Below are 144179 nucleotides of genomic sequence, written 5' to 3'. Positions count from 1 at the left end.
ATGAATACCACCCTCTCATGGGGCCTGGGGGTGGGGATGAGCTCCCCCTCGTCGGGGAGCCGGTGTGCGATGTCGTTGGATAGATATCCGGCGCTGCGCAGCTTCTTGATGTGCCCCTCCCTAACGGAGGAGGCCATCCACTTGCCTCCCGCTCCAGACATAGTTGGGGAAGGTTGAGGTGAGATGTGCGTACTTGGGCACTGGTGCTCGAGTACGCGGAGATGGATAAGCAAAGGAGGAAGAAGGCACAGGTAAAAAGGTGGATCCTTATGCCCTTATATATGGGCGGACGAAACTATGCGTCCCCACCGGCCTGAGAAAACTCGGTTTTCTCCCAAGCGCCGCAATCAATGGCGCGTTTGGGTTACCCACGTCCGTATTGATGAGAATCCCGGAATAAGGGGAACACGATCTCTGCTTCGACAAGACGTGCCAAGGAAACCGCTTCGCTAAACGTGCTAAGGTGGTATAATAAAAACGATTCAAGTAAAGGCTTGGTTGAGTGTGATGTCACGCCACAGAATACGTCAGCAGATTGAACTTGTCTAAATATTATTCTCTCTACGATGGAAGGTGGAATTTATTTTGCAGAGCCGGACACTATCCTAGTGTTCACAATCTTCTATAAATTATTCGGAGGAGGAACCGGCCTTGCAATGCCGAAGACTATATGCGCGCCGGATTCGTCGTCATTGAAGCCTGGTTCAGGGGCTACTGAGGGAGTCCTGAACTAGGGGGCGTCCGGATAGCTGAACTATCATCATCGGCCGGACTCCAAGACTATGAAGATACAAGATTGAAGACTTCGTCCCGTGTCCGGATGGGACTTTCCTTGGCGTGGAAGGCAAGCTTGGCGATACGGATATGTAGATCTCCTACCATTGTAACCGACGCTGTGTAACCCTAGCCCTCTCCGGTGTCTATATAAACCGGATGGTTTTAGTCCGTAGGACAGAACAACAATCATACCATAGGCTAGCTTCTAGGGTTTAGCCTCTTTGATCTCGCGGTAGATCTACTCTTGTAATACCCACATCATCAATATCAATCAAGCAGGACGTAGGGTTTTACCTCCATCAAGAGGGCCCGAACCTAGGTAAAACATCGTGTCCCTTGTCTCCTGTTACCATCCTCGTAGACGCATAGTTCGGGACCCCCTACCCGAGATCCGCCGGTTTTGACACCGACATGGACAATGCCGAAGATCTAGTCTTCGGCGTGGTATTTGTTTGGTGGTCCAAAGACGATCACTAGCGTGGTGGGCCTCTAGAACTTGGCCCCTGCACCTAGCATCTTTTAGAAGATGTTATTGATAGTCTTATGCCTGTGGGGGCTCATGTGAGATGGAGCCCACAAACTATTGGGTCGATGGTAGGTGCAATTGCTATGGTTGATGCTGTCCAGACGGTCAAAGTGATCGGAGAAGATCGGTCGTATTTTCGTACCGTGGAGGATCTTCTTTTGACTTCGCCATGTTTGATTGGTCTTTCGTTGTTTGAAACCTCCTTTCATTGTTTCCGGTATGTGACCTGCCATTTTGTTTTGATGATCCGGCATTCTATGTTGGTATGCTTGGTCGCCCTTCTAGGGGTACCATGAATTTCACATGGTTGATCGAGTATGCTACTCGGGCCGGATGGGCTTGAGCTGCTCTTTTTCCGCTGACCGGACTGGGGGCAGCTGAATTCGGTGTCAATTTCCTTGACCTGACGCTTATGACGATTGCGTCGAGGTTTGTGGATGCTGCCTTGCGTTTTCTGCGTATTGTCCCGGACCGTGGTATATTGACATCGGGGTGTGGGCTTTAGGTTCTCCTTCTTAGGCTGAAGTAGCGAATTGTGCCATGTGTGTCCTTTGGTGGGGCGGTCGAGTCCGTATTCCTCGGTTGCCAGGACCCTAGTTCATCTGTCTGTGAGCAAATCTTGGCCGCCTTTGAGTTGATGTTGCTTCTTTTGCAGGATTTTCACTGTGGCCATAAGTCGTCGCTTAAAGCAAATATGTTCCACAGGATCCCCAGGTACGCTGAATTCATCATCGCCGAGGCTCACCTCGTCGTCGGAGGGGGGCGTGTAGTTGTCCCTCTCCAAGTATCCATCCGTCGCCTGTCCGGCCTGCTCGAAGGCAGGCTGATCGGGATTGTATTCATCTTCGGCACCTTCTGGATTGTTTTTGACTGCTGTGCTGGTATTGTTGTGGCAGGGCTTGGGGAAGCGCTGATGACGTTCATACTTTGCCTTCTTCCTTGAGGGGTTATCCTCCATTGCCTCGTCGCCATTGGTTTCTTTCGGAGTGTCCACCATATATACATCATATGACGTGGTGGCTGCCCATCGCCCCGTGGGCAGTGGTTCCTATTCTTCTTCTACGTTGTCGTCCATACCGTTGATGTCTTCAGAGTCGCAGTCAAGCACGTCGGTTAAATCATCGATCGTGGTAATGAAGTGGGTGGTGGGTGGGCAACGAATTCCTTCGTCGCCTGCTTCCCACTCGAGCCGGACATAGTTCGACCAAGAGTCTCCTGACAAAGAGAGTGATTTTAACGAGCTCAGTGTGCCGCCAAGGGGCGAGTGCTGGAAGATATCCGCAGCGGTGAACTCCATTACCGGAGCCCAACCAGATTTGGTGGGCTTGGGGATGCGCGGACTGGAACCTACAACCAGATACGAGTCCGGGGGTTCGGATTCACAGACTTCCTTGGGGGTGAAGTCTGTGTTCAGCTCCACCGCCGATGGGTGTGTGGCCTCCGGGGCAGGGTCCATCCACCCGTCCTCGGGCAACGCAATCTGCCCCGGATTTAGGTCCGGGGCCCCTGCAGGGGTGATATCCCAAGCATTGTCTGACAGCAGGTCTATGCCGTGCTCATCGTGACTGTCCGGTGCTCCTGGCATAGGCCCAAATCCGTTGAAGATCAAGTCTCCGCGGATATCGGCCGTGTAGTTTAGGTTTTCGAACCTGACCTGATGGCCAGGGGCGTAGCTATGGATCTGCTCTAGATGGCCAAGCGAATTGGCCCACAGTGTGAAGCCACCGAACACGAAGATCTGTCCGGGGAGAAAAGTCTCACCCTGGACCATGTTGTTGTTGATGATTGAAGGAGCCATCAAGCCTTGCAGCAATGAGACAGAGGAACTCTCAATGAAAGCACCAATGTTGGTGTCAAAACCGGCGGATCTCGGGTAGGGGGTCCCGATCTGTGTGTCTAAGGCGAATGGTAACAGGAGGCAAGGGACACAATGTTTTACCCAGGTTCGGGCCCTCTCGATGGAGGTAAAACCCTACTTCCTGCTTGATTGATATTGATGATATCAGTGTTACAAGAGTTGATCTACCACGAGATCGTAGAGGCTAAACCCTAGAAGCTAGCCTATGATGATTATGATTCTGTCTCTAAGGACTAAACCCTCCGATTTATATAGATACTGGAGGGGGCTAGGGTTTACATGGAGTCGGTTACAAAGAAGGAAATATAATATCCGGATCGCCAAGCTTGTCTTCCACGCAAAGGAGAGTCCCATACGGACACGGGACGAAGTCTTGAGTCTTGTATCTTCACGGTCCAATAGTCCGCCAAAGTATATAGTCCGGCTGTCCGGATACCCCCTAATCCAGGACACCCTCACCCACCCCCCTGGGCGCGCCCCCTGTCTCGTGGGCCCCCTGAGGCTCCACTGACCTCAAGTCCAACTCCATATATTCCATCTCGCGGAGAAAAAAATCAGAGAGAAAGTTTCATTGCGTTTTACGATATGGAGCCGCCGCCAAGCCCTAATCTCTCTAGGGAGGGCTAATATGGAGTCCGTTCGGGGCTCCAGAGAGGCGGATTCATCGCCGTCGTCATCATCAACCATCCTCCATCACCAATTTCATGATGCTCATCGCCGTGCGTGAGTAATTCCATCATAGGCTTGCTGGATGGTGATGGGTTGGATGAGATTTACCATGTAATCAAGTTAGTTTTGTTAGGGTTTGATCCCTAGTATCCACTATGTTCTGAGATTGATGTTGCTATGACTTTGCTATGCTTAATGCTTGTCACTAGGGCCCGAGTGCCATGATTTCAGATCTGAACCTATTATGTTTTCATGAATATATGTGTGTTCTTGATCCTATCTTGCAAGTCTATAGTCACCTATTATGTGTTATGATCCGACAACCCCGAAGTGACAATAATCGGGATACTTCTCGGTGATGACCTTGGTTTGAGGAGTTCATGTATTCACTATGTGTTAATGCTTTGTTCCGGTTCTCTATTAAAAGTAGGCCTTAATATCCCTTAGTTTCCGCTAGGACCCCGCTGCCATGGGAGGGTAGGACAAAAGATGTCATGCAAGTTCTTTTCCATAAGCACGTATGACTATATTCGGAATACATGCCTACATTACATTGATGAATTGGAGCTAGTTCTGTGTCACCCTATGTTATAGCTATTACATGAGGAATCGCATCCGACATAATTATCCATCACTGATCCAATGCCTACAAGCTTTTCACATCTTGTGCTTTGCTTATTTACTTTTCTGTTGCTATTGTTACAATCACTACAAAACCCAAAAATATTACTTTTGCTACCGTTACCTTTATTATCATACTACTTTGCTACTAAATACTTTGCTACTAAATACTTTGCTGCAGATACTAAGTTATCCAGGTGTGGTTGAATTGACAACTCAACTGCTAATACTCAATAATATTCTTTGGCTCCCCTTGTGTCGAATCAATAAATTTGGGTTGAATACTTTACCCTCGAAAGCTGTTGCGATCATCTACACATGTGGGTTATCACCCACCTATCAGGAAGGATGGGCACGTACACGAACAGGTACGACTCCTCGGTCTACCCGCATAGCCTTTTCGTTTAGTCTACCTAGCCGTATAATCAACTGCCTGCATGCCACTTCTCCCATTTACTTCTCCATCAAGAACCAATTTTCCTCGGCTTCTTCACCTCCCCTGCATCTTCATTTGCATCCAAACCCCACTGTGTTCACATTGTTTTAACCTCTTCACATACTCCTGGAGTAATTCTTAAGCCCCTTTAAATAATCATCTACTTCAGTTAGACTAGCCATCTAATCCTAATTCTCCAAACCATAGCCCTCCGTTCCAGCAGTTCCAAATGGTGAAAGAGATCGAGATGCAGGTGTTTAGCATCCAACATGTCCTCGTCGAAGGCTCGTTGAGCATGGTTGCCACCGTCACCGTCCACCCAAGGGTTTTTTGGAAGTGGATCAACAATGTATCCAACTCCCTTGAAAAGGTAGAGATGAGGGTCATCAGCCTCGACGCAGAGTACACGGAGCGTGCCACTGGGAAGATCCAACGCACCGTCGTCCTTCAGCTGTGCCTCGAAGATGATGTTTTTGTGTACCACATCATACATGCGCCATCCATACCAGGTGAGCTTCATGATTTATTGTCTCGGGAGGAGATATACTTATGTGGGTCAGCCATCAAAGGGGACAAACAGAAGCTGGCGCCGTACAACCTTGATTTGAAAAGCATCGCTAACCTATGAACCAGAATCAAAATTCCTGTAGAAGATTGTGATAAATAGACACCATCCCTATTCGAGGTATCAAATTTTGTGCTCGGTACAAGTCTTTAGAAGGGTGATAAGATGTTGGCATTAAGGTCATCTGGATGGGAGAATTATCCCTTGACGTACGAGTGGATAAAATATGATGCCCTCGATGCCCGTGTGAGTTTCAAGAAGGCTGCAAGGTCCAAGGAGCTTGTTGCGAAGCCGTCTCCCACAGAAAATGAGAACAAGAAGAGGAAGAAGAAGAAGAAGAAAAGGCTACACCAGCAGCACGACATTATGGATGGATGAACTATTTCCTCTCTTGTAAAAAAATTATTCCCTCTAGGTGTATATTGATATAGATGGACTATTTAAATGGTGTGCATGTCTTTGGAAAAAGTAGTAGCATGGGTCCGCTTGACTATAAGGAACTATTTATCCGCCTAGCTTTCTCTACTACTCCTTCCAGTGATCGGTATGCAATGCATGTGTCCGTAGACATGACAGCTTGTCCATGGAAGTTCAACTACGACGACCACCACATTTCATACACTGCCACTCGCGATACCCACGACACGCTCCAACCCTCGGCACCACGTCCCCCGACGTGCGCCTCACCCCTCTCGGCCGCACCGCCTCTCTGCCTTTGTGTGCACGACATGTGCGCCACCTTAAATGCGGCGAGCATCAAGTTTCTACTGCAGCCACACATGATTCCCACGACACCGCTTGAACCCATGACACCACATGTCCCCCGACCTATGGCTCACCCCTCTCGGCCCCACTGCCCCTCTGCCTTCGGGAGCATTACATGTGGACCAGCCACCAATCAGGTCCACATGTTATTGACTCAAAGGAAGGTGTAGTAAGGCGCTGAAGCTCAGTCCCAAGGGCCCTAAGAGGGAAATGTAACTCCTGCGCCAGGCTTTGTGGTGCTACTGCTGCACGAACTCGTGCCAAACTAGAGATTTGTTTCTTTACTATACATGCACGCAATGATTTAATGGACATTGTAATCTCAACATGTGATGGGGAGCTCTAAATTTGAATTTGAAACTTATAAAATGAAAAGATTCAGAACAAATAAACTGGGAGAGAGGGAGTATACCGTAGGATGTGTCCCATACGAAACAAGTCCCCTGGTTTGTCACCGCGAAGATGCGGTTAGAAATGAGCACAACATCTTCATACTCGTACGGCAATAAATAGGTCGCAGACAGCATGGTCCACCTTTGACCGCCATGTGCAAGGTTCATGCTATCTTCTTCAATCTCACCGTGGTTCCATCATACCAATTCATGTGGTGGCCTATTGCATGGCTGATCCCAATGTTGGACAAAGGTTCTACGGGAACGGTGTCACCGTTGTAAATGTTGTGCAAATTGATGTTGGTACCCTCCCGTACATATGCAACCCAATCTCCACTCGCACCGAGCCTAACCTGTGAAACAGTGGGCAGGGGGAGAATTAGGAAATGGACACGGAAGTAGTCTTTAGAATGCATTTACTACGTGATAAAACTCATCTTACCTGCTCATTGGAGGAAATCCGAGTGCCCCTCAACGTCGGCATCTCAAGGGGCGTCAACTTGCAACTACGGCCACGCCGCGCTGGAGAGACCCCCAAGGAAACATCCTCGTGCGTTCCACGGAACATCAAGATGCATGTGTATGAGTAGTTTATCTTGTGAGAGAAAAGGATGAATGAGGGAAGGCCTCTAGAGATAGAGATAGAGACTACTACTACCAATGTGCTGGCCCGTTCGTTGCAATGGAGCCAAAGTAGTAGAATGATACTTGTTCACGTGCTTGAAATATAAACACTCTAGTTTTGATATACATGTGTCAGCAAACATGACAACCTATCCATGGAAGTTGAACCCTGGCGACCATCATGTTTCTTGTTTCTACCACTGCCACACCCACACGCGATTCCCACGATGCCACTCCAACACACGGCGTGACGTCCCCCGACGTGGACATGGATCCTCTGATGTGGCTGTCACTGCCTTACCCTTTCTTTACTTCGCTGACAGGTGGGACCCACGCTTGGGGGGACACACATGTCAGTGACCCAATGGTAGGTGAGGGAGTCCTGGACTAGGGGGTGTCCGGATAGCCAAACTATCATCATCGGCCGGACTCCAAGAGTATGAAGATACAAGATTGAAGACTTCGTCCCGTGTCCGGATGGGACTTTCCTTGGCGTGGAAGGCAAGCTTGGCGATACGGATATGTAGATCTCCTACCATTGTAACCGACTCTGTGTAACCCTAGCCCTCTCCGGTGTCTATATAAACCGGATGGTTTTAGTCCGTAGGACATAACAACAATCATACCATAGGCTAGCTTCTAGGGTTTAGCCTCCTTGATCTCGTAGTAGATCTACTCTTGTAATACCCACATCATCAATATCAATCAAGCAGGACGTAGGGTTTTACCTCCATCAAGAGGGCCCGAACCTGGGTAAAACATCGTGTCCCTTGTCTCCTGTTATCATCTGCCTAGACGCATAGTTCGGGACCCCCTACCCGAGATCCGCCGGTTTTGACACCGACATTGGTGCTTTCATTGAGAATTCCTCTATGTCGTCACCGATAGGCTCGATGGCTCCTTCGATCATCAACAACAATGCGGTCCAGGGTGAGACTTTTCTCCCCGGACAGATCGTTGTATTCAGCGGCTTTGCACTGCGGGCCAATTCGTTTGGCCGTCTGGAGCAGATCAAAAGCTACGCCCCTGTCCGTCAGGTCAGATTTGGAAGTCTGAACTTCACGGCTGACATCCTCAGAGACTTAATCTTCAATGGATTCAAGCCACAGCCGAGCGCGCCGCATTGTCACGATGGGCATGATTTAGCTCTGCTGCCGGACAGTGCCCTGGAGGCCGCACACGAGTCCGCCCCGACCCTCGATTCGGAGCCGGCTATGCAGATCGAGGACGGGTGGTTAGACACCGCCTCGGGGGCTGCAACCTCTACGGCGATAGAGCCGAATACTGACCTTGTCCTTTGTGAAGCTCGTGACTCCGAGGTGCCGGACTCCTTGCTGGACTCCGAACCTCCCGCGTCCCCTCCAATCGAATCCGATTGGGCGCCGATCATGGAGTTCACCGTTGCGGACATCTTTCAGCACTCACCTTTCGGCGACATCCTGAGTTCGCTAAAGTATCTCTCGTTATCAGGAGAGCCCTGGCTGGACTGCGGTCAGGATGGTTGGGATGCGGACGACGAAGAAATTCAAGACCCACCCACCACCCACCTAGTAGCCACTGTCGACGACTTAACCGACATGCTAGACTTCAACTCCGAAGACATCGACGGTATGGACGATGATGCCGGAGACGACCAAGAACCAGCGCCTACTGGGCACTGGAAAGCCACCTCATCATACGACATATACATGGTGGATATCCCAAAGGATGGGAATGGCGAAGGAACAGTGGAGAAAGACCCCTCCAAGAAACAGCCCAAGCGCCGGCGTCAGCGGCGCCGCTCTAAATCCCGCCACAGAAAGAATGGCGATTCCGGCACCAGAGATAATAATACCCCAGACAGTGCCGAAGACAACCCCCTCCAGCACGATTCAGCGTAGGAGGACGGAGATGCCAGCCCTCAGGAGAGAGCGGCAGACGAAGAGGTAGAGGATGATAATTACATGCCTCCCTCCGGAGACAAGGCAAGCCTCAACGACGACGAAATTGTCGTGCCTGAGGATCCCGTCAAACAAGAGCGTTTTAAATGCAGGCTTATGGCCACGGCAAACAGCCTCAAGAAAAAGCAGCAACAGCTTAGAGCTGATCAGGATCTGCTAGCCGACAGATGGACTGAATTCCTTGCGGCCAGAGAGCATGAGCTTGAACGCCCCTCCAAAAGCTACCCCAAACGCAAGTTGCTCCCCCGATTAGAGGAGGAGGCATATAAACCTGCATCACCAAAGCACAATGCGGCTGACCGGCCACCTCATGGCCGCGACAGAGAGGCCTCTAGGCCCTCCACTAGAACCGTACCCCGGCATCGCTCGAAAAGCACAAGGCCACAGGGGAACGCTCCGGACTTGCAAAATATATTGGAGGATAAGGCAAGACAATCAAGATCGATCTACGGATCGCGTGGGCGCCCCACGATACGTGACGACAACCGTCGCGCCGAACACAGTAAGTCTGGCCGGGCCGAACACAGTAGACAAAGCTTGTTGGAGCTCCGTCACGATATAGCCCAATACAGAGGCGCCGCACACCCACTATGCTTCACAGATGAAGTAATGGATCATCAAATCCCCGATGGGTGTAAACCCGTGAATATTGAATCCTATGATGCCACAACAGACCCCGCGGTTTGGATCGAAGACTATCTCCTTCATATCCACATGGCCCGCGGTGACGACCTTCACGCCATCAAATACCTCCAACTCAAGCTTAAAGGACCAGCTCAACATTAGCTTAACAGCTTGCCAGCAGAATCAATTGGGTGTTGGGAGGACCTGGAAGCCGGATTCCTTGATAACTTCCAGGGCACGTATGTGCGACCACTAGACGCTGATGACCTAAGCCACATAATTCAGCAGCCAGACGAATCGGCCAGACAATTCTGGACACGGTTCTTAACTAAGAATAATGTCAGGACCCCGACTCGATGTCACATCGATCTAGCCGGTAACACCTCATATCACTTTGCGGCCTCACGCACGGTATCCCCACGGGTGTCGCCTTACCTTTGCCCGGGACCGTTTGTGCCTTTTGGCTCACGTATATGATAGTGTCGCTAGCATCCATATGATAAGGAGCCCGGGCTGACATGACTAGTCGTAAACCCAAAGTGGCACAGACTTACAGGGACAGGCATCCATGACCCAGCTTCGAACGTGTCGGTCATCAGCAAGTGGGTCCGGGCTGTAGCACTGGGCTAGCAGGACTCCGGTAAACCGGGCTGTAGCGGGCTAACAGGACTCCGGTACTCAAAGCGTGACATTTCCCCGAAGGGACAGACACAGGAACGAAGAAGGACACATGCCGGCCAGCCTAAGTGTTCCAGAGCAGTAGCAAGCTACCATGGCTCAGCGGTAACACTAGGAGACATTTCCCGGTAAGAGAGGCTACTAAAGATAAACAACTAGGTAGTCAGATCCCAGACATACCAAGCATTTCAATCATACACACAATATGCTCGATATGTGCAAATACAACGAAGCATCACAACATGACTCTACGACACAAGTACGTTATTTAAGGCTCAGGGAGCCATACATAGCATACACAAAGGTACGGGTCTCACGACCCAACATACAAGTCATACAGTCATACAAACCAGCAGCGGAAGTAACTTGTCTGAGTACAGACAACTAGTAAAATAAAAGAGGCTTGGAAAGCCTAGCTATACTACATGGTCCTTCACAAGCTCAGGATCACCACCTGGGCCTTTAGCCTACTCGTTGATGTCAACGTCTACATAGAACCCATCAGAAGGGGTTGCAGCGTCTTCTGTAAAAATGTAAATTATAGCAACATGAGTACAAAGGTACTCAGCAAGACTTACATCAGATCCTACATACATGCATATTATCAAGAAGGGTTGGTGGAGTTATTGCAGCAAGCCAGCTTTGACTCTTGGCTAGACTATCCTACGATACTCCAACTTGAAATGGTTTTGCGCACACGAGTCCACTACTCACCACCTCAATACACTACCGAGGATCCACCTCCGTCTCCCTATGGAAAAGCCATCCTCGGCACTCACACTTATCTTGTTGCTTTTAGCAGTTTCCATTTACTTGTCTATGAACTGTATAGGCAACCAAGTAGTCCTTTACCGCGGACGCGGCTATTCGAATAGGTTATGATAACCCTGCAGGGGTGTACTTCTTCATACACGCTCTCACCACTTACCGCCGTTTACACGACATGTACTCGGCAACCTTCAAGCGGAAGCCCAACGTGGGTGTCGGCCACGACCTACCTAATTACCTAAGCCTCCAGTCCAGGTTTATCGCCTATCCAGGTTCCATCCGCAGGGAGTCCGGCCGAGGTTTCCCATACGGCCCCGAACGATGTGAACAGGGTTCCCGAGATACCTAACGGGTATTCGGTACACCGTGCCACGTACCTACCGCATCACAGCCCACCCCTACGGTCAGCGCTGTCCACGGCCTCCAGTAGGCTACAAACACCAGAAACTACTTGCAACTCCTGGACGGAGAACTAGGGTGAATAAGAAGCCGAGAGGGTCCATTGGTTTCGGGCCCAATGCATGGTAGTAGCTGATTCTTAAATCACACATACAGATCTCAGTGCTTAAGGTCGGCTTCAATGAAACAACCCACCATGTACTCCTACATGGCCTCTCATCGATACCTTTACCAAATTGTGTTCACCACACCACTCTCATTACCGACATAATCATTTCACTCTAGCCCATCACCCAGATGAACCAGACCTGACACGACTCTAAGCATAGCAGGCATAGCAAGGTAGGAACAACACATACATATGGCTCAAACAACTCCTACACATGCTAGTGGGTTTCATCTAGTTACTGTGGCAATGACAGGTCATGCAGAGGAAATGGGTTCAACTACCGTAGCACACATCAGTTTGAAACGCGTTGTCTTAATGCAGTAAGAGAGCAGGAGCAAGAACATGGGATTGTATCGATATGATCAAATGGTTGGTTGCTTGCCTGATGGTTCGATGCACTGATACGGTTCTTCGTTAGGGTAATCACGGTACTCCTCGGAGGCAGAACTTGTCGCAAAGGACACCGATACTCAACCATCACCAAACAATGTGCAACAATATGATGCATGCATGAGACATAGCAATATGAGTGTGTTGGGCTAATGCAACTAAAACCAGAAGGGTTTGAACAAATTTGAATCAAAGATTCAAATTTCAAACTCAACCATGGCCTTTTAAAGTGCTTTTCCTTGTTCTGCATTAAACATCAAGTTAACTTGTTTAGTCATGCATGAAAATAGTATAGATGGATAGATTGGATTTTTCTGATCATTTTTCATATATAATTTGTCTGATTTGGAGTTACAGAATAAAAGTTATGAATTTTTGAAGTTTAAATAATATTCTGGAATTTCCTGATTTAATTAAATTCAGAAATATATATATTGCGCCAGCATGACGTCAGCATGACGTCAGTGGTCAACTGCGGCTGGCTGGGGTCAAACCTGACGTGTGGGGTCCACACGTCAGTGACAGGGGGGTTTAACAGGGTTAATTTAATCCTAATTAGGAGTTAGTGGCGCTGGGGCCCACTGGTCAGTGTTAGGGGGGTTAACTAACAGTGATTAGCACTAAGCTAACCATCTGGCCGACGGGGCCCACGCGTCAGTGACTCTGGGGGGTCAAACCCCAGGTCGAACAGGTCAAACCCACCGGCGACATGACGCCGGCGAGGCCTAAGACGGCGGCGCGATACGGAAACGCGCTACAGGGCACGGGCGAGGCCGTGCTTGGGCTCGTTGGAGAGCCCTTGCTCCCGCGGGTCGAACGGTGGTGGTGGCCGTGCCTGTGGTGGCCGGTACCGACAACGGCGAGGTCGTGAGCGGCGGCCGGAGTTCGGGTGCGGTCGGGATCGGCGCTGCTGCTCGCAGGCGAGGGAGCTGAGGCGCTGGAGGGGCTCTACGGGTCGCGGCAAGCACAACGGGTGCACGCCCGTGACCAAATGGTCACCGGGGCTTCGCCGGCGACGAGCCCGTGCGGCGGAGCGTCTCGGCTCCGGTAGAGGGGTGGCTAGAGCTCGAAATCGAACATGGGGTTAGGGGGAAATGAAGCAGGGGCTCACAGGGATCATGCAGGGAGGGTCAGCGAGCTCGGGGAAGCACGAACGGCGGCGAATCGACGGCGACCATCGGCGGCGGTCGAGGACTGAGACGATGGCGTGGAGGCGATGCAGAGCTTCCCGAGGGGCTTGGCTTGGTGGGGAGGAAGAGGGGGTCGCGGCGGAGCTCCTGAGCTCAGCGGAGGGGCGAGGGGTGGCCGGTGACGGCTGCTATGGCGAACGGCGGCGATGGTGGCGTTCGGACACGGGAGAGGGAGAGCGAGGGAGAGGAGGGGAAGAACCGAGGGAGAGTGAGAGAGAGCAGGGGGAGGGCGTGGCGTCGTTCCAGGCCATCCACACGAGGAGGGGAGGGGCAGGCAGGCAGGCGAGCTGGTGGCGTGGCGCGGTGGCGCGCGCGCGCGCCGGGCACACTCCCCTCCCTCTGTCGAGGACGAAGACGACAGAGGAGGGAGACGGGCTGGGCCGCGTGCTGGCTGGGCCGGACAGGGAGGAGCCCAGGTAAGCTCCTCCTTTTATTTATTTTTGTTTTTCTAATTTCTGACATTTGTTTTGATTTAATTAAAATATTAAATCATTTTATAACCTTATGCCAATTTTTGCAGGAGCTAGATATATTATTCCAGAGCTCCCCAACAGGTGGCATAATTTTTGGACATATATTAATATATATAACTAATATATTTCCAATGCAAATATTTATGCATTAATTCCAAATGCCCAAAATAAATACTGATGAGCTCTTAAAATATTGGTTTGATTTTTATCTCTGTCCAATATTTCCAGAGAGCAACATGAGCATTTTCTTGGACCTTTTTGGATAAATTTTTATTTGGATCATTTTCAGAAATGATTCTGAGGGTTTCACAAATGCCCATTTCAAAATTAAATGGAATTTTAAACAAGATGCACACACTCTGATGCATGACTAGCTAGGGTGTGACAAATAATCAAATCATTGACTGTCCGGATGCGGAGGCCCTCGCGGCATTCAAACATAACATCCGCGACGTGTGGCTTGCCCGGCACCTGGGACAGGAAAAGCCGAAATCCATGGCAGCCCTCACATCACTCATAACCCGCTTCTGCGCGGGAGAGGACAGCTAGCTAGCCCGCAACAACAACCTCAGCAAAAATTCTGGCAGTCCGGATACAAAGGACCGCAATGGCAGGTCGCGTTGCAACAAGAACAAACGCCGCATTAACGGCGACAATAATGAGGATACGGCAGTCAATGCCGGATTCAGAGGCTCCAAACCCAGTCAGCGGAAAAAGCCATTCAAAAGAACTACTACGGGTCCATCCAATTTGGACCGAATACTCGATCGCTCATGCCAGATACACGACACCCCCAAAAAGCTAGCCAACCACACCAACAGGGACTGTTGGGTATTCAAGCAGGCAGGCAAGCTAATTGCCGCAAACAATGGCAAGGGGCTGCATAGCGATGGCGAAGAAGAGACCTGACCGCCGAACAATAGAGGACAGAACGGTTTCCCCCCACAAGTGCGGAGGGTGAATATGATATACGCAACCCACATACCCAAGAGGGAGCGGAAGCGTGCACTCAGGGACATATACGCGATGGAGCCAGTCGCCCCGAAGTTCAACCCATGGTCCTCCTGCCCGATCACTTTTGATCGAAGGGACCACCCCACCAGCTTCCTCCACGGCGGATTCGCCGCATTGGTTTTAGACCCAATCGTCAATGGATTTCACCTCACCAGAGTCCTGATGGACGGCGGCAGCAGCCTGAACCTGCTTTATCAGGACACAGTGCGCAAGATGGGCATAGACCCCTCAAGGATTAAACCCAGAAAGACGACCTTCAAAGGCGTCATACCGGGTGTAGAGGCCAATTGTACGGGCTCAGTTACACTGGAAGTGGTCTTCGGATCCCCGGATAACTTCCGAAGCGAGGAGTTAATCTTCGACATAGTTCTGTTCCATAGCGGCTATCATGCTCTGCTCGGACGGACCGCGTTTGCAAAGTTCAACGCAGTGCCGCACTGCGCATACCTCAAGCTCAAGATGCCAGGCCCTCGAGGAGTCATCACGATCAACAGAAACACCGAACGCTCGCTCCGAACGGAGGAACATACAGCGGCTCTCGCGGTAGAAGCACAATGCAGCCTCTTAAGGCAATTCTCGAGTCCGGCCGTTAAGCGACCGGACACAGCTAAACGCGCCCGGAGTAACCTACAACAAGTCCACCTGGCACGTTCCGAGCATGCGTAGAAATGCGGCCCCAAACCCAGCCCTCGCAAGATCGCAAGACTGGTCCTTCGCGTACATCATTACGCTCTGGAGATACCATGGGCATAGGGGAAGGGGCACGACCACGACAGGCCCAGAATGTGGCTTAACCACATCAGGGGCTCCCAAGTGTGTCATTCCTTTTTTTTCTTTTTTCTTTCTTACCCACAGGACTCCATTCACCAGAGGCCCTGTCCTGCAGTAGACCGGTCGAACTCACGATGTAATAGCCAGGGAAGGAGAAAGGCTACGATGAATATCCAGGTGGTCTCCATTACGAGCACTAAATCTATTTTATACACCATTCCGCAGCCTACCCCTGGAGGGGGACATATTTAATAGTCCCATCCCTTGCTCATCGCACTATTTGTATCATTCTGCATTCAAGGCAGTATTTCTTGAATAAACAATGCAGCACCTTTTTGCTTATAATTGCATTCCTTTCTTATACATATGTTCATTTATGACAAGTCGCATCCGTACACTTTGGTACGGCTAAATACACCAGGGGCTTAAGTTCCCCACACTATGGTGTGATAAGTCCGAACACTTTCACAAGTGCGGCACCCCGAACTTATAGCATTATATGCATCGGCTCCGAATCTTGTCTTGGGTCAATAGTTGGGTTTGCCCGGCTCCCATGTTTTGGTACCTTACGTTCTGTTCTATCGGCTAAGGTAGCACTGGGAGAACCACTACGATTGCGCCTCGGTTGAGCTGGGCGAGCGCCTCAGTGGAGAAAGCTAAAACTGACCGTCATGATGAGGCGAGAGCCGGTCGCTGTTTGAGAGGTTTTTTCGAGTCCCTAAAGACCTATGCCGCTTAGAGCGAGGAACCGGCTTTGTCCGGCCCAGGCGTGGATAGAGCCCCGAATTCGGCCTTCCAAACACTAGGGGCTTCGCCGAAATTTAAAATTATAGAATTATATGGCTAAGTGAGAGTGTTCAAGCATTATAAGTCCGATTGCCTAGTTCGTTGTGTTGAGCGCCTCCCTAGATGGACCCATATATGGGAACAAGAGTGCTCAAATTTATCCCGAACACCCCAGGACTCGTGGAATGGGGGCTGAAGCCGACGACTTGCCATCTCTCAGATTTGATAAACAGCCGCACAGAAGGTAATATTTTAAATCAACAAGCGTTGCTTAGCGCATATGAACAAAGTTTTCAGCGCACAGGATAACAAAATGCGAGTCTACTCAAATATTACATTATTGGAGCACTCACCCGCAATAGTGCGGGCACCCTTCAGGACACTCTTGTAATACATCTCGGGTGTGCGATACTCCTTGCCTGGCGGTGGCGCGTCCGTCACAAGCTTCTCAGCATCCATCTTGCCCCAGTGCACCTTAGCACGGGCAAGGGCCCGACGGGCACCTTCAATATAGGCGGATCGCTTGATGACCTCAACCCATGGACAAGCATCCACCAACCGCCGCACCAGGCCATAGTAGCTCCTAGGCATGGCCTCATTGGGCCACAGCCGAACTATGAGGCCCTTCATGGCTTGTTCGGCCACCTTGTGGAGCTCGACCAGCTACTTCAGCTGGTCGCTAAGGGGCACCGGATGTCCGGCCTCAGCATACTGAGACCAGAAGACCTTCTCCGTCGAGCTCCCCTCCTCGGCCCTATAGAAAGCGGCAGCATCGGACACGCTGTGGGGCAGATCTGCGAACGCTCCTGGAGAGCTCCGATTTCGGGTAAGTAACAGGTAATTCACATTCACATGCTTGCTTTGCATGAAAAATGCCTTACCCACCGCTATTTTCTTCAACGCCTCGATTTCTTGAAGGGCTTTGTGGGCTTCGGCCTTAGCGGCTTTGGCGCTCTCAAGAGCCGATGCAAGCTCGGACTCTCGAGTCTTCGAGTCGCCCTCCAAACTCTCATGCTTTTCCATGAGAGCCTGGAGCTCTTGTTGTACGTCCGTCACCCGCGCCTCCTGCTTCTCTCGCCCGGCGCGCTCCACGGCCGCATTACATTCGGACGCAGACACCGCCTCCTTCAGGGTCGCCACCTCGTTCATGGCCCCTGAAGTACCAATGTTATCCTTGTCATTTCTCTTGCAACCAAATCCTTTTATGTGAGGTACAACTTTAATAAGGTGTTACTCACCTTCCTTGTCCTCGAGCTGCTTCTTGGCACGGCCGAGCTCGTTCTCGGACCGCTCGAGGCTTTGCTTCAAAGCATTGACCTCCGCAGTCAGTGCGGCAGAGGTCAGCAGCGCAGCCTGCAATCCCATATTGACATATTTATTAAGACTCCTGCATATATCTTTTTAGATCCTCAGTCCGGCTTTTCTTTCCGAACACCGAACCGAGCATCAGGGGCTACTGTCTATGCGGTACTATTTTACATATATTAATATTCTTACCTCAAAGCCTGATAGAAGGCTGCTGCAGGCTTTGGTCAGCCCGCTTTTGGCGAGCTGAACCTTCTGAATCACCGCACTCATGACAGTGCGGTGTTCCTCCTTGATGGAAGCGCCGTTGAGCGCCTCCAGCAAGTTATCCGGCGCCTCCGGTTGGACGGAGGCCGCCGGCGTCACGGTCTTGCCCTTCTTACGAAGGGGCCGCCTGCCGGACTCCGGAACCACTATAGGTTCCGGTGCGGAGTCCGGTACGAAGTCCGGGAGGTCACCCTGTGGCACCTTCGGGTCCTCCTCCTCCGGGTGGGTCCTTCTCTGGGATCCCACCTCGGCGTCGTCAGCGTCATGGGGGGAGGAGGTGGTTGGAAGTGAAGTATTGTTCACATCCGACGTGCCCAAGGACCCGCTCGACGAAGTGGGAAGATCATCCTTGGGCGGACTGCAGGGTTGTATGCGGCGTTAGAAAGACACCATGTGGCAGAAAGAAAAATCATGAAGTCATTCGGGAGTCCGGATACTTACGATCTTACCAGGGGCTTGGCCCTTGGAGGCCAATCCTCGTCGTCGTCACAGGCGTGGGCGGAACAGTCCGGGGGGAGAGTCCTTCCCTTCTTGGACCCTTTGGCCTCCCTCATTGGGGAAGCCTTCCTTTTCTTCCCTCCCCCCGTTGGGGGAGAGGCCTTTTTTTTCTCCTCCTCGTCCTCATGGGAGGAGTCTGCCTCGGAGTCATCGGACACCTGAAAACGGGAACTCTTTCGAGTGCCCGTGGCCTCCTTCTTGGCCGTCTTCTCCGGCACCACGTGGGGTGCCGGAACCAGCAGCCCCGCTAAACGGACGTCTGCTGGGTCTTCTGGCAAAGGGGGCGGACAGTTAGTCTGCTCGGCCTTCTTCAGCCAGTCTTGTCAAAGGAGAGGGAGTTTAGATCCCGCATGGATTCAAACTATGGAGAACAAGTGTCCCGTAAAGGGTAAAATCGCTTACCTCGCTAGCCTAGCGCTGCGAGCTGAATCCGCGATCTTCGGTAGAGGATGCGGGAGCCTCGGCACCCTTAAACAGCACCTTCCAGGCATCTTCGTACCTAGTGTCGAAGAGCCCGCTCAAGGTTCGGTGTTGGGCTGTATCGAACTCCCACAATTTGAAGGCCCGTTGTTGGCATGGGAGAATCCGGCGGATGAGCATGACCTGGACTACGTTGACAAGCTTGAGCTTCTTGTTCACTAGCTTTTGGATGCAGGCTTGGAGTCCGGTCAGCTCCTCGGAATCGCACCAAGTCAGGCCACTCTCCTTCCAAGAGGTGAGCTGTGTGGGGATGCCAGATCTGAATTCGGGGGCCGCTGCCCATTTAGGTTCACGTGGCTCGGTGATGTAGAACCACCCCGATTGCCACCCCTTGATGGTTTCCACGAAGGCGCCCTCGAGCCAAGTAACGTTGGGTATCTTGCCCACCATGGCGCCTCCGCACTCCGCTTGACTGCCCTTCACAACCTTCGGCTTGACACTGAAGGTCTTGAGCCACAAGCCGAAGTGGGGCTGGATGCAGAGGAAAGCCTCGCACACGACGATAAACGCCGAGATGTTGGGGATGAAATTCGGGGCCAGATCATGGAAATCCAGGCCATAGTAGAACATGAGCCCCCGGACAAAAGGGTGCAGTGGGAAGCCCAGTCCGCGGAGGAAATGGGGAAGGAATACCACCCTCTCATGGGGCCTGGGGGTGGGGATTGGCTGCCCCTCGTCGAGGAGCCGGGGCGCGATGTCGCTGGACAGATATCCGGCGCTGCGCAGCTTCTTGATGTGCCCCTCCGTAACGGAGGAGGCCATCCACTTGCCTCCCGCTCCGGACATGGTTGGAGAAGGTTGAGGTGAGATGTGCGGACTTGGGCGCTGGAGCTCGAGTGCACGGAGATGGATAAGCAAAGGTGGAAGAAGGCGTAGGTAAAAAGGTGGATCCTTATCCCCTTATATATGGGCGGACGAAACTATGCGTCCCCACCGGCCTGATAAAACTCGATTTTCTCCCAAGCGCCGCAATCAATGGCGCGGTTGGGTTACCCATGTTCGTATTGATGGGAATCCTGAAATAAGGGGAACACGATCTCTGCTTCGACAAGACGTGCCAAGGAAACCGCTTCGCTAAACGCGTTGAGGTGGTATAATAAAAACGATTCAAGTAAAGGCTTGGTTGTGGTGTGACGTCACGCCATGGAATACGTCAGCAGATTGATCTTGTGTAAATATTATTCTCTCTACGATGGAATGTGGAATTTATTTTGCAGAGCCGGACACTATCCTGGTGCTCACAATCTTCTATAAGTTATTCGGAGGAGGAACCTGCCTTGCAATGCCGAAGACAATATGCGCGCCGGACTCATCGTCATTGAAGCCTGGTTCAAGGGCTACTGAGGGAGTCCTGGACTAGGGGGTGTCCGGATAGCCGAACTATCATCATCGGCCGGACTCCAAGACTATGAAGATACAAGATTGAAGACTTCGTCCCGTGTCTGGATGCAACTTTCCTTGGCGTGGAAGGCAAGCTTGGCGATACGGATATGTAGATCTCCTACCATTGTAACCGACTCTATGTAACCCTATCCCTCTCCGATGTCTATATAAACCGGATGGTTTTAGTCCGTAGGACATAACAACAATCATACCATAGGCTAGCTTCTAGGGTTTAGCCTCCTTGATCTCGTGGTAGATCTACTCTTGTAATACCCACATCATCAATATCAATCAAGCAGGACGTAGGGTTTTATCTCCATCAAGAGGGCCTGAACCTGGGTAAAACATCGTGTCCCTTGTCTCCTGTTACCATCCTCCTAGACGCACAGTTCAGGACCCCCTACCCGAGATCCGCCGGTTTTGACACCGACAGTAGGATTGTTCACGTCAGGGGATCCTCATCCCCCCGACGTGTGCCTCATCCCTCTCGGCCCCACCGCTCCTCTGTATTTGTGTGCATGACATGCGGGCCAGCTGAACTGTTGCGACCATCAACTTTCTACCACAACCACACCCAATTGGACGCGTTTTGCCTGCTCCGCTGCTGTGCTCCGATCCGTACTCCCGCACCATTGACTTTTCATCTAGCGGCTGTGACACATTTCATCCCGGGCATCAATCCTCAGCTGGAGTACTTCTGTACTACAGGTAGTACCCGCCGGTGTGGCCATCTATGCCTCGTAACACCCCGACGCCCAGCTGTGGCACCCTCTCCATGACCACGCCACCACCGGCCGATTCATCTCGAACGAGTGAGTCACAAACCACGCCACCACCATGAGAATGACATGTGGGCCAGCCACATTTAAGGTCCGCATGTCATTGACTCATAGGCCGGTGCACTAAGCCACTGAAGCTCGGTACCGTGGGCTCCGAGAGGGAAATGTAACTCCTGCGGCAGGCCTTGTGGTGCTCCTGCAGTACGAGCTCGTGCCAAACCCGGGATTTGTTTCTTACTACTACCAACTAGTAAGGGACACGTGCATTGCACGCATGAGATTCTGGTGGTTTGTGCATTACGCTTAAGGGCCTATTTGGTTTGCAGCCTAAGGTTGCCACGCCTAAGCTTAGGTGTGCCACAATATATTAGGCATGTGTTTGGTTCATTGCCACACTTGTGGCTTGCCACACTTTTCTAGCTACATGGTCCACATTTCATAGACTCAACTTCTTGCCAAATCTTGCCACACTTGTGGTGGCCATTTTGTTAGCCACATTTTTTGTGGTAGACACACTTTGCCTAAGCTTAGTTGTGGCAAAGTTAGTCATGAACCAAACAGACCCTAAGTTCAACCATGGAATGTTCTAGATTCTACATGTGGCAGTATCTGGTGGAATGTAGATGATATCCAACGGCCAGCAGTGCTCGAATTTGCCATCTTTGTACCGTCGGATTGGCTTCATCCAATGAACAACTTTCAAAGTTATTCACACACTATATAGGGGGTATAGATATAGATGTGTTGGACCGTGCGTTGCAATGGATCCAAAGTATATCTATTTAGTGGAGTGCACTCTAAACACATTATCTATTTATTTTTCTCTAACCTTTCGTATCCATGCAACCAAGCCACATAAGCTTCATGGGTGCGCCCCACATCATATTATTCATACTACATTGACTGAAAAAAGATAAATCACCCAAAACAAGATCTTCCCGTTTTTTGTTCCTACGATGATGTGTCGTGCATGTACCTAGTTGCATAGTGGTAGTACTTGTTGTATAGTACAAACTTGGTACTAGTAGGAGTAGTAGTACGGAACGCTCCTACTCTATCAACGAGCCCCATCTGACAGCAAATTTATTGGCTTCCGTGCTACAACTAGATCTTCCCCTCGTTTCTATTTCCCAACCCGGCGGCGGGCGGTGTATGATTTGCCAATAGTCGGTTTGCTCAATGGAGGTCCCACATGAAAGTGAAAATGGTAGGCAACACGCCTTCCCTAAGCTCTGTGTCGTGCCCGACGAGACATGGAGTACTCCCGATTCCCGGGCGTGTGGGGTGCGACGCGAACGCGGCATGCCTTTTTCTTTTACTAGCAATGTGCCTATGCGTTGCGACGGATCCAAAGTAGTAGAATAGTAGTACTTGTTCACAAACTTGAAAGAAATCACTCTTGTTTTGATATACTCCTAATATATTACTTTTCACTCAAAATATATTTATCAGGCTGTTTTAATGAGGTGAGGGAGGGATGTGGTTGCTTTCAAGATAATAAGGGGTTTTCTGCAAATTGGAGCAAAGAAGTGGGCTATTGTTGCAAAAATGCCACAACTTACCTCACAGCCCTTAGATGCAGATCTAATGGTCAGAAACGACGGATGGCAGACACACCACCATCACCAACTGAGTCTTTTATAGGAGTAGGAGGTGAGAAACATGTATAAATTGTAACATTTGGTTCTGCTGCTTGGCATGATCTATAGATAGAAATAACAATTGGAAATGTTAGGGCGAGGCTATTTCAGCTAGATAAGCAGGGTACATAGTAGCTAAGTTGGCGCATCGTCAGTTTGGTCACATGCGGTCCGACATGTTCTAGTGTTTCTAGCAAGATGCCCGCGCATTGCATGAAGTTGATGGAAAAGGTAAGCACAACTTATAAATTGACGGATGGAGTAGTAGTTACAGTGATGCATATAATTAAGCAAAGGGATCGCACATGTCGGTATTGACTGGAACGAGAATGCAACAACACAATAAGAATTAAGGCCACGATGATGCAATCACAGTGGTGGTTACAGGAGGCAAGAAGAAAGATGCATCCATCAACGTACGGCCTCCTCCTCCTCAACTTAGTGCGCCGGGCCACCGACTGGCGGCTAAGGAGCGGCAGCTTTTGTGGCGAGGTCAAGGTCCTTCTCAGCAAAGGCATCCAAGGCTTCCAGCCAGTTGAGGAAGGCCAATGTCGTAGCATCCTCACTGGCCTTGTAGATACCTATGTACATGATTTGCTTGTACATGTGGATGTGTAGGTCGAAGAATTCTTGCAGGGCGAGGTGCCTCGCGACGAGCCCGACCTCCAGGTGGACATTCTTCGTGGCATCGGCGGGCAGTCGTAGAGCCACCAGTGCTAGAAAGAGGTTCCGGCCATGGAGGCTGATTTGGGTGGAAGGCAATGAGGAGCCCGGGCGCACGGGCTAGAGGAGTACGACGATGTCGTCCATGACCTTCTTGAGGACGGTGAACTTGTTGGTGGTGGCAACGAGCATCTGGTCCAACTAAGAGTCATAGTTGGCATCAACGGCGGACATCCACCAGCCGGTTTCCAACACTGTCTGGAGACGATCCTCGGCGCCATGCTGTAAGCCGGCGTCGTGGACCATCTAGCACAGCCGCTAGACGCTCACGCGCATCGCCACCATGGGCCTGGAGTGAGCACTTTTGCGCTTAGTGTAGGTGCTTAGGCAAAATGCTTAGGTGCATACGATGTGGTAGATGCATTGGAATGGAGGGGCGCCTTTATATGAGGGCAAACTGCGTTGCATTCACATCGTGCAGCCTCTTTTCCCGGTCCTCCTCCCATTACTTCCCTCATGCATTCATTGAGGGAGGATGCATTGGCCGTTCAATATTTCGGGAACCGCTACTCCATCCCTCGTCTACATTTATCGGGAACCGGCCAAGTTCCTACCGTCTGCCCTCTATTTAAACGAGGCCAGACAGACAACGGGCAAGAATCGCACCCCTCCGCCACTCCCCCATCTCCTCCTTCACCATTTTCTCCACTTTTCCGATGGCTTTCGAGGAGCCGTTCTCCGGCCACTACCCGGCTGGGTGGCCCTATCACGCCCAATATGCGACCCTGTCCTAAAGGAACTCGAAGGTCCCACCAAGGATAGAAGCTAATATTGGAGACGCTTTTGTTTGGTGGATATCATTACATCGTACCATTACATAATAGTTGGGGATACATACAAAATGCATACAAGGCCACATGAATACAACAACATCATGCCCAAGAGCAACATCTGACTGCGGATGAAACATGAACAGAAACTCAAACGATATCCACCCTGCTAGCCCCGGCTACCGACCAGGAACCTATCCCCTGAACGACAAAGCAGAAGAAGAACTCAAAACAAGCAAGCATCGCTCTCATGTCATCGCAACCTGTACCTGCAACTGTTGTTGTAGTAATCTATGAGCCACGAGGACTCAGCAATCCCGTTACCATGAGTATCAAGACTAGCAAAGCTTAAAGGGTATGGAATGGATAAGTGGTGAGGTTGCAACAGCGACTAAGCGTGATATGGTGACTAACTTATGAGTACAATAATAGGATGAGAAGCTACGCAAACGGTCGTAATGTAGTAATGATCAATAAGTGATCATGAACTACTTACGTTCAAACATAACACAACCATGTTCTCTTCTCGACCCACTCAAAAAGAGACCATCACGGTCACACACGCGGCTGGGTATTTTAATTCGAGTCTGGTGTCAAGTTCTCTACAACTGGATATTAAAAACTCCCATCTGCCACATAACCGCATGCACGACTCTCGAAAGTTTAAACCCTACAGGGGTGTCCCAACTTAGCCCATTATAAGCTCAAGATCCGCGGAGACAATCCTCCATCGCGGGACATCCGATCAGACTCGGGATCCCGGTGCACAAGACATTTTGGCAATGGTAAAACAAAACCAGTAAGACCTCCCGGTGTGCCGACAAATCCCGATAGGAGCCGCACGTATCTCGTTCTCAGGGCACAACGGATGGGCCAGACGTCATGTTGGCTGAGACCCTGGTTGCCCAGGGGGCGCCGGGCATCGCCCAGGTTGGACCAACACTCAAAGGAGCATTGGCCCGGGGGTTGATTAAAAATACTAGGGGGTCGGCAAAAATCCCCTATTTAAGTTTAAGTTGTTATTAGGCAAATGGAAAACCAATGTTGGGCCTTGTTGGAAGAGTTTTATTCAAAGCGAACTGTCAAGAGGGTCCCATACCCCTCATCGTGTTAGGGACGCAAAATCAAGGAACATAACACTGGTATGATGGAAACTAGGGCGGCAACAGTGGAACAAAACACCAGGCATAAGGCCGAGCGTTCCACGCTTTACCAAGTATATATATGCATTAATTAAATAAGAGCTATTGTGATATCCCAAAAATATCCATGATATCCATGTTCCAACGCGGTAACATAGCCAAACAACAGTTTGCTAGGAAGGGTGAAAAAGGTTAGAGGCTGTCATGGTAATTTAGAAGGCTTGATAAACAAGTGGTAGGAAGCGCGACATAACGATAGCATCGAGACAACTAGCATAGCAATGATAGTAGTGAGATCCAGGGTGACGGTCATCTTGCCTGAAATCCTGCTAGGAAGAAGAATGAGTCCATGAAGAAGACGAATGGGTGAAGACGAACCAAGCGTAGTTGAACGAATCCTCACGATCGCAACGAAACAAGAACTATCGAGAGGAAGCACAACCAGAAATAAGCAAACAACAAGGTAAACACACAACACATAAACATGGCATGATGCTCAACCAAGGATGATGCATGACAAGTCTACAAGATGCTACTCATGGCAAAAGAGGATGCATACAAGAACAACACATCAAAGCAAGTTTAAATGAGGCCGGAAACAACATATAACAAGTCTGGTAAGTCCTCATATGCAAATTTCGAAATTGGTCCAGATCTAAATAAACCTTATGTTAAAGTTGTTAAATATCAAGTTAAGATTCACCGTGATGATCTACGCTAAATTCTAGTCAAGTTACATATAAAGTTCATTTAATTCGGAGCTACGACCTAGAAGATGTGAGCAAAACAAGTTAAACATGGCATTGATGCAAAATGCATTCAAACATCAAGCACACATCTCAAAACAAGGATGAAACAAGATAATATGGAACTACATGCAAAATGAAGCAAGTTTCATATAGAGCATCACCAAAACGGAGCAACGGTGCAACACATACACTCCAAATAAGATAAAACAACAATCTGCCCAAAACAGCAACTAGGCACTTAGCAATCATCAAAACAACATGCTACAGGAATCATATGAGCACAAACTTGACATGCACTTCATGTAAATATAACATACTTCCAATATCTTTAAGGTTCAGGTTCATAGGCATCAAGATTAAACCAATATGATCAATGCAAAAAGCAACTTTATAACACATGAGCATATACATGAGCAGAGTTAATAAGATGACATGTTGGAGGCATGAAACAAAGATTCTACAGAAACTATACATAGCAACTAAGGGCATGGAATCAAATTACACATAACAAAGAGCAAATAACATCAATACATCATATGCATATGTCTCATGTATTAGTGGGAACCAACAAAACAAGATTGAATGTTGAAATAGTTTCAGCAAGTGTAAAACAGAAACATTATGATAGCAAGTTTGCAAGCATGGAACAGAGGCATATGATATCCAAAATTAACAACCATGGAATGTTAACAGAGAGATCATAGCATAATACAAAACATGTAATTGGATCATCTCCAAAAGAGGCATAGATTAACTAATATTAAGCTCACAACATGGCATCATGAAGTTAATAGAAAACTAAAACATTATATAGGCATGTGCATGGCAATGAAAACACATGCTACAGGACATATATAGGGCATAAAATGGCATGGAATGATAGAGCATAACAGGTACATCAAGACATGCCAACTAAGCATCTCCAGATTATGCATGGATTAATTGGTAGCATCAAGTAAACATAGCAATATGATATAACAGATTCAGCATTGACAGAACATTAACAACGAGTAGCCCACTTCACAAGCTTATTTCACTCACTACAGGGCATATCAAAATACAATAATTGCACCAAAATAAAAATGGCATAATTATTCTCCTAAAACATGTAAACATGATGCTCAAAAGAAAATCACACAAAAAGATATGAAAAAGACAAATAGGCAAGTTACAACAGTTTCCAGCAGTTAATAGCAACATGCACTTTTGCAACAGAAATTGAGATATCAAGATGCATCCTAACATGAATGCAAAGCACATAAACATGTAGAGCATGAAGAGCAGAATATTTGCATATCAAGATCATTACCATAGTATCAACAGGGACAAAGTTACACCACTCACAAGATGCATACATGATGTTAACAATCAGCAGATTCCAGCAGTTTATATCACTTAGCAGTTTTGCAACAAAGATTAAGGCATCAATACGAACAGTAACATGCATGCAAACTATTTAATCGTATGGAGCATCCAGAGATGAATATTTTGACATATCATACACGCAAAACGGAGCAATATGCACAAAGTCATCACATGATGAAGTTGCACACAAGCTGAAGCAGATCTAGGGACACGGACGATTTTTCACCTCGCGAAAAAAACTGGTAGGTCGTGGTCGGCTCCTCTCGAACCGAGCTACAGCGGCAGAATTCAACACCGACGGGGAGGGGGTGTGGGACTCCAGCGGGGCTCAGGATGGCCGGGAATGGATAGATCGGGGCATGGGGAACCCATTCCCGGCGATGAGGGCGGCTTGGGGCGGCGCGAGCGTGGAGATCGGGGTCGATAGCGGCAGCGGCGGAGGTCGGACGAGGCCCCCGGGCGGAGGCAGTTCCCTCGATCCAGGAGGGATCAAGCACTGCAGGAGATCGGGGATGGCGGCGCGGGCGCTTGTGGGGCAGGCTCGTCCGGGCCTGGGCGGGCCAGATCCGGGCTCTGCGGGGCCGTGCGGTGGCTGGCGCGGTGGAGGGGGCGCGGGGAGGCGACGTGGAGGCCTGCGAGTGGAGGGGAGCGGCGGCGCTGTGGCGGCTCGGCCAGCGGATGAGCACCATTTGGCAGTGGTGGGCTGGCGGCGGTGGATCCGAGGGTGGAGGCTAGGGGTAGGGTTTCCAAAAATGGAGGGGTAGGTCGTCTATTTATAGCAAGGAAGGCTAGGAGAGGGGGATTTCATCCGTTTTCAGACCGTTCGATCGCCGTCGAGCGGTCCGGGTCGGAGGGGGCTTAGGTGAGGGGTTGGTGGGCTGTCTAGCAGGGTTGGGCTAAGAGGAGAGAGGTGAAGTGCGGCCCGACACGGGTTTCCGGAAACCAAAAACGTCTGACGCCTATACCGGTTATATTGTGGCTATAAGTTTAACGGTTGTGCTATCAAACGGACTCCGAATGCGACGAAAATTGATAGGTGGTCTACCTACACTATAATAAGACCGCATGCAAGCTTTCATCCCATTCTGAGAACATTTTTATGCCACTTATAAAATAATATTCCTGAGGTGCCACGGGTGCGTGCGAGTGTGGTTGGGCTCAGAACGGACAATGGAGAGAATCATGAGAACCCAGACAGATGCAAGTCTTGAAAAACATGCAGATGAAATGCACATGATGACATGGAAAAGTGCCACACGCAAGCAAAAGACATAGCAACGAAGGCGAATAAATGAAAGACACCTGGTGCATTGGGCTCGGGGCGTTACAGGCCCGCCGAGCCCTCTGGATACGGGCGAAGCCGCTCGGTGCTTCACCAATCTTGCTTGGCCCGACGGAGCCAGTTGCCGCCCCAAGCAGGCGTGTGGTTCAGCAACTCGCTGCTCTAGTTCAGCTCGATGAGGAGTGGCGACTTGATCCACGCCGGCACGGCGGCGAGCACGCTGGTACGGGCGTTGTCGCCGCCGCGTCGTACCATTCCACCAGTGTCTGCGGTGGGCACGCCTCCCGTGTCTGTGAGCGCGCCTCCCGTGCCTGCGGCAGCGCCATGCAGGTAGAGACAGAAGCCGTGTGCGTGGAGAGCAACGAGTCAGTGTCCAGCTTTTATGTGTCCGCTGCCATCATCAAGGAGAAGTAGAACACGGGAGGCCGCCGCCACTTGGGTCCCATGAAGGCCACCACCGAGGCGACCACTGCACATTCAGGTGGTTTCTTTGCTGCTTTGTCTCTTCCGAGGACCTTCGTCGACCCCGCAAGTGTGTGTCAGACATGAGGAAGACAAAGGGATCCACGGCCAGCCATTTAGATTATGTACTTCTCTCCAGCTGGCGGGGAATATTTGTTCTAAGAATGGATAAATTGTATGTATCTATAACTAAAATAAGTCTAGATACATCCATTTCTAGGAGAAGTATTTCTGGATGGAGGGAGTATTAATTATACCAAGAGAGCCGGATTAGCACCGCTTAGTTCATGTAAATGTAATGAAATCCATCATGTTTATATGAAGATCCGGCTTTTTTATACGAAATCCTTCATGCTTATATGAAACCAGTCCGTGTTTGCATGAATTTCATCTGGTTGGTTACAATTGTGAAAATGTATGCTGCTGGCGTTTGTTGTTGTCCTCCGTGGAAGGAAGCGTGAGGAAATTTGCCGGCTGCCATGGGAGATTGTAACACCCCAGATGTAACATGTCCCATTTTGGCAAGATATCAACTTGACCTTCATCCAATTCTTGTGGGTTTTTATCATGTTTGGCCTCATCTTGTTTGGTTAGGTGTTTTTTTCTTTTCATTGTCATGCTCACCTTACCATATTGCATTTGTGCCTCTTGTCATTTTGCATTCATTCTCATCATGTGCATGTTGTGATCTCATACCTATTATGTTGTGGCATCCTCAATGCATAAATCTTGCACCATCACTTCTCCTTCCTTCCTTTTCCTTCCATTCTTTGCAAGTGCCATTTTGCCTCCACCATAAATGTTCATCTTTTCCCCAATATTCTAACACTAGGTACCTAGCCTCTCTGCCAAATTACAGCTCATTTGAAGTTGTGTTGGTTAGGTTCAAAAATGCTCCAAGTTTGAACTATATTCAAACTTGTTGTATTTTTCTACCTCTAAAAAAAATACCCAACTCAATTTTATCAAATTGAGAATAATTCCAGAATCCTGAGGATATTTTCATATCTCTCAGAAACCCCCCAAACCTTCTGTGCTTTTCGCTCTTTTATTTCTGTTCGAAGGAATGGGAAAGAGTCAGAGGGAGAGAGAGAGAGCACCAGCAGCAGCGCAGCCCAGTAGCAGCAGTCCATCCGCGCGGCCCAGCAGGCCTCCCGCAGCCCTTTAGCCTGCAAGCGACAGTTGCATCGTCCTCCTGTACGGCAGGACATCCAGAGGAGACACGTCGGCACGCTAGATGATTTGACGGCCGGAGCTCGTCCCTAGACCCCTATAAAGCTGTCCCCGGTGCCCTAGCGTCTCCCCTCAACCGATCCCCCTCCTCTCCTTCCCTCGCCGCCGCCCGGTAAGTCCTCGCTCGTGCCCCATAGCCGTCGCCCGCATCATGGCCGAGGCGAGCTGGAGCTCGTCCCCGGCGTAGGATCCGCCAGCAGCGCCCCGCCTCCCTCCAAACGCTCCGGGTGATCGTCATCGTCTTCTTCCTACTGTGAACCAAGGCAGAAGACGCCAAGTCCGGCTACTTCGCCGTCGTCCTCTTCCTCCCCTGCTTCGCAGACAGCAGCCCCGCCAGGTTCAGAGCTCGTCCGCGTCGCCGTAGGCTCGTCTCCGTCATCGTCTTCTTGTTCTAGGGTAAGGAGGTATACCCAACTTCCTCCCTGCTCCTTCCTATCGTCAATAGACCACCGTAGGCGCTGCTTCGATTCAATCTTTCCCGTGCTCTCGGTGCTCTGTCGATCTTTGTAGTTTTAGTTGCACACGTTTTGCTGCTGCACGTGCACACGCGCTCTCCCTTGTTCCCACATGCGCGCTCAGCTCCGCATGCATGCGACGCACACGCACGCCATTCCCGCATGCCACAGCCACCATAGCAGCATGGCAAGTTCGTGTTTTGCCTCTGCCTGCTCTCGTCCACGCACACGCCGCTTACGCTCCGTGAGCTCGTGCTCGAGCGTTCGCTCGCGCACCCCCATTCTCCCTTGCACATCCGGCAAGCTCGCCGCTATACCATAGATGTAGTCGTTGCTGCCCTGTTCGCCTTCGTCGCTCGCCTCCAGCATCGGCCAACCATGGGGGAAGGTTCGGCCTTCTTGCTCTGGTTCAAAGGAGCCAGCCGCCCATCCAAGCACACACACACAGTCTAGCGCAGTGGTTGACCACACTTGCCTGGATCGGGGAGACCCGGGTTCGATCCCCCGCGGGCGCATAATTCCTTCCCCCCCTTTTTTCCATTTCTTGCACTGTGCGTATGACAGGGTGGCCCCACCTGTCATACTCTCTTAGTCTGTATGTTTTTTTTATTATTATTATTATTATTATTATTATTATTATTATTTGTTTTATTTTTGTTTCCCAGCGAATATTCCATTTCTGGCATTTAGCATCTATCCATTTCGGGCAAGTCCATTTCTGGACATTTCCAAATATGGAAAATGCCATTTCTGTCATATTCCTTTTAGGGCAGGTTTTAACTTAATGCACTTGTGAATATTTTTCTACAGCAACCCTAATATATTATATATGTTTTTGGGGTAGAAAAATCCCACCAATCCAGTGGTGGTATTAGTTTCTGCATTTGAGCAAGTTCATGAACATGTCATTTTACACCATGATGTTGTCTTGGCATTTTTGTGTGGTTTATTTCAAGCATGCTATGAGGTTGTTTTGCACAAGGATAGCTTCATTTTCATGCCTATTTCATGCTAGTACTTGTTCCATGCCATGATATGCCTGGTAGTGAGTTAATCAAGATTGTAAAGATGCCATGTTAAATCTGTTTTTTGCCATGTCCTGAAACTTCACTAAGTCTAGAACTGTTAACAAAACTTGCTATGTTCACATGCATGCCATCATTTATTCTGGTCCTTTTTGGCTTATGGTCAGTAAGGGACTTTTGATCTATGCTTTGAGTAGAATCATGCCATGCCTTGTTTTGCTATTATAAGTTCCTGTAGCATGTTGATAACTTGCTCTAAACATTGCTTCCTGATGCTGTTTATTGCCCTGTCCAGCCTGATATTTTTTGCCCTTTCCCCATGCTTGTTTAAACCTGTTATCATGTGATTTAGCCGTAGCTCAGTGTTCCTCTTTTGTTAAGCATCTCCCGTAGATCACTGCCATTTGTTTTGTTTTTATGTTGGGGTGCTGTAGCATAGTTTCTTGTTGCATGCTAAGTAGCATCGTGCTGTTAATCGCAGATTTGTGCCATTACTGTTTTGCTTGCCATTTGCAAACCGTGCATCCGATTCCGGTGATCTTTATATCGATTTCAACCGAAATCATTTCATCTTTCCAGCGGCATAATTGGTTTGCCAAGTTGATGCCTTATTCATCATTTCCCTTCCGAAGCACGCATATGCATTGCATATCACATCTCGCATATCATGACATGTATTGCGTCATGTTGCTTGTGCATTGCACTGTGATTTATTGTGTTCTATTGCTTGTGTTCTTGCTTTGGGTAGAGCCGGGAGACGAGTACGTGAACGAGGAACCTATTGAGAACGCTTACGAGGATCAAGCCTTCGACAACTCTGAGAACTTTGCAGGCAAGATGACCATACCTTCGATATCACTTCTATTTTTGCTTTGCTAGTTGCTCGCTCTTTCGCTATGTTAGCCCTACCTGCCATTGTTTACCATGCCTCCCTATTGCCATGTCAGACCTCTAACCATCCTGTCCTAGCAAACCGTTGATTGGCTATGTCACCGCTTTTGCTCAGCCCCTCTTATAGCGTTGTTAGTTGCAGGTGAAGATGAAGTTTGTTCCTGGTCGGAACATGGATATTTTTGGGATATCACAATATCTCCTGTTTAATTAATGCACCTTATATATTTGGTAAAGGGTGGAAGGCTCGGCCTTATGCCTGGTGACTTGTTCCACTCTTGCCGCCCTAGTTTCCGTCATACCGGTGTTATGTTCCTTGATTTTGCGTTCCTTACGCGGTTGGGTGATTTATGGGACCCCCTTGACAGTTCGCTTTGAATAAAACTCCTCCAGCAAGGCCCGACCTTGGTTTTACCATTTGCCACCTATACCCTTTTTCCCTTGGGTTTTCGCGAGCCCGAGGGTCATCTTTATTTTAGCCCCCCCGGGCCAGTGCTCCTTCGAGTGTTGGTCCGAACCGAGCAACCTGTGGGGCCAGCTCGGGGAAACTTGAGGGTTGGTTTTACTCGTAGCTTGACTCATCCGGATGTGCCCTGAGAACGAGATATGTGCAGCTCCTATCGGGATTTGTCGGCACAATTGGGCGGCTTTGCTGGTCTTGTTTTACCATTGTCGAAATGTCTTGCGAACCGGGATTCCGAGACTGATCGGGCCTTCCCAGGAGAAGGTTTATCCTTCGTTGACCGTGAGAGCTTATGGTGGGCTAAGTTGGGACACCCCTGCAGGGTATATTATCTTTCAAAAGCCGTGCCCGCGGTTATGAGGCAGATGGGAATTTGTTAATGTCCGGTTGTAGATAACTTGACACTTGACTTCATTAAAATGCATCAACCGCGTGTGTAGCCGTGATGGTCTCTTCTCGGCGGAGTCCGGGAAGTGAACACGGTTTGAGTTATGCTTGACGTAAGTAGTTTCAGGATCACTTCTTGATCGCTTCTAGCTTCTCGACCGATCTGTTGCTTCTCTTCTCGCTCTCACTTGCGTATGTTAGCCACCATATATGCTTAGTGCTTGTCGCAGCTCCACCATATTGCCTTTTCCTACCTATGAGCTTAAATAGTCTTGATCTCGAGGGTGTGAGATTGCTGAGTCCCCGTGGCTCACAGATTCTACCAAAACAGATGCAGGTGCCGAGGACACCAGCGCAGATGGCGCAACCGAGCTCAAGTGGGAATTTGATGAGGCCCTGGGTCGTTACTATGTTTTGTTTCCAGATGATCAGTAGAGGTGCCCAGTCGGGACGATCGGGGCTCTGTGTAGCATTTGGGGTAGTCTTCTTTTATTTTGGTTCCGTAGTCGGACCTTGAGTGTAATCTGGATGATGGATGTTTATTTATGTATTGTGTGAAGTGGCGACTGTAAGCCAACTATGTATCTTTTTCCCTTATGTATTACATGGGTTGTGCGAAGATTACCTCACTTGCGACATTGCTTTCAATGCGGTTATGCCTCTAAGTCGTGCTTCGACACGTGGGAGATATAGCCGCATCGAGGGCGTTACAGAGATGTTCTTATGCTGGAAATAATAGAGTGGCATCCAACCCATTTGAGTTAATTGCGTGTATGATTGTCCCTCTATAAAAAGTTAATTGCATGTACAGTGTACACGTGATTTACAGGGTGGCTACAGCTTCATACAGAAAGTTAAAAAGAAACAAGTCCATCCTTAATCTTGTATTCTAAGTACTCTCTGGGTTCCACTGTCAGTACAGTAGTGAAAGAAGTATATATTAAATAAGTAATATATAATATAAAAATCTAAAGTTAAAGACATAATTCGAAATCATGTCATCACGTTGCGAGCATTGATACGTCTCTAACGCATCCATAATTTTTGATTGTTCCATGCTATTATATTATCCATCTACGATGTTTTATATGCATTTATATGCTATTTTATATGATTTGGGACTAACCTATTAACCGAGCCCAGTGCCAGTTTCTGTTTTCTCCTTGTTTTTGAGTTCTATTGACGTTCCCATTTTTGATGATTTTTTATGGACCAAAAGAAGCCCCTGGAGTGAAAGAGTTGGGCCAGAAGAGTCCCGGGCTGCCCACGAGGGTGGGGGACGCACCCACCCCCTGGGCATGCCCCCCTGTCTTGTGGACAGCCTGCGGACCTCCCTGACTTGATCCCGACGCCAAAAATTCCTAGAAACACTGAAACCTCCAAAATATAACCTAGATTGGGAGTTCCGCCGCCGCAAGCCTCTGTAGCCACCAAAAACCAGTCGGGACCCTGTTCCGGCACCCTGCCGGAGGGGGGATCCATCATCGGTGGCCATCTTCATCATCCCGGCGCTCTCCATGACGAGGAGGGAGTAGTTCACCCTCTGGGCTGAGGGTATGTACCAGTAGCTATGTGTTTGATCTCTCTCTCTCTCTCTCGTGTTCTTGAGGTGGTACGATCTTGATGTATCGCGAGCTTGGCTATTATAGTTGGATCTTATGATGTTTCTCCCCCTCTACTCTCTTGTAATGGATTGAGTTTTCCTTTCGAAGTTATCTAATCAGATTTAGTCTTTAAGGATTTGAGAACACTTGATGTATGTCTTGCATGTGAATATCTGTGGTGACAATGGGATATTCACGTGATCTACTTGATGTATGTTTTGGTGATCAACTTGTGGGTTCAATGACCTTGTGAACTTATGCATAGGGGTTGTCACACGCTTTTGTCTTGACTCTCCAGTAGAAACTTTGGGGCACTCTTCGAAGTTCTTTGTGTATGTTGAATAGATGAATCTGAGATTGTGTGATGCATATCGTATAATCATACCCACGGATACTTGAGGTGACATTGGAGTATCTAGGTGACATTAGGGTTTTGGTTGATTTGTTTCATAAGGTGTTATTCTAGTACGAACTCTAGGATAGATCAAACGGAAAGAATCGCTTCGTGTTATTTTACTATGAACTCTTGAATAGATCGATCAGAAAGAATAACTTTGAGGTGGTTTCGTACCCTACAATAATCTCTTCGTTTGTTCTTCGCTATTAGTGACTTTTGAGTAACTCTTTGTTGCATGTTGAGGGATTGTTATATGATCTAATTATGTTATTATTGTTGAGAGAACTTGCACTAGTGAAAGTATGAACCCTAGGCCTTGTTTCGAAGCATTGAATTACCGTCTGTGCTCACTTTTACCACTTGCTACCTTGCTGTTTTTATATTTTCAGATTACAAAAAACTATGTCTACCATCCATATTGCACTTGTATCACCATCTCTTCACCGAACTAGTGCACCTATACGGTTTACCATTATATTGGGTGTATTGGGGATACAAGAGACTCTTTGTTATTTGGTTGCAGGGTTGTTTGAGAGAGACCATCTTCATCCTATGCCTCCCACGGATTGATAAACCTTAGGTCATCCACTTGAGGGAAATTTGCTACTGTCCTACAAACCTCTGCACTTGGACGCCCAACAACATCTACAAGAAGAAGGTTGCGTAGTAGACATCAAGCTCTTGTCTAGCGCCGTTGCTGGGGAGGTGAGTGCTTGAAGGTATATCTTTAGATCTTGCAATCAAATCTTTTAGTTTCTTGTTTTATCACTAGTTTAGTCTATAAAACAAAATTACAAAAAAATTGGAATTGAGGATGCATCATATGCTTCATCTTTTTAATGTCTACCGTGAAGATGAGGATTCCAATAATTGTGCTCAATTGCTAGAAGAAGAATGCATTAGAATGTTTGGCACTAAATATTTGAATGATGAGCATGATTGCAATTTTTTAGTATGAATTCCTTGAATATCCATAGTACTAATGATGATTGCACTAGTCATGATGAAAATGTCTCTTATAAGCATGTCAATTTTTGTGGAGTGCATAGAGTTTGCAAGTACACATCAAATAGAGAAGATAGATTTTGCAAGAGGCATAAGAATTTAGAAACCAAATGGTTGTAAGAAAGGCTAGATGTTTGTGCTGAAAATTTAAATTTTCTTAGTCATCCTTATTAACTTTGAAATGAACATGGTCATTTAAATATCCAATGCAAATTGTTTCATGATCATATCGTGTCCAAAAATTGTGATGACTTGATTTCCCTTGAACATCATAATGAACTTAGTTTTCTTTTGGGTTATGAAGAAATGAAACGTATAACTACGTATATGCTAGAATTTGTCCTTAATAAAGTTGATTTTGATCTAGAAGAAAATTTTATGTATTGTGCGGTGAATTGCATTGAAAATCCTTATATTGCCAATTACGTAAAGAAAAGAAAACAAATAGAATATGAAGTGAATACTAATAAGGGAAGAGACTTCCCAATATCCTTCTATTATTTCTTATGATGAATCAGGTAACGAGGAGGAGCTTTCTATTCAACCAATCTCATTAATAAGGAGCTCAAAAAAGAGGGTTAAACCCACACATGATGTAAAGAAGAAAAAGAAAAGACAGAGAAGCAAAGGTAGGAAGGTATCCCTCCCAAATGATGTAGCTCCTATTACTCATTGTGATGATGATAATTGCTATACTATTGGTGCTATCCATACTATTAATGATGACAGTGATTATGCTTATGATATGAAAAGGCCCAAGATTGGGGATGCTATGTTTGTTGGGAATGACATGTTTGAGAATTTATTTGCTGCAATTAATGTTTGTCCCAAGCTTGGGGGTGCTATGTTTAATGAAGATGATATTTTAAGCCTCCCAAGTTTTGATGAGAAAATTTATTATGATGATAGCATGCCTCCTATTTATGATGATTATTGTGATGACACTTATGCTATAAAAAGTAGTGATGATTATATTTATAAAACTTGTCATGATTAAGATTACCCTTTTTCTAAACGTTACTCTTTTAATGTGGAACAATTTATAGTATTCGAGTCTCTTATGATACTCCCACTATTCCGAATAAGAAGAATTTTTCTTATGTGGAGAGTAATAAAATTTCTATGCTTGTAGATCATGAAAAGAATGCTTTATGTGATAGTTATATTGTTGAATTCATTCATGATGCTACTGAAAATTATTATGATGGAGGAACATATGCTTGTAGAAAATGCAATAATATCAAGTTCCCTCGCTATGTGGTTAAAGTTTTGAAGTTATGCTTGTTTTGCCTTCCTATGCTAGTTTATTATTGTTCCCATAAGTTGTTTGCTCACAAAATGCCTATGCATAGGAAGTGGTTTAGACTTAAATGTGCTAGTCATATTCTTCATGATGCTCTCTTTATGCTTTAATTCTTATCTTTTATGTGAGCATCATTTAAATCATCATGCCTAGCTAGGGGCGTTAAACGATAGCGCTTGTTGGGAGGCAACCCAACTTTATTTTTGTCCATTGCTTTTGCTCATGTTTAGTAATAAATAATTCATCTAGACTCTGGTTATATGTGGTTTTATGTTTTAATTAGTGGTTGAGCCAAGTAGAACCTTTGGGAAGACTTGGGTGAAGTCTTTGCGAACTTGCTGTAAAAAACCAGAAACTTTTGCGCTCATGAGATTAGCTTCCATTTTTTACTGGAGAGTGATTTTAGGTTGATTATTTTTGCAGATGATTAAGAGACAAATTCCTCACGTACAAAAATTATTTCAGAATTTGTGGAGTTACAGAAGTATTCGAATGACACAGATTACTACAGACTATTCTGTTTTTGACAGATTCTGTTTTCATTGTGTTGTTTGCTTATTTTGATGAATCTATGAGTAGTATCGGAGGGTATGAACCATAGATAAGTTGGAATGCAGTAGATATTACACCAATATGAATTTATAATAAGTTCACAACAGTACCAAAAGTGGTGATTTATTTTCTTATACTAACGGAGCTTACGAGTTTTCTGTTGAGTTTTGTGTTGTGAAGTTTTCAAGTTTTGGGTAAAGATTCGATGGAATATGGAATAAGGAGTGGCAAGATCCTAATCTTGGGGATGCCCAAGGCACCCCAAGGTAATATTCAAGGACAAACAAGAGCCTAAGCTTAGGGATGCCCCTGGTGGCATCCCCTCTTTCGTCTTCGTTTATCGGTAACTTTACTTGGAGCTATATTTTTATTCACCACATGATATGTTTTTTGCTTGGAGCGTCATTTTATTTTCTTTTGTTTTTCTTGATGTTTGAATAAAATACCAAGATCTTAAATTCTTAAATGTTAGAGAGTCTTCACATAGTTTCACAATTATTCGACTACTCATTGATCTTCACTTATATCTTTTGGAGTAGTTTGTCGTTTGTTCTAGTGCTTCACTTATATCTTTTAGATAACGATGGTGGTTTTATTTTGAAGAAATAGATGAACTCTCATGCTTCACTTATATCATTTGAGAGGCTTTTAGAATAGTATGGTAATTTGCTTTGGTTATAAATTTAGTCCTAATATGATAGGCATCCAAGATGGGTATAATAAGTGTGAGTCATATTGCACTTGTATCACCATCTCTTCGCCAAACTAGTGCACCTATACATTTTACCATTGTATTGGGTGTGTTGGGGACACAAGAGACTCTTTGTTATTTGGTTGCAGGGTTGTTTGAGAGAGACCATCTTCATCCTACGCCTCCCATGGATTGATAAACCTTAGGTCATCCACTTGATGAAATTTGCTAGTGTCCTACAAACCTCTGCACTTGGAGGCCCAACAATGTCTACAACAAGAAGGTTGTGTAGTAGACATCAAACATCCGACGCTAACCAGTCCAGCACATTTTTGTTGTAGACCATGTTGGAGATATATCTCCATGTCTACTCTTATACTCCATTTGTTCCTAAATGTTTGTCTTTTTTAGATTTCAAATGGACTACCACATATGGATGTGTATGTAGACATATTTTAGAGTGTAAATTCACTTATTTTGCTCCGTATGTAGTCACTTGTTGAAATCTATAAAAAGACAAATATTTAGGAACGGAGGGAGTAGAAAACAGAGTTGGTGATGATGGTGTGCGTGCCATCCTGCAATATAGGCCATCGGATTTATATCTAACATATAGGAAAGAAAACTATGGCAATTTTGCAAAAATATACCCACACCCCTCTCCATGTTCGCAAATAAGGCCTTCCCTGGTTCATCATTTTCTCTCACAAGATAAACTACTCATACAAATGCATCTTGATGTTTCGTGCAACGCACGGGCATCTAACTAGTTTCTTTTAAAATAGTTACTGCGGTAATTGGGTTGAAGTGATATATTTTATGTCTGCCCTGAATGATTTCAGATTCACTAGTAGTAACAAAGAAAAGGTTGCCTTGTTAATTAACAGAAAATAGGGTGAAAACTATCAGATGAGGCCGATAAAAACGAGGCACACTGGGTTCAGCATCATCGTCACTACAACTGTGCGCGTGCGAGAAGTCTACATATCGAGGGGGCTACTGAGTGAGGCATAGAGTGTAGCGGCCCGACCTCAAACGGTCAAGTCTTTGTGCATCAGTGTCATCCCTGGATTGGTAATGCTGACACACACCATACTCGAGGAATTATAACAGAGTTTCAATCACACACTTATTACATCGAATCCTCATAAAGAGTATGATTACACAAAAGTATCATGGCTGAAGGCCATCTAAACTAAATAATTGCGGAAGCTTCGAAGGTAAATGAGTCCATCAAGTCCAACGGCATAGCTGAGTGCAAAATAAAGACCTATCGCACCTTATTCGTTGTCTAAGTAGTCTGCAACATGAGACGTTCAGCCGTATAGGCCAGCACATTGAATATGCTGGCAGAGTTACACTATAAAGCAATGAAATGCAAGAACTATATCTACATGCAATATTTGGCTGGTGGAGGCTGTAAGTTTATGATTTTGCATAAAGCTAGTTTTTCCCTACAACAAACGAATAAATTTATTTAACTACTCCCAAGTTGCCCAATATTTGAGAAGGTAATCCCAACTCAAATCCCAATTAAAGGTATCATCATTGACCCAAAAAATTTATTAAGTAGGGTTAATTATCCTTTTGCCCTTAGTGGTGTCCATCGGCTCAGTTTTGCCCTCAGATGCAAATTGTGCTCAGTTTTGCCCCTAGTTCGTGCGCACCGACTCGTTCTGTGAACTTTGGCGTCTCCGTCAGGTCAACGTTTTGACTCGTCCCTTACAGGTGGGACCAGCCGGCAGAGGCGGCCAATTTTATTCAGACCGTTGCACGCGTCGCTTGCAGGACCCAGCAGAGAGCCGTTGAGCATAGAGCCATTGAGCATAGAGCCGTTGCGGGTGTGCTATATTAGTGGGCGACAGTGGAGCTGACCATGGCGACAGAGAGCAGGGCGCTGACCACAGAGAGAGAGCAAGAGCACGACGGTGGTGGGAAGCTAGCTGTGGAGGGCGCGGCGGAGGGAAGCTAGCTGTGGAGGGCGCGGCGGCGTTGAGATCCCGTTCGGCTCCGAGCTCCATGTCTTCCGCAAGCTCCCGCGCCACCTCGCGGATGCAGAGCCGGGCGCGTGTGGAGATGCTTGTCTTTGTCTGTCCGCGGTGCCAGGCGAGCGTTGATCGGAGGGTTTCTCACACACCGAGGAACCACAATCGCCCGTTCTACGTGTGCAGCAAGAATGGGGTAAGAATTGGGGCAATTGCATCATTTTCGTGGTCAGGATCTTTGAGCAATCGGTTGATCTGTTCCGTGTTCATGTAGGTGACATGCTTCTTTCTTTGGCTCGATGCTCTGGCCAAGACTATGATAAATGAACTGCAAGAAGAGCATGGCGAATGGTTGCGCATGCTGCCCCAAACCGCAGTGGCCGCAGCACGAGCTCCAGAAGAAGAGATGGAGGGCGAAGCACGCACTGACAGAGAGCTAGTTGTTGAGCTTAGGATGTTGAAGAAGAAGGTTAGGAAGCTTGAAGATGAAGCACTACCAATACCCATTTGCAAATACTTTTGGGCATTTGTAGGTATGGTAATCGCACTGGCTGTAATGTTGAAAATGTATGGAAAGGCATGAATTATGGAGGAATTTGTAATCTTGAAATTGTATGAGAAATTCACCTAGTTTAAATGTTGGTCAAAGTTGTTTAAATGTTGAAAAAAAAGAGAAGAAGTGACCAACATTTAAATATGTTGAAAAAAAGGACAAGAAATGAAGAATTCAGAAAGTTTTGATCAATGAAATGCAATGAATTATTCCAGAGCCAAACAATTAAGATTAGAAATTTTTTGGAGCTGTTAAATATTTAATAACAATTTAAGTAATCCAATTCAAATACACTGTGATTTAAATCAAAGACCAAAATGTCATGGAAAATGTGCCTCAGCTCTGGTAGATGTTTACACCTAGTGCCAAAATAAATGAACATTTTTTAAGGGCATTACATTGAGTAGAAACTAATTTGTCTAAAAAATGAATGGTGGAAAATGCACAAAAAATTGGTGCGGCTGGGGACTCAAACCCAAGACCGCGTGGGTTTGTGGTGTTTAGGGCTGCACTAGTAACCGCTAGGACAGATGGCAAGAGTTTGACATGGGTAGGGAAGCAATGTATACATAGTGAGACTGTGAAATTTGTCAAAAAATGAAGGGTGGAAAAATGCACAAAAAATTGGTGCGGCTGGGGACTCGAACCAAAGACCGCGTGGGTTTGTGGTGTTTAGGGCTGCGCTGGTAACCGCTAGAACAGATGGCAAGAGTTTGACATGGGTAGGGAAGAAATGTATACATAGTGAGACTGTGAAATTTGTCAAAAAAATATGAGACCGTGAATGTTTGCACACGCGTGAGAGTGGTTTTCCTTTGTTTTGCACTGAAATTCTGGAGGGTTGGAAGGTTGAAAACGTATGTTTGCACTACCACGTGGTTTTGGTTAGAGTGGCACTTGGTTTAGTGTTAGAGTGGCACTTGGTTTAGGATTTAAACGGAATAAATTTGCATGTTAGTTCATGACTTATTTTTTTTGAATAAAACGGAGGGCTTCTCACCCCCTCTTTTGAATGACAACCACAAGTTCTCGAGCTTCATGACTTGGTTTAGGGAAGAAATTATATGCTTGGGCACAGACATTTTTTAACACACATAATAAACCCTAATAAATAACTTAGATAAGATGCAACACAAGTACCATTACAATAATAAGTTCACAGACAGTTCACGGACACATGACGAAACATGACACGACACGACACGACATAGAAAAGCAACAAATAAAAAATGAAACAGTCTTCATCTTGATCTCCTCCTTCCACTTTGGCTGCGCGCGCCCCTTCAACACCGTCTTCATCTTCACACCTCCTCCTCGTCATCGTAGGGAAGGGAGTGCACCCCGGCTGGAATGGGGAAGATGTTCTTGTAGTTGGTGTAGATGTTGTAGACGGTGAAGAAGATGGCCTCGCAGCCGCACCAAAAGACTTGGCCGAGGAGCTCGCGCACGTCAAACGGGTTGGTGAAGGTGACCGTGAGCAGTAGGAGGATGCCGCCGCGGTCACGAACCTCGTTGAGGGTGAACATCCTCGGCGAGCCCTGTGGGAGGTGGGCATAGCCGGCTCTGAGGAAGGCGCGGGTGAGTTTGACGGAACCCCTCCACCTTGAAAAAGCCCATGCGCGGAGCTCCCTCTCCATGAGCACGCCCGGTGGGTAGCACCGCTCCGGCACGACAGGCGGACGGCTGAAGGTCGGCCCGTTGAACTGCATGGTCTCACTTGGGGAGGGCTCGGTCGATTGGGTGTTTGAAGTTGAAGAGAATGGATCGGATCTGGCTTATGGGTGGGAGAGGAAGATAGGCACCCCATTTATAGGCCTGTGGGTGGGAGAGGAAGAGAGAAAGGGTGAGAATGGTGCGTGTGTGAATCCGAACGCGTGTGTGTATCTGTTACTCTTTGCACTCTTAAATTTTTGCACAAAAATGATGCATGCATGGGGCGCGTGCGTGCATTTGATCACTGCATAGCTCTTTGACCGGACGGTGCATCTGACTCGTTGAACCACCTAGCTGGCCTCGCTAGCCTAGCGCGCCTAGCACACCTTGCTTGCCTCGCTCGCATGCATGCACGTCGCAGCCTCCCGTGCATGCAAACCCACATCGCAGCCTATGCGCGTCGCCGCCTCCCATGCATGCATGCAAGGCCTAGAAAGGCTGAGATGGCTATTTACTGTGGTCTCAGTCCCAGACAACGAGATGGCCCAACGGTCCATCCAGTGCGCCCGATATTTGTTTAAAAAAATAATCTCCCAGCCAATCAGATTGCATCTCGCGGATCGCCCCCCTCCTCCCCACAGATTCCTTCTAGAAGGGTTAGATCGACGGCCCTTGTTCAGCGCTAGGGTTAGATGAACGGTCCTGGTTCAGCGCTAGGGTTAGCGGGGTTTGGGAGGGGTTTGGAGCAGTCAAAGCTATGTTTGACCAGATTTCAAATGAGCATAATAGATTAAATAAAAATCAGAAAAATGAAAAACCAGCGCACATAGTCTTCTTATGTCATATACTAACGATTTAAGTTGATAAACAAGGTTTACATACATTTAAACGATAAGTTCATGTGTATTGTATGATATCTCGAGTATCTCAAACTCTTTTGTATGAAGTGAAGAGAAGTGTTTTGGGGAAATAAACATGAAAATTTCAAAAAACTCACCACAGCTTCATTTTAGAGTGACTAAGAAGGATCCAGGCTTAGTTTTTCATTTTGATGTTTTACACTTATTTAAATCTTGGTCAAAGTTAAGTTTGACCAGAATTCTAATGAGCAAAACAAATTAAAAAAATTCAAAAAATGGAAAAACCAGCGCACATAGTCCGTATATATAGAATATATGTTTAGGAAAGTTATTTGGCTAATTTAGACAAGGTCGAAGAAAACCTTCCTTAGAGATGAGGCCCTTTACCCTACCTTTGGACCCTCATTTTAGCACATTTTTCATGAAAATTTCAAAAACCTCACCACAGCTTCATTTTGGATTGACTAAGAAGGATTCAGGCTTAGTTCTTCATTTTGATGTTTTAGACTTGTTTAAATCTTGGTCAAAGTTAGGTTTGACCAGAATTCAAATGAGCAAAACAAAATTCAAAAAATCAACAAAAGGAAAAACCATGTGCTCATTCAAACATCATCCAACAGATTTAACCATCATGTCAAACATAGTTCTAACATCATCCAACAGAAATACAACATTATTCATAATGTTTCATAATTATTCACATATAGCGTTCAGGCTTCTGTCTGTTCCTTGAGCTTCTTGCCATCACTTTGCTCCTCGTTCACCTTGTCCCATCACTTTATTCATAATGAGGTCTGATTCGACTCTTCCTTGGTCTACCTGCTGCTTTTTTTAGAACTGGAGCGCAAAGCTTGAATCCAGGCTCCACCATGTCCCATTGTTGTTTTCCCTTCATAGCAGGCAATGCATAAGCATATGTGGCTTTGAACCTTGCAACAGAGTAGTAATCAAGCACATACTTCTGAATGTTCCCTACTGGACCAGGGAGAGAAGTGATGAAAAACAAGGCATGAATGCATGGCAACCCAGTTATCTGCCATTGCCTACAACTGCAAGTTCTAGCTTCTAAATCCACTGGATATCTCCATTCCCTCTTCTCTTTATCCAAATATGATATCTCTGCTGTGGTACCCAACCAAAGAGTCATGTTCATTTCGAAGCCTGTTGTTTTCTGCATCAGCTCATTCATCACGGCAGGGATGATAATGTGGCCCATGAATTTTGCCTCGGCTATTCCTGCACGATAATGAAATTTCTGCATGTATTCTATACTTATCCTGTCCAGCAAATCCACCACATAATGACCCTTTAGTTTCCGGATCGTTGAGTTGAAAGACTCTGCTAGATTATTGTGCACATACTCAACTTTTCTCAGTTCACTGAATTGGCTTCTGGCCCATAAGTTGGAGTGGTGTGTTTCCAAGTATTCTTTCACTTTGGGATTCATGTATAACTGCCTCAAGTGGTAGTTGTGCTTCTTCACACTGCAAGTCAAAGATGCTGGCCATAAATTGTCGGTATACACCTTTCCTTTGAATTTCTTCATGAAATTTGCAGCAAGGTGTTGCATGCATTCCCTATGCTCTACTCCAGGGAACACATTGTCCACGGCCACTTCTAAACCTTTGCAGGCATCTATATGAATGACCAACCCATTGGGATGTGCAATAGCCCGGTGCAGATTATGCAAAAACCAAGTCCAGCTCTCCTCAGACTCTGTCTCTAGCACACCGTAGGCAACTGGAAATACAAAACTGTGTGCATCAACTGCACAAGCAGCTACTAACTGTCCTTTAAACCTCCCTGTGAGAAAAGTGGCATCAATAGCCAAATAAGGCCCGCAACCTGCCAAAAAACCCCGGCGACAAGCCTCAAAGCAGACAAAAACCCTCCTAAAGCATTCCTTGGTCTTTGTCACTCCCCTGAATGTGTACTCCATGGTGTGGTGATCAATATCTACAATACTACACTACTAGGGAAAACCCTAGTAGTAGCGCGGGTTTTGAGGCTAGCAGCAGCGTGGGGGGCCGCGCTACTAATAAGGCGCTACAGCTAACTCATAGTAGTAGCGGGGCCCTAACACGCGCTACTACTGTTAACGATATCAGCAGCGCTTTTCAGGAATACGCTACTATTAACTAGCTGTAGCGATTTCGCCATCCCTCGCTACTGCTATATCTTTCATCATTTTCCCACTACCCTTTCCCTTTCAGTTTCCCTTTCAAATACTAGATACTAGGTACTGCTAGTAGATATCAAATTCATAAACCATTACTTGGTAGTACTCCCTTCATTCCAAATTACTCGTCGTGGTTTTAGTTCAAACCACGATGAGTAATTTGGAACGAAGGGAGTACTAGATAACAATTTCATGCATAGTCAACATGCATCCTCAAGCAGTACAAGGGCATATCAACGGCCATTATCATATGTAGTTCTAGATGATATCGACGACGATCATCATATGTAGTTCTAGATGATATAGCCACACACACATATGTAGTTCTAGATGATATAGCCACACACACACACACACATATGTAGTTCTAGATGATATCGAAGACAATCATCATCCTCAAGCCTGGGCGGTTGGTGTTTCTGATAGTAATTAGGATGGCCTGTCCAACACGAAGATTCTTGCCATCGAGGAATTTCTTCCACCCAACCGAGTTTAAGTGTGTGCGACCGTCCGTGTCCACGCGGTAAGTACAGGTTGTGACGGAGCCCCTTGCAGTAAGGCATAGTCCAACTGAGCCTTCTTCATCAGGCTCGATACCATAACTCACAGATATGCTCTTTGCCAATTTCTGAATAAGAAAAACATATCAATTAATAAATAGCCTTGCAAATAAGTACATATGGATTATCTACACTATTAATAGTTTCCTTAGATTCTAGACTAATAAGCATGTGATCGAACTCTACACTTAAACTCTACACTAAGTAATTCAACGGATAATTTGCATTTATAAGTATATAACATAGCATATCATGTCGATCAACCATGGTATTTGTCAAGCAGGTCACGAATGGCACCCCGACAAAGTCAGCACGTGGCGAAATTATGTCCCACAGGTTGGACACCTCCTCCTCACTCAGCCTTGTTCTTTGAGCTACGATGGCTTCATGAAGTGGGTCCTCATCATCTTCATCGAGTGGGTCCTCATTATCTTCATAATCTTCACTTCGTCATCTTCATCATCTTCCACCAGGTTGAGATAAATGACAGCTAGCTTGGGTCTTTCTGCTCGAAAGGAGAAGCTGATCAACTCACCACCAGTAAGACGCATGCGAGCGACGAAACGGGCCCATCCATCTCCTCCAATCTGCGACATATTGCGTCCTTTCTCGACCTCCATAGTGTACGGCCCCCCCAGGAGCGTCAAATGTCACAGTGTCTCCTGTCAACTTGTTGAATTTCAACCTCACATTGCATGGGACGGTCTGTGTAAAATAAGCAAAATGACACAATGCAGTAATGCCAACACTAAAAATAAAATAGTTATTACATTTCATCTAATTTCTTACCGCCGCATGACGAAAACTCAGCTGGAAGTAGATGCTGAACAGCTTGCCAGTTGCAAGGCTGCTGGCGCATCTTGACTTGCACAGTCGATATAGTGGTGGTGGTGGTGGCGCCATTTTTCCTAAAGCAATATGAGCATAGGATTAACGATCAACTAAATTAAAATGTGCTAAGTGAACTAAATCAACTAGCCTACAAAATCAACTAAATCAAAATGTTCTAAATCAACTAGCCTACTATATCAACTAAATCAAAATGTTCTAAGTCAACTAAATCAACTAGCCTACTAAATCAACTAAATCATATCAACTAAATCAAAATGTTGCATATGAACTAGCCTACTAAATCAACTAAATCAAAATGTTCTAAGTCAACTAAATCAACTAGCCTACTAAATCAACTAAATGAACTAGCCTACTAAATCAACTAAATCAAAATGTTCTAAATCAACTAAATGAACTAGCCTACTAAATCAACTAAATCAAAATGTTCTAAGTCAACTAAATCAACTAGCCTACTAAATCAACTAAATTATATCAACTAAATCAAATGTTGCATATGATCAAGAGGGAGAAGGAGGGGCGACTCAAGGAGGGAGAAGAGAGTAGGATGGAGGAGGAAGGCGGAGCAAGTAGGGGCCGGCCGGCGCGGCCAGTTGAGGGAGGACGGAGGAGGAAGGCGGAGCGAGGAGGGGCCGGCCGGCGCGGCCAGTTGAGGGAGGACGGAGGAGGAAGGCGGAGCGAGGAGGGGCCGGCCAGCGGCGAGTGGAGAAGGAGGACGGAGGAGGAGGCCAGTACCGAGTCCAGCAAGGAGGAGGAGGTGACGGCGCACGGCGCAGACGGAGGAGGGTAGACGGGGGTGGACCAGCGCGCGGTGCAGACGGAGGATTGAGTGTGTGACTGTGTGAGTGGTGTGTGAGTGGATCGAATAGAGGAGATGGGGGGTGGGAGATGAATGGCTTAGCAGTAGCGCGCTGTTGGAAAACACGCTGCTGCTAAGCTATCTAGCAGCAGCGCCTTTCACAATAAAGCGCTACTGCTACGTGTCAGCATGTAAAAATAGACTTTGTTCAATATATCAAAAATGCATTGATCATCAACGATCTTTTTGTGTACAATCTGATTTGTCAATATGAGTCCTCACCGGTTTAGGAGCAGGTGAAGACTCATATTGCAGCCACAAATTCTACACATAGAGTTCAATGAAGACCAAGTGCTTGTCAAAGTTTGAGAAGTAACATATTTAAGGTGGTAGAAACTCTCTTCATGGAGCGAGGTGGGACTAAATTTTTGTAGGAAACTTAGCAGTAGCGCTTATCTGAGAAATGCGCTGCTACTATGCTACGTAGTAGTAGCGCGCGTGCTATAACGCGTTGCTGCTATAACTAGCCTCGCGGGCTACTGCTAGATTTGTTTTAGCAGCGAGTTTCGTCTGGGCACGCTACTGCTAATTAGCAGCAGCGAGTTATTTTGAAGCGCGCTGCTGATAGGATTCTGTGTATAGGCTTTTCCCTAGTAGTGCTACCTAGGCTTGTCCTCTCCACTTCACCTTTGAATGAATACAACAATTGAAAACTTTCCTGCCAGTTACCATACATAGAACCCATAGCCTGTTGTTTACCATTGAACAACCTCATGTATGGTAAATCTATCTTGAATTTATATTTGATGTTCTTCTGCAATTCCTTTGGAGCCACTTGCTAGTTTTCTTTCACCCACTTCTTTACTTCTTCTGCCACCCATCTTGACTTGGCTCTACTGATTGTATCCTTCCTAAGGGTTGATTCCTGGCATGTGTGCTTAAAAGGGTTCACTTTGACCTGAACATTAGTGCTATTTCGCATTTTAGATGCGAGCAGCCTCCATGGACAACCCTCAGTCGGACAGTGCACTCTGTAACGTACTTGATCGCTCTTGTCAACTTTGAAAGTACGTTCTACCTTGATGAAGTATGTCACAAGTGCATTTCTACACTCATTCATGGATGCAAAAACTGTACCTTCTTCCAAATTAGGGTTCAAAGGGTCCCATTCAACAGCTGCAAGGTCTTCGTCCTCACCCACCGCATCATCATCCACACGGGCTGCATTGTGAGCCTCATCTTGGTTATCAGCCTGAGGTGCGCGTCGTAAATTCCAAATAACATCAGAATATAGCTTCTCTTCATCAACCCCAGAATTGTAGTCATCATGCTCCACTTCAAGGGGGACCCTACTGCTGTTGCCCACACTTGTCGAGCCACCACGTCGCCGTGCACCAACTGAACTATTCTAGCTAGAGATGCCATTACGACGACTTGGTTCTCCCCGAGATGTTGCACCCGTCATCCTAGGTCCAAATGCCTGCTCAAGCACATCAACTTGCAGCCTCACATGAAAATTATCTTTCTCTTTATGCCTAACAAACATGGTAGCTAGCTCTTCATCATTACTAACTGTCACCCATTTCTTTTCCCCATCATAGTATTTGTATACCACTTCATCAAGCAAACCCCAAGGATATTGGCTACAAATTACCTCCCCAAATTGTCGGAAACTCCAATTACTAGCCATTGGCAACCGATAATCAAAACCTCCTTGGTATTTCTTCCGATCCTTTGCATCGAACATGTACCGGTCCCTTCTAATGTGCATCAAGAAAGCAAACCGCAACACCATCCTAACCTGCGAAAAATAGAGATGCAATCAGCACACTAATTGGGAAAACCTACTCGAATCGAGTGTTCAAATTCACAACTAAGCTCAATCTAAATAGGAGGTGAGACTTACCCCTCGGAAACCCAGTCGTGGACGCGGCGGATCTCCGGCCCGATGCCTGCCTTGCCTGATACTCCGGGGTTACCGCTGCTCTCCATTTCGTCCTAGGGTTCTTCCTCCTAGTTCAAATAGCTCTAGCAGCCCCCCACCTTTGAGCGCTTCGGTTGGGTGCATGTAAGGAGGCCGCGCCGTGGGTCGAGCAGGTGGCGGGCGCCCCACCCGTGGCGTTGCAGGAAGGTGGCGGGCGTCACTGGCAGCCGTGGAGTGTAGGCGCAGAAAGGTAGCGGTGGAGTAGGCGTGCAGCTGGTGGCGGGGAAGGTCCTGGCCATGGGACAAGTGCCGGCGGCAGCGCAGGTCATTCGGCCGGCGGGGAAGCAGATGGGTAGAGTGAGCTACGAATGATTTGGGGATTTAGTTGCATGGGCCTACATGTCAGCTCCGGACCCACGTCCACGCGGTCCCACGTGTAAGCTCCGCACCCACAACTTAACGCTGGCGGACGGAATGGACTCAAATATGGCCGTTTGGCCTCGTCATAGTAGTTGTGCATGGACTAGGGGCAAAACTGAGCATAATTTGCATCTTATGGAAAAACTAAGCACAGAGACACCACTGAGGGCAAAAGGATAATTAATCTTATTAAGTAAAGTGATGAGATCACATCAATAATTCGAGTACCAGATACTCAACATGTCCATAGCCGGGGACACGGCTAACCATGATTAGTTTATACACTCTACAGAGGTTTGCGCACTTTTCAACACAAGACTCGATCGCATCCATGATCGGATGATCGAGACATAGTCTTTCTGAAGCATTAACTCTCTAATGCAGGCGGACCGGTACACCTACTTTCCCCTACATCTGCTAGTCCACCTTTCCAAGAGCTCAAAGAACTTACTCAACTATGCCAGAGCCCATAATGGCTTGTGGCTGCACATGAAAGTTTCTAGCATGAATAATCTTATGATCCCTCTGAGCCTGGGTGGCGAACCGTAGGAAAAATCACATGGGTACTCCGGGATTTCCTGAAATAGGCAACACTGGGTTCCCCAGGAGCCTCAACCAATCCACCCAGAAATATATTAAAGTTTCCACCTTAATGTTATCCATGATTAAATAACTCTCAAACTTCCATGTGTAAATCACGATCCGATCCCCGTCTACGAGCATGGCTAGGCAATAAATAAGCATAACATATATTCCTGGGGTGATCAAAAGGTATTAGGTTTCTACCTCATGCAATACAACCAAACCACAAGTTCCCAATCATACTCATGCAATTGTTTGAGGAGCAACACTAATGCAAGTAAAACTGGGTATAAAAGAGTATGATCAAAGTGTAACTTGCCTTGCTGACGATCTGCAAACTCTAGAGATTCATAGTAACAAGCTTCGCACTCCGGGTAATCTAACGTAGACAAACAATAGCATACATAAGCAATCACTCAAATGAAACAATGAGAAAACCAAGAAAAGATCCAAATCAAACACGAAACAAGAAAACAACTTAAACTAACAAAAGTCAAACCTAACAGCATTATTATCATGTGGATTAGATCTTAACAGTAGGTACATGTGATTAGCTACGATTTGCAAAAAGAAACAACTCAAACGGAGAAACAAAACTCAGAATATGAACGAAACAAGATCGTTTACTAATCTGGACTAAACACAAATTTTACAGTACCAAAATCATGTTCAAGGTGGTTAACTGGAAAGAATAGAACGATACGAAGCTTTAGGCGCTAGTTTCATCTAATTTGGATAAACCAGTAAAAAGTTATGCTAGTTTTAAGATCAGGGGCTAAATCATGATAAAACTATTCGCGGATAGGTGCCTGGCAGAAAATAAACTAAAAAGAAAAAGACTACGGCGCAAACGTTCGGTAACAAAACAAAACCGATGAAAACCGTTCGTTAGAACGAACGAACAAACAAACGTTCGTTAAGTAAAAAAACACTAAAGAAAAACTGATCTAAGTAAAACGAACCGAAATAAACTGGATCCGGCCGGTCTTACCGGTTCGCCGGCGGCGGGTTTGGCTCCGGTGGCAGCGGGGCGAGGCAAGGCGAGGCGACGGCGGCGGCGCGAGCTGCGCTGGGCGGCGGCACCGACGGCGGCAAGCGGCGGCGCAGTTGGCAGCGACGGCGGTGGGTTGCGGCTTGCGGCAGCGGGTTGAGGAGAGGAGGGGACAGCCGCTCGGGCTTATAAAGGCCTCGGGGGGTCCGACTTGGGGGAGGGGGCACGCAGCGTCGGTGCAGGCGAGGAGCCCGGCTTGGACTCCTCCAACGGACGACAGCTGCGGCGCTCGGGACTTCGGTCCCGAGTCGGTTCGTGCGCGTGGGCGAGGCTGGGCCTGGTTGCTGCTGGGCCGGCTGGGCTTCGGCCCAGTCGGTCAGAAACTTGTTTTTTTTTAAATAATTTCGCTGCGAAGGAAAAATCCTAAATAAATATAAAAAAATTCTAAAAATTCCAGAAACAATTTTCGTCGTCCAAACCTAATATTTAGGACAAGATGAACATTTTTCTGGACTAATATGCAATTTTCAAAAATGCAATATTTTTCTAATTCAAATAAAATAGCAAATAAAATACCAATAAAAACAATTTGATTTTAAAATTCTTTCTCCAATATTTCTCTTAGGTTGAAGAAGTCATATTATCTTCTCTCATTTATCTTTAATATTGGGAATAATTGGAGAGAAAAATAATAAAATCAAATTGATCCTTTCTTCAAATTTGAAATAAATTCAAATACGAATTTTGTGAAACCTCCAACTCTCTTCTTGGGTCCTTGAGTTGCTTAAGATTTTTAGGATCACAACAAAATGCAAGAATAAATATGACATGCATATGATGATCTATGTATAACATCCAAATTGAAAATTGGGATGTTACAAACCTACCCCCTTAAGATGAATCTCGCCCTCGAGATTTAGGTTGGTTAGCAAAAAGGTTTGGGTGGTCTTTGCGAAGATCTTCTTCTCGCTCCCAGGTGGCTTACTCGTCGGTATGGTGGCTCCACTGAACTTTGCAAAACTTGATAACCTTGCTGCAAGTACGCCGACTGGAAAACTCAAGAATCTTGACTGGCTTCTCTTCATAGGTCAAATCACTGTCTAACTGTATTGCTTCTAGTGGCACTGTATCTATTAGAGGAATATCGGCCATCTCTGCGTGGCACTTCTTCAACTGGGAAATGTGAAACATGTCATGAACTCCTGACAATCCTTTTGGCAATTCCAGCTTGTATGCAACTTATCCCATGTGTTCCAAAACTCTATATAGTCCCACAAAACGTGGTGCTAGATTTCCCATGACTCCAAAGCGTTTAACTCCTCGAAGTGGGGACACACGAAGATATGCTTTGTCTCCGACTTCGTAAACTATCTCCTTCCATTTAGTATCCGCATAACTCTTCTGCCTGGACTGGGCTACCTTGAGTCTGTCACAAATCAACTTAACCTTCAGAGTCTTTGATTAAGTCTGGTCCGAACAACTGTCGATCTCCAACTTCATGCCACGATAACAGATTCCTGCACCTCCTTCTGTACAAAGCTTTGAAAGGGGCCATCTTCAAACTGGCTTGATAACTATTGTTATAAGAGAACTCTGCATATGGAAAATTGTCATCTCAACTAGATCCATAATCTAGCACACAAGCTCTCAACATGTCTTCCAGAATCTGATTGACTCTCTCGGTCTGTCCATCGTCTGTGGATGAAAGGTTGTACTGAACTCTAGCCTGGTACCCAAAGTTTTCATGCAGCTGATTCCAAAACTTTGAAGTGAACCGGGTTCGTCTATCTGATACAATGGTCCTCGGAACTCCATGCAGACATACGATCCTGGTCATGTATATCTTCGCCAACTTAGCACTTGTATAGGTTGTCTTCACCGGGATGAAATGAGCTACTTTTGCCAAACGATCGACTAAAACCCAAATAGAGTCATAGCCTGTAATCCAATGATAAAATCCATGCCAAGCTTATCCCACTTCCATTTGGGTATCGGCAATGGCTGTAGCAATCCGGCTGGTTTCTAATGCTCTGCCTTGACTCTCTGACATACATCACATACTGCTACATACTCGGCAATATCCTTCTTCATTCCTAGTCACCAGAAACTTTCCTTCAAATCTAGATACATCTTAGTGTTGCCTTGGTGAATCGAATATGGCGAATCATGGGCCTCCTGAAGAATCAACTTTCTGATCTCGGGGTCATTAGGCACATATATGCGATCCTCAAACCATAAAGTGCCGTCCTCATCCTCATGAAATCCTTCAGCCTTTCCTTTACTCATCCTTTCCTTTATCTCAGCAATCTCCTTGTCAGTCTTCTGGGCTTCTCTGATCTTTCCCAACAAAGTGGACTGAATTTCCAATGCTGCAACATAACCTCTCGGAACTATCTCCAAGCATAGCTCTCGAAGATCATCTACTAACTCCTTAGGTAATCCTCTGGTTATGAGCATGTTAACATAAGTCTTGCGGCTCAACGCATCTGCTACGACATTGGCCTTTCCGGTATTATAGTGCAATTTCATATCATAATCCTTTATGAGCTCCAACCATCTCCTTTGCCTGAGGTTCAACTCCTTCTGCGTGAAGATGTATTTCAAACTCTTATGATCCGTGTATACATCACAATGGTTTCCTATGAGAAAGTGTCTCCATGTCTTCAGCGCATGCACTACAGCTGCTAACTCCAAATCATGCTTAGCATAATTCAACTCATGAGGTTGAAGCTGTCGTGAGGCATACGAAACAACTCTTCCTACCTGCATAAGCACACCTACAAGTCCTCGACGTGAAGCATCGCTATATACTTGGTAATCCTTGCGTTGGTCTGGGAGAATTAGCACTGGGGTTGTAACCAAACATTTCTTCAACTCCTGAAAACTGGCCTCACAATCCTCAGTCCATTTAAACTTGGTGTCCTTCTTCAATAACTCCATCATGGGATTTGCAATCTTTGAGAAATTCTCAATAAACCTCCGGTAATAACCTGCGAGTCCAAGAAAACTTTTGATCTCGACAACTAATGTGGGTGCCAACCATTTAGTGACAGAAGCAACCTTGGTAGGGTCTACTGCTATTCCTTCTCCGGATATAACATGTCCGAGAAATCCAACTTCCTTTAACCAAAACTCACATTTGCTGAACTTGGCATACAACTGATGTTCTCTGAGCATCTCAAGAACCAAACGCAAATGCTCCTTATGCTCCTCTTCATTCTTCGAGTAGACCAATATATCATCAATGAACACCACGACAAACTTATCCAAAAACTCCATAAACACTTTGTTCATCATATTCATGAAATAGGCAGGTGCATTAGTCAAACCAAATGAGATAACGGTATACACATATAGCCCGTACCTTGTCGTAAAAGCTGTCTAAGGTATATCCTGCTCTCGGATCTTCAACTGGTGATAACCTGATCGAAGATCGATCGTAGAGAAAACTTTAGCTCCTTGCAGCTGGTCAAACAAATCATTGATCATCGGTAGAGGGTATTTGTTCTTGATTGTCACCTCATTCAGCGCACGATAATCAACAACCATCCTCAAAGATCCATCCTTCTTCTCCACTAGAAGCACTGGGGCTCCCCAAGGTGATGAACTTGGTCGAATGTAACCTTTTTCCAGTAACTCCTTTATCTATGTCTTAATTTCATCCAGATCTTTTGCGGGGGTCTGATACGGTCTCTTTGATATTGGTCCAGTGCCTGGCAATAGCTCAATTAAAAACTCAATGTCTCGATCCGGTGGCATGCTTGATAACTCTTCCGGAAATACATCAGGATAATCCTTCACCACTGGTACTTCCTCCTGAATAACTCCTGATAAGGAATTCACCTGAGTTCTCCTTGGTGCATGCCGGAATACATACTTGATCCTCCTTCCTTCTGGGGAGGTGAGAAGAATTGATTTACTGGCGCAATCGATGTTTCCCTCAAACTTGGATACCCAATCCATGCCTAGTATCACATCCAATCCTTGTGACTCCAGAAAAATTAGGTTGGTGGGGGAAACATGTCTACCTATGGTTAGTGGCAACTGATAGCATCCCCTACTAGCCATATACTCCGCTCCTGGAGAACTTACTAACATAGGTGACTTAAGGGCTACAGTTGGCAGGTTACACTTATCCACAAATCCCCTTGATATGTATGAATGCGATGCACCAGTATCGAAAAGAACAAGTGCGGTAAATGCATTAATCAAAAACTTACCAACAAATGCGTCAGGTTGATCCTCAATCTCCTCCACGCTGACGTGGTTCACATGTCCTTTGGTGAAGGGGTTTGGCTTCTTCGCGGAACCACCATTGCCATTTCCATTCTTTGCTTCAGGACATTCAGTGGCATAATGTCCGGTCTTCTGGCACTTGAAACAGGTAATGTGGCTCAGATCCCTCTTGGCTGGTGTTGCGGGGTTGGAACGATTCTGGCTGCTGCTTCCTCCATTCCCGTTCCCATTCTTGGGGCCACTGTGATTGTGTGAACTTGCTCCATTGTGCGTATGTCCTCCATGGTTGTGGGTATGTCCTCCCGAGTATGGAGAATAGCAGGGCTTTTGCTGAGCTCCAGAGGTGTACCTTCCCTGCCCATACTTCCTCTTGCGATTATCAATCTGTTGTTTCTTGCCTTCATTCATGAGATCCCTGTCTACCAACTCCTGGTAGTTGTTGAAAGTTGCCACCATCAACTACATGCTCAGCTCATTGTTGAGTCCCTCAAGAAACTTCTCCTGCTTAGCGGTGGCTACGTCATCTGGGGCATCACATGCTAACTTGCTAAACTCATCCACATACTGGCCCACTGTACGTCCTCCTTTGCACAAGTTGCGAAACTCGCGCTTCTTCATTCTCATAGCTCCTGCTGAAACATGGGCGGTGCGGAAAGCCTGCTGAAACTGATCCCATGTCACTGTGTCAATGGGGTAAGTGGAGGTGAAATTCTCCCACCAAGATGTTGCGGATCCATCAAGCTGATGTACAGCAAAACGCACTCTCTCCGCATCTGTGCATCCTACAGTGGTCAGCTCTCTTCCAATCTTGCGGAGCCAATCATCTGCAACTATCGGCTCGGTGCTACTAGAGAACACCGGCAGATTCAACCTTAGAAAGCGGACTAGGTGGTCAACAAGGGGTGGTGGTGGTGGGTTTTTGTTGTTGTTGTTGTTGTTGCCTTGGTTCTAGTTCTGAACTAGTATCTGCATCAAGGCATGCTGCTGCTGGATCAACTGATTGAGCTCCGGTGGGAATGCAAATCCATTGTCACATCTCGGAGGCATCTGATGGGTTATAAGGGGTGAGAAAACAGAATAGAAATGAGGTCTAAGAGATATTCACTACCCATATGCTCATGAGACAAACACAATCAATTCACTTCATTCAATATCACACAAGATTCACACAATCGGTCTAACCTATGTTTACAAACTCGATCGTTGCTAACTACTTGGAGGGAATACTACTAGTTACAATGGTGGTCATCTAGAAATTTTCATCAGAGGAATACTCCATAATATCGGCTCCAGCTTCGTCAACATAGTCGTCATCTCTGTCATCATTTGCATCACCATCCGTGTCGGTGTCGTCCAGGATGATGTAGTCCTCCAAACAGATCTCCTTTGCTGGTTCTCGCTTGATATTCTCCACTGGTAGTCCTACCTTCCTCGTCAGTTCTTCTTACTTCTCCAGTAGTACAGCAATCTCTTCCTTGTATCCATTGCGTGTAGACTTGAGTTCCTCTTCTAGCTCATTGCTTCTCTTCACCAGTTTCTTGATCTTCTTCATGTGGATAATTTGTTGATTCTCTTGTCGACGAATATGATCTTCCATCTCTTGAATGTAGGTTGCAATTGATCCATCCCTCCTGGTATGAACCATCTCCCATTTTTCATCTTGGTGGCCACATATTTGATAAATGGCACTCTCCAGCTCCTTGTGATACACTTCATATATGCGTCCAAAAGTGATATGGGCTGCCATGCTCTTTCCTATACTCCAGCTTGGTGCATCCAGGTAGAAATCAATAGGCTCCGTTGTTGGCGCAAATGTCCTCCCAAGTACCCAGACTTTGATCTTCCAGCGCTCCTCTTCCGGTACAGATGTAGAGAAAGTCCCCGTGAAGCTTGGTAATCTGATGTTCAGATACTTAGTGACTTCCTTCAAGTGCCTTCCGAAAGGAGTGTTGTCATCTGGCTGAGTGAACTTGTTCCTGGGATCCGCCATCTATAGAGTACAAATAGAGGAGAATTAGAAATGAGCAGAGAAGAGAAATCTTGTGAATTATTCTAATGGTCGCGTCCTACAGTCAGCGTGGGCTCTGATACCATCTTGTAGCGACCCGACCTCACACGGTCAAGTCTCCATGCATTAGTGTCATCCCTGGATTGTAATGTTGACACGCACAGTACTCGAGGAATTATAACAGAGTTTCAATCACAAACTTATTACATCGAGTCCTCATAAAGAGTATGATTACACAAAAATATCATGGCTGAAGTCCATCTAAACTAAATAACTGTGAAAGCTTCAAAGGTAAATGAGTCCATCAACTCCAACGGCATAGCGGAGTGCAAAACAATGACCTATCACACCTTATTCGTCGTCTGAGTAGTCTGCAACATGAGACGTTGCAGCCGTATAGGTCAGCACATTGAATATGCTGGCAGAGTTACACTGTAAACCAATGAAATGCAAGAACTATATCTACATGCAATATTTGGCTGGTGGAAGCTGTAATTTTATGATTTTGCATAAAGCTAGTTTTTCCCTGCAACAAAGGAATAAATTTATTTAACTACTCCCAAGTTGCCCAATATTTGAAAAGGTAACCCCAACTCAAATCCCAATTAAAGGTATCATCATTAACACAATAAATTCATTAAGTAAAGTGATGAGATCACATCAATAATTCAAGTACCAGATACTCAAGATGTCCATAACCGGGAACATGGCTAACCATGATTAGTTTATACACTCTGCAGAGGTTTGCGCCCTTTTCCCCACAAGACTCGATCGCATCCATGATCGGATGATCGAGACATAGTCTTTCTGAAGGATTAACTCTACTCCGGGTGGACCGGTACACCTACTTTCCCCTACATCTGCTAGTCCACCTCTTCAAGAGCTCACGCTACTTACTCAACTATGCCAGAGACCATAATGGCTTGTGGCTGCACACGGAAGTTTCTAGCATGAATAATCTTATGATCCCTTTGAGCCTGGGTGGCGAATCGTAGGAAAAATCACACGAGTACTCCAGGATTTCCTGAAACAGGAAAGACTGGGTTCCCCGGGTGCCTCAACCAATCCAGCCAGAAGTATATTAAAGTTGCCACCTTAATGTTATCCATGATTAAATAACTCTTAAACTTCCATGTGTAAATCACGATCCAATCCCCGTCTACAAGCATGGCTAGGCAATAAATAAGCATAACATATATTCCCGGGGTGATCAAAAGGTATTAGGTTTCTACCTCATGCACCACAACCAAACCTCAAGTTCCCAATCCTACTCATGCAATTGTTTGAGGAGCAATACTAATGCAAGTAAAACTGGGTATAAAAGAGTATGATCAAAGTGTAACTTCCCTTGCTAATAATCAGCAAACTCTAGAGATTCGTAGTAACAAGCTTCGCACTCCGGGTAACCTAGCGTAGACAAACAATAGCATACATAAGCAATCACTCAAACGAAACAATGAGACAACCGAGAAAAGATCCAAATCAAACACGAAACAAGCAAATGGCTTAAACTAACAAAAGTCAAACCTAACATCATTATTATCATGTGGATTAGATCTTAACAGTAGGTACGTGTGATTAGCTATGATTGGCAAAAAGAAACAACTCAAACAGAGAAACAAAACTCAAAATACGAACGAAACAAGATTGTTTACTAATCTGGACTAAACTCAAATTTTACAGTACCAAAATCATGTTCAAGTTTGTTAATTGGAAAGAACAGAATGATACGAAGATTTAGGCGCTGGTTTCATCTAATTTGGATAAACGAGTAAAAAGTTATGCTAGTTTTAAGATCAGGGGCTAAATTGCGATAAAACTATTCGCGGATAGGTCCCTGGCCGAAAATAAACTAAAAAGAAAAAGACTACGGCGCGAACGTTCGCTAGCAGAACAAAACCGACGAAAACCATTTGTTAGAACGAACGAACGAACGAATGTTCGTTAAGTAGAAAACCCTAAAGAAAAACTGATCTAACTAAATCGAACCGAAATAAACCAGGAATAAACCAGATCCGGCGGGTCTTACCGGTTCAACGGCTACGGCGGTTTCGACGGCGGCGGCTTGGGCTCTGGTGGCGGCGGTGGTGCGGGCGGCGAAGCAAGCGGAGGCGGTGATGGAGGCAAGCGGTGGGTTGAGGCTTGCGGCGGCGGGTTGAGGAGAGGAGGGGTCGGCGGTGCGGGTTTATAAAGGCCTCAAGGGGGTTCGATTTGGGGGAGGGGGCACGCGGTGGCGATGCGGACGAGGAGTCCGGCTCGGATTCCCTGGTGGGATGGCGGCGGCGGCACTCGGGACTTTGGTCCCGAGTCGGTTTGGGCGCGCGGGCGAGGCTGGGCCTGGCCGCTGCTGGGCCTGCTGGGCTTCGGCCCAGTCGGTCTGAAACTTGTTTTTTTAAATAATTTCGCCACAAAGGAAAAATCCTAAATAAATATAAAAAAAATCTAAAAATTCTAGAAACAATTTTCACCGTCCAAACATAATATTTAGGACAAGATGAACATTTTTCTGGACTAATATGCAATTTCCAAAAATGCAATATTTTTCTAATTCAAATAAAATACCAACAAAAAAATAATTTGATTTTAAAATTCTTTCTCCAATATTTCTCTTAGGTTGAAGAAGTCATATTATCTTCTCTCATTTATTTTTAATATTGGAAATAATTGGAGAGAAAAATAATAAAATCAAATAGATCCTTTCTTGAAATTTGAAATAAATTCAAATACGAATTTTGTGAAACCTCCAACTCTCTCCTTGGGTCCTTGAGTTGCTTAAGATGTCTAGTATCACAAAAAAATGCAAGAATAAATATGACATGCATAGGATGATCTATGTAAAACATCCAAATTGAAAATTTGGATGTTACACAGAGACATAATGTTTGAGAGAGAAACCAATTGATAGATTACGATCAGATCGAGTTGTCACCCTTCTGCTGTCATTGTTGGGGTGGGGGGAGGGGGAGGGAGAGAAAGACGTATCGAGAGTGTGCGCGGTAGGCACAGAGGCACAACTAGCGAGTGTGTGTGTATGTGTGTGTGAGTTTGAAAGAGGAGTAGATAGATTACTATCAAGATCGAGGTGCCACCCTACTCCTTCGGTGTCGGGTAGTGTGTGTGTGTGTTTGTGTGTGTGTGTGTTTGAGAGAGAAGACAGTCGATAGATTAGTATCAAGATCGAGGTGTCACCCTACTCCTTCGGTGTTGGTAAGTGTGTGTGCATGTGTGGGTGTGTGGGTGTGTGGGTGTGTGTGGGGGGGGGGGGGCAGTGACACTTACATATCTCTACTCTTATAAAAAACAGAGTTGGTGATGATGGTGTTCCTGCCATCCTGCAATATAGGCCATCCGATTTATATCTGACGAGAGGAAGGAAACTATGGCAATTTTGCAAAAAGATAACCACACCCCTCTCCACATTTGCTAATAAGGCATTCCCTCGTTGATCCTTTTGTCCCACAAGATAAACTACTCATACAAATGTATCTTGATGTTCCGTGCAACGCATGGGCATCTTGCTAGTAGGGAGAAGGAGTTTGTGTGACACATATCTTGCTATATTAAGGGATAGGTAGATAGCATGTGTGTGAGGCATACTTAAAGCATCACGAAGATAAACAAACGGTGTGCATGCAAATGACGGAAAAATGAAGCGAGAAACAATGTGCGCGTGCGTGCGTGTGTGTGTGTGTGTGTGTGTGTGTGTGTGTGTGTGAGAGAGAGAGAGAGTGAAATCTCAAAACAAAAGGTGCTCTGCTAGAATCCCATTGCATGTATCCATATGATTCCGGAACTCGAGTTAACCTTAGGCATATGTGTGAGAGACATAATTATGCTTTGAGACATTAGTGGCTCTGGGTGGGCGGAATTAAAGGGGTGGGCGTGTTCGACAGAGAGAGCGTGTGTGTTTCTGTGTGAGAGACTTGTAGGACAGGGTAGACAGACGAATTCTAACCTTGACGGAGGGAGAGAAATACACAAAGTGCATGCGGGTGATTCCGATGCCCACATGGAAATGCGATATGTATGCGTGTGAGAGATATTGCACAATTCATTCACATATCACTATCTAGTTATCGTGGACGTGCATCGCTTGAACATAAATCAATGTCTTCTTCGTATCGTGGCCAAAGGTACAATATCGATTCAATGCTATAAAGATTGGACACTCACATATCACTTTTTTTATCTAAATAAACCTTTTCAGTTGTGCATTCCAAAGTTACAGTGTTGTTTCTTCAAACAACCAATGTAGCTATCATGTACATGCACCATTGGTACTCTTGCATTCAAATTCGTTAGTCCTGGATGATTTAAGGTTCTATTATGAAGTAATATATGTAATATTCATATATGAATTCAACGGGTACGCAATTTATGAAATGGAGGCTATGTAATCATATGAGGTAACACTTTTAAGTAGTGGACTACAATATCCATTTATTTTTGTGCGCCTCTACACTAACACGTCAATGCATTATGTTTAAAGTAAATAACCAATGACACTAAATTATCTATTTACATGAGAAATACATAGGGTGAGCGTTTGATCCCTTTTTTGTGAACGCGCCTCTACACCCGTACGATTGGCCGCGCCCATGTGAACATCCAAGTTATCGGCGCATCATCCCGAGTTATTGTCTTTTTTTCTCGGGTGGACTTCACACCAGTTATTAACTGCTGATGTGTGCCCCGTGTACACAGTCTCGGATGACCCTCCCGATAGCATGGTCCAAAATTAGTTGAAACTGGATACGAACAATCCCCCGGGCAGCAAAATCTCCCGCCTCCTTCTAAAAATTACGCCACCTAGTCTTTAGCACGCGAAATTCCCCTTTTGTCCTTGGTGCACGGAGACCAATAGTTACAATACCGCCGTAATCTACATAATAGGTTGGGGCTGCTTTGGTAACTTCCGGTTCACCCCACCACACGGCACCCCCATTTCCTCTCCCCTCCCCCCCAAAACGACTAACTCCACACACTAGAGCATGTTACATCACACCGTACGTACTTCATCGGCGTTTCTACCCCTCCCCTCTTGAAACCCTAGACTGCTCATCCACCAGCGTACCAGAGCCCATTCACTGCCAGCGGCGTCCACCTTGCCGGATCTGCTTCTGCGGCTGCATCTACCCCTCCCACCTCCCCTAGAAACAAGTAGACTGCTCATCCACCACTGTACCACAACCCATTCAGTGCCGGCCTTGTCCACGGCGTCGGATCTACTTCGCCGGTACTCTCATCAACCGCAGCGCATCTACAGCGGCTCATTCGTAGACCCCACCGGAGACGCTTCATCCACACCCCCCGGAGCCGCCCCACCAACGCCCGTGTCGACGGCCTCTGATCCTCTTTGTCGACACCTTCCTTAACCCTACCGGAGCCGCTTCACCGACACCATCATCAAGCCTACCGGAGTAGCTTTGCCTATACCATTCTCAACCCTACCGGGACCGCTTTGCCAACTACAAGTCCACGGCCTCAGATCTCCTTCCGTGCACCCTCATCCAACCTACCGGAGCAGCTTCTGATGCCCCATCCATGGCCGCAGATCAGCAATGTCGACACCATCCTTAACCTAACCACCGGAGCAGCTTCACTAATGCCCTCGTCCACGGCCACAGATCTGCTTCACCCACAACATAGTCCACCCTACCGAAGCCGCTCCACAAACACCCTACTCGACGGTTCTAGATCTCCTTACCAGACCCTGACAGCCAGCGCAGCGTCATCGCCCTTGATGTCTCTAACCTGATTCCCATCGTCTAGCAAGATGCCAAGCACCCACCACGACCTAGGTACTTGTCACCTTAAAACCCGTCCAGCATCACCTGCTCGATGTACTTCAAATATACTAACAGGTCGCTATTACCTGTTATGCAGCTGGCAAAAACTACAAGGACAATGTTTCTTCTGGATCTAACAGCTTGGCCAACCAAGATCCTTGACTAAGGCATTGCTATCATCTTGTAAGTGTGTCTCTCTCTCTCTTGTATTATTCTATGCCTGCCAGCGTGCTTTGCTAGGATTTTCGACCAGTAATCCCTTTGTGCAGACAATGATTTCTACTATTGGCTGCTAAATTAGATATGTAGATGTCATACATGATACTACCTTGTACCTCCATTCCTAAATATAAGTCTTTCTAGAGATTCCACTATAGGCTACATACGGAGCAAAATGAGTGAATCTACACTCGAAAATGCATCTATAGATATCTGTACGTGGTCCATACTGGAATCTCTACAAATATATATATTTAGGAACATAGGCAGTACATTACACAAAATAATAGGTGGCATGTAGGAATTCCAGTGCATTATACGTCCATTTTGCATCATGCTTTTATATCGATATTTATTGCATTATGGGCTGTTATTACACGTTATGTCACAATACTTATGGCTATTCTCTCTTATTTTACAAGGTTTACATAAAGAGGGAGAATGCCGGCAGTGGGGATTCTGTGCTGGAAATGGAGCAAATATTGGAGACCTATTCTGCACAGCTCCAAAAGTCCTGAAACTCCACGAAAGTCATTTTGGGAATTAATAAAAAATATTCAGCGGAAGAAATACCTAGGGGGGCCACCCACCACCCACGAGGATGGGGGGCGCACCCTACCCCCCTGGGCGCGCCCCCCTGCCTCGTGGGCCACCTGGCAGCCCTCCGGTGCCCATCTTCTGCTATATGAAGTCTTTTACCCTGAAAAAAAAATCATAAGCAAGCTTTCAGGACGAAACTCCGCCGCCACGAGGCGGAACCAATCTAGGTCTCCAGCGGAGCTGTTCTGCCGGGGAAACTTCCATCCGGGAGGGGGAAATCATCACCATCGTCATCAGCAACGATCCTCTCATCGGGAGGGGTTCAATCTCCATCAACATCCTCATCATCACCATCTCCTCTCATACCCTAGTTCATCTCTTGTATCAAATCTTTGTACCAAACCTCAGATTGGTACCTGTGGGTTGCTAGTAGTGTTGATTACTCCTTGTAGTTGATGCTAGTTGGTTTATTTGGTGGAAGATCATATGTTCAGATCCTTAATGCATATTAATACCCCTATGATTATGAACATTAATATGCTTTGTGAGTAGTTATGTTTGTTCCTGAGGACATGGACGAAGTCTTGCTATTAGTAGTCATGTGAATTTGGTATTCATTCAATATTTTGATGAGATGTATGTTGTCTCTCCTCTAGTGGTGTTGTGTGAACGTCGACTACATGACACTTCACCATTATTTGGGCCTAGAGGAAGGCATTGTGAAGTAATAAGTAGGATGGGTTGCTAGAGTGACAGAAGCTTAAAACCTAGTTTATAAGTTGCTTCATAAGGGGCTGATTTGGATCCATACGTTTCATGCTATGGTTAGGTTTACCTTAATACTTCATTTGTAGTTGCGGATGCTTGCAATAGGAGTTAATCATAAGTGGGATGCTTGTCCAATAAAGGGCAGTACCCAAGCACCAGTCCACTCACATATCAAATTATCAAAGTAACGAACGCGAATCATATGAGCGTGATGAAAACTAGCTTGACGATAACTCCCATGTGTCCTCGGGAGCGCTTTTCTCATTATAAGAACTTGTCCAGGCTTCTCCTTTGCTACAAAAAGGATAGGGCCACCTTGCTGCACCTTATTTACTTTCATTGCTTGTTACCCAGTACAAATTATCCTATCACAAAACAATTTGTTACCTACAATTTCAGTGCTTGCAGAGAATACCTTACTGAAAACCGCTTGTCATTTCCTTCTGCTCCTCGTTGGGTTCGACACTCTTACTTATCAAAAGGACAACGATAGATCCCCTACACTTGTGGGTCATCAAGACTCTTTTCTGGCACCGTTGCCGGGGAGTGAAGCGCCTTTGGTAAGTGGAACTTGGTAAGGAAACATTTATATAGTGTGCTGAAATTTACTGTCACTTGTTACTATGGAAACTAATCCTTTGAGGGGCTTGTTCGGGGTATCTTCACCCTGACCAGTAGAGCAAAGAGTTTCTCCTCAATATACTGAACCTACTGAAAATGTTTACTTTGAAATTCTTTCGGGTATGGTAGAGAAACTGCTAGCTAATCCCTTTGCAGGAGATGGAACATTGCATCCCGATTTACACCTTATCTATGTGGATGAAGTTTGTGAATTATTTAAGCTTGCAGGTATGACCGGTGATGTTATTAAGAAGAAGGTTTTCCCTTTATCTTTGAAGGGAGACGTATTGACATGGTATAGGCTATGTGATGATATGGGATCCTGGGACTATAAACGATTGAAATAGGAATTTCACCAGAAGTTTTATCCTATGCATCTTGTTCGTCGTAATTGCAATTATATATATAATTTTTGGCCTCGCGAAGGAGAAAGTATCGCTCAAGCTTGGGGGAGGCTTAAGTCAATGTTATATTCATGCCCCAAACATGAGCTTTCAAGATAAATGATTATTCAAAACTTTTATGCTCGGCTTTCTCTCAACAATCGTACCATGCTTGATACTTCTTGTGCTGGGTATTTTATGATGAATTCTATTGAATTCAAATGGGATTTATTGGAAAGAATTAAATGCAACTCTGAAGGTTGGGATTCCGACGATGGTAAGGTGTCAGGTATGACACCTAAGTTTGATTGTGTTAAATCTTTTATGCATACCGATGCTTTTCGTGGATTTAGCACTAAACATGGACTTGACTCTGAGATAGTAGCTTCTTTCTGTGAATCATTTGCTACTCATGTTGATCTCCCTAAGGAGAAGTTCCTCCTACTGAAGTAAAAGTAGTTGCACCTATTACAGTTGGAGAAAAGACTATCACTTATAATGATCCTATTGTTCCTTCCACTTATATTGAGAAACCACCTTTCCCTGTTAGGATAAAGGATCATGCTAAAGCTTCAACTGTGGTTCGTAAAATTAATACTAGAACATATACACCACTGAGCAAATTAAAGTTGAACCTAGTGTTGTTATGGTTAAAGATCTCTTGGCTGATAATATTGATGGGCATGTTATTTATTTCTGTGAACAAGCTGCTAGAATTGCTAGACCCGATACTAAACATAGACCTAGTGTAGGCATGCATGTTATTTCTGTTAAAATAGGAGATCATTGTTATCATGGCTTATGTGATATGGTTCTAGTGCTAGAGCAATACCTTTTTCCTTATACGAAGAAATTATGCATGATATTGCACCTGCTGAGGTAGAAGAAATTGATGTTACAATTAAGCTTTCCAATAGAGATACTATTTCACCAATTGGGATTGTTAGAGATGTTGAATTCTTGTGTGGGAAAGTTAAATATCCTGCTGATTTTCTTGTTCTTGGTTCCCCACAAGATGACTTTTGTCCCATTACATTTGGTAGACCCTTCTTGAATACTATTAATGCTAAGATTGATTGCGAAAAGGATGTTGTTATGATTGGCTTTGGAGATATGTCTCATGAGTTTAATTTTGCTAATTTCATAGACAACCCCATGATAAAGAATTGCCTAGTAAGGATGAAATTATTGGTCTTTCTTCTATTGTCATGCCTCCTACTGATCCCTTAGAACAATATTTGCTAGACCATGAAAATGATATGTTTATGAATGAAAGGAGGGAAATAGATGAAGTATTCTTTAAACAGGGACCTATTTTGAAACACAACTTGCCTGTTGAAATCTTAGGGGATCCTCCACCACCCAAGGGTGATCCCGTGTTTGAGCTTAAACCATTACCTGATACTCTTAAATATGCTTATCTTGATGAAAAGAAGATATATCCTGTTATTATTAGTGCTAACCTTTCAGAGCAGGAAGAGGAAAGATTATTGAAAACTCTGAAGAAGCACCGAGCTGCTATTGGATATACTCGTGATGATCTTAAGGGCATTAGTCCCACTTTATGCCAACATAAAATAAAATTGGAGGAAGACACCAAACCAGTCATTGATCACCAACGACGATTAAATCCTAAGATGAAGGAAGTGGTAAGAAAAGAAATACTAAAGCTCCTTGAGGCAGGTATAATTTATCACGTTGCTCATAGTAAGTGGGTAAGTCCTGTCCATTGTGTCCCTAAGAAAGGAGGTATTACTGTTGTTCCTAATGATAAAGATGAATTGATCCCGCAAAGAATTATTACAGGTTATAGTATGGTATTTGATTTCCGCAAATTAAATAAAGCTACTAAAAAGGATCATTACCCTTTACCTTTTATTGATCAAATGCTAGAAAGACTACCCAAACATACACATTTTTGCTTTCTAGATGGTTACTTTGGTTTCTCTCAAATACCCGTGTCAGCAGAGGGTCAAGAAAAGACCACTTTTACTTGCCCTTTCGATACTTTTGCTTATAGACGTATGCCTTTTGGTTTATGTAATGCACCTGCTACCTTTCAAAGATGCATGATGGCTATATTCTCTGACTTTTGTGAAAAGATTTGTGAGGTATTCATGGATGATTTTTCCGTTTATGGATCCTCTTTTGATGATTGCTTGAGCAACCTTGATCGAGTTTTACAGATATGTGAAGATACTACTCTCGTCTTGAATAGGGAAAAGTGCCACTTTATGGTTAATGAAGGCATTGTCTTGGGGCATAAAATTTCTGAGAAAGGTATTGAAGTTGATAAAGCTAAGGTTGATGCTATTGAAAAGAAGCCATGTCCCAAGGACATTAAAGGTATAAGAACTTTCCTTGGTCATGCCGGTTTTTATAGGAGGTTCATTAAGGACTTTTCTAAAATTTCTAGGCCTCTCACTAATCTATTGCAAAAAGATATTCCTTTTGTCTTTGATGATGATTGTGTAGAAGCATTTGAAATACTTAAGAAAGCTTTGATTTCTGCACCTATTGTTCAACCACCTGATTGGAATTTACCTTTTGAAATTATGTGTGATGCTAGCGATTATGCTATATGTGTTGTTCTAGGACAAGGAGTTGATAAGAAATTAAATGTTATTCAATATGCTAGTAAAACTCTAGACACTGCCCAGAGAAACTATGCTACTACTGAAAAAGAATTCTTAGCAGTTGCAATTGCTTGTGATAAGTTTAGACCTTATATTGTTGATTCTAAAGTAACTATTCACACTGATCATGCTGCTATTAAATATCTTATGGAAAAGAAAGATGCTAAACCTAGACTTATTAGATGGGTTCTCTTGCTAAAAGAATTTGATTTGCCTATAATTGATAGAAAGGGAGCTAAGAACCCCGTTGCCGACAACTTGTCTAGGTTAGAGAATGTTCTTAATGACCCACTACCTATCGATGATAGCTTTCCTGATGAACAATTAGTTGTCATAAATTGTTCTCATACTGCTCCATGGTATGCTGATTATGCTAATTACATTGTTGCTAAATTCATACCACCTAGTTTCACATACCAACAAAAGAAAAAGTTCTTCTATGATTTAAGACATTACTTCTGGGATGAACCACACCTTTATAAAGAAGGAGTAGATGGTGTTATTAGACGTTGTGTACCCGAGGATGAACAGGAACAGATCCTACGCAAGTGTCACTCCGAGTCATATGGAGGACACCACGCTGGAGATAGAACTGCACATAAGGTATTGCAATCTGGTTTTTATTGGCCTACTCTCTGCAAAGATGCCCATAAGTTTGTTTTGTCTTATGATGAATGTCAAATAATTGGTAATATTAGTAGACGTCAAGAAATGCCCATGAATTATTCTCTTTTTATTGAACCATTTAATGTTTGGGGCTTTGATTATATGGGACCGTTTCCTGCCTCTAATGGATATACACATATTTTAGTTGCTGTTGATTACATTACTAAGTGGGTAGAAGCTATTCCAACTAGTAGTGCTGATCATGACACCTCTATTAAGATGCTTAAAGAAGTTATTTTTCTGAGGTTTGGAGACCATAGATACTTAATGACTGATGGTGGTTCACATTTTATTCATGGTGCTTTCTGTAAAATGCTTGCTAAGTATGATGTTAATCATAGAATTGCATCTCCATATCACCCATAGTCTAGTGGTCAAGTAGAGTTGAGTAACAGAGAGCTCAAATTTATTTTAAAAAATACTGTTAATAGATCTAGAAATAATTGGTCCAAGAAACTGGATGATGCATTATGGGCCTATAGAACTGCATATAAGAATCCTATGGGTATGTCTCCGTATAAAATGGTTTATGGAAAAGCATGTCACTTACCTCTTGAACTTGAACATAAGGCATATTGGGCTGTTAAAGAGCTCAATTACGATTTCAAACTTGTCGGTGAGAAGAGGTTATTTGCCATTAGCTGACTTGATGAATGGAGAACCCAAGCCTATGAGAATGCCGGGTTGTTTAAAGAAAATGTTAAAAGATGGCATGACAAAAGGCTACAAAAGCGTGAGTTTAACGTAGGTGATTATGTGTTGCTATTCAACTCTCGTTAAAGATTTTTTGCAGGAAAACTTCTCTCTAAATGGGAAGGCCCTTATGTTATCGAAGAGGCTCGTTCCGGTGCCATAAAAATCAACAGGAATCAAACATTATATCTCAGGTAATCCTATAAATGTTGAAAGTAATATTATTGAAACCGTGACCCCGGAGGAAAACATAAGGGAAACTTTCCTGAACGTTTCAGACTCCAAAAAGGAATAGGTATGTGGTACGGTAAGTAAACCGACTCTAGAACAGTTGTAATAGCAATTTTTCTCAGTTTTGGAATATTTAAGAAAATAGGAAAATAAGAAGTAGTCCGGGAAGGACACAAGGCATCCACGAGGGTGGAGGGCGCGCCCTACCCCCCTTGGGCGCGCCCTCTGCCTCGTGGGCACCTCATGTGCTCTCCGAACTCCATTTTCTTGCACGATACTTTTTTTTGTCGGTAAAAATTCATTATATAATCTCCCGAAGGTTTTGACCACCGTATCACGCAATTATCCTCTGTCTTTGTTTTGAGCTGTTTTTCTGACAGATCTAGAGCACCATGACGTCTTCAAGCGCCCCCAAGGACAAGTTTTTCGAGAGGGTCACCACCCCATACCTCGCAGAGGTGCTGCATCACCCTCAAATGATTGAGATGCGTGAGGGGGTGTTGCACATCCGCGATGTGGAGGGACCAAGGAGTACCGGAAGTGTGGAGACAAAGCTCGAAACAATGGAATAACAAGTTTTCAAGTGCCAAGGGATGGTGGAACGCGGACTCAACGCCAACCAGATGATGATCACAAAATTCACCAACAACCACAAGCTGGACGCCAAGAACATTGGGGAGACCGTCTTCAAGCTTCAAGAGAAAATCAAGCACCTCCAAGCCCAGATCTATGACCTGCAAAACAAAAATTGTGGGTATGAATATAGATTCAAGAGGATGAGTTTGGCTGCAGATTTGAGGATCCCGGAGACTCGATCATCCTTCTACGATGGTGAGCCTATGCCTTGGAAGATAGACGACAAGCCTACATCATCAACAACACCATCATCACCACCTCCGAGGAACTAATTACATGGGTATGGGCACTTCCCTTGGCAACTGCCAAGCTCGGGGGCGGTGCCCCGGTATCGTATCACCATCACACTCCTATCTTTACCGTTTTACTTAGTTCGATCCTTTTGGTAATATCTTGATCTAGTAGAATAAAGTTTTAGTATGAATTAGTTTTGAGTTTCGCTTTGTGATTCCTCTATGTAATTGAGTCTGTGAGCTATATATAATAAAGATTAGTGTTGAGTCAAGGGCTTTGCTATCTTGCTATGATCTTGAGGAAATAAAAGAACAAAAAGAAATAAAAGAGTTCATATTGATCTTATGGATAGTAATGACTTCACATATAGAGAGTATGATGATTAAAAATTGTTGAGAGTTGGCAAACATAGTTTTTGTCATCGTTGCAATTAATAGCAAGTAATAAAGAAAGAGAGGTTCTCACATATAAATATACTATCTTGGACATCTTTTATGATTGGGAGCACTCATTAAGGTATGACATGCTAAAGAGTTGATGTCGGACAAGGAAGACAACGTGATGGGTTATGTTTTCTCACATCTCATTTAAAGTATATTGTCATGGATCATCCAAACATGTTGAGCTTGCCTTTCCCCCTCATGCTAGCCAAATTCCTTGCACCAAGTAGAGATACTACTTATGCTTCCAAATATCCTTAAACCCAGTTTTGCCATGAGAGTCCACCATATCTACCTATGGATTGAGTAAGATCCTTCAAGTAAGTTGACATGTTGCATTCAATAAAAATTGCTCTCTAAATATGGACTTATTAGTCTGGAGAAAATAAGCTTTATACGATCTTATGATATGGAAGTAATAAAAGTGACGGACTACATAATAAAGGTTCATATCACAAGTGGCAATATAAAGTGACGTTCTTTTGCATTAAGATTTCGTGCATCCAACCAAAAAGAACATGACAACCTCTGCTTCCCTCTACGAAGGGCCTATCTTTTACATTATGCAAGAGTCATGGTGATCTTCACCTTTCCTTTTATTTTATCCTTTGGCAAGCACCTCGTGTTGGAAAGATCTTGATATATATATATCCAATTGGATGTAAGTTAGCATGAATTATTATTGTTGACATTACCCTTGAGGTAAAAGGTTGGGAGACAACACTATAAGCCCCTATATTTCTCTATGTCCGATTAAAACTCCATAACCATAAGTATTGTGTGAGTGTTAGCAATTGTGAAAGACTAAATGATGGTTGAGTATGTGGACTTGCTAAAAAGCTCTTATATTGACTCTTTCCGATGTTATGATAAATTGCAATTGCTTCAATGACCGAGATTATAGTTTGTTAGTTCTCAATGAAGTTTGTGAATCATACTTGATATAGTGAATAGATTGTTACTTGAGCATAAGAAATCACATGACAATATATATATATATATGTTGCTATTATAAGAATGATGATGCCCTCATGTCCGTATTTTATTTTTATCGACACCTCTACCTCTAAACATGTGGACATATTTTTTGACATCGGCTTCCGCTTGAGGACAAGCGAGGTCTAAGCTTGGGGGAGTTGATACGTCCATATTGCATCATGCTTTTATATCGATATTTATTGCATTATGGGCTGTTATTACACGTTATGTCACAATACTTATGGCTATTCTCTCTTATTTTACAAGGTTTACATAAAGAGGGAGAATGCCGGCAGCGGGGATTCTGGGTTGGAAAGGGAGAAAATATTGGAGACCTATTCTACACAGCTCCAAGAGTCCTGAAACTCTAGGAAAGTCATTTTGGGAATTAATAAAACATATTCAGCGGAAGAAATACCTGAGGGGGGGCCACCCACCACGCACGAGGGTGGGGGGCGCGCCCTACCCCCCTGGGCATGCCCCCCTGCCTCATGGGCCACCTGACAGCCCTCCGGTGCCCATCTTCTGCTATATGAAGTCTTTTACCCTGAAAAAAACATAAGCAAGATTTTGGGACGAAACTCCGCCGCCACGAGGCGGAACGAATCTAGGGCTCCGGTGGAGCTGTTCTGCCGGGGAAACTTCCCTCCGGGAGGGGGAAATCATCACCATCATCATCACCAATGATCCTCTCATCGGGAGGGGGTCAATTTCCATCAGCATCTTCACCAGCGCCATCTCCTCTCAAACCCTAGTTCATCTCTTGTATCCAATCTTTGTACCCAAACCTCAGATTGGTACCTGTGGGTTGGTAGTAGTGTTGATTACTCCTTGTAGTTGATGCTAGTTGGTTTATTTGGTGGAAGATCATATGTTCAGATCCTTAGTGCATATTAATACCCCTCTGATTATGAACATGAATATGCTTTGTGAGTAGTTGCGTTTGTTCCTAAGGACATGGGTGAAGTCTTGCTATTAGTAGTCATGTGAATTTGGTATCCGTTCGATATTTTGAAGAGATGTATGTTGTCTCTACTCTAGTGGTGTTATGTGAACATTGACTACATGACACTTCACCATTATTTGGGCCTAGAGGAAGGCATTGGGAAGTAATAAGTAGATGATGGTTTGCTAGAGTGACAAAAGCTTAAACCCTAGTTTATAAGTTGCTTCATAAGGGACTGATTTGGACCTATACGTTTCATGCTATGGTTAGGTTTACCTTAATACTTCATTTGTAGTTGTGGATGCTTGCATTAGGGGTTAACTATAAGTGGGATGCTTGTCCAAGAAAGGGCAGTACCCAAGCACCGGTCCACCCACATATCAAATTATCAAAGTAACGAACGCGAATCATATGAGCGTGATGAAAACTAGCTTGATGATAATTCACATGTGTCCTCAGGAGCGCTTTTCTCATTATAAGAACTCGTCCAAGCTTCTCCTTTGCTACAAAAAGGATTGGGCCACCTTGCTGCACCTTATTTACTTTCATTGCTTGTTACCCGTTACAAATTATCCTATCACAAAACTATCTGTTACCTACAATTTCTGTGCTTGCAGAGAATACCTTACTGAAAACCGCTTGTCATTTCCTTCTGCTCCTCGTTGGGTTCGATACTCTTACTTATAGAAAGGACTACGATCCCCTACACTTGTGGGTCATCAGTGCACTACATTAGGCTCCCTTAGAGTGCCTGCTAGTCCAGCACACAGAGTCATGGCTTGTTTATGCTATGCACACAATCATTAATTGATGGTTTAAATATGCATAATATGCAATGTATTATCATGTAGAGATGTCTGAAATTAGCCGTGTAAACTTGCAGATAGGATTACACAATGAAAAAGTACAAGATCTATGTGGCAATTTCATGGAACATCACAAAAAAGGGAGAGGCAGCGGTGATCCTATATAGTGTGCTATGGTACATCACTCCTCCATTGCAATCATCGTGACATGTTATTTGTATGTTAGTTCTATTGGCCAAGTTTCTTAGGAACAGTTATTACGAGTTATCCTAAGAAAATAAGCACCTATGAATATAAGCTCCATGTAATAAGCCAACCAGTTCTTTTCATTGCCTTATTTTTCAGCTTATCTTTGGTATGATCAGTGAAAAGTCTAGATTGCATTATATTTTTTCACTTTGCTACCCATATCAAAATTAATTTGACTTGCAAACATCACAAATTGAACCCAGTGCAGTAATTAATATGATAGGAAAACAGACCATCACTATTTGTCCAAAATGCAAATACAAAGATACCATCTACTTGGCACAATCTACTTCGGTCAATGTCTTCCATAGAGATCCCATTGCCTAATTTAAATGAAGAACGCATGACCCACATTTCAATGAAGAACAATTATTTATTGAAATTCAATGGTCCAAGTGGCTGGTTATTATCATATAGCAGCACCACCTGAAAGCATCATATAGCAGCAGCAGCTCATAGCAACTCATCATAGAGTAGCAGCAGCAGTGTGCAATTCATCATATACCAGCAGCAGCACATAGCAATTCATCATATAGCAGCAGCAGGAGCAGCTCATAGCAATTCATCATATAGCAGCAGCAAGAGCAGCTCATAGCAATTCATCATATAGCAGAAGCACGAGCAGCTCATAGAAATTCATCATACAACAGCAGCAGGAGCAGCTCATAGCAACTCATCATATAGCAGCAGCAGCTCATCGCAATTCCTCATATAGCAGCAGCAGCTCGTAGCAATTCATCATATAGCAGCAGAAGTAGCAGCTCATAGAAATGCATCATATAGCAGCAGCAGAAGCAGCTCATAGCAATTCATCATATAGTGGATCAGAATGAAAATTTGGCAAAATATTAGAGGAGATACTCACCTTGTTGGATGAGCTCATCCTTCAACAACACCTCAAGGCCACAGCCTGGGAGGAGGGGAGGGGGAATAAGGTGACTTCTACCACAGTGTGGCATCAACCGTAGTTGTGCGGCGCTTGCTGGAGTAGTGCGTTGGACGGACCATAGTGGAGCAGCTACTGGAGACCATGAGAATGAGGGGCGGAGCCAGAGGGAGGAGCAGCAAGGAAGATTTTCACCTACCCGCCGGCCGTGTAGCCTAGCTGGACAGAGCATCATCGAGGACCAGGCCAGATGGGACCAGTGGAGACGGCTCGCTGGAGGAACCCTAGTGCTGCAGGCAGGGGATCGAGGTAGAGGAAAAGGGGAGAGGAGATGCAAGTGGGCATGGCAATGAATGCTTGTGTGTTTGTTTTTACTTGAGGGTCACGTGTAACACGGGCGTCAGCAGTTGCATTTTGAGTGTAATATAGGCAGACAACAGAGTCATTTCACTATTCCCCTTCCCTTCAATTTTTAGTGAGGTTCTATCTGAAACACCCCCCTCCAAAGCGAAATAAGTTAAGCCCAAGCCAATAACTCAAAAATGACTTCTTTACATCTTTTATGTCTTATTTTGACAATAAGCCCTGAAAAGGCGGAATCGAACTAGCCCTTAACCTGCAATTCAATTGTGCGTGCAATGATGAATCACTGCTGCCTGCTATAGTGTACATTTAGGCATCATCATACATGGCATAACCTAATACATGTGCATTCCATTGTAGATTCTGGAATATGCAATGTTTATGTTAGTTCATACATTGCACATGATGTTTAAATGCCCCTTAAATTTGGCCAGTCAAGTGATGGTCTTTAAGCCTCCTTCTTTGCTTCTTTTCTTGATATGTAAGATTTGCTCACACATCTGTTCAATTGCTTGTTTGCATCAGCCAGCCATACTAGGACTGTTTGCTTTGATTACTTGTTGTTCTTGACCTAACACTCTAACAGAGCTTGTCAATGATTTAAACACTAAGGGATGATGTAGTGGGGCCTTGTGTAACTCATAGGTGACATAAAGGTTTGGTTGTACACTAAAGTAGGCTCTCCAAGAGTACCTGGAGATCTAGTTCGATGGTATGCCTAGTTTTTACATAGTGCAGACATAGTAAATGCTCATTTCATTGTGTGCAAGTGCAAGAGATGCAGCATGTTTTGTTATGTGGTGTTGTTTTTTTATAATCTCATCCTTTTGTGTTCACAGACTGGAAAGTATGCGTATTTATCTTCCAAGGAGACGAGTAACTAGTTTGTGTCACCTTTCAGAGGGGGTGCAATGAAGATAAGATTAAGGATCTCCGAGTACAAGATGTTAGGAAGGAGCCTTGCAAGAGAAGTAGGAGCTGTGCTGAGCCTCTTCAACCAATTAAGGTAAGTCACTGTATCCAACTTAGCAGTTCAATTCCTTGTTTGTTTCAGGCATAGTTAATTTGCTCTTTTCAATTGCTTTATTTGTCCTCAGTTAATGAGATGCCGAAACAATGATACCTGATGGTGGGTACTTTTATAACTATTAGTTGACATAATTAAAGGCCTTACCATTTAATTACTCTCCCAAAGTGTGCCTAAAGCTTTGAAGTCTATTAACCAACTATTATTGCATGAGGCTCACAATCTAGTTTATACTAGGCTAATGATTGCATAGTTTTGCTTGCTGTAGTAGGTTTTTATGAATCCCTTTGTCGTTCATTATGCTCCTTAAGACTTTAATTGAGCTACAGAATGGCCAACTGCTTGCTTACTTATACGCAACGTGTTGTCTAAATTTGTAACTTGTCTGTGTTTTGGATTGGGCCCCAACATCATGCTCCTCTGGTGAGCTAAGAGAGATTTCTGTATCCAGGCTGCACATACTACCTTTTTATAATTTTTAAAATATCACCTGCTTATGCTTTATGATGTGTAACATTATAGTTAGTCCTGTTTTGCCATGTACAAAATAGTCTGTCTTGCTCGCTTAACTGTTGTAACTATATTTTTGCCCTAGTCATGTGTACTTAAAGAAACATTTCAGGATGAAGTGACATCAACACAAAGATCTGTGAGCAGTGCGGCATGGCCATTTCCGAAAGATTATGGATTGGAATTGGATTGTGCTGATGTTTTTGAGCATCAACTAGAGGTGGCAAGACAACATGTACATGGTTCTCAACGTACAATCAACAAGTTGAGACTGGACATGCAGGTATTAGATGCAGGAGTAAAAAATCAAACAAGACACTGAGGTAACCACAAAGGAATTGGAGATTTTGCAGACTGAAATTTGTGTTATCTGAATCCGGCCAATCCTATTTTCTGAAGAGATTATAGTTCAAATGGTAAGTTTTGTTGATGCGTGTCCATGATGTATGAGCTTTATTTGTCCAGTGTATGTAATTTGTTGTTTGTGTACGCTTTATTATGACTGGTGCCAAACTATAATGCCCAGTGGGTATATTCGGTTGTAATTTCTTTATTGTATAGTGTAGGATTATTCTACGTTTCTATGCCGTCTTTTTATTGTATAGTGTATGTTTTTAGAGGCGATAGTATAGAGTAGAATATTTCTTGAGTATGCTATACCGTTGAAACGGGGGTGATACGTCTCCAACGTATCTATAATTTATGAAGCATTCATGCTATTATATTATCTGTTTTGGATGTTATGGGCTTTATTATACACTTTTATATTATTTTTGGGACTAACCTATTAACCGCAGGCCCAGCCCAAATTGATGTTTTCTTGCCTATTTCAGTGTTTCAAAGAAAAGGAATATCAAACGGAGTCCAAATGGAATGAAAACTTCAGGAGAGTTATTTTTGGAACGGAAGCAATCCAGGAGACTTGGAGTAGACGCCAGGGAAGCTTTGAGGTGGCCACGAGGCAGGGAGGCGCGCCCTACCCCCTGAGCACGCCCCCACCCTCGTGGGACCCTCATGGCTCCCCTGACTGACTTCTTTCGCCTATATATGTCTATATACCCTAAAAACATCGGGGAACATAATAGATCGGGAGTTCCGCCGTCGCAAGCCTCTATAGCCACCAAAATCCTCTCGGGAGCCCGTTCCGGCACCCTCCGGAGGGGGAATCCATCACCGGTGGCCATCTTCATCATCCCAGCGCTCTCCATGACGAGGAGGGAGTAGTTCACCCTCGAGGCTGAGGGTATGTACCAGTAGCTATGTGTTTGATCTCTCTCTCTCTCTCGTGTTCTTGAGGTGATACGATCTTGATGTATCGCGAGCTTTGCTATTATAGTTGGCTCATATGATGTTTCTCCCCTCTACTCTCTTGTAATGGATTGAGTTTTCCCTTTGAAGTTATCTTATCGGATTGAGTCTTTAAGTATTTGAGAACACTTGATGTATGTCTTGTCGTGCTTATCTATGGTGACAATGGGATATTCACGTGATCTACTTGATGTATGTTTTGGTGATCAACTTGCGGGTTCAATGAACTTATGCATAGGGGTTGGCACACGTTTTCGTCTTGACTCGCTGGTAGAAACTTTGGGGCACTCTTTGAAGTTCTTTGTGTTGGTTGAATAGATGAATCTGAGATTGTGTGATGCATATCGTATAATCATACCCACGGATACTTGAGGTGACATTGGAGTATCTAGGTGACATTAGGGTTTTGGTTGATTTGTGTCTTAAGGTGTTATTCTAGTACGAACTCTATGATAGATCGAACGGAAAGAATAGCTTCATGTTATTTTACTACGGACTCTTGAATAGATCGATCAGAAAGGATAACTTTGAGGTGGTTTCATACCCTACAATAATCTCTTCGTTTGTTCTCCGCTATTAGTGACTTTGGAGTGACTCTTGGTTGCATGTTGAGGGATAGTTATATGATCCAGTTATGTTATTATTGTTGAGAGAACTTGCACTAGTGAAAGTATGAACCCTAGGCCTTGTTTCCTAGCATTGCAATACCGTTTGTGCTCACATTTATTATTAGTTACCTTGCAGTTTTTATATTTTCTGATTACAAATACCCATATCTACCATCCATATTGCACTTGCATCACCATCTCTTCGCCGAACTAGTGCACCTATACAATTGTCGGCGTTCTGGGAATGGGGGTCCCCAGACTTGCCTGCTTGCGGCCTGCGGCATGGCTCAAGTGGTGGCCCAGTACGGCCCATCTTCATCAGCACAAGCTAAAGACCCTCGCGAGGGGCCAAGCCTCGCGGGGCGGATGGCACAAGGCTTCCTCGGGAACGGCCTCACCAGGCAAGCTCGCGAGGAGGCAGAGAGATCAAGGCAGGGTACCTCGTGAGGTGCTCATGACGCAAGCCATGACGATCGACACCAGGCGGGCGCCGGGCGGGCGCCGGCCTGCGCAGTGTCCTTGTTTCCTCTTTGGTGCAAAGGGGGCAAGCGCAGACGTGGAGTACCGAGGCATCAGGCAAAGGTTGCCATTCCGGTGCAATGAGACCAAGACCAGCAGAGCGGCAGGATGGAGGTCATCATGGAGCCCAAGACGGCGTCATCGCCAGTGCTTTTGGCAGCCGAAGACCAACTTTAGTTAGGATAAGTGTAGTAGATGTCCCCCTTCAAAATGGCCGTTGTTGGCACCCTTCCCACTCAATATTTGGGAAGAGGACCAGGGCCTCTATAAATAGGACTAGCCACCACAGTAGAAAAAGCAGGGAGGAGAATCGCATCCATAGATCGGATAGACACCCAAGAGGTGATCGAACTCTCCCAAGCAGTTCATCGCACCAGCTCAAGAACACCCCTCGCGAGGCTGTTCTTCCCCTATACTGTTCATCATCAGCCCCTGAGGCAATCCACACACCACACACTGGAGTAGGGTATTACACCACAATGGTGGCCTGAACCAGTATAAACTCTTTGTCCCTTGTGTTGTTCATCTTGCTAGCCTAGATTCCGAGTGAGGCGTTGGAGCGTGAGTTGGTAGGGGAGAGATCTTTGCACGCACCACTGAGTTCGAACCTCATGGGGCTGCCGGAACCCGAAATCACTACAAGAAATATGTCAACTTATGACCTTCTGTCAGTGACCCTGGAAGAAATGGTCATAAATTTATGACCATTTTAGACCAATTGGTCAAAAGCTGTCTAGGGGGCTCCAAACCCTAAACCATTGCGACCATTTTGGTCAGAAAGGTCATAATTTCCTTACACGAAATGGTCATAAAGCAAACAGCGCTAGTCCGCTGCCTTATTTCTAGTTGTTAACGACCAATATAGATGGTCATAGCCTTGTAAATTGTGGTGGGTTGCGATGACTAGGCGCCATCTCATCAGTTTTGCCTATGTGTCATGTCCATGTGGCAGTTTTTGCCCTAGGTTGTGAAGCAACCTATATTTCTGTCATTCCCAAAATTCCCAAAAAAATCTTATAAATTCTTTGGGTCATATCTTCGTCAAATATGTAAAAACCTTCCTTTCCTAGTTCAAAAATAATTCAGAAATATTCATTTTCCTATTCTGTTCAGAACAACAGTTTGTGAAGAAAGTACCACTTTGGCATGTCCAAATAGTATCCATTTTCTACAGTGCTTTCCTATGCCCAAATAACCATCCTCCACCAAATACTAGCTCAATACATTCATTATTTTGAGCCGAGCTTCAACATTCGTAGTTATGTCCAGTGTGGTAGTTTGCAAAGCAAGTACCACCTAGGCTCCTCCTTTTGAGCTGAAAATTTGTGAACACGGTCTTCTTAGTAACTGATCATCCTCAGCCAAAACTCACGCCCATTATCCATGTACATTTCCCGTACCGCTAATCAAACACTTGGCTGCTAATTCATGTTTGAGCATCGATCGGTCTCCTCGTGAGAATCTTATGTTGTAATTTTCTTCCTAGCACCAACCTGGGGAGTGCCCAACCCACTAGACATGCCTAGGCCGCGCAGAACACATGGCAACGTCACGGTCGCGCGGTGACCACGCGGCGGGCATGTGAGTTTACGCGCTCTAGAGTTGGGGCCCTCGGCCGCCGCCCAAACCTCGACGTATCGCCACCAAACCATGTATTTATGATTAAATAGGTCCTTATGTAACTATAAATGATTTTTGGAAAAAATAAATAGCAAACTATGAGGCAACTGCAGTTCAAATTTGACCCGCTTCCAACTGAATCGGCGGAAATTTGTCTTTTTCACGAGAGGTGGATCAGAACATTTTACACCCAACCATTTTGTCAATTGTGCATTAAATATGGCCTAGTATTTTATAAAAATGATTTGGTCCAATTTTGCAACAATTATTTGGTAGTTCCTTCACAAAAAAACCTCCTTTCGGGCACTCGAAAAATGGAAAATGGTTTTTTCGTCCAACGAAAATGAAAGCTTCCTTAGACAACATTGTTTGCCATTCCAATATGCACTCTTGTGCACAATATGAGATCATTTGAACAAACTATGCCATGGATGTGGCCATAAGATTGATCATTTGGCTTGAAAGCCATTGATCTCCACACATGATAGCTCGTTTCTGAGAACACTTTTTTATAATAATTGCCGTATTACAAGTTTGTTATTTTTCCTGGGAACTTGGCCACATATGATGACACAATGCGAAGGTTTCCCAATTTTTTGATTTTTTTTGAATTTTTTATGCCCGTTTCAAAATGCGGTCAAAACGGCGGGAATGACCGTTCCTAGCTAGTGGTTGAATCTTGGATTTTTTTGGTGTTTCTCTGATTAAATAGGTCCTTATGTAACTATAAATGATTTTTGGAAAAAATAAATAGCAAACTATGAGGCAGCTGCAGTTCAAATTTGACCCGCTTCCAGCTGAATCGGCGGAAATTTGTCTTTTTCACGAGAGGTGGATCAAAACTTTTTGCACCCAACCATTTTGTCAATTGTGCATTAAATATGGCCTAGTATTTTATAAAAATTATTTGGTCCAATTTTGCAACAATTATTTGGTAGTTCCTTCACAAAAAAACCTCCTTTCGGGCACTCGAAAAATGGAAAATGGTTTTTTCGTCCAACGAAAATGAAAACTTCCTTAGACAACATTGTTTGCCATTCCAATATGCACTCTTGTGCACAATATGAGATCATTTGAACAAACTATGCCATGGATGTGGCCATAAGATTGATCATTTGGCTTGAAATCCATGAATCTTCACACTTGATAGCTCATTTCTGAGAACACTTTTTTAAAATAATTACCGTATTACAAGTTTATTATTTTTCCTGGGAACTTGGCCACATATGATGACACAATGCGAAGGTTTCCCAATTTTTTGATTTTTTTGAATTTTTTATGCCCGTTTCAAAATGCGGTCAAAACGGCGGGAATGACCGTTCCTAGCTAGTGGTTGAATCTTGGAAAACTTTTGATGTTTCTCTGATTAAATAGATACTTACGTACCTAGAAATGATTTTTGGAAAAAATAAATAGCAAACTATGAGGCAGCTGCAGTTCAAATTTGACCCGCTTCCAGCTGAATCGGCGGGAATTTGTCTTTTTCACCAGAGGTGGATCAAAACTTTTGACACCTAACCATTTGGTCAATTGTGCATTAAATATGGCCTAGTATTTGAGAAAATTGATTTGGTAAAATTTTACAAAAAATATTTGGTAGGTTCTTCACAAAAAAACTTATTTTGAGCACTCAAAAAATGGAAAATTGTTTTTTCATGCAAAAGAAATAAAAACTCCCTTTGTCAATGTTGTTTGCCAATCTAAGATGTAAACTTGTGAAAAATATGGCATCATTTGAACAAATATTTGATAGGTCTTTCACAAAAAAAACTCATTTTGAGCATTGAAAAATGAAATGAAAAATTTGTATGTAATCAATCATGACCAATTTATATGGTCAAAAAATCGGCAACTTGTTTGGTGCGCTCTGATTGGTCCATAGGCATATCACGCGGATCATGCCTCAACCACCGTTGGATGCTTCTGGATCCAACGGCAGCCCTCACCCCCTCACCCTCTCACCCAAACCCTAACTTCCCCGATCCACTCCTCTCCCCCGATCCACTCTCCCCCTCTCGCCCCACAGCCGCCACTCCGTCTCAATCTCTGGATCCCCAACCACCCAGCCGCCGCCGTCCTCCGTCCTCTCCCCCAACCCCGATCGCCGACAACCCCTCCCCTCCCCTTCTCTCCCACGGCCGCGCTCATCCCTTCCAGATCGCAGCCTCCACCTCCTCCCTTCCAGATCGCGGCCGCCTCCTCCCCAGATCCGTCTCGATCCGGCTCCCCCTCGACTCGAGCCGCCTCCACCCACCTCCTGCCTCCTCCCTCTCACTCCTCCGCCCGCCCGCACGCGCCCGACCGTCCTCTCCCCCGCGACGAGCGCCGCGCCAAGGAGCGGGGAGGGCAGCCAGGCGGCCGGAATGCCCGCGCAGAAGCGCCCGCACCCGTCGCTCGACGCGGACGACGGCCACGTCCAGGAGGAGGAGGCTGCCGCTGTCGCCGGGGCCGCCGGCTCCGGCACGGAGGGCGGCAGCGCTGGCGTCCAGAGGGCGGCCAACAGGTGGACGGCCTCCCTTTCCCCATGCTGGTTTTTCGCTTCGGTGTTTGTTTGTGCTCGATCCTGATTTGGGCGCGCTTGTTTTTCCTGTCGGGCATCGCGAGCGCGCTGGACGGCGGGAAGGGCCGCATCAAGGAGGCGGTGGAGGCCACCAAGGACGGATGACCCGGGGCGTTGCACGCCGCTGCCGGCCACGGGAGGATGCCGGTGTGCGTCTACCTGGTCGAGAAGCTTCGCGTGAATGTCAATGCCGGAGACAACAAAGGTGCTCTATTCGGCCTCCTCCTCTGGTTTCGCAAACTGCAGAACACCAGCGTGCCTACAAATTGAAATTGGTGCCTCACAAGCGGCACAATCAGTAGGATGAAACTGACTGCACCGATGCTTTATTTTTGCTGCATCAATCATAGCGCCACATGTGTGTTCTCTTCATTTTAGGAGTAGGAAGTGATGCCCCTTGCTTGTTTAGAAGCATCTGATGTCTGTCACCAACTTGATCTAGTTTTATTAGTGTTATCCATCTGAACAAGTTACTGTTATCCAAATGATTTTGCCTGCAATAACCTAATCCACGTGAACATCAACAATGTCGTAGATGTTGGCTTGGTTATTCCAGACATTTATTTCAGTTGGAATTAGAAACATCTAGTACAGACTGTTCCTGGTGCAGCTGCAGGACTGCACCTTGTTGCATGTTGATTGATTCTTCTTTCGTTTTTGCGAATTTGATGCTTGCTAGTATTTTTTTTGTGTTCCTGCTCGGTTGATGTACAGTTTGTGATAGAGTAGGAAGGATTGCGTACTTGTTAACTGCTTGCCTCATTCAGTTAGTATCATCTTGCACTGTGTCTCTTATTTTGCATTGAGATTGAAATCACACGAGGTAGCTTTTTGCACCATACTCAGGTATACAAATGGTCTTGGTGCGAGGTCTTGAACCATGCTCCCGTATTTGTTTGGTGATTATTTTGGATACATGTTCTTTTTCTACAGAAATATGTTGTGGTTCCTTGCTGAATAAATAAGTAACCAGTATAGATAATCATTTTAAAGTACAACTCTTGGAATTACTGTTTTCCTTGCTGTAAAATTACCTATTTGTTGTTTACTTGTTGCTATCAGTTAATCATACTTTATTCCTTTTATTGAGCTGCTCCGCCACCTCCCCTGGCGTCTTCGTGGGGCGCTCGACGGTAGGCAGGTCATGGGTGTGACGGACCTGCTGCTGCCGACTGTCTTCCTCGACCACTTCCCTGAGCTGCTCCTGCCACCGACCCTCCTCAACTTCGCCCTGCTGTTGCTGCTGGTGAGACAATTTCCTCGATCTGTCGCTTCTTCCTCCTGCCAACTACATATGTGATGATTCTGTAACTGCTCTAGTTTGGCTGTAGCTGTAACTACTGTATTCTGGGTGTGATTCGATAAAAGCTATGTGGTTTGGGGTTAAGGAGATCGTGTAGCATTTGAAGCTGTAAAAGCTATGTGGTTTTACTAGTCATCAGTATTATGCTTATCAGCTTTAAAATTCTGAGACATCATGTATTGTTTTCCTTTGCTTATTTATAATTGTGTAGCATTTGAAGCTGTAAAAGCTATGTGGTTTTACTATTCATTGGTATTATGCTTATATTCAGCTTTAAAATTCCGAGACATCATGTATTGTTTTCCTTTGCTTATTTATAATATATATGATTGTCTTTCTTATTTTCATGTGTTCTGCTTGCTGCTTGATCCATTCGCTCGTACCCTTGCTGGTTTGGCTTGAGTTATGTTTGTCTTTCTTATTTTCATGTGTTCTACTTGCTGCTTGATCCATTCGCTCGTACCCTTGCTGGTTTGGCTTGAGTTATGATTGCACTGTTTTCTTCCATAGGTTGAGACCAACGAGGCATGGCGGATCAAGCCTCTACCCCCCACCCTGCGGACCACACCATCCTCCCTAAGGGGAAATACCAGGCCAAGTAAGTGCTCTCTTCGTCTCCACGCCCATTTCTAGAAGTTTCTGTATGCTCGTGCTGGGTTTGTGTGAAGCCCTTCTGTTTGAGTGAGATCTGAACTGCTATTGTGATAATGCAGAGTTGCTGTCTATTTCTCCATGGATATTTGAGTTTCTTCTTTTTGTTTATTCTGTGTGGTGTTAGTCCGATGGTTTATTGCAAGATGGCTGTATGGATAACTCAGCTTTGTGTGTTTATGGAATTTCCTAGAGGGTTGATAAAACTGTGAGTCTGTCAGCTTGCTTGGAACCAATTGTTATGTGTTGCTTTGTGTAGTGCTGATTTTGCGCTGATATGAACTTACAACAGTATTTACATTGTAGTGTTTTCTGCATGTTGTCGTATCACTAGTTCCATGCTGCCTACACATTTGAGTCTATTACTTATTTTTGTTTTTATCCTTGATTAGTATTAATTGTTGTATTGTAGACTTAAAATTGTGGTGGTTCCTCTTTTACAGAAGCTCAAGTGTGAAGTGTGAAGCCGTGTAGTGTGAAGCCAAGTGTGGAGGCGTGAAGTCCAACTCAGTAAAGAGTAGCATATTGTAGAATATCTGTGTTGTAAAGATTGTAATAAATTTATTTAGTGGTATATTTGATGAAATTTATGTGTTCTTTTTTATTATGTATGTGTGATCTGAAAACTTGTGAAATGGAAAATTGACCAATGGGTCCACTTATGAAAGTAATCTGTCAAATTTGTACATTTCTGATATGTGGGACCAATTTGAGAGATGATCATGACAAGTGGGACCCATCTGACTAGTGGGACCAGCTTGAATATATAATGGGTGAAAATAGAAAAGCAATAAATAATAAAAGGCCACGGGCCAACAATAAAAAAGGCTAAAACGTTGGGCTTGGCCCATGAAGCGGACCAGAATTAACAAGGAAAAAAATCCTAAAAGGCTGAATTGATGGGCTCGGCCCATGTAGAAAACCGAATTGGACCGGGCTGAATCTTGTGCCACATCAGCTTGCCACGCTGGATGCCTACGTGGCCTTGGGGAGGTTGCTAGTGACCAAAACGCCACAATAGGAATATTTTGGTCGTAAACGTCTACGACCTTCTCACAGAGAAGGTCGCTATAGTTAGTTTATGACGGCCAGCTTTTGACCTTCTGTTTTTGGTCACAAAAAGGTCGCAAATGGAAATTTGTGACCTTTCGGTGACCAATAGTCAAGGTCACAAGTTGACATATTTATTGTAGTGAATCCGACATTTGGCGTGCCAGGTAGGGGTGTGCCAGAATCTTTTCTTCCGCCGTCTTGCGTCCTACCGTCCGTCGCGTCCATGGCTGACGCTCGCCGAGCCCGAGCCGAGCGTCGGGCTGCTCTCGCCGCCCATGTCGCCCAGATGGCTCCTGTTAGCGGGCCTCCCCATCGTTCCCCATCTCCTGCCGCCCACGCCGCCACCGGGCTGGCGGGGAACGAGCAGCAGGTGTCGTCTTGCATCCCTCGATGCGGTGAGAAGGCCGCATCGCCACCCCGTCGCTGACTCCAGCGGGCTCGTCGTCGCACGCTCATCGTGCCCCTGCGGACGCACACGCCACATTGCTCCTGGCACGTGGGCTCCTGCACTACCATCCCATCGACGACCTCTAAGAAGAGTGGCTCGCTCGCATCACCGAGCTCGTCAGCGCTGCAGGGGGCTCCCCTATGCCGTCCATTTCGCTGCATCGCCCTCCGTCCTGCGCGGGCAACGCAGCTCCGGAGGTGCCTCCGCCGCCTCCTCCCCAAGAAGGCGTCCTGGCTCCAAGGTGCGCGGCCCCTGGGCGAGACCCACCGTGCCCAACACCGGTGCAGCAATAAAGGAGCTGCCAAGAAGTCCCTCGCCCTCAAGAAGGCGCTCGCGTGCTCCCTGCACAGGTGCGTCATGATCAGGTTCCTGCTCCGGCATGCCAAGACCCCGCGCTGCTCCTGGCGGCAGCGCGTGGAGACCCCCAAGATCAAGCCCTTCGTTAGCAAAGGCCCCCGGTGGCCACAACAGGCTGCCGCGCCTTCACCGCCGAGCTGCGCAACATGGCCTGGTCGGGCAAGTTCAAGCTGGATCTGCCTCCTCGTTACGACGGCACCGCCGACCCTACGGAGTTCCTCCAGCTCTACGAGCTGGGCATCGAGGCGGCCAACGGAGACTAAAAGGTCACGGCGAACTGGTTTCCCATGGCGCTCAAGGATGGTGCCCGCACCTGGCTCCTGAACCTGCCTACCAGCACAATCTCCTCTTGGGACAAGATGCGCACCCGCTTCATCGCCAACTTCCAAGGTACTCAAGACCGGCCCTCGGCCATGAGTGAATTGTGCCGCATCAAGAAACAACCTGGAGAGACCCTGCAGAAGTACATTCAGCGCTTCAACAACGCTCGCCTCAAGATCCCCAGGGTGACTGAGGAGGCCATCATCTCAGCCTTCTCTGATGGCGTCCGCGACATCAAGATGAAGGAGGAACTGGCAATCCATGAGGATCTGTGCATGTCTCTGGAGCTGTTCAACTTGGCGACCAAATGCGCCAGGGCTAAGGAGGGACGCCTCTCCCTCCTCGAGCTCCCAGCGGCTGATCCTGAGGAGAAGAAATCCAAGGCCAAGGACGTGAAGTGCAAAGGATAAGTTGTGCTCGCAGCTGAGCCAGAAACCAAGCGTGGCAGAGATCAGCCAGAGTCGTCCAAAGGCAGCCGGTACTGCGTGTACCACGACCTCCACACTCCCAACACCAACGAATGCCAAGAGCTCAGAGCCGTGCGAGATGGATGTGTCGGCCGACGCCCCGACCGCAGCGATCGGGGCTACGGCCAAGGAGGAGGAAGAGGTGGAGGACGATGGGAAGATCGTGGCCCTCGCCAAGGGTGGCGTGACCGCCCTCGTGAGGACCGCTGGCAGGACCAGCCTCGCGAGGGGGTTTGGAGGGATCAACCTCGTGAGGATCGCCCGGAAGGCAACGCAGGCCTCCATCCTCTGCCACCGCCACCAAGGAGGAATGAAGACCAGCACCAGGATGAGGGGAGTGGGGGCTTCCAGGAGCCGCGTGCTATCGCTTGCATCTTGAGCGGAGGTCAAGCCCCAGCCTCTCAGCGCATCTTCAAGCAGTTTGCTCGCGAGGTGAATGCAGTCCTCCCAAAGCTCGAGGACTTGCGCCCACTCAGGTGGTCCACGTGTGCCATCGCATTCAGCTTAGTGGATCAGGTCAAGTGTGCAGCAACAGCCGAGGTCCTCTCGATGCTCTGTCCCCCAATCATCAGCAATGTGCAGGTCACCAGGACCCTCATCGATGGTGGCGCGGGGCTCAACGTTCTGTCTGTCGAGACGTTTCAACAATCTCCAAGTGCCATATGATCAGCTTCAGCCAACCAAGCCTTTCTCAGGAGTCACTGATGGTTCTACCACCCCGATAGGGCAGGTCCGCCTCCCAATCACCTTCGGACAGTGCAAAAACTATTGTACCGAACTCATCGACTTCGACGTCACCCACATTCGCCTGTCGTACAATGCCATCCTCGGGTATCCAGCCCTAGCCAAGTTCATGGTAGTGACTCACCATGGCTTCAATGTCCTCAAGATGCCAGGAAGCGGCGGAGTCATCACAATCCCCTGTGAGGAAAAGGATGCAGTGTGTTCTCTTGAGCGTGCCTTCCAGACCGCGTCAATTGAAGACCCAGATCGCAAGAGCGGGAGCCTTCCCGAGGCAGTTCCCAAGAAGAAGAAGGCATCACCTGGTCCGTGCCCTCAGGAGGCAGGCACCTCCGGTGGCACGGCTTCAGGATCCGCGCCCGTTCAAGGGGCGCCTCCCTCCATCGCATAGGAAGGTGCGCCCGGTGCCCTCCTCGGGCAAAGCTCGGGGGCTCTCTCCTGGAGGGCCACTGACTTTGCCCAGATCACGAGGGAGGCGCTCGGGCACCACTTGGAGGCGTGCTATGCGGCACGTTTCCCACAGGAAGGTACAAAGCAAGGAAGGTCCAACACTTAGGAGTTCATCGCTAAGGTCACCCATTAGCTACAGGAGTCAAGAGCCATGCGCGGCAGCCGCCGCCTGCCCGGCATAGCTCCCCATCCAGGCAAGGATGGTGGGCTGCGCGTCTGCATCGACGCACCAGGGCTCAACCGAGCCGCATCTCAGGAACGCCTCTGGCCTTCGCGCGTGGGACGTTGCGAGGGTCCGCCTCACAGCTACGTTCGCATGCCTCTCGGCCTGCCGAACGCGGCCACTGCTCATCACCGCCTGGTACGGAGCATCCTTGAGGCTCAGAAGGTCAGGCGCAACACGGTCCTGGCAGAGATGGAGATGGTCCTCAAGGAGCCGCATGTGCCCCCCGGAGCCTCCCAAGGCTCAGGGCCCTGGGGGCTCGTGAGGGTCGGCTTCCTCACCACGCGTCATCAGCTACTCCAACGCTAATTCATCTCCAGCGGTATCAGGTGACATCTTTCAAGTTCCATTTCAACTGGATTGCCCCCAGGGCCGCATAATTCCCAGGTCGCGTGGGTCCGTCCCTGCGGCATGTATCTTTTTCTTATGTCTTCAGTTTACCTTGCTGGGGGCGCCCCTCGGGCTGCATTATCCCCAAGCCACTCGGGCCTGACCCAGTGGCACGTATCTTTCTCACATCTATCTAAGTTGATTTGCTTCTTCATGCTTAACCTGCTTGAGATAAATCGCCTGCTCGATTGACACCTACCTGTGGAGCCGCTCTCTTTGGCACGGCGCTTGCACATGGGTCCATCCCTGCAACACCGACAAATCTGAGTGGTCGAGCTCTGGCCACGGCAGCACCGCATAGCGCTACCTCGCTAGGCCCTCAGTGCCTCAATCACTCCCTTGGAGCAACCAATGGGTGGCTGACAACCGTAATAGCAGCCCTTGTTTTCCTCGTGTTGGTGTACAGGATCCTCCTAAGGAGTAGCGCGGTGGGCATCGTGAGCTCCCTCTCCCTCACTCTCATGCAATCCGCTCGCGCGTTAAAAGGGGGGAACCTAAGCATCGCGACTCATGGGCTCTTACTGGCTCTCCAGCCCTCACCCCCTGGCCTTGACCCATGGCATCGCGACCTGTCATACCAGCGGCGGCTGAGCTCGCTCGAGGGCCGGGACCTGAGGACGTAGAGCATAAAGGAAAGTGCAGCGAAGAGGGGAGAAGCTCACGAGTGCCTAAACCAGCAACACCCCAGCTGCCGGTGTGCAGGCCCGGCACCTCGCCGAAGGACCACTCCAAGCTTATGAGATAAGTCACGCAAAAGCCAAATCAACTCAACGCCAAACCATCTTCTAGTGCAGCCTTGTCACGGCGATGTTGCCTTCCTTTCTCGCCCAACGGAGGCTGCTTGTGTGCTAAAGGGAACCACCTAAGCATCACGACTCAGGGGCTCTTACTAGACCTTAGACCGCTCACCTCCTGGCCTTGAACACGGCATCACGACCTGGCATACCAGCGACGGCTGAAGCGTGCCTGGGGACCGAGACCTGTCAGCATAGAGCACCAAGCCCTCGTGAGGAAAGAAAGGGGGAGCCGAGCCGGGACAGGACACGCATCTCGCATCGATTCGTAATAAGGATATCATATTCATGAAAGTCATGGCAGACGCCTTACATACCCCCGCGGGGTGTTACTTCGATTCCTCGCAGGGAACAAAAGGCGCTAATCCTAAGGAACGCTAACTACGCACGTCTCCGCAGAAGACGCCATCATCAATAGTGGGCCGCCAAGCGCCGGCGCCAACCTCATCCAGATCAGCGGCGTCGGCGGCCAGACAAAGCTGCCCTACTCCGAGCGCGACGCGAGCTCGCGGGCTCGTAGCTATCATCGCTCGTCTCCGGAGTCGCGAGAAGCTCGTGGGAGCCGCTGGATGCACCGGCTCCTCCGCTGCTGCTTGAGGAGCTGCTGGGGAAGCGGTTGGCAGGCCTGGCCCTCGCCACTCCGATGCCCCAGCCGCATTCCTTGGGGCAGCACTCCAGTCGGCGCCCTTCCGCGTCGAAGACCTTGAAGAGCATCAAGGAGGCGCCCATCGTATTCAAGATGAATTACAAGGGCACCCCCTGTCCAGCAGACCAGGGCGCTCTCGCCCCAGCCTCGGGTCATGAAGACCTTGCCCGGAGCAACAACCTCGACCTCGGCTTTGGTCGCGGGGGTGCTGCAGTCGGCATGCTGCAGCCAGAGCTCCTGAGGCCCCCTTGGCGGTATCTCGAAGGCGAAGAGGAGAAGAGAGAGAAAGGGGATCTGGAGCAAGACGAACAAGAGAAGAGAAGGTAAGCTTGACCCGAGCCAGCCCTTTTTGTCAGTTGAGAGGTTGTCGAGGCGTCATGGGGAAGCGGAGACGCCCACGTCCAATCAACCGCCACGCGGCGCCCAAGGCCGCACGCTGTTGGGGCCCGCGGCGCTTCGCACTTGCCCCTTCGCTTCTCTGCTAAGCCAAGTCCGGGCGCGCCTTGGGCCCGGGGGCTACTGCCGGTGTTCTGGGAACGGGGTTCCCCAGACTTGTCTGCCTGCGGCCTGCGGCGTGGCTCAAGTGGTGGCCCAGTATGACCCATCTTCATCAGCACAAGCTCAAGACCCTCGCGAGGGGCCAAGCGTCGCGGGGCGGACGACACAAGGCTTCCTCAGGAATGGCCTCACCAGGCAGCCTCGTGAGGAGGCGGAGAGATCAAGGCAGGGTACCTCGCAAGGTGCTCATGATGGAAGCCATGACGATCGAGACCAGGAGGGTGCCAGGCGGGCGCCGGCCTACGCAGTGTCCTTGTTTCCTCTTTGGTGCAAAGGGGGCAACCGCAGACGCGGAGTACCGAGGCATCAGGCAAAGGTTGCCATTCCGGTTCAACGAGACCAAGACTAGCAGAGCGGCAAGATGGAGGTCATCGTGGAGCCCAAGACAGCGTCATCGCCAGTGCTTTTGGCAGCCAAAGACCAACTTTAGTCATGATAAGTGTACTAGATGCCCCCCTTCAAAATGGCCGTTGTTGGTGCCCTTCCCGCTCAATATTTGGGAAGAGGACCAGGGCCTCTATAAATAGGACTAGCCACCACAGTAAAAAAAGCAGGGAGGAGAATCGCATCCACAGATCGGATAGACACCCAAGAGGTGATCGAACACACCCAAGTAGTTCATCGCACCAGCTCAAGAACACCCCTCGCGAGGCTGTTCTTCCCATGTACTGTTCATCATCAGCCCCTGAGGCAATCCACACACCACCCACTAGAGTAGGTTATTACACCATAATGGTAGCCTGAACCAGTATAAACTATATGTCCCTTGTGTGTTCATCTTGCTAGCCTAGATTCTGAGCGAGGCATTGGGGCATGAGTTGTTAGGGGAGAGATCTTCATGCGCACCCCAGAGTTCGAACCTCAAGGGTTTGCCGGAACCCGAAATCTGACAACAATTTACCATTGTATTGGGTGTGTTGGGGACACAAGAGACTCTTTGTTATTTGGTTGCAGGGTTGCTTGAGAGAGACCATCTTCATCCTATGCCTCCCACGGATTGATAAACCTTGGGACATCCACTTGAGGGAAATTTGCTACTGTCCTACAAACCTCTGCACTTGGAGGCCCAACAACGTCTACAAGAAGAAGGTTGTGTAGTAGACATTAGGGGGCCAACACACCCAAACATTTCCTGGACGCCATACAAACGAACAAACATGTGTTGTCAAAGCGGGCCCTTATTGGTCTGGTCAAAATAATATGAAGTCGATCCCAAATGATGTGGCCCACCGTAACAATGGCTCTTAGCAGGCCGTCAACAGGCCTAAAGCTCGATAGGGCCGTATAAATGGAAATGGCCCGCGGGCCTTTAGCAGGCTGAAATAAATGTCAATTGTGTCTCGGCCCTTTTACTTTATGGGTCGGTAAGAGACCGAAATTGTTATGGGCCAGAGGAGGCCCAATTTGCAAAGAGAAAATTTTGTTTTTGCCACTCTAGATTTTGCCAATTTTCCTTATGCCACTCTAGATTTTGACATTTCACTTTTGCCACTCTTAGTTTTTGACAATTATCACAATTGCCATTCCCGTGGCAAAAGCAAAATTTTCAGAGTGGCAATTGTGATAATTATCAAAAGCTAAGAGTGGCAAAAATGAAATAAAATTATTTTGCTTTTGCCACAAAATGGCTTGTGATAATTGTCAAAAACAAAGAGTGGCAAAAGTGAAATGTCAAAATCTAGAGTAGCATAAGGAAAATTGGCAAAATCTAGAGTGGCAAAAACAAAATTTTCCCATTTGCAAACTAGGCTTTTAACAGGACGAAAGTCGCGTTGGGCTAAAATGATGCCCTGCGGAACATGGGCCGCTAATGGACCTTTGCCCTGTAGAACGTGGGCCCCTAATGGACCTAAAGTCAAAGGTCCAACTGTTGTGCGGGCCGTTAACAGGCCGAGGGACAAAATGGGCTAAGAGTTGGCCCATTTACCGAATGGGCCGAGGACAGGCCTAAAGTCACAGTGGGCTTGAATTGGCCCAACTGCAGAATGGGCCGAGAAAAGGCCGAAAGACGTTCTGGGCCGTTAACGGGCTGGAACTGATGGGTTGCTAACTTGTATGGGCCGTTAACGGGCTAGGGCTGAAATTGGGCCCAAAAACGTAGTGGGCCGTTAACGGGCTTAAATTAATGATGGGCTGGAAATTGTAGAATCTAGAATGGGCCTTTGAAGGGCCGATTATGTGTAACTTGTATGGGCCCTACTTGTAAATGGGCCTGACTCAAGTAGGCTGCTAATGGGCCGGCCCGCTTATATTGACAGGCCCGGCCTTTTCACCGGAGCCTCTGTTGGGCCATGCCACATGTCGATGTATCATAGGCGGCTCCTGTCCAATGAGTGGATGACATCTGTCCTAACAGTGAGGATAACAAGATGATAACAAGATGATATTGTATCATAGGCGGCTCCTGTCCAAAGGGGAACCGACCCGTATTGTATTGTTTCCATCGAGGATAACAAGATGGGGTTTTCATCATATTGCTTGAGTTTATCCTGCTACATCATGTCATCTTACTTAATGTGTTACGCTGTTCATATGAACTTAATACTCTAGATGCAGGCAGGAGTCGGTCGATGTGTGGAGTAATAGTAGTAGATGCAGGCAGGAGTCGGTCTACTTGATAAGGACATGATGCCTTTGTTCATGATCATTGCCTTAGAATATCATCATAACTTTCCGCTTTTCTATCAATTGCTCGATAGTAATTTGTTCACCCACCGTAATATTTTCTATCTTGAGAGAAGCCTCTAGTGAAACCTATGGCCCCCGGGTCTATTTTCCATCGTATAATCTTCTATTTTCCATCATACATGTTTCCGATCTACAATTTTAGTGTCCTATTTGCTTCCTTTGCAATCTTTTACTTTCCGTTCCCTAAACCAAAAATACCAAAATATTACTTTGTCATTTGTCCATCTCTATCAGGTATCACATTGCAAATAACCATGAAGGGATTGACAACCCCTTTATCGCGTTGGGTGCAACTTGGTGTTTGTTTGTGTAGGTATTCGGTGGCTTGTTGTGTTGTCTCCTACTGGATTGATACCTTGGTTCTCAAAAGCTGAGGGAAATACTTACTCTACTTTTCTGCATCACCCTTTCCACTTCAAGGGAAAAGCCAACGCAAGCTCAAGAGGTAGCAGGAAGAATTTCTGGCGCCGTTGCCGGGGAGATCTACGCCAAGCCGAGACATACCAAGTACCCATCATAAACTCTCATCCCTCGCATTACATTATTCGCCATTCGCCTCTCGTTTTCCTCTCAACCACTTCTAAAATGATTTTTGAAAAGATTTGCCTTTTCTTTGCCCTTCTTTCATTCAATCTTATGTTTGCTCGTGTTTCCATGTGCCTTCTATTTTGCTTGCATCTTTGCTTGCTAAAAATGTATTGATATGGATCCACTCAAAGTTTTCTACCTGGATCATCTTCGATCCATATGTGCTCGTGCTGAAACCCCAACTAGTTTAGTTGAGGGAAAATCATTAGATGAGCATGCTCATTTTGCGTGTCATTGTTTGTCTGAAAAAAGGAAGCTCTTATGGAATCTAATAAATTCTTTGCTAATGCTTGGAATCTTTGTGAAATTTGTGATTTTACTTGTTGCTCTAAGAATCCTAAAAAACACCTTCCCTACCTATGTAAGTTTAATGATAATGAAATCTTATCTTCTTATGAAAAGGGTGTTTATAGTTACAATGATATCGGACAAATTGAAGAATTTGTTGCTTTTAAGGGTGCTTATGAAGTTGCTTCTTTGATTGAAAAGTATGATATTACTCTCTACAAATCTGAAAATTTTGCATACTTAGATATTTCTATGAAAAATATGCTCATAATGTCTATGTCAAAGAATTTATTGTGAGAATGACCGTTGCTTTGGAAGAAAATAATGATATGCATGAATTTATAGATAGTTATGATTCCGATGATTTGATTGAAATATCCCTTGATGAACATGATGCTTGCTATTCTTGTGGCCATGATGCCAATATTTATGGAGATGATTTTGCTATAGTTCCTTATGTTAAACATGAGATTATTGCTATTGCACCCATACTTGATAGTTTCTTGAATCAAAAGCATGATTGCAATGATGTTATTATAAATTCTATTAATGTCAATTGTGCTAATGATATTCAAAACCCCACGCTTGGGGATGCTAGTTTTGCTATGTCCTCTACTTATTGCAATGATCATGATTGTGGTGATTCTTCTTACGATCTTGAAAATTTATTTACTCCCCAAGATGAATATGAGATTGATAATAATGTTTGCAATAATATTGAAAGTGGGTTTGGAATAGTGTCAACTTTATATCCCACATATTTGGATAATGTCCAATCTTATGAAGTTTTTGATAAAAGTGGGTTCGGAGAGGTCATGACTTTATTTTATGATAATCCCACTATTTCGGAAGAGTGTCAACTTTGCATGCATGTGGATCATGTTGAGAAAATTTATGTGATAGTTATATTGTTGAATTTGCTTATGATCCTACATGTAGTTATTATAAGAGAGGAAAATATGGTTGTAGAAATTTTCATGTTACTAAATTACCTCTCGTTATGTTGAGATTGCTATTGTTTCTTTCTTCTTCCTTGCATATGGTAGTTTTCGCTTGCTATGATAATTTGTTTGCTTATAAAATACCTATGCATAGGAAGTATGTTAGCTTAAAGTTGTTTTTCACATGCTTCATGATGCTCTCTTCGTGTTTCAATTGCTATCTATCATGTGAGCATCATTAAAATTATCAATGCCTAGCTAAAAGGGCGTTAAACAATAGCGCTCGTTGGTAGGCAACCCAATTTTATTTTTGTTTTTGCTTTTTAGGTTATTTTTTGCAATAAATATTGCATATAGCCTATGGTTAGATGTGGTTTTATTTTTTAATTAGTTTTTGTGCCAAGTAAGTCCTTTGGGATAGCTTACGGTGAAAGTTGATTTGATCTTGGTGAAAAACAGAAACTTTTGCGCGCACGAAAATAATTTTCATAAATCACGGAAGTGTTATTTTAAGTTGATTATTTTTGCAAAAGATTTATAAACAAATTTCTTAGGATTTCCTAATTTATCAAGATTTTTGGAGTTACATAAGTATTCATAATATCCAAATTGCTACAGACTATTCTGTTTTTGACAGATTCTCTTTTTCACGTGTTGTTTGCTTATTTTGAAGAATCTATGGCTAGTATCGGGGGGTATGAACCATGGAAAAGTTGGAATACAGTAGATATTACACCAATATAAATAAAGTATGAGTTCACAATAGTACCGAAAGTGGTTATTTATTTTCTTATACTAACAGAGCTTACGAGATTTTCTATTGATTTTTGTGTTGTGAAGTTTTCAAGTTTTGGGTAAGGATTTCATGGACTATGGAATAAGGAGTGGAAAGAGCCTAAGCTTGGGTATGCCCAAGGCACCCCAAGGTAATATTCACAGACACCAAGAGCCTAATCTTGGGGATACCCCAGGAAGGCATCCCCTCTTTCGTCTTTGTCTATCGGTAACTTTACTTGAGGTTATATTTTTATTCACCACATGATATGTGTTTTGCTTGGAGCGTCTTGTATGATTTGAGTCTTTGCATTTTATTTTGCCACAATCGTCCTTGATGTTCACACCTTTTGAGAGAGACACACATGAATCGTGATTTATTAGAATACTCTATGTGCTTCACTTATATCTTTTGAGCTAGGCAAATTTGCTCTAGTGCTTCACTTATATCTTTTAGAGCACGACAGTGGTTTTATTTTGTAAAAATTGATGAACTCTCGCACTTCACTTATATTATTTTGAGAGTCTCTAAACAGCATGGTAATTTGCTTTGGTTATAAAGTTAGTCCTAATATGATAGGCATCCAAGAGGGATATAATAAAAACTTTCATATAAACTGCATTGAATAGTATGAGAAGTTTGATTCCTTATGATTGTTTGGAGATATGAAGATGGTGATATTAAAGTCATGCTAGTGAGTAGTTGTGAATTTGAGAAATACTTGTGATAAAGTTTGTGATTCCCGTAGCATGCACGTATGGTGAACCGTTACGTGATGAAGTCGGAGCATGATTTATTTATTGATTGTCTTCCTTATGAGTGGCGGTCGGGGACGAGTGATGGTCTTTTCCTACCAATCTACCCCCCTAGGAGCATGCACATAGTACTTTGTTTCAATAACTAATAGTTTTTTGCAGTAAGTATGTGAGTTCTTTATGACTAATGTTGAGCCGATGGATTATATGCACTCTCATCTTTCCGCCATTGCTAGCCTCTCTTGTACCGCGCTGCCGGTAACACAAACCACACCCATATACCTTCCTCAAAACAGCTACCATAACTACCTATTATGGCATTTCCATAGCCATTCTGAGATATATTGTCATGCAACTTTCCACCGTTCCGTTTATATGACACGCTCCATTAATTGTCATATTGCTTTGCATGATCATGTAGTTGACATCGTATTTGTGGCAAACCACAGTTCATCATTTTTTACATGTCACTCTTGATTCATTGCACATCCTGGTACACCGCCGGAGGCATTCACATAGAGTCATATTTTGTTCTAAGTATCGAGTTGTAATTCTTGAGTTGTAAGTAAATAAAAGTGTGATGATCTTCATTATTAGAGCATTGTCCCATGTGAGGAAAGGATGATGGAGACTATGATTCCCCCACAAGTCGGGATGAGACTCCGGACGAAAAAAAGGCCAAAAAAAATGAGAGAATGCCCAAATAAAAAAATAAAATAAATGAGAGAAAAGAGAGAAGGGGCAATGTTACTATCCTTTCACCACGCTTGTGCTTCAAAGTAGCACCATGAACTTCATGATAGAGAGTCACCTATGATATAACTTTCATATACTAGTGGGAATTTTCATTATAGAACTTGGCTGGTATATTCCAATGATGGGCTTCCTCAAATTCCCTAGGTCTTCGTGAGCAAGCGGGTTGGATGCACACCCACTTAGTTTCTTTTTGAGCTTTCATAAACTTATAGCTCTAGTGCATCCATTGCATGGCAATCCCTACTCACTCACATTGATATCTATTGATTGGCATCTCCATAGCCCGTTGATATGCCTAGTTGATGTGAGACTATCTCCTTCTTTTTGTCTTCTCCACAACCACCGTCTATTCCACCTATAGTGCTATGTCCATGGCTCATGCTGATGTATTGTGTAAAAGTTGAAAAAGTTTGAGAACATCAAAAGTATGAAACAATTGCTTGGCTTGTCATCGGGGTTGTGCATGATTTAAATATTTTGTGTGATGAAGATGGAGTATAGCCAGACTATATGATTTTGTAGCGATAAGCTTTCTTTGGCCATGTTATTTTGAGAAGACATAATTATCTTGTTAGTATGCTGGAAGTATTATTGTTTTATGTCAATATTAAACTTTTGTTTTGAATCATACAGATCTGAACATTCATGCCACAATAAATAAAATTACATAGATAAATATGTTAGGTAACATTCCACATCAAAAATTCTGTTTTTTATCATTTACCTACTCGAGGACGAGTAGAAATTAAGCTTGGGGATGCCTGATACGTCACCAACGTATCTATAATTTTTTATTGTTCCATGCTATTATATTATCTGTTTTGGATGTTTTATATGCATTAATATGCTATGTTATATGATTTGTGGGACTAACCTATTAACCTAGAGCCTAGTGCCAGTTTCTATTTTTCCCTTGTTTTAGAGTTTCCCAGAAAAGGAATACCAAACAGAGTCCAAACGGAATGAAATTTTCGTGGTGATTTTTCTTGGACCAGAAGACATCCAAAGGGCTTCGAGTGCATGTCAGGAAAGCCACGAGGCGGCCACAAGGTCGGAGGGCGCGCCCCCAGCCTTGTGGGCCCCTTGTGACTCCACCGACCTATTTCTCCCGCCTATATATTCTCAAATATCCAAAAACCTTCCAAGGGAGCCACGAAACCACTTTTCCACCACCGCAACCTTCTGTACCCGTGAGATCCCATCTAGGGGCCTTTTCTGGCATCTTGCCGGAGGGGGATTTGATCACGGAGGGCTTCTACATCAACACTATTGCCTCTCCGATGAAGCATGAGTAGTTTACCATGGACCTATGAGTCCATAGCTAGTAGCTAGATGGCTTCTTCTCTCTCTTTGATTCTCAATACCATGTTCTCCTCGATATTCTTGGAGATCTATTCGATGTAATACTCTTTTGCAGTGTGTTTGACGAGATCCGATGAATTGTGGATTTATGATCAGCTTATCTATGAATATTATTTGAATCTCCTCTGAATTCTTTTATGCATGATTTGATATCTTTGCAAGTCTCTTCAAACTATCGATTTGGTTTGGCCAACTAGATTGGTTTTTCTTGCAATTGGAGAAGTGCTTAGCTTCGGGTTCAATCTTGTGGTGCTCGATCCTAGTGACAAAAGGGGAACCGACACGTATTGTATTGTTGCTACCGAGGATAACAAGATGGGGTTTTCATCATATTGCTTGAGTTTATCCCGCTACATCATGTCATCTTACTTAATGTGTTACTTTGTTCTTATGAACTTAATACTCTAGATGCAGGCAGGAGTCAGTCGATGTGTGGAGTAATAGTAGTAGATGCAGGCAGGAGTCGGTCTACTTGATAAGGACGTGATGCCTATATTCATGTTCATTGCCTTAGATATCATCATAACTTTGTGCTTTTCTATCAATTGCTCGGCATTAATTCGTTCACCCACTGTAATATTTTCTATCTTGAGAGAAGCCTCTAGTGAAACCCTTGGCCCCCGGGTCTATTTTCCATCACATAATCTTCTATTTTCCATCATATAATCTTCTATTTTCCATCATATAATCTTTTATTATCCATCATACAAGTTTCAGACCTACAATTTTAGTTTTCTATTTACTTCCTTTGCAATATTTTACTTTCTGTTCCATAAACCAAAAATACCAAAAATATTACTTTGCCGTTTATCCATCTCTATCAGATCTCACTTTGCAATTTACCGTGAAGGGATTGACAACCCCTTTATCGCGTTGGGTGCAAGTTGGTGTTTGTTTGTGCAGGTATTCGGTGGCTTATTGCGTTGCCTCCTACTGGATTGATACCTTGGTTCTCAAAAGCTGAGGGAAATACTTAATCTACTTTGTTGGATCACCCTTTCCTCTTCAAGGGAAAAACCAACACAAGCTCAAGAGGTAGCATGGAGCTCTTACTTAGACTTTATTGAATAAGTTGAATTGCAATTGCTTGGTGACTGAGAACATAGGTAGTTGAGTTTCAAGAGAATTCATTGTTTGAACCTTAACATGTGAATTGGTTGCTACATTAATATGAGAAGTTTTATAAGAAATAATTTATGTTATGATGCTAGGAAAAGTGATTGAAATTGTCATTGATCAAACTTGTGCACTTTGCTAGCATTCACACTTCATAAATTAATTATATTATCATTTACCTACTCGAGGACGAGTAGGAAATTAACTTGGGGATGCTGATACGTCTCCAACGTATCTATAATAAGTATTCATGATGTTATATTATCATTCTTGGATGTTTTACAATCATTTTATAGCAACTTTATATCATTTTTCGGGACTAACCTATTGACCCAGTGCCCAGTGCCAGTTGCTGTTTTTTGCTTTTTTTACATCGCAGGAAATCAAATATCAAACGGAGTCCAAACACCGCAAAACTTTTTGTGGATTTTTATGGACTGGAAGGTCACTAGTGGGCCAGAGCAGCACCTGGGGGGGGTGCCCCGAGTGGAGCACAACCCACCAGGCCGCACCTGGAGGCCCAGTTATGCCCACCTCGGTGGCCTCCCACACCCCCTCTTTTCCCTATAAATTCCCAAATATTCCAAAAACCCTGGGGTAACCCTACATCAAAAATTCCCGATGCCGCAAGGCTCTGTAGCCACCGAACCAATCTAGACCCCATTCCGACACTCCGCGGGGGGGGGGGGGGGTAATCACCGGTGGCCATCTTCATCATCCCGGCGGCCACCACAATGAGGAGGGAGTACTCCACCCTCGGGACTGAGGGTTTGTACCGGTAGCTATGTGTTTAATCTCTCTCTCTCGTGTTCTTGAGATGGCATGATCCTGATGTACCGCGGGCTTTGTTAATGTAGTTGGATCATATGGTGCCTTCCGCTCTGTATCTTGTTGTGATGAATTGAGTTTTTCCCTTTGACATTTCGTTGTTATCAGATTGAATACTTTTATGGATTTGAGAGCACTTGATATATGTCTTGCATATGAATACTCGTGGTGACAATGGGGTATCATATTGATTCACTTGATATGTGTTTCGGCATTCAACTCGTGGATTCACGCGGTGACATTGGGGTAATCTATGCATAGGGGTTGATGCATGTTCTCGTCTTTTGTTTCTCCAGTAGAAATCTTGGGGCACTCTTTGAGGTTCTTTGTGTTGGATTGAGTATTATGAATATGGAATTATTTGGTGTTATTTTAGTACGAACTCTTGGATAGATCGATCGGAAAGAATAGCTTCAAGGTGGTTTCGTACCCTACAAATGATTTCTTCTTATGTTTTCCGCTAGATAGGAACTTTGGAGTGATTCTTCATTGCACGTTGAGGGATGGTTATATGATCCAGTTATATTAGCATTGTTGAGAGATTGCAATAGCGAAAGTATGGACCCTAGGCCTTGTTTCTAAGCATTGCAATACCGTTTTTGTGCCCGTTTACTATTTGCTACCTTGCTGATTTTATTTATTCAGATTATAAAAATATATTTCTACCATCCATATTACACTTTTATCACCATCTCTTCACCGAACTAGTGCACCTATACAATTTGCCATTGTATTGGGTGTGTTGGGGACACAAGAGACTCTTTGTTATTTAGTTGCAGGGTTGTTCGACGGAGACCATCTTCGTACTACGCCTCCCACAGATTGATAAACCTTAGGTCATCCACTTGAGGGAAATTTGCTACTTTCCAATAAATCTCTGCGCTTGGAGGCCCAACACGAGTCTACAACAACAAGTTGTGTAGTAGACATCATTGAGCAATCGGCCGGGTTGATGAATAGGGAGTCGACAGTTAACCAAGTGTGAGAAGCGACAGCGCAGTGAAGCAGCATGTGTGAAGTTGTTTCTGTGTCTGAACAAAATGGACAGGATGTCGAGTCGGTCAAGCCACGATGGAATATGCGATCATTGGTGAACAATCTTCCACGGTGCGCCAACCAGAGAAATAACCTGCACCGGTTAGTCGCAAAATTCTTCCCCCATATGAAATCTGCGAACAGATCATCCAGCCTAGCCAAAGAAGGCTGCCTTGTATGTAGAAGCAATGGAGAGAGGCCGATCGTTGATCCTGCATAATTGGGTATCTGAAACCTGCGACATTAGGGTAACAGTGGCTAATAGGGCACGTAAGCACGCCAGTTTGATGGTAGCAGCATTGGAGAGGTGCGGTTGCAACATTAAACCAAGGTCCGGGTCCGAGAGCACTAACGCAATAGAGACATGACCTTTGGTGATGTGAGAGAACAGGCTCAGGAGGTGAGTGTCGAGAGTACTGTCATCGAGCCAAAGGTCAAGCCAGAAGGCAGTAGAGACGTTGTTGCCGATGTTAACACGGGTAATAGAGCGGAAGAATGGGAGGACGGATGTTATGTCTTTCCAAATTGGAGTATGGAACCTATTGTTATATCCGATGTAGTTCCCTCCCTCCCAGCCGTAGGAGTTAGCGAGCCACGAATCTAAGGTGCCGCTACCAAGAGAGTGGACTTTGGTAAGGGTTTTTAGGAGTAGGCAAGGGTTGTGGGTATGTAAGCAATGAAAACCGAGACCTCCTTTCGAGGTAGGAGCATATACATCATCCCAAGCAACCTTGCATTGGCCCCCGTTGACATGGTCATGACCAACCCAAAAAAAGGCCCGACAACGCTTACCAATCTCGAGGATAGTACCGGCATGTAGAAGCATAGCGCTCATGGCATATGTAGGAAGAGCCCTAATAACAGATTTGACAAGAACCGCCCTCCCGGCTGCAGAGAGAAGGTGGCCTCTATAGTCTGCTAAGAGCTTATCTACCTTTGCAATTAAAGGATGAAAATCCACGAGTCGCGCTTTGTGAGTAGATAGGGGGAGACCCAGGTAATTCTGTGGAAAAGCGGCAACCGGGCATCCAAACATATTTTCCATACGAGAAGCAGTGGTAGAGTCAATGTGGATTGGAGCAAAAGTGCTTTTATCAAAGTTGATGTGAAGGCCGGTGGTGAGGGAGAAGGAAAGTAGAATGGACTTGAGATTAGCAAGGTGTTGTTCATCAACTTTGATGATGATTAGGGTGTCGTCGGCATATTAAAGGACGGGGCAGGGAAGATCTGGAGAAATGGGGTGTTGAAGGAGCCCGTGGGAGGAAGCATCAAGAATCATGCGCTAGAGAATGTTAGCAATGATAACGAAGAGGTACGGAGATATCGGATCTCCCTAGCGAAGACCACTTTTGCATTGAATCCAGTTCCCGGGGTTGCCATCGAGAAGAATGGCCGATTGGCTTGTTTCATTTAGCATCATGATCCAATGAACCAAAGTTTTGGAGAAGCCTTTAGCTCGAAGGATGGTGTAAAGACTATTCCAAGCGACGGAGTCAAAAGCTTTCCGGAAGTCTAATTTGATGGCGAGAGCGGGGCATTTTTGTTTATGACAGGCTTGGACGATATCGGCTGCAAGGATGAAATTTTTAGCAATATAGCGCCCTTTTACAAACCCGGATTGGTCGGCATGGATGAGATCGCAGATTACCGGCTGGACACGGTTGGTGAGGCATTTGGAGCAGAGTTTGACTGAGCAATTTTGGAGGGAGATCGGACGCATCTGGTCCGGGTCGTTGGCACCAGGTTTTTTTGGATGAGGACAATATAGGACTTGTTGATGCGCCTAAGGTCCGCACCAAATGAGTGGAATCTATAAAGAAGGTGGAAGAGATCATTCTTAAAGAGATCCCAGATAGCTTTGTAGAAGGCTGGGCCAATCCATCTGGACCCGAGCTAGCATTGTCATTCATAGAGAAGAGAGCATTTTTTATCTCATCCATAGCGAAAGGGAGAGTTAAGGCATTTGATAGCGACAAGCGGAGGCGAGAACTCGAGAAAAGATCTTGAAGTTGTTCGGGTGGGGTGCCCAAACAGGTAGACCCTATGATGTTTTTAAAATAATCTCGCAGGACGCGATGCTTGCCAGAGTGGGAGGTAACATCGATGTCATTGACATTTAGGGATTTGATTTGATTTTCATGCAAGCAGATAGTGGTGCAGAGGTGGAAATACTCAGTATTTTCATCCCCAATGACACAGTCCTTGATTTTTGCACATTGGCGCCAATAAAGTGTAGTGAGAGCGTTGTACCGGTGAAGGGAGAGGGCTACCTAAGTACGTACGGAACGTTCTAAGGGAGAAAGCAACCAATGCTCTTCGATCTTATCCAGGAAGTTGATCACAATATTGCAGTTTTTGGTGATAACCGGGCAAGACCTAGCTCGTTTCTCCCAAGGTTTTGCTGCCGCTCACACATGTTTAAGCTTGAGGTGAAAATGGTCGAGATGGGTAGACAGAGGGACGTTGTGCCAATTTTGAGCAACAAGGTTTTTGAAGGGCAATAGGTGCATCAGAGCATTGTTAAAGCGAAGGATCGAGGGCTTAGGATAACTATATAGATCATGACAGATGCCACGCACCCGTCCATTGTTACAGTAGAGAACTAGTGCAGTGGCCTGTGCATATGTGGCGGCTAAACTTAATGAAGAGATGTTGTGGTGTCCATTAGGGAGGACAATTTTTTTGAGGGGGATTCGGTGCACTTTATGAAGCCAACAAAGTTACATCATGAATCAAAAACGGAAGTAAGAAACTAGGGGGGACATCATCCCAAAAATAGAAGACTTCGACTCATATGAGTGTTTTGTTAAGTTGTGCGCAACTAAATTTGCATTTCACTTACAATGTTGAAAAGAGATTCCATCAATGTGATGTGCCTTTGCGAAGATTTCCGCTAGTGTAGCTGAGGAGGGGCCAAATAACTCAATGACTCCAGTGCATGCATTAACTAAGTCCAAGCAGTCCAATTCCACCATCACTCCCGAACACCCTAATCTTTCCGGTAGCTAAATTCCTTTTAGCATGGCTAAGGACTCAAGTAATCCAGCATCCAACACATGGGATATAGGTTCAGCAGTGCTTGCAATCGCTTCACCGGAATTGTTGTGTAAAACAACACCCATAACTCCAATGTCGTCATAATGAAAAGCCGCATCTAGGTTGAGTTTATACGTTCCCGGGTTAGGTTTAGTCCACACGATTTCATGTGAAACACTCATCCAATGAGGTTAGAGGGCACTGCATGTTTGATGATCTCATCCAACCCTAATGCTCGCCATTGCTGGTGAGGCCGAGTGCATGTGAAGAGTAGATGACGTATGTTTTCCAAGCCTGAAGAACAAACAGGGCACTGGCCAGAAACCGGAATGTGTCGCGAGGCGAGAACCCCATAGCACGCGATAGTACCACGTAGTGCTTTCCATATGAATATTTTTATTTTACTTGGGATCTTCAGTTTCCAAAGAATATCCCATAGTGGGTTCATCATGGACGATCCATGTCCATCCTCTCTTCGTGCTCGAGCTCCAAATTGATGATTCCATTCTATATAGTACGCAGACCGGACAGAGAACATGCTCGTCTTTGTCATATTCCATGCTACAAAATCTTTTGTTAAAAACTCACTCAAGGGAATCCTCCTAATATTTTCAACATCCACTGGCAAAAATACATCGTTTATCATCTCCTCATCCCAAGCTCCAGTGTTCAGGTTGATTAGTTCATCCACTGTTTGCTGGAGTATATTTCCTCTTTTAGTATGATTTTTTTATTATGAGAATTTGGCACCCAATGGTCTTCCCATATATTGATTTTTGTTCTCGGGCCTACTCTCCAGATATGCCCTCGCCAAAATGTTTGTAATCCTGCCACTATACTCTGCCAAGTGAAGGATGAACCTATCTTTGGTCCTGCTTTCAGAAAATTAACATCGGAAAAGTATTTGGATCTCAACACTTGTGAACAGAGGGAATTTTGGTTATTCAAAATTTTCCATGATTGTTTAGCAAGCATGGCAAGGTTGAAAGAGTGAATATCCCAAAACCCATTCCACCTAGCTTCTTGGGTATACACATCCTCCACCATGCAAACCAATGCATCCTTTTTTATCGTCCAAATCTCCCCGCCAAAAAGCGGACATTGCATCATTTATCTCTTTACATGACTTCTTTGGTATCTTAAAAAAACCATAGCATAAACTAGAATTGATTGTATCACTGCTTTAATTAAGATTTCCTTTGCACCCAGAGACAAAAGTTTTTCTTTCCACCCTTTCAAACGTCAGACGACTCTTTCAAGAAGATGAACAAAACTATTACTTCTATCCAGACCAACCATGGACGGGAGTCCAAGATACTTATTAGAGATAGCTTATGTCATAATGTTAAGCTCAGCACAAACCTCTGCCTTCCATCAACATTCACGTTTGGACTAAAAAAGATGCTGCATTTTGCTTCACTCACCAACTGACCTGAATTTCCACAGTATTCAGCAAGTACTTGTCTCAATGAGGTTGCATTAGTCATATCTGCTTTCATAAGTATCAGGGAATCATCAACAAAAAGTAAGTGGGAAACTGATGGTGCATTCCTGCACACCCTGACACCTTCAATGCCATGAACCTCCTCCTTATGAGCCAAAGCACTAGACAAACCTTCAGCACAAAGTAAAAATAGGTAGCGGGAAATGGGATCACCTTGACATAGCCCCTGGTAGGTGTGAACATATCTGTTTCCTGTCCATTAAACCCAACTTTGTAATTTACAAATTTAGTGCAGGCCATTACTAGAGAAGTAAAATCATCATGAAACCCCAATCTTGTCGTCATTCTTTCCAGAAAGATCCATTCAACATGATCATATGCTTTGTGCATGTCAAGTTTGAGTGCATAGTAGCCATCCTTTCTAGACTTCTTATTTTTTTATGGTATGCGTACTGTCATAGGCAATGAGCACATTGTCTGTTATCAATCTTCCTGGCACAAAGGCACTCTGTACTGGAGAGATCAGTTCATCCGATATAACTTTCAGTCTCAGAGCGATCATTTTAGAAATGACCTTATATAAAACATTGCAAAGATTAATCGGTCTAAACTGGGAGATGTTTTTAGGATTTTCAACTTTAGGAATTAAAACAATAGTCGTATCATTCCAACCTTCTGGGATTTTTCTTCGTTGCAAAGTATCTAGAACTTCATTTGTGAGGGTCTCCCCAATGATATGCCAACATTTTAAAAAAAGATAGCATGTAAACCATCCATACCTGGTGCTTTAGTATCACCAATAGAAAACAATGCCTTTATTACCTTATCAGCCATATATGGTTTTGAGTAGAGCATCATTCATACTAGTAGATACCCTTGGAACCACCTTTTCAAAGAAAGCAAGGTCAGGCTCTTCAATCTCTGTTGAGAACAGTCCAACAAAGTAATCATTGATGTGCGGGTTTAGGTATGCAGACCCCTTGTGCCAGACTCCTTGGGTATCCTTCAATCTTGAAATTATATTCCTCTTCGGGCGAGTAGATGCAGCATTATGGAAGTAATCTATGTTTCGGTCGCTGAATTGAGCCAATCCACTCTACTTTGAAGGGCCCAATGGATTTCGTCAAGCTCTAAAAGCTTCTCAATCTCATATGTTAATTCCTTTTGACGTGCAATATTTTCTGGAGTAAGTGCTTGAATGGCTACCTTATCTAGTTCTTTTTGGGCGCCCCGTAGCTTGTTTTTTATTCTCGTCAAAACAGTCTTATCCCTCACATGCCAACTATCATGCACTATCAATAGTCTTGCTGCCAGTGAGGCCGTCCTCCCTGTGGGCCCTGAAAGTTCCCATGCACTATGTACAATCGCAGCAAAGTCCTTCTCCTTTAACCATCTATACTCAAATCTCAATAACTTATGGCCATCTCTTTCCTGTGCCAATTCCTCGTCCAGCGACATGAGGATCGGCCTGTGATTGGACTTGTAATAGTTCAAGTGCTGAACCACTAAATAAATAGTTCCATGCATCATTGGCCAAAGCCCGGTCAAGCCTTTCCTGAATATTACCGCGATGCCACATAAACTTGTCACCTAAGTATCCATAGTCATTAAGTTGTCATTCATCAAGAGTGTCCCGGAAAGCTTTCATGCAATGCTCCGGTCTCGCTCTACCTCCTTCCTTCTCAAAAGAATAAATAATAGCATTCAGGTCTCCCATAACAAGCCATGGCAAATTCATCATCGCTCTAAGGTCACGAAGACGTTGCCAGGTAAGGTACTTGTTCTCCCATCGTGGTTCTCCATAGACACCAGTAAACCTCCATGTGTTATTCGGAGCATATCCAACAAAAACATCAATGTAATTACCCGTTTTGAAATTCAGTGAGATCTTCATCAATGTAATTATCCATTTTGAAATTCAGTGAGATCTTTACTAAATTTTTCCAGAGAAGTAATAAACCTCCACTTCTCCCATCACTATGAACCACCTCCTTCCTATTCTGCCGGGAACTCATCCAAGTGGGTCTCTGACAGAAACAAAACGTCAGGGTTTTTGCTCGAACAGATATCAATTAGATCCCTTACTGCTGCTGCTTGTTGTAGGCCACGACAATTCTAGCTAAGAATTTTCATCTCGACTGGTCAGCCTCTGAGGAGAAGTGTAGGATCAAAAGTAGGTCTAGACTGGGGTGATTAGACTACTTGACCAAATAAAAATCTAGCCTTTCCCAATTTTAAGTCTTGCCAGATTTTAGCAACTTAGCACAAGTCAAGCAATCAACCTACACATGCAATTCTAAAGTGTAGCAGAGGAAAGTAAAACATTGCATATGAAGGTAAAGGGAAGGGTTTGGAGAAGGCAAACACAATGTAGACACAGAGATTATTGGCGTAGTTCTGATAGGTGGTGCTATCATACATCCACGTTGATGGAGACTTCAACCCACGAAGGGTAACGGTTGCGTGAGTCCACGGAGGGCTCCACCCATGAAGGTTCCACAAAGAATCAACCTTATCTATCCCACCATTGCCATCACCCACGAAGGGCTTACCTCACTTGGGTAGATCTTCATGAAGTAGGCGATCTCCTTGCCCTTACAAACTTCTTGGTTCAACTACACAATCTTGACGGAGGCTCCCAAGTGACACCTAACCAATCTAGGAGACACCACTCTCCAAAAGGTAATAGATGGTGTGATGATGATGAACTCCTTGCTCTTGTGCTTCAAATGATAGTTTGCCCAACACTCAACTATCTCTCACAGATTTGGCTATGGTGGAAAGATGATTTGAGTGGAAAGCAACTTGGGGAAGGCTAGAGATCAAGATTCTTGTGGATGGATTGGAATTTCATGGTCTCAACACATGAGTAGATCGCTCTCTCTCAGAAAATGAGTAGTGTAAGTGTAGGCACATTATGATGGCTCTCTCTTGAATAGAGAAGGGGGTGGAGGGGTATATATAGCCTCTAACACACATTTGACCCAACTCGGTCAGACCGAATACGAGAACTCAGTGAGACCAATTTAGTTCAAAATGCGAATGTTAGGATTCTCGGTGTGACCGATATCATCAACTCGGTGGGACCGATGTGCTAGGGTTAGGGAAAAACCTCATCTCGGTGTGACCGATTGCATGAACTCGGTGAGACCGATTTCAGCAATGAGCAAACCAGAAAGTTGGCCAGGCAAACTCGATGGGACCGATCGCTCATTTCGGTAAGACCGAAATGTTACAAAAATGGAAACAACGAATTTGCATTGCGAACTCGGTGGGACCGATCGCTCATTTCGGCGAGACCAAAACATTATGAAGGGAAACAGAGAGTTTGCAACCCCATCTCGGTGAGACCGAAATCCCTATCGGTGAGACTAAGTTGATTAGGGTTTCTGGCAGTGGCTATGTCAAAGGAACTCGGTGGCGCCAGATAGATCAAATGGTGGGGCCGAGTTTGACTTTAGGTTTTGGACATATTTGGAATTGAGAAAGTGGTTGAGGGTTTAGGAGCATATCAATAAGCATTTTGAGCAAGTAGACCATTAAGCAACACATCATCCCCTTTTAATAGTATTGGCTTTTCCTATGGACTCAATGTGATCTTGGACCACTAAAATTGAAATGAAGAGTCCTAAGATTTTCCCAATCTTTTTCCTTAGCGTTTTGAGGGGTCCACATCTCTAGTCCATGCCATGCCAATCATTGAATTTTCTAAAATATTTAACTTGAATGGATATTAGTTCAATGAGCTATATGTTGTTTTGAATTACCAAATCCACCCAAGGATTAGTTGCACTTTCAGTCTCCCACTTTTTGGTAATTCATGACAATATAAAGATCAAAGCTTCGACAAATGAGACAGCCTAGGTTTTACCCCCTCTTTCTTTGCCTGGTTTTCAGTTGGTTTGAATTTGAGTTTGGAGTTTTTGAATCTTTCATTTGGACTTAACCACTTGTGTACCCTTTTACTTTCACCCAAGTGCTTCAACTCCTTACCAAACCATCACTCCCTCTCTGGTTCATCTCAAAATATCATTTGGAATATTTTCTTTAATGAAAAATATTCAATTTCCCCTCCTAAACCCTAGCTAGCCCTTTGTGCTCCAAAGCAACCCTAATTTTTCTTGCCCATAAAATCCTGAGAAAAATCCCAATTATTTTTGAACCCTAGGGCACCTTTCTGAGCAAAAATATTTCATCACTTTTTGGAATATTTTGGCTATAGGAAATATTTTCACTTCTGGACAAAAATGGTAGTTTCTACAGCAACTACCATTTTACTAGCTCCATTGTAGCTGGTTTTTCTTGTGCACCTTTACCTTAGTAAGTGTTGGCCATGATGTCTACTACACAACCTTCTTGTTGTAGACGTTGTTGGGCCTGCAAGTGCACAGGTTTGTAGGACAGTAGCAAATTTCCCTCAAGTGGATGACCTAAGGTTTATCAATCCGTAGGAGGCATAGGATGAAGAAGGTCTCTATCAAGCAACCCTGCAACCAAATAACAAAGAGTCTCTTGTGTCCCCAACACACCCAATACAATGGTAAATTGTATAGGTGCACTAGTTCGGCGAAGAGATGAAGATACAAGTGCGAAATAGATAGTAGATATAGGTTTTTGTAATCTGAAATTATAAAAACAGCAAGGTAACAAGCGATAAAAGTGAGCGTAAACGGTATTCCAATGGTAGGAAACAAGGCCTAGGGTTCATACTTTCACTAGTGCAAGTTCTCTCAACAATAATAACATAGATAGAACATATGACAAGCCCTCAACATGCAACAAAGAGTCACTCCAAAGACACTAATAGCGGAGAACAAACATAGAGATTATGGTCGAGTACAAAACCACCACCAAGCTATTCTTTCGGATCGATCTATAAAAGAGTTCATACTAGAATAACACCTTAAGACACAAATCAACCAAAACCCTAATGTCACCTAGATACTCCATTGTCACCTCAAGTATCCGTGGGCATGATTATACGATATGCATCACACAATCTCAGATTCATCCAACCAACATAAAAGTACTTGATACGTCTCCAATGTATCTATAATTTTTTATTGCTCCATGCTACTTTATCTACTGTTTTGGATTATATTGGGCTTTATTTTCCACTTTTATATTATTTTTGGGACTAACCTATTAACCGGAGGCCCAGCCCAGAATTGCTGTTTTTTGCCTTTTTCAGTATTTCGAAGAAACAGAATATCAAACGGAGTCCAAACGGAATGAAACCTTTGGGATCATGATTTTCCAACCGAACGTGACCCAGGAGACTTGGACCCAACTCCAAGAAGCGCCAGAGGCGGTCACGAGGGTGGAGGGCACCCCCCTGGGCGCGCCCCCTACCTCGTGGGCCCCTCGGAGCTTCACCGGCGTACTCCTTCCTCCTATATATACCTATGTATCCCCGAACAATCAGAAGGGGAGCCAAAAACCTAATTTCACCACCGCAACTTTCTGTATCCACGAGATCCCATCTTGGGGCCTGTTCCGGAGCTCCTCCGGAGGGGGCATCCACCATGGAGGGCTTCTACATCATCACCATAGCCCTCCGATGAAGTGTGAGTAGTTTACTTCAGACCTTCGGGTCCATAGCTAGTAGCTAAATGGCTTCATCTCTCTTTTTGGATCTCAATACAATGTTCTCCCCCTCTCTCGTGGAGATCTATTTGATGTAATCTTCTTTTTGACGTGTGTTTGTTGAGACCGATGAATTGTGGGTTTATGATCCAGTATTATCTATGGAAAATATTTGATTCTTCTCTGAATTCTTTTATGTATAATTGAGTTATCTTTGCAAGTCTCTTCGAATTATCTTATTTGGTTTGGCCAACTAGATTGGTAGTTCTTGCAATTGGAGAAGTGCTTAGCTTTGGGTTCAATCTTGCGGTGTCCTTACTCAGTGACAGAAAAGGTTGCAAGGCATGTATTGTATTGTTGCCATCGAGGATAACAAGATGGTTTTTTTATCATATTGCATGAATTTATCACTCTACATCATGTCATCTTGCTTATGGCGTTACTCCGTTTTTACTTAATACTCTAGATGCATGTTGGATAGCGGTCGATGAGTGGAGTAATAGTAGTAGATGCAGAATCGTTTCGATCTACTTGTTTTGGATGTGATGCCTATATACATGATCATTGCCTAGATATACTCATAACTATGCTCAATTCTGTCAATTGCTCAACAGTAATTTGTTCACCCACCATAGAATACTTATGCTCTCGAGAGAAGCCACTAGTGAAACCTATGGCCCCCAGGTCTATTCTCATCATATCAATCTATATCACTTTATTTACTTGCTTTGTTTTTACTTTGCCTTTAATTTTTACTTTGCATCTATCTATCAGAAATACCAAAAATATTATCTCTATCAGATCTCACTCTCGTAAGTGACAGTGAAGGGATTGACAACCCCTAAGCGTTGGTTGCGAGTTGCTACCGTTTTGTGTAGGTACGAGGGACTTGTGCGTGGTCTCCTACTGGATTGATACCTTGGTTCTCAAAAACTGAGGGAAATACTTATGCTACTTTACTGCATCATCCTCTCCTCTTCGGGGAAATCCAACGCAGTGCTCAAGAGGTAGCAAGAAGAATTTTTGGCGCCGTTCCCGGGGAGGCCTATGCAAAAGTCAACATACCAAGTACCCATCACCATCCCTATCTCTCGCATTACATTATTTGCCATTTGCCTCCCGTTTTCCTCTCCCCCACTTCACCCTTGCCGTTTTATTCGCCTTCTCTTTCCCAATCTCCTCCTCCTTTTCCCTTTGCCTTTTGTTTGCTCATGTGTTGGATTAGATGCTTATTTATTCCTAAACAAAGAAGCCAATATCTATGGATCCTGGTCCGCTTGCTAATCTTTTTAAGAGATCCAATTATGATGAACCAATTCCTAGTGATTTGGATGCACTAGATTATCTTTATAAGGTTTTGCCTAAAATCCGTGAAGTGACTCACGATAGATCTTTGAATAAAAAGCATAATTGCAATGATTTTATTATAAATTCTTTTTATGTCAATTGTGCTAATAAGATGCAAAACCCTAAGCTTGGGGATGCTAGTTTTGCTATGTCTACTACTTGTTGCAATGATCATGATTGGGGTGATTTTTCTTATGATTTTGAAAATTTATTTAATCCCCATGATGAATATGAGATTGATAATATTGTTTGCAATAATATTGAAATTGGGTTTGGAAGAGTGTCAACTTTAGATCCCACATATTTGGAGAATGTTCGATCTTATGGTATTTTTGATAAAAGTGGGTTTGGAGAGGTCATGACTTTAGTTAATGTTAATCCCACTATTTTGGAAGAGTGTCAACTTTACATGCATGTGGATCGTGTTGATAATATGTTATGTGATAGCTATTTTGTTCAATTTGCTTATGATCCTACATGTAATTATTATGAGAGAGGAAAATATGGTTGTAGAAATTTTCATGTTACTAAATTACCTCTCTTCATGTTGAGATTGCTATCATCTCTTTGTTCTTCCTTGCATATGCTAGTTTTTGTTTGCCTTGAAAATTTGTTTGCTTATAATATGCCTATGCATAGGAAGTATGTTAGACTTAGATGTGTTTGTCACGTTTTTCATTAGGCTCTCTTTGCGCTTCAATTCTTGTCTTTCTTGTGAGCATCATTAAAATCTCAATGCCTAGCTAAAAAGGCTTTAAAGAAAAGCGCTTGTTGGGAGGCAACCCAATATTTATCCTTGCTAGTTAGCAATAAATAATCCATCTACCTTATGTTTGGATGTGGTTTTATGTTTTAATTAGTGTTTGTGCCAAGTAGAGCCCATAGGATAAGCTATGATGATAGTTGATTTGATTCTTCTGAAAAACAGAAACTTTGCACTCACGAGAAAAAATTCAATAAATCACAGGAACGTGATTTTGCATTGATTCTTTTTGCTGATGATCAATAAACAAATTTTACAGTACGTCCTATTTTGGTTGGAATTTTTAGAGTTCCAGAAGTTTGTGTTAGTTACAGATTACTACAGACTGTTCTGTTTTTGACAGATTCTGTTTTGCGTATGTTGTTTGCTTATTTTGATGAATCTATGGCTAGTAAATAGTTTATAAACCATAGAGAAGTTGGAATACAGTAGGTTTAACACCAATTAAAATAAATAATGAGTTCATTACAGTACCTTGAAGTAGTCTTTTGTTTTCTTTCTCTGACGGAGCTCACGAGATTTCTGTTGAGTTTTGTGTTGTGAAGTTTTCAAGTTTTGGGTGAATTCTTTTGATGGATTATGGAACAATGAGTGGCAAGAGCCTAAGCTTGGGGATTCCCATGGCACCCCCAAGATAATCCAAGGACACCAAAAAGTCAAAGCTTGGGGATGCCCCGGAAGGCATCCCCTCTTTTTCGTCCACTTCCATCGGTAATTTACTTGGAGCTATATTTTTATTCACCAACATGATATGTGTTTTGCTTGGAGCGTCTTGTATTATTTTTGTCTTTTATTGTTAGTTTACCACAATCATCCTTGCTGTACACACCTTTTTGAGAGAACCATACATGATTTGGAATTTGATAGAATATTCATAGTGCTTCACTTATATCTTTTGAGCGTGATAATTTTTGCTCTAGTACTTCACTTAGATCTTTTAGAGCACGGTGGTGGATTTGTTTTAAAGAAACTTGATCTCTCATGCTTCAATTAGATTATTTTGAGATTCATTAATACCATGGTAATTTTCTTAATATTAATATACTTGGTGTTCAAGATATGTGAAACTTTCTTTTGAGTCAATTGAATACTAAGATAAGTTTGATGCTTGATAATTGTTTTGAGATATGGAGGTGATAATATCATAGTCGTGCTAGTTGGGTGATTATGAATTTGAGAAATACTTGTGTTGAAGTTTGCAAATCCCGTAGCATTCACGTATGGTTAAAGTTATGTAACAAATTTGAAACATGAAGTGTACCTGGCTTGTGCATCCTTATGAGTGGCGGTTGGGGACGAGCGATGGTATTTTCCTACCAATCTATCCCCCTAGGAGCATGCGCGTAGTACTTGATTTTTGATGAATTCTAAATTTTTGCAATAAGTATATGAGTTATTTTGACTAATGTTGAGTCCATGGATTATATGCACTCTCACCTTTCTGCCATTGCTAGCCTCTTCGGTACCGTGCATTGCCCTTTCTCACATTGAGAGTCGGCGCAAACTTCGCCGGTGCATCCAAACCCCGTCATACGATACGCTCTATCACACATAAACCTCCTTATATCTTCCTCAAAACAGCCACCATACCTACCAATTATTGCATTTCCATAGCCATTCCGAGATATATTGCCATGCAACTTCCACCATCATCATCATGACATGCATTACTTTTGACATATTGCCATTGCATGATCTTGTAGTTGACATCGTGTTTGTGGCAAAGCCACCAAGCATTATTTTTATACATGTCACTCTTGATTCATTGCACCATCCTGGTACACCGCCGGAGGCATTCATATAGAGTCATATCTTGTTCTAGTTTCGAGTTGTAATCCTCATGTTGTAATTAATAGAAGTGTGATGATCATCATTATTAGAGCATTGCCCACATAAAAAAAAGAAAGGCCAAAAAAAGAAAGGCCCAAAAAAAAGAAAAGGAAAGGGCAATGCTACTATCTCTATTTCCACACTTGTGCTTCAAAGTAGCACCTCGTTCTTCATGTAGTGAGTCTCATATATTGTGCTTCAAAGTAGCACCATGCTTTTCATGTAGTGAGTCTCATGTGTTATCACTTTCATATACTAGTGGGAATTTTTCATTATAGAACTTGGCTTGTATATTCCTACGATGGGCTTCCTCAAATGCCCTAGGTCTTTGAGGGAGTCCTGGACTAGGGGGTGTCCGGATAGCCGGACTATCATCATCGGCCGGACTCCAAGACTATGAAGATACAAGATTGAAGACTTCGTCCCGTGTCCGGATGGGACTTTCCTTGGCATGGAAGGCAAGCTTGGCGATACGGATATGTAGATCTCCTACCATTGTAACCGACTCTGTGTAACCCTAGCCCTCTCCGGTGTCTATATAAACCGGAGGGTTTTAGTCTGTAGGATAACAACCATTACAACAATCATACCATAGGCTAGCTTCTAGGGTTTAGCCTCCTTGATCTCGTGGTAGATCCACTCTTGTACTACCCATATCATCAATATTAATGAAGCAGGACGTAGGGTTTTACCTCCATCAAGAATGCCCGAACCTGGGTAAAACATCGTGTCCCTTGTCTCCTGTTACCATCCGCCTAGACGCACAGTTCGGGACCCCCTACCCGAGATCCGCCGGTTTTGACACCGACATTGGTGCTTTCATTGAGAGTTCCTCTGTGTCGTCACCGATAGGCTTGATGGCTTCTTCAATCAATAACAACGCAGTCCAGGGTGAGACTTTTCTCCCCGAACAGATCTTCGTGTTCGGCGGCTTTGCACTACGGGCCAATTCGATTGGCCATCTAGAGCAGATCAAAAGCTACGCCCCTGGCCGTCAGGTCAGGTTTGGAAGCCTAAACTTCACGGCCGACATCCCGGAGACTTGATCTTCGACGGATTCGAGCCACCACCAAGCGCGCCGCACTGTCACGGTGGACATGATTTAGCTCTGCTACCGGATAGTGCCCTGGAGGCTGCACACGAGTCCGCTCCGACCCATAGTTCGGAGCCGACCGCACAGATCGAGGATAGGTGGCTGGACACCGCCTCGGGGGCTGCAATCTCTATGGCGATGGAGCCAAACACTGACCTTGTCCCTTGCAAAGCTCGTGACTCCGAGGCGTCGGACTCCTTGCCGGACTCCGGACCTCCTGCGCCCCTGCCAATCGAATCCGATTGGGCGCCGATCATGGAGTTCACCGCTATGGACATCTTTCAGCACTCGCCCTTTGGCGACATCCTAAATTTGCTAAAGTCTCTCTCTTTATCAGGAGAGCCCTGGCCGGACCACGGTCAGGACGGTTAGGATGTGGACGACGAAGAAATTCAAAGCCCTCCCACCACCCACTTTGTAGCCACAGTCGACGACCTAACCGACATACCAGAACGACTCCGAAGACATCGACGGTATGGATGACGATGTTGAAGACGATCAAGAACCAGCACCTACCGGGCACTGGAAAGCCACCTCAATTCATGATATATACATGGTGGACACCCCAAAAGGGAGCGATAACAAGGAACAACGGGACGCGGCGAAGGATAATTCCCCCGAAAAACAACCAAAACAGCGACGCAATCGCCGCCCCAAGTCCCGCCTCGATAATGACAGCACTCACAATGACCCAGCCATAGAGCAGGGCAAACCAGTGGGCGACGAACATGCAACCAAGCAGCCATCCGAACAGGATGAATCGGATAACCAACTCATCCTCGGCAAAGACAACAGTCCGGACGATCTCACACCGGACACCCCACCGGAGCATAAGAACCTCCGAAAAAGGCTTGTCACCACTACAAGAAGTTTGAAGAAGGAGAAGCGGAAGCTCAAAACAGCGGAAGACATACTTAGAATGAGATGGAGCAAAGTACTCTAGACCGCGGACAAATATGGCAATAGACAACAAACAAAGAGCTACCCGAAGCGCAAGCTGCTGCCCAAATTGAATGAGGAGGCCGTAGAGCCCCCACAATTAAAAAGCAAAGAGGCTGCCCGGCCGGATAGATGACCAGAAGGCAGGCCAGGAGCGGCAAGCGGCGCCGCACACAAGCCAGCACATGACACACATAAATATCTTCGCAAAACGGATGGCCCGGTCAGGTCCATTTATGGGCCGAAGAAGAGGGCCCCAGGAAGTAACATAACACGTTGAGTGTTCGCAGATAACGGCACACCCAAATACAGGGGCGCTGCACACCCACTATGTTTCACCGATGAGGTGTTGGATCATGAATTTCCAGCGGGGTTCAAGCCCGTAAACATAGAGGCATATGACGGAACAACAGACCCCGGAGTCTGGATTGAGGACTACATTCTGCATATACATCTGGCTAGAGGAGATGATCTCCACTCCATAAAATATCTACCCCTCAAGCTCAAAGGGCCAGCCAGGCATTGGCTCAAAAGCCTCCCAGAAAATACCATTGGAAGCTGGGAAGAGCTCGAGGATGTGTTTAGAGAAAATTTTCAGGGGACTTACGTTCGCCCTCTGGATGCAGACAATTTAAGTCACATAACTCAACAGCCCGGAGAATCAGCGCACAAATTCTGGAATAGGTTCCTCACTAAAAAGAACCAAATAGTCGACTGTCCAGACGCCGAAGCCTTAGCAGCCTTTAAACATAATGTCCGAGACGAATGGCTCGCCAGACACCTCGGCCAAGAGAAGCCGAGAACAATGGCCGCGCTAACAAGCCTCATGACCCGCTTCTGTGCGGGGGAAGACAGCTGGCTAGCAAGATGCAGCACTAGCGACCCGAGTACATCCGAGATCAGAGATGGAAACAGAAAATCACGGCACAGAAAGGACCAGCGCCGAAATAAAGAAAAGATCCCAAAGAGCACGGCGGTCAACGCCGGATTTAGAAGCTCGCGGCCGAACATCAAAACACTGCCCCTTCAGGACAACAGTGACGAGCTATCCAACCTAAACAAAATTTTGGATCGGATATGTCAAATCCACAGTACACCCGGGAGGCCTGCAAACCACACCCACCGAGATTGTTGGGTCTTCAAACAGTCCGGCCAACTCAACGCCGAACACAAGGGGCTCGACGCGCCAAGCGAGGATGACGACAAACCCCACCAGCAGAGCGCGGGAAAACAAAAGACTTTCCCACAAGAAGTCAAAACAGTAAACTCACTTCATGTGATACCACGCGGCACTCAGTGAGGTACATGCCGCACGGTCCACCCCAGCGGAACCCCAAGATCGGATGTCAAAACCAATTACTTTTGACAAACTGGACTACTCCAGAAGCGTCCGAAACGCAGGATGTACTGCTCTGATATTGGATCCTATAATCGACGGACTACAATTTACACAAGTCCTAATGGATGGCAGCAGCGACTTAAACCTGCTATATCCGGACACAATCCGCAAGTTGGGAGTAGACCGTACTAAAATTCGACATAGCCGCACTTCCTTTAAAGGAGTGACGCCAGGCCCTTACGCCAAGTGCACGGGCTCCTTACCACTAGAAGTTGTGTTCGGGTCACCCGACAACTCCCGATGCGAAAAGCTAATTTTTCATGTCGCCCCATTCAAAAGTAGCCATCAAGCACTATTGGGACGTGAAGCTTTTGTCCGCTTTAATGCAATACCACACTACGCGTCTCTTACACTTAAAATGCCCGGTCCACGCGGCATCATCTCATTAAAAGGTCGTTCAAGACCCCGGACACGGCTAGAACGAGTCCGGCATAAATAAACTAGGGGCTCCCTAGCTACACACCCCTTTATAAGGGGTTGTGTGTATGAGCAACAAGGAGCCAATAAAAGCTCAATTTTTTTTCATTTTTTTCATTTACTCATGCTCTGTTTTAAATACATTTTTGACACGATTTCTTTTCAAACCAAGTTCCTCTCTTTTACAGATGAACAGCGTGTTATACTCATCCAGGATACAGCACAACGGAGACACAGGCGCAGACGTGCAGTAGGGACCTGTTGCAAGGATTCTTTTCAGATTAAGTCCCTGCGTAAACCTTTTTTACTGTCTCTTGTTGCTATACATCCCCTGGTGTCTCATCATAACCAGAGAGGAGGCTGACGTTTTGGCATCGGCCGTGTCATAGGATCTTGCGTGTACCTGGACACCAGGGGTGTCACGACCAGTTTTCCAATAAAAATATTTATTGAGAAACCAATCTTTTGAGTCCAGTATGAGATAAATCCTCCTCACTGGTAGACAAATTCTTGATACAATAAGCCAGTAGCATAGGATATATTACAGGGTTGAGCTAGGGCTGCTCAACAAATTATTACAAGCACGCCAATAATTATACATAATGGCGGATATAACACAATGGTTTGGTGGCATACTACTGACTCGAGGATAAAGTGATGGTGGAATAACACAGTGGGGAGTGTGATAACACGACTCTCAAACTGGCATCTCATCGAGCGTCGAGGTGAGGCTCGATAAATTTATTCGGGTTGCGGAAGCGGATATAATACAGTGACCAAATCCAGGGTTGCACGAGACTGACTGGGATTCCTCTAGGCGTCGGACTCGCTATCGAACTCTTCATCCATGAGATCGCCTTCGTCAGCATCTGGCCAAATCAACAAGCCAGTGAGTACTTTGAAAGTACTCGCAAGACAGTTCGGACGTAAGATATAACAAATGCATGCATGAATGCGTCATGATTAATTCACCAATGTACATTTAAAGTATTAGCAGACAAGGTAAGCAAAGAGGGAATCGGCGGTAGTCCACCTGAAATCCCGACAGAAATATAAATGGAAACCGATCGGGTGTCTAAAGCGATGCCTCGAAAGGTGAACAAATAAATAAAGGAGAAAATCATGCCACAGTCGGGCGTCTTAGCGACACCACATAAAGGTCTTTAAAAGAAATGCCACAGTCGGACGTCGGGGCGACATCACAGAAAGGGCTTTAAAAGAAATGCCACAGTCGGACGTCGGGGCGACATCACAGAGAGGGCTTTAAAAGAAATGCCACAGTCGGACATCGGGGCGACATCACAGAGAGGGCTTTAAAAGAAATGCCACAGTCGGACGTCGGGGCGACATCACAGAAAGGGCTTTATTCACAAGTAAATAATACTCATAATAAATATTCAATTCATGATAATAAACAGGTTAGTCCACCCACAGGAATAACATTTAACCGGACATAGCACTCATGGGATTCACCGGAGTCTCTGTCATCAAACTGATACTATTAGGACAAGATAATACGAATTTGGACATGGAATAGATGATTCAAGAAATGTATGACTCTGCAGAGTTTGTACAAAAATTTTCCCACAGCCAACGGATTTCCGTAGTCACGAAGGACTAGTTCCGTTTACGGTTTTTCGGAAGAAAACACAGCTATCCAGTACACACCCATCCTACCTCTCGATGCCAGGACTCACCCTAGACATCGTCCAAGAAAAACTTTTGAGACGGGGAGATCACAATCTCGAATAGCATGGGATCAAATTTATATACGCGCGCTCTAAGGGGTGCCCCCCTCTCGGTCCCAACCGGAAACACCCATGCCCCCTGACCGGATGACTGGCTTTAATCCAGGGCCATGGAACCATCATCCCGGCCTCTCCTTTTGGTGTGTACCAGGAAAGCGGTTTGCAACTTACTAAACCATATTCCTTGCGGAAAACATGTGGTAGTACAGGGAAGGAAATGAGAGGAACTGGACCGATACGGTTTGACACTAAAGTCATATAGTCTGGCATAAGACTGGCATGCTACGACACTTCCATCTTACCCATCCTCATGCCAACACATGGCCATTCATACTCACATCCATCCACTTATGGATCATCGAACTCACTTACCTCAACATTGCATAAAATAACGTTCATCGGTATGCTCATCAACATGCCATGGAACTAACTAAATGCAAAACATGCCAAGACACTCATCATATCAAAAGTTCAAACATGCTTTCCTGGTTCAGAGTAGTCGGAGCCTAGCTCGGTGAAGTTCGCGGCTCCGTCACCTCCTTCGGTATCTACGGTATAAAGAAAATATATGCGCTATCGTAAATACCAAGGGGTGCACAAAAAGTATTCCAAATATTTTTCAAATAAATCTGATAAAAAACTAGACAAAATTCTGAAGAGGACAGAAAAAGAATTACTCAAAAATTCCTTTCTGTTCAAAAGTTATAAGGGTTTTTGTCCAGGGACTCATCTGTAATGAAACAGAAAGTTTCCAGGGGCTAGCTTATAAAAACAGAAAACGCTTCGGCAGAAACTACGCCAGCCCAAAGGGAAAGTGCATTTGGCAGAAGGCGTTTTCAGAAAATGCTTCGTTTAGAAAGGACAGAGAGGCTGACAGCGGGTCCCACTTGTCATGTTTAAACTTTCAAATGGGAGGGACGAGGCTCGTCGGCGCCCGAGGGCTGCGGTGGTCGCCGGCGGCGATCCACGGCGAGGTAAGGGGATCGAAGGTTACCAACGTGCTCACCGTGTCCTTCCGCAACGGTGGGTGGTGGTGTTGGTCGCCGGGGAGCACCACGTCGACGGCGGTCTCAACTCCGGCGGACGGTGGTTCGAGCGTGGATGGAGCTCGTCGGAGAGGACTGCAAAGGCCAAATTGATGAGGGGGTTAGAGTACTGGGTGTGAGAGAGGGCTACGGACGAGGTTTGGGCGCCGGAGATGGCCTCATCGGAGTGAATCAAGCTGGAGGCCGAGGCGGAGCAAGGCGACCGGAGTTGGGGAAGGAGACCTCCTCGAGGTCCTCCTGGTGGCTTGGCAGGGTCCTAGGGAGGTGCAGTGAAGGTGCGTGCTTGAGGGCGAGCTCGGGTTCCTTTTTATAGGCGATTCGAGGCGGTGGCCGAGAACGGGGTTCTCCGGCAAAGCTTACGGCGGCGTAGGGCATTGGTCGGGGAGGATTAGGGGTCGAGCGCCATCGTGGGGGTTCAATGGGTCCGTTTAGGTGCTAAACTGGCCGGGGTTTGGGTGTTTGGGTCGAGCTCGACGAAACGGGGGTGGCGCGGCCCGTCGGCGGCAGGGAGCACGTTCCGTGCTTGCCGGGCCACGGTGATGGTGCCACAGGCGTGCGCTGGCATGCATGAGGCCACGCAGAGAGCCAGGGGGCTTTGGGCGGCGTTGAACGGCGTTCTGCCGTGGTGTGCCTTCTGTCGGCCGCCACGGGAGGTCCCGACGCCGCAGAAGACGCCGGCGAGGGCGGGCCAGCGCGCCATCGACGCCAGGAAGGCTCCACGCATGCGTGTGAAGCTCCGGACAAGAGGGAGGGGCTGCGAGCATCGAGCCAAGCGCACTGTGAGCTTGTGACTGAACTCTGAAGAAAACGACACTGTAAAACTGAATTTTACTGAACTTTACTGAAAATGCAAAGATCAGTGCAGCTCAGGTGTTCGACAGAATGCTTTTGGCATCTAGGGATTTTTCCTTGAGCTGAAATTTGGTGGAGTGGCTTCTCATTGCTCTAGTAGGCTGCATGATTTTTGGTGGAATTTTTGGAGGAGTGTAGATATGAATTTCATCAAATTGGTCAAATCTGGTCCAAACTTGCAGGGAGTGAAATTTGAAATATTTGAAAAGAAGAAGAGTGGGTCAAGATGGTTCTAGGTTGTGGGTACTAAAGACAATCCAGGGAAGTTGGTTTGGGATAAAAACTCAAAGGCAAAGTGGTACTTGCTTTGAAAATCACTTAGGCTCAAAATAATTGGCAGAAATGTTTTGGGAGATAAAATAATTGAAATAAAATCCAAAACTTGTTTGGACTTGTTGAGACAGAGGATTTAAATTGCTCAAAGGTGGAGGGAGGGGTTTTGAGAAGATTTACTATAGGAGACATGGTAAAACCATGGGTGGTTTCAAAAAGAAAGAAGTCCCAAAACTCCTAGGGTTTCTTTTTTTTAAATGAAAATAAATAAGTTTGAGAGGGTAACAACCAAAAGGAAAAGCTTCCAAAAATTCAACACCAAATTTGAAAGGGGAAAGAAAATCCTTGCCAAAGGAAAGGAAGTTTTTAAGAGGAAGGATTTCCGGAAAAGAAATTTTAAATGCCCTCTTTTAAAATCCAACAAAGTTTTTGATGAAAACCAAATTAAAATTTTGGAGTGTCACAACACCTACCCCCTTAGGAAAAATCTCGTCCCCGAGATTTCAGCTGATCCTTAAATAAGTGTGGATGCTCTGTCCGAAGAAAATCCTCTCTTTCCCAAGTTGCTTCACTGTCGGTGTGATTGCTCCACTGGACTTTGAAAAACTTGATGGTCTTCTGTCGGGTCCTCCTTTCAGACTCCTCTAATATTCTTACGGGACGTTCCCGATAAGTGAGGTCTGGCTGCACGTCAATGTTTTCATGGGATACTTCTTTCTCTGGGTTGCTTACGCACTTCCTCAATTGTGAGACATGGAACACGTCGTGGACATCGGATAATTCCTCGGGTAAGTCTAGCTGGTAGGCTACCGTGCCTCTTCGTGCCCTTATAAAGAAAGGTCCGATCAATCTTGGTGCTAGCTTCCTTTTAATCTTGAATCGTTGCAATCCTCTCATAGGGGATACTCTCAGGTATACGAACTCACCGGGTTCGAAGCTGACCCTACGATGTTTCTGATCATAATAACTCTTCTGTCGACTTTGAGCGGTCTTAAGTCGGTCTCTGATTAGCTTGACCTTTTCCTCGGCTTCTCTGAGCATGTCTGGTCCGAAGATGTGGCTGTCTCCAGTCTCTGACCAATTTAACGGGGTACGACATCTTCGTCCGTATAAAGCCTCAAATGGTGCCATTTGTAGGCTGGCCTGGTAGCTATTGTTGTACGCGAACTCGGCGTATGGCAGGCTTTCTTCCCAACTGGTTCCATATGTGAGGACACATGCTCTCAGCATGTCTTCTAAAACCTGGTTTACGCGTTGTGTTTGTCCATCAGTCTGTGGGTGGTATGCGGTACTGAAGGCTAGTTGGGTTCCCAGAGCCTGTTGTAAATGCTCCCAAAATCTTGAGACGAACTGAGTGCCTCTGTCGGATATTATAGTCTTCGGGACACCGTGAAGACAAACTATGTGGGAAAGATAAATCCTGGCAAGCCTCTGAGTGGTGTGGGTCGTCTTTATTGGAATAAAGTGTGCCACTTTGGTTAACCTGTCAATGATGACCCATATGGCATCATTCCCGTGTCGTGACCGAGGTAGTCCGACAATGAAATCCATCCCTATTTCATCCCATTTCCACTCAGGTATTTTGTTCGGTTGCAGTAGTCCGGCTGGTCTCTGATGCTCAGCTTTTATGCGTTGACATGAGTCGCAACATGCAATGAAGGTGGCTATGTCCCTCTTCATACCGTGCCACCAAAATCTTTCTTGAATATCTTTATACATTTTGGTTCCTCCAGGGTGGATCGAGTATGGGGCGGTGTGGGCTTCAGCTAAAATTTGCTGTTTAAGGTCTTCTATGTTTGGCACGCAGAGCCTTTCTCCGTACCATAATATTCCTTCATTGTCTATGAAAAATTCCGAGGCCTTGCCCATACTCAACTTTCTTTTGGTGCCTTCGATGCTGGTGTGACCGGGCTGAGCTCCTTTAATTTTCCCCACAAGGTCGGGTTGTATTTCCAAGTTTGATATGGTGCCTTCTGCTACCATTATCAAGTTGAGCTTGGCAAATTCTTGTTGGAATTCGGGCCTCAAGCTGTGCAGATTGTTTTCGTCGGAGCTGGGGTTCCGACTAAGAGCATCGGCCACTACATTTGCTTTTCCTGGATGGTAATGTATACCAACATCATAATCCTTTACCAATTCCAACCAGCGCCGTTGCCGTAAGTTTAGTTCTGGCTGTGTGAAAATATATTTGAGACTTTTGTGATCCGTATATATTTCACATCGATTCCCAAGTAAGAAATGCCTCCATTCCTTGAGTGCATGAATAACTGCTGCCATTTCTAAGTCATGAGTGGGATAATTTTCCTCATGCTTGCGAAGTTGCCTTGAAGCGTAGGCGACAACCTTGCCTTCCTGCATCAACACGCATCCGAGACCCTTTCTGGACGCGTCACAATATACTTCAAAATTCTTGTGTATGTCGGGTACAATTAATACCGGTGCTGTCGTTAACTTCCGCTTTAGCTCTTGGAGACTTTTCTCGCAGGCTTCTGTCAATTCAAACTTCTTATCTTTCTTGAGCAACTGTGTCATAGGCTTGGCTATGGTGGAGAATCCTTCAATAAATCTGCGGTAATATCCTGCCATTCCCAAGAAACTCCGTATGTCTGTTACACTGGCTGGTGACTTCCAGCCAAGTATGGCCTTGACTTTCTCTGGGTCCACTGCGATACCGTCTTGGGTTAGTACGTGGCCTAGAAAGCCTACTTGTCTTAGCCAAAATTCGCACGTGCTAAACTTGGCATACAATTGGTGTTTTCTGAGCTCTCCTAGCACAATCCTGAGATGTTCTGCATGCTCTTCTAGTGTCTTGGAGTATACCAGAATATCGTCGATGAATACCACGACAAACTTGTCCATAAACTTCATAAATACTTTGTTCATGAGGTGAACAAAATATGCGGGGGCGTTAGTTAATCCAAATGGCATCACTGTGAACTCGTACAGTCCATATCTGGAGGTGAAGGCTGTTTTGGGGATATCTTCCATTCGTACCTTCAATTGATGGTATCCTGACCTTAAGTCAATTTTTGAGAATACCTTGGCCTGAGCGAGTTGATCAAACAAATCGTTTATCCTAGGCATCGGGTATTTGTTCTTGACTGTGACCATGTTAAGTGCTCGATAGTCAATACACAATCTCAGTGTTCCATCCTTCTTTTTGGCAAATAAAATTGGTGATCCCCAAGGTGAGGAGCTGGCTCGAATGTATCCTTTGTCTAGAAATTCCTTTATTTGTTTCTTCAACTCAACTAATTCGGATGGTGCCATTCGGTATAGTTTCTTGTATATGGGGGTGGTTCCTGGTGCGAGCTCAATGCTGAATTCTATCTCTCGGTCTGGTGGCATGCCTGGTAGCTCTTCAGGGAATACATCTGGAAATTCACACACTACTGGAACCTTGTTTAGCTCAGAAACGTCCACCTTATTTAATCTCGGTTGCCGGGGTATTTTTCCTTCCTTGGCTGATACTCTTATTGTCTTCCCTTGGTGGTGTGTGAAAATTACGGTCCTGTTAAAATAGTCGATAAACCCCTTGTTGGTGGTTAGCCAATGCATCCCTAGGATGACATCCAGTCCTTTATTTTCCAATTCAATAAGATTTGCGTGAAACTCCAAACTTTCGAACTCAATGACCACATTCTGACCGTAATTCTGAGTAACTTGCTGAATCCCAGGGGACTTGATGATTATGGATTTCTCCAAAGGAAGCATCGAAAAATTATTTTTCAAAGCAAAACTTTTCGAAATGAAAGAGTGAGAAGCTCCAGGATCAAACAAAACCATTGCAGGTATTGTGTTGACAGGAAACGTACCGAGTACGATATCCGGAGCATTTTGTGCCTCCTCTTTGGTTATGTGGTTCAGATGACCCTTCCTGTGGTTATTGTTGGGATTGAAATTGTTTCGCTTGGGCGCTGAATTATTGCCGCCGTTGTTCGGCTTTGGGGTTGAGTTCCTTGGCTTGGGGCACTGTTTGGCATAGTGCCCTTCTTCTCCACAAGCGTAACAAGTAACGCCGGGGCGATAGGTGAATTCCTTGTCCCTTGCATGAAAATTCTTGATTGGGCGTGAGACATTGGATGAGGATTTGTGTGTCCCACCCTTTTGAAAATCTGTCCTGCTTCGGTGATTGTGAGCATGGTTAGTCTGGTCCCTTTTTCGCTTGCGGATATCTTCCAGACTGCGTCTCTCATTTTCCAGAGTAATGGCTTTGTCCACCAGTGTTTTAAAATCAGGAAAAGTGTGCACGACCAGTTGGCATTTAAGCGCGGGCGCCAGACCGTCAAGGAATTTCTCCATCTTCTTGATTTCAGTCATACGCTCTTCATTGGCGTAGCGGGACAATAGAGTAAATTGACTGTTGTAATCTGACACTGTCATGTTCCTTTGTTCGGCGGCTTTGCACTGCGGGCCAATTCGCTTGGCCATCTGGAGCAGATCAAAAGCTACGCCCCTGGCCGTCAGGTCAGGTTTGGAAGCCTAAACTTCACGGCCGACATCCGCGGAGACTTGATCTTCGACGGATTCGAGCCACCACCAAGCGCGCCGCACTGTCACGGTGGACATGATTTAGCTCTGCTACTGGATAGTGCCCTGGAGGCCGCACACGAGTCCGCTCCGACCCATAGTTCGGAGCTGACCGCACAGATCGAGGATAGGTGGCTGGACACCGCCTCGGGGGCTGCGATCTCTATGGCGATGGAGCCAAACACTGACCTTGTCCCTTGCAAAGCTCGTGACTCCGAGGCGCCAGACTCCTTGCCGGACTCCGAACCTCCTGCGCCCCTGCCAATCGAATCCGATTGGGCGCCGATCATGGAGTTCACCGCTGCGGACATCTTTCAGCACTCGCCCTTTGGCAACATCCTAAATTTGCTAAAGTCTCTCTCTTTATCAGGAGAGCCCTGGCCGGACCACGGTCAGGACGGTTAGGATGCGGACGACGAAGAAATTCAAAGCCCTCCCACCACCCACTTTGTAGCCACAGTCGACGACCTAACCGACATACCAGACTACGACTCCGAAGACAACGACGGTATGGACGACGATGCTGAAGACGACCAAGAACCAGCGCCTACCGGGCACTGGAAAGCCACCTCAATTCATGATATATACATGGTGGACACCGCAAAAGGGAGTGATAACGAGGAACAACAGGACGCGGCGAAGGATAATTCCCCTGAAAAACAACCAAAACAGCGACGCAAGCGCCGCCCCAAGTCCCGCCTTGATAATGACAGCACTCACAATGACCCAGCCATAGAGCAGGGCAAACCAGTGGGCGACGAACATGCAACCAAGAAGCCATCCGAACAGGATGAATCGGATAACCAACTCATCCTCGGCAAAGACAACAGTCCGGACGATCTCACACCGGACACCCCACCGGAGCATAAGAACCTCCGAAAAAGGCTTGTCGCCACTGCAAGAAGTTTGAAGAAGGAGAAGCGGAAGCTCAAAACAGCGGAAGACATACTCAGAATGAGATGGAGCAAAGTACTCTAGACCTCGGACAAATATGGCAATAGACAACAAACAAAGAGCTACCCGAAGCGCAAGCTACTGCCCAAATTCAACGAGGAGGCCGTAGAGCCCCCACAATTAAAAAGCAAAGAGGCCGCCCGGCCGGATAGATGACCAGAAGGCAGGCCAGGAGCGGCAAGCGGCGCCGCACACAAGCCAGCACATGCCACACATAAATATCTTCGCAAAACGGATGGCCCGGTCAGGTCCATTTATGGGCGGAAGAAGAGGGCCCCAGGAAGTAACATAACACGCCGAGTGTTCGCAGATAACGGCACACCCAAATACAGGGGCGCTGCACACCCACTATGTTTCACCGATGAGGTGTTGGATCATGAATTTCCAGCGGGGTTCAAGCCCGTAAACATAGAGGCATATGACGGAACAACAGACCCCGGAGTCTGGATTGAGGACTACATCCTGCATATACATATGGCTAGAGGAGATGATCTCCACGCCATAAAATATCTACCCCTCAAGCTCAAAGGGCCAGCCAGGCATTGGCTCAAAAGCCTCCTAGAAAATACCATTAGAAGTTGGGAAGAGCTCGAGGATGCGTTTAGAGCAAATTTTCAGGGGACTTACGTTCGCCCTCTGGATGCAGACGATTTAAGTCACATAACTCAACAGCCCGGAGAATCAACGCACAAATTCTGGAACAGGTTCCTCACTAAAAAGAACCAAATAGTCGACTGTCCAAACGCCGAAGCCTTAGCAGCCTTTAAACATAATGTCCGAGACGAATGGCTCGCCAGACACCTCGGCCAAGAGAAGCCGAGAACAATGGCCGCGCTAACAAGCCTCATGACCCGCTTCTGTGCGGGGGAAGACAACTGGCTAGCAAGATGCAGCACTAGCGACCCGAGTACATCCAAGATCAGAGATGGAAACAGAAAATCACGGCACAGAAAGGACCAGCGCCGAAATAAAGAAAAGATCCCAAAGAGCACGGCGGTCAACGCCGGATTCAGAAGCTCGCGGCCGAACATCAAAACACTGCCCCTTCAGGACAACAGTGACGAGCTATCCAACCTAAACAAAATTTTGGATCGGATATGTCAAATCCACAGTACACCCGGGAGGCCTGCAAACCACACCCACCGAGATTGTTGGGTCTTCAAACAGTCCGGCCAACTCAAGGGCGAACACAAGGGGCTCGACGCGCCAAGCGAGGATGACGACAAACCCCACCAGCAGAGCACGGGAAAACAAAAGACTTTCCCACAAGAAGTCAAAACAGTAAACTCACTTCATGTGATACCACGCGGCACTCAGTGAGGTACATGCCGCACGGTCCACCCCAGCGGAACCCCAAGATCGGATGTCAAAACCAATTACTTTTGACAAACTGGACTACTCCCGAAGCGTCCGAAACGCAGGATGTACTGCTCTGATATTGGATCCTATAATCGACGGAATACAATTTACACAAGTCCTAATGGATGGCGGCAGCGACTTAAACCTGCTATATCCGGACACAATCCGCAAGTTGGGCGTAGACCGTACTAAAATTCGACATAGCCGCACTTCCTTTAAAGGAGTGATGCCAGGCCCTTACGCCAAGTGCACGGGCTCCTTACCACTAGAAGTTGTGTTCGGGTCACCCGACAACTCCCGATGCGAAAAGCTAATTTTTCATGTCGCCCCATTCAAAAGTAGCCATCAAGCACTATTGGGACGTGAAGCTTTTGTCCGCTTTAATGCAATACCACACTACGCGTCTCTTACACTTAAAATGCCCGGTCCACGCGGCATCATCTCATTAAAAGGTCGTTCAAGACCCCGAACACGGCTAGAACGAGTCCGGCATAAATAAACTAGGGGCTCCCTAGCTACACACCCCTTTATAAGGGGTTGTGTGTATGAGCAACAAGGAGCCAATAAAAGCTCAATTTTTTTTCATTTTTTTCATTTACTCATGCTCTGTTTTAAATACATTTTTGACACGATTTCTTTTCAAACCAAGTTCCTCTCTTTTACAGATGAACAGCATGTTACACTCATCCAGGATACAGCACAACGGAGACACAGGCGCAGACGTGCAGTAGGGACCCGTTGCAAGGATTCTTTTCAGATTAAGACCCTGCGTAAACCTTTTTTACTGTCTCTTGTTGCTATACATCCCCTGGTGTCTCATCATAACCAGAGAGGAGGCTGACGTTTTGGCATCGGCCATGTCATAGGATCTTGCGTGTACCTGGACACCAGGGGTGTCACGACCGGTTTTCCAATAAAAATATTTATTGAGAAACCAATCTTTTGAGTCCAGTATGAGAGAAATCCTCCTCACTGGTAGACAAATTCTTGATACAATAAGCCAGTAGCATAGGATATATTACAGGGTTGAGCTAGGGCTGCTCAACAAATTATTACAAGCGCGCCAATAATTATACATAATGGCGGATATAACACAATGGTGTGGTGGCATACTACTGACTCGAGGATAAAGTGATGGTGGAATAACACAGTGGGGAGTGTGATAACATGACTCTCAAACTGGCATCTCATCGAGCATCGAGGTGAGGCTCGATAAATTTATTCGGGTTGCGGAAGCGGATATAATACAGTGACCAAATCCAGGGTCGCACGAGACTGAATGGGATTCCTCTAGGCGTCGGACTCGCTATCGAACTCTTCATCCATTAGATCGGCTTCGTCAGCATCTGGCCAAATCAACAAGCCAGTGAGTACTTTGAAAGTACTCGCAAGACAGTTCGGACGTAAGATATAACAAATGCATGCATGAATGCGTCATGATTAATTGACCAATGTACATTTAAAGTATTAGCAGGCAAGGTAAGCAAAGAGGGAATCGGCGGTAGTCCACCTGAAATCCCGACAGAAATATAAATGGAAACCGATCGGGTGTCTGAAGCACGCCTCGAAAGGTGAACAAATAAATAAAGGAGAAAATCATGCCACAGTCGGGCGTCTTAGCGACACCACATAAAGGGCTTTAAAAGAAATGCCACAGTCGGACGTCGGGGCGACATCACAGAAAGGGCTTTAAAAGAAATGCCACAGTCGGACATCGAGGCGACATCACAGAGAGGGCTTTAAAAGAAATGCCACAGTCGGACGTCGGGGCGACATCACAGAGAGGGCTTTAAAAGAAATGCCACAGTCGGACGTCGGGGCGACATCACAGAAAGGGCTTTATTCACAAGTAAATAATACTCATAATAAATATTCAATTCATGATAATAAACAGGTTAGTCCACCCACAGGAATAACATTTAACCGGACGTAGCACTCATGGGATTCACCGGAGTCTCTGTCATCAAACTGATACTATTAGGACAAGATAATACGAATTTGGACATGGAATAGATGATTCAAGAAATGTATGACTCTGCAGAGTTTGTACAAAAATTTTCCCACAGCCAACGGATTTCCGTAGTCACGAAGGACTAGTTCACTTTACGGTTTTTCGGAAGAAAACACAGCTATCCAGTACACACCCATCCTACCTCTCGATGCCAGGACTCACCCTAGACATCGTCCAAGAAAAACTTTTGAGACGGGGAGATCACAATCTCGAATAGCATGGGATCAAATATATATACGCGCGCTCTAAGGGGTGCCCCCCTCTCGGTCCCAACCAGAAACACCCATGCCCCCTGACCGGATGACTGGCTTTAATCCAGGGCCATGGAACCATCATCCCGGCCTCTCCTTTTGGTGTGTACCAGGAAAGCGGTTTGCAACTTACTAAACCATATTCCTTGCGGAAAACATGTGGTAGTACAGGGAAGGAAATGACAGGAACTGGACTGATACGGTTTGACACTAAAGTCATATAGTCTGGCATAAGACTGGCATGCTACGACACTTCCATCTTACCCATCCTCATGCCAACACATGGCCATTCATACTCACATCCATCCACTTATGGATCATCGAACTCACTTACATCAACATTGCATAAGATAACGTTCATCGGTATGCTCATCAACATGCCATGAAACTAACTAAATGCAAAACATGCCAAGACACTCATCATATCAAAAGTTCAAACATGCTTGCCTGGTTCAGAGTAGTCGGAGCCTAGCTCGGTGAAGTTCGCGGCTCCGTCACCTCCTTCGGTATCTACGGTATAAAGAAAATATATGCGCTATCGTAAATACCAAGGGGTGCACAAAAAGTATTCCAAATACTTTTCAAATAAATCTGATAAAAAACTAGACAAAATTCTGAAGAGGACAGAAAAAGAATCACTCAAAAATTCCTTTCTGTTCAAAAGTTATAAGGGTTTTTGTCCAGGGACTCATCTGTAATGAAATATAAAGTTTCCAGGGGCTAGCTTATAAAAACAGAAAACGCTTCGGCAGAAACTATGCCAGCCCAAAGGGAAAGCGCATTTGGCAGAAGGCGTTTTCATAAAACGCTTCGTTTAGAAAGGACAGAGAGGCTGACAGCGGGTCCCACTTGTCATGTTTAAACTTTCAAATGGGAGGGACGAGGCTTGTCGGCGCCCGAGGGCTGCGGTGGTCGCCGGCGGCGATCCACGGCGAGGTAAGGGGATCGGAGGTTACCAACGTGCTCACCGTGTCCTTCCGCAACCGTGGGTGGTGGTGTTGGTCGCCGGGGAGCACCACGTCGACGGCGGTCTCAACTCCGGCGGACGGTGGTTCGGGCGTGGATGGAGCTCGTCGGAGAGGACTGCAAAGGCCAAATTGATGAGGGGGTTAGAGTACTGGGTGTGAGAGAGGGCTACGGACGAGGTTTGGGCGCCGGAGATGGCCTCACCGGAGTGAATCAAGCTGGAGGCCGAGGCGGAGCAAGGCGACCGGAGTTGGGGAAGGAGACCTCCTCGAGGTCCTTCTGGTGGCTTGGCAGGGTTGTAGGGAGGTGCAGTGAAGGTGTGTGCTCGAGGGCGAGCTCGGGTTCCTTTTTATAGGCGATTCGAGGCGGTGGCCGAGAACGGGGTTCTCCGGCAAAGCTTACAGCGGCGCAGGGCATTGGTCGGGGAGGATTAGGGGTCGAGCGCCGTCGTGGGGGTTCAATGGGTCCGTTTAGGTGCTAAACTGGCCGGGGTTTGGGTGTTTGGGTCGAGCTCGACGGAACGGGGGTGGCGCGGCCCGTCGGCGGCAGGGAGCACGTTCCGTGCTTGCCGGGCCACGGTGATGGTGCCACGGGCGTGCGCTGGCATGCATGAGGCCACGCGGAGAGCCAGGGGGCTTTGGGCGGCGCTGAACGGCGTTCTGCCGTGGTGTGCCTTCTGTCGGCCGCCACGGGAGGTCCCGACGCCGCAGAAGACGCCGGCGAGGGCAGGCCAGCGCGCCACCGACGCCAGGAAGGCTCCACGCACGCGTGTGAAGCTCCGGACAAGAGGGAGGGGCTGTGAGCATCGAGCCAAGCGCACTGTGAGCTTCTGACTGAACTCTGAAGAAAACGACACTGTAAAACTGAATTTTACTGAACTTTACTGAAAATGCAAAGATCAGTGTAGCTCAGGTGTTCGACAGAATGCTTTTGGCATCTAGGGATTTTTCCTTGAGCTGAAATTTGGTGGAGTGGCTTCTCATTGCTCTAGTAGGCTGCATGATTTTTGGTGGAATTTTTGGAGGAGTGTAGATATGAATTTCATCAAATTTGTCAAATCAGGTCCAAACTTGCAGTGAGTGAAATTTGAAATATTTGAAAAGAAGAAGAGTGGATCAAGATGGTTCTAGGTTGTGGGTACTAAAGACAATCCAGGGAAGTTGGTTTGGGATAAAAACTCAAAGGCAAAGTGGTACTTGCTTTGAAAATCACTTAGGCTCAAAATAATTGGCAGAAATGTTTTGGGAGATAAAATAATTGAAATAAAATCCAAAACTTGTTTGGACTTGTTGAGACAGAGGATTTAAATTGCTCAAAGGTGGAGGGAGGGGTTTTGAGAAGATTTACTATAGGAGACATGGTCAAACCATGGGTGGTTTCAAAAAGAAAGAAGTCCCAAAACTCCTAGGGTTTCTTTTTTTTAAATGAAAATAAATAAGTTTGAGAGGGTAACAACCAGAAGGAAAAGCTTCCAAAAATTCAACACCAAATTTGAAAGGGAAAAGAAAATCCTTGCCAAAGGAAAGGAAGTTTTTAAGAGGAAGGATTTCTGGAAAAGAAATTTTAAATGCCCTCTTTTAAAATCCAACAAAGTTTTTGATGAAAACCAAATTAAAATTTTGGAGTGTCACAACACCTACCCCCTTAGGAAAAATCTCGTCCCCGAGATTTCAGCTGATCCTTAAATAAGTCTGGATGCTCTGTCCGAAGAAAATCGTCTCTTTCCCAAGTTGCTTCACTGTCGGTGTGATTGCTCCACTGGACTTTGAAAAACTTGATGGTCTTCTGTCGGGTCCTCCTTTCAGACTCCTCTAATATTCTTACGGGACGGTCCCGATAAGTGAGGTCTGGCTGCACGTCAATGTTTTCATGGGATACTTCTTTCTCTGGGTTGCTTACGCACTTCCTCAATTGCGAGACATGGAACACGTCGTGGACATCGGATAATTCCTCGGGTAAGTCTAGCTGGTAGGCTACCGTGCCTCTTCGTGCCCTTATAAAGAAAGGTCCGATGAATCTTGGTGCTAGCTTCCCTTTAATCTTGAATCGTTGCAATCCTCTCATAGGGGATACTCTCAGGTATACGAACTCACCGGGTTCGAAGCTGACCCTACGATATTTCTGATCATAATAACTCTTCTGTCGACTTTGAGCGGTCTTAAGTCGGTCTCTGATTAGCTTGACCTTTTCCTCGGCTTCTCTGAGCATGTCTGGTCCGAAGATGCGGCTGTCTCCGGTCTCTGACCAATTTAACGGGGTACGACATCTTCGTCCGTATAAAGCCTCAAATGGTGCCATTTGTAGGCTGGCCTGGTAGCTATTGTTGTACGCAAACTCGGCGTATGGCAGGCTTTCTTCCCAACTGGTTCCATATGTGAGGACACATGCTCTGAGCATGTCTTCTAAAACCTGGTTTACGTGTTCTGTTTGTCCATCAGTCTGTGGGTGGTATGCAGTACTGAAGGCTAGTTGGGTTCCCAGAGCCTGTTGTAAATGCTCCCAAAATCTTGAGACGAACTGAGTGCCTCTGTCGGATATTATAGTCTTCGGGACACCGTGAAGACAAACTATGTGGGAAAGATAAATCTTGGCAAGCCTCTGAGTGGTGTGGGTCGTCTTTATTGGAATAAAGTGTGCCACTTTTGTTAACCTGTCAGTGATGACCCATATGGCATCATTCCCGTGTCGTGACCGAGGTAGTCCGACAATGAAATCCATCCCTATTTCATCCCATTTCCACTCAGATATTTTGTTCGGTTGCAGTAGTTCGGCTGGTCTCTGATGCTCAGCTTTTATGCATTGACATGAGTCGCAACATGCAATGAAGGTGGCTATGTCCCTCTTCATACCGTGCCACCAAAATCTTTCCTGAATATCTTTATACATTTTGGTTCCTCCAGGGTGGATCGAGTACGGGGCGGTGTGGGCTTCAGCTAAAATTTGCTGTTTAAGGTCTTCTATGTTTGGCACGCAGAGCCTTTCTCCGTACCATAATATTCCTTCATTGTCTATGATGAATTCCGAGGCCTTGCCCATACTCAACTTTCTTTTGATGCCTTCGATGCTGGTGTGACCGGGCTGAGCTTCTTTAATTTTCCCCGCAAGGTCGGGTTGTATTTCCAAGTTTGATATGGTGCCTTCTGCTACCATTATCAAGTTGAGCTTGGCAAATTCTTGTTGGAATTCGGGCCTCAAGCTGTGCAGATTGTTTTCGTCGGAGCTGGGGTTCCGACTAAGAGCATCGGCCACTACATTTGCTTTTCCTTGATGGTAATGGATACCAACATCATAATCCTTTACCAATTCCAACCAGCGTCGTTGCCGTAAGTTTAGTTCTGGCTGTGTGAAAATATATTTGAGACTTTTGTGATCCGTATATATTTCACATCGATTCCCAAGTAAGAAATGCCTCCATTCCTTGAGTGAATGAATAGCTGCTGCCATTTCTAAGTCATGAGTGGGATAATTTTCCTCATGCTTGCGAAGTTTCCTTGAAGCGTAGGTGACAACCTTGCCTTCCTGCATCAACACGCATCCGAGACCCTTTCTGGACGCGTCACAATATACTTCAAAATTCTTGTGTATGTCGGGTACAATTAATACCGGTGCTGTCGTTAACTTCCGCTTTAGCTCTTGGAAACTTTTCTCGCAGGCTTCTGTCCATTCAAACTTCTTATCTTTCTTGAGCAACTGTGTCATAGGCTTGGCTATGGTGGAGAATCCTTCAATAAATCTGCGGTAATATCCTGCCATTCCCAAGAAACTCCGTATGTCTGTTACGCTGGCTGGTGACTTCCAGCCAAGTATGGCCTTGACTTTCTCTGGGTCCACTGCGATACCGTCTTGGGTTAGTACGTGGCCTAGAAAGCCTACTTGTCTTAGCCAAAATTCGCACGTGCTGAACTTGGCATATAATTGGTGTTTTGTGAGCTCTCCTAGCACAATCCTGAGATGTTCTGCGTGCTCTTCTAGTGTCTTGGAGTATACCAGAATATCGTCGATGAATACCACGACAAACTTGTCCATAAACTTCATAAATACTTTGTTCATGAGGTGAACAAAATATGCGGGGGCGTTAGTTAATCCAAATGGCATCACTGTGAACTCGTACAGTCCATATCTGGAGGTGAAGGCTGTTTTGGGGATATCTTCCATTCATACCTTCAATTGATGGTATCCTGACCTTAAGTCAATTTTTGAGAGTTCCTTGGCCTGAGCGAGTTGATCAAACAAATCGTTTATCCTAGGCATCGGGTATTTGTTCTTGACTGTGACCATGTTAAGTGCTCGATAGTCAATACACAATCTCAGTGTTCCATCCTTCTTTTTGGCAAATAAAATTGGTGATCCCCAAGGTGAGGAGCTAGCTCGAATGTATCCTTTGTCTAGCAGTTCCTTTATTTGTTTCTTCAACTCAACTAATTCGGATGGTGCCATTCGGTACGGTTTCTTGTATATGGGGGTGGTTCCTGGTGCGAGCTCGATGCTGAATTCTATCTCTCGGTCTAGTGGCATGCCTGGTAGCTCTTCAGGGAATACATCTGGAAATTCACACACTACTGGAACCTTGTTTAGCTCAGAAACGTCCACCTTATTTAATCTCGGTTGCCGGGGTATTTTTCCTTCCTTGGCTGATACTCTTATTGTCTTCCCTTGGTGGTGTGTGAGAATTACGGTCCTGTTGAAACAGTCGATAAACCCCTTGTTGGTGGTTAGCCAATGCATCCCTAGGATGACATCCAGTCCTTTATTTTCCAATTCAATAAGATTTGCGTGAAACTCCAAACTTTCGAACTCAATGACCACATTCTGACAGTAATTCTGAGTAACTTGCTGAATCCCAGGGGACTTGATGATTATGGATTTCTCCAAAGGATGCATCGAACAATTATTTTTCAAAGCAAAACTTTTCGAAATGAAAGAGTGAGAAGCTCCAGAATCAAACAAAACCATTGTAGGTATTTTGTTGACAGGAAACGTACCGAGTACGATATCCGGAGCATTTTGTGCCTCCTCTTTGGTTACGTGGTTCAGATGACCCTTCCTGTGGTTATTGTTGGGATTGAAATTGTTTTGCTTGGGCGCTGAATTATTGCCGCCGTTGTTTGGCTTTGGGGTTGAGTTCCTTGGCTTGGGGCACTGTTTGGCATAGTGCCCTTCTTCTCCACAAGCGTAACAAGTAACGCCGGGGCGATAGGTGAATTCCTTGTCCCTTGCATGAAAATTCTTGATTGGGCGTGAGACATTGGATGAGGATTTGTGTGTCCCACCCTTTTGAAAATCTGTCCTGCTTCGGTGATTGCGAGCATGGTTAGTCTGGTCCCTTTTTCGCTTGCGGATATCTTCCAGACTGCGTCTCTCATTTTCCAGAGTAATGGCTTTGTCCACCAGTGTTTTAAAATCAGGAAAAGTGTGCACGACCAGTTGGCATTTAAGCGCGGGCGCCAAACCGTCAAGGAATTTCTCCATCTTCTTGATTTCAGTCATACACTCTTCATTGGCGTAGCGGGACAATAGAGTAAATTGACTGTTGTAATCTGACACTGTCATGTTCCTTTGTTTGAGGTCATCGAACTCTCTCTTCTTGATTTTCATAATACTCTTAGGAATGTGTGCACCATGGAAACCTTCCTTGAAATCATCCCAGGTTATGTCATTTTCGTTGGGATGCATGTGCAGAAAATTCTCCCACCACGATGCGGCTGTTCCTGTGAGATAGTGCGGAGCATACAATACCTTTTCGGGGTCTGAACATTTTGCAATAATTAATTTCCTCTCCATATCTCGAAGCTAGTCCTCGGCTTCAAGAGGTTTGTCAGTGTGAGAAAATGTTTGGGGACGTGTCTTCTGAAGCTCAGATAACTTGGATTGCTGCTGATACTGTCCATGGTGATTCCCCATGTTGATGACTTGGTTCATCATTTCACGATGTTGTTCCTGACTCTGTTCATAAAGGCGGCACATTTGGGAAAGTGTCGTTTCACTGTTCTGTTGACTCGACTGCCCTTGTGTGAAATTGTTGCCTGGTTGAGTGTCATAATCTTCCTCTGGCGGAGTAGGCATGGAGCGAGTCCAAGGACGAGACATTTTTCACTCTGGGGATATATTTTGTAAAACTCATAAGAAAAGCGAAGATGGTCGCAAAAACAAATCCAAAATTGCACAAGGATGGCAAATAGTTTAAATGACCAAGATCACTTAAGAAAACAAATCGAATTGCGCACGGAGAAGGACTGCTCATTACATATCTTACACGCGGGCGATAATTATACAATACATCACTCAGGATATGCGTACATAATCCTGACATGTTATTTAGGCTAGTGCACTTCTCCAGTTCCCACATGATGCGCAAACAGGCTACTCCTCACAACCTATGTACATATCTTACAAAGCGGTACATCGCATGAGGGCAAGCGCACTCAGCCGGAAATGTTGACAATCTCCTTGGCCCTGCCAAGGGTGAGGCGTAGTGAGGCTGGGGACTCGACCTCCTCCTCACTAATAGGCTCCAGACGTGAAGAGCTGCGTCGGGTAGATGGAGCGGGTGCCAGGGGCGGAGCAACATGAATAGGAGTAGGCACAACGGGTGGTGCAGTGCGCGCTGGAGTGGGCGCAATGGCCTGGTTGAACTCTTCGGTGGTAGGCAGGCGACGAGTAGGTGCATAAGATGTTGATGACGAGACAAAAGTCAGTGGCGGTGCGATGGGCAGGAGCTCCCTCCTGTTGGCGGCACAGCCATGGACTGAGTCCATGCGGGCAGCTACGAAGACGTCCACCAGGTTGTCGAAGGCTGCCTCCAGAGCCCGGAGATACTCAATAAGCATCTCAAAAGCCTCATCTCGTTCTCCTCTGGGGCAGGAGAATGCGTAGTGACAGGTGTAAGGCACATGGCATGGAAGATAGCGGTAGCGACGAGTCTTCATCGCGGGAAGGACATCCCTGAGGCGAGCTATCGCCTCACGGGCTGCCATCTGCATAGGATGCCTCTCCGTAGGCATGGCTCTTCCCACGAACCGGAAGCGGCATAACTCACCACGCCCTCCCCTGAACTGCACCGTGGCCTGGTGCATGGTCAGACTGTCGTTGACCTTGTGCTGGTAGAGTGTGAAGACTGGGCGCACAAACGGCCCCATCGCGACCTGAACGATGAAGGAGAGAAGCTTGACGAACCCATCGGGCACGTTGGCGAAGGTCTGAGACTCGCAGCTGTTGTCAGCCATCTATGAAAGTAGTCAAAAAAATCCTGCATGGTCAGATCATAAATTTATGCTGACTGTCAGAAAATGACTACAATTGCAGAAATATAAATTAGCTCTATTATGCTAATAACCGATTAGCAATCACACCTACTGGCTTCCTACAGTCAGCCTAGCTCTCGTACCAAGCTTGTCACGACCGGTTTTCCAATAAAAATATTTATTGAGAAACCAATCTTTTGAGTCCAGTATGAGAGAAATCCTCCTCACTGGTAGACAAATTCTTGATACAATAAGCCAGTAGCATAGGATATATTACAGGGTTGAGCTAGGGCTGCTCAACAAATTATTACAAGCGCGCCAATAATTATACATAATGGCGGATATAACACAATGGTGTGGTGGCATACTACTGACTCGAGGATAAAGTGATGGTGGAATAACACGGTGGGGAGTGTGATAACACGACTCTCAAACTGGC

This window comes from Triticum aestivum, chromosome 3B (assembly GCF_018294505.1).
Source record: "Triticum aestivum cultivar Chinese Spring chromosome 3B, IWGSC CS RefSeq v2.1, whole genome shotgun sequence".
Taxonomy (NCBI): domain Eukaryota; kingdom Viridiplantae; phylum Streptophyta; class Magnoliopsida; order Poales; family Poaceae; genus Triticum; species Triticum aestivum.
Note: the sequence above shows the minus strand (reverse complement) of the source record.